Source organism: Coturnix japonica, unplaced genomic scaffold (genome assembly GCF_054131305.1).
Source record: "Coturnix japonica strain WE unplaced genomic scaffold, WE-NBRP24 Scf041, whole genome shotgun sequence".
Lineage (NCBI taxonomy): Eukaryota > Metazoa > Chordata > Aves > Galliformes > Phasianidae > Coturnix > Coturnix japonica.
Window position 1 is genome coordinate 3,483,747 of NW_028188944.1, and position 124,813 is coordinate 3,608,559.

At 44.9% G+C, this 124,813-nt stretch overlaps 8 protein-coding genes, 5 long non-coding RNA genes and 2 pseudogenes across 17 annotated transcripts; 2 read left to right on the top strand and 13 right to left on the bottom strand.

Annotated features, from left to right (window-relative positions):
- Positions 1 to 9,086: 9,086 nt before the first annotated feature.
- On the top strand, positions 9,087 to 10,077 carry LOC146752815 (olfactory receptor 14C36-like; annotated as a pseudogene).
- A 4,285-nt stretch (positions 10,078 to 14,362) lies between these two features.
- LOC107307461 (olfactory receptor 14C36-like) lies at positions 14,363 to 15,320 on the bottom strand (annotated as a pseudogene). Its single transcript, XR_014940387.1, has one exon. The product of XR_014940387.1 is annotated as an olfactory receptor 14C36-like (transcript).
- A 5,706-nt stretch (positions 15,321 to 21,026) lies between these two features.
- On the bottom strand, positions 21,027 to 23,253 carry LOC146752816 (uncharacterized). Its single transcript, XM_085531265.1, has 8 exons — positions 23,099 to 23,253; positions 22,928 to 22,984; positions 22,705 to 22,761; positions 22,508 to 22,567; positions 22,362 to 22,426; positions 22,081 to 22,156; positions 21,853 to 21,899; positions 21,027 to 21,699 (listed from the first exon to the last, which is right to left on the bottom strand). Exons 1-8 carry the CDS (start codon positions 23,168 to 23,170, stop codon positions 21,498 to 21,500), a joined length of 636 nt encoding a protein of 211 aa, XP_085387391.1. The 5' UTR covers positions 23,171 to 23,253; the 3' UTR covers positions 21,027 to 21,497.
- Positions 23,254 to 30,847: 7,594 nt separating this feature from the next.
- Positions 30,848 to 31,783, top strand: LOC146752817 (olfactory receptor 10AG1-like). The gene has a single exon (XM_085531266.1). The coding sequence runs from the start codon at positions 30,848 to 30,850 to the stop codon at positions 31,781 to 31,783; it is 936 nt and encodes a 311-aa protein (XP_085387392.1).
- A 4,601-nt stretch (positions 31,784 to 36,384) lies between these two features.
- Positions 36,385 to 37,347, bottom strand: LOC146752818 (olfactory receptor 4M1-like). The gene has a single exon (XM_085531286.1). The coding sequence runs from the start codon at positions 37,345 to 37,347 to the stop codon at positions 36,385 to 36,387; it is 963 nt and encodes a 320-aa protein (XP_085387412.1).
- A 489-nt stretch (positions 37,348 to 37,836) lies between these two features.
- LOC146752819 (olfactory receptor 14J1-like) lies at positions 37,837 to 47,346 on the bottom strand. The gene is made up of 2 exons (XM_085531287.1): positions 46,932 to 47,346; positions 37,837 to 38,033 (listed from the first exon to the last, which is right to left on the bottom strand). The coding sequence occupies exons 1-2, from the start codon at positions 47,344 to 47,346 to the stop codon at positions 37,837 to 37,839; spliced, it is 612 nt and encodes a 203-aa protein (XP_085387413.1).
- A 6,249-nt stretch (positions 47,347 to 53,595) lies between these two features.
- Positions 53,596 to 54,531, bottom strand: LOC146752820 (olfactory receptor 14J1-like). The gene has a single exon (XM_085531288.1). It carries the CDS (start codon positions 54,529 to 54,531, stop codon positions 53,596 to 53,598), a length of 936 nt encoding a protein of 311 aa, XP_085387414.1.
- Positions 54,532 to 70,507: 15,976 nt separating this feature from the next.
- Positions 70,508 to 72,371, bottom strand: LOC146752821 (uncharacterized). Its single transcript, XR_014940366.1, has 3 exons — positions 72,270 to 72,371; positions 71,412 to 71,553; positions 70,508 to 71,226 (listed from the first exon to the last, which is right to left on the bottom strand). It is a non-coding gene; the product is annotated as an uncharacterized LOC146752821 (long non-coding RNA).
- A 12-nt stretch (positions 72,372 to 72,383) lies between these two features.
- LOC146752822 (uncharacterized) lies at positions 72,384 to 73,390 on the bottom strand. The gene is made up of 3 exons (XR_014940367.1): positions 73,315 to 73,390; positions 73,122 to 73,223; positions 72,384 to 72,413 (listed from the first exon to the last, which is right to left on the bottom strand). It is a non-coding gene; the product is annotated as an uncharacterized LOC146752822 (long non-coding RNA).
- Positions 73,391 to 82,061: 8,671 nt separating this feature from the next.
- LOC146752823 (uncharacterized) lies at positions 82,062 to 83,507 on the bottom strand. The gene is made up of 3 exons (XR_014940413.1): positions 83,391 to 83,507; positions 82,708 to 82,850; positions 82,062 to 82,305 (listed from the first exon to the last, which is right to left on the bottom strand). It is a non-coding gene; the product is annotated as an uncharacterized LOC146752823 (long non-coding RNA).
- A 3,335-nt stretch (positions 83,508 to 86,842) lies between these two features.
- Positions 86,843 to 93,129, bottom strand: LOC146752824 (kinesin-like protein KIF20B). 3 transcript variants are annotated; one of them, XM_085531339.1, is made up of 9 exons: positions 92,997 to 93,129; positions 92,145 to 92,267; positions 91,687 to 91,747; positions 91,326 to 91,451; positions 90,923 to 91,062; positions 89,571 to 89,726; positions 88,452 to 88,642; positions 87,873 to 88,011; positions 86,845 to 87,144 (listed from the first exon to the last, which is right to left on the bottom strand). In XM_085531339.1, exons 1-9 carry the CDS (start codon positions 93,096 to 93,098, stop codon positions 86,989 to 86,991), a joined length of 1,194 nt encoding a protein of 397 aa, XP_085387465.1. In that variant the 5' UTR covers positions 93,099 to 93,129; the 3' UTR covers positions 86,845 to 86,988. The 3 variants fall into 3 exon arrangements, with proteins under 3 accessions (XP_085387467.1, XP_085387465.1, XP_085387466.1); XM_085531340.1 differs by lacking the exon at positions 91,326 to 91,451; XM_085531341.1 differs by lacking the exons at positions 90,923 to 91,062; positions 91,326 to 91,451; positions 91,687 to 91,747 and having other exon boundaries at positions 86,843 to 87,144.
- A 442-nt stretch (positions 93,130 to 93,571) lies between these two features.
- Positions 93,572 to 96,801, bottom strand: LOC146752825 (kinesin-like protein KIF20B). The gene is made up of 4 exons (XM_085531289.1): positions 96,445 to 96,801; positions 96,042 to 96,181; positions 94,694 to 94,849; positions 93,572 to 93,766 (listed from the first exon to the last, which is right to left on the bottom strand). Exons 1-4 carry the CDS (start codon positions 96,536 to 96,538, stop codon positions 93,572 to 93,574), a joined length of 585 nt encoding a protein of 194 aa, XP_085387415.1. The 5' UTR covers positions 96,539 to 96,801.
- LOC146752826 (uncharacterized) lies at positions 96,483 to 101,876 on the bottom strand. 2 transcript variants are annotated; one of them, XM_085531345.1, is made up of 6 exons: positions 101,613 to 101,876; positions 101,056 to 101,117; positions 100,738 to 100,857; positions 99,323 to 99,518; positions 96,808 to 96,874; positions 96,483 to 96,570 (listed from the first exon to the last, which is right to left on the bottom strand). In XM_085531345.1, exons 1-5 carry the CDS (start codon positions 101,803 to 101,805, stop codon positions 96,852 to 96,854), a joined length of 594 nt encoding a protein of 197 aa, XP_085387471.1. In that variant the 5' UTR covers positions 101,806 to 101,876; the 3' UTR covers positions 96,483 to 96,570; positions 96,808 to 96,851. The 2 variants fall into 2 exon arrangements, with proteins under 2 accessions (XP_085387471.1, XP_085387470.1); XM_085531344.1 differs by lacking the exons at positions 96,483 to 96,570; positions 96,808 to 96,874 and having other exon boundaries at positions 99,137 to 99,518.
- A 493-nt stretch (positions 101,877 to 102,369) lies between these two features.
- Positions 102,370 to 105,729, bottom strand: LOC146752827 (uncharacterized). The gene is made up of 3 exons (XR_014940412.1): positions 105,638 to 105,729; positions 105,029 to 105,175; positions 102,370 to 103,199 (listed from the first exon to the last, which is right to left on the bottom strand). It is a non-coding gene; the product is annotated as an uncharacterized LOC146752827 (long non-coding RNA).
- A 436-nt stretch (positions 105,730 to 106,165) lies between these two features.
- LOC146752828 (uncharacterized) lies at positions 106,166 to 107,787 on the bottom strand. The gene is made up of 3 exons (XR_014940411.1): positions 107,737 to 107,787; positions 106,925 to 107,118; positions 106,166 to 106,272 (listed from the first exon to the last, which is right to left on the bottom strand). It is a non-coding gene; the product is annotated as an uncharacterized LOC146752828 (long non-coding RNA).
- Between the last annotated feature and the right edge of the window lie 17,026 nt (positions 107,788 to 124,813).

The window sequence follows — 124,813 nt, forward strand, 5'->3', positions numbered from 1 at the left end:
GGGCACTCCCACCAGCCTATCCTGCATTTATTTTTTTTTTTTTTCATTTTTTCATTTCAGTCAGATCTCAAATAGATCTAGTCCGAATGGAACCTCAAAATCTGACCATTTAGTGCCTTCATTTACAGAGTCCATTTTATACAGATTTCCTTGTACAGGGTCCCCATGGTCTTCCAGAGAGATGTTCCTGATCTTCCATAGGAGAATGATTGAATTAGGTTTTTTCCCCATCAAAACTGCCACCTGTCTTTCCAGTTTTTCAACACTGTCATTCAATAGCTGATTTGCATCAGCCTGAGCCTCTTCAGTTATGTTCAGACAGTTCAAGGCCATCAGCAGTGGCCATGCCACCATGAACGCAGCTAACTGTCATTCTCAAGTTGTAAGTATGTCTTTGCTAAGACCATGGAAATACTCAGTCAGGTGGGCCAGGGACTCATGGACCCTCCCTCCGTCCCACACAGGGCCCCATTTTTCAGTGACAGAAGCAGTGCTGCATTTTGAGGATCCTAGGAATCCCAGGACATGCCCTGACAAAAGGTCATTCAAAGGGGTAGTCTTTCCCCATCCAAACAACCACATTGATATTCACAGAATCACAGAATTGTAGGGGTTGGAAGGGACCTCCAGAGACCATTGAGTCCAGTCCCCCTGCCAAAGCAGGCTCCCTACACCATGTTGCACAGCTCGGCATCCAGGCAGGTCTTGAATATTTCCAGAGAAGGAGATTCCAAAACCACCCTGGGCAGCCTGTTCCAGTGCTCTGTCACTCTCACCATAAAGAAGTTATTGCACACATCAGTGCAGAACTTCCTATGGTCCAGTTTTTGTCTGTTTCCCCTTGTCCCGACTCCACACATTGCTGAAAAGAATCTGGCCTCACCACTTTACCCCCCACACCTCAAATATTTATAGACCTGGATCAGGTCCCCTCTCAGCCTTCTTTTCTCAAGGCTAAACAGACCCAGTTCCCTAAGTCTCTCCTCATAGGGGAGATGCTCCAGGCCCTTCACCATATTAGTGTCCCTCTGCTGGACTCTTTCTAAGAGATCCCTGTCTGTTTTTTACTGGGGAGTCCTGAACTGGACACAATATTCCAGATGAGGCTTCACCAGGGCAGAGTAGAGGGGGAGGATCACCTCCTTCAACCTGCTGGACACACTCTTTTTAATACACCCCAGTATGCCATTGGCTTTTTTGGCTACAAGGGCACACTGCTGGCTCATGGTCAATCTGTCGTCCACCAGGATGCCCAGGTCCCTCTCAGCAGAGCTCCTCTCCAACAGGTCTACCCCCAGCTTGTGCTGGTGCATGCAATTATTTCTACCCAGGTGCAAGACTCTACACTTGCTTTTGTTAAACCTCATCCGGTTTCTTACTGCCCAGCTCTCCAGCCTGTCCAGGTCTCGCTGAATGGCAGCACAGCCTTCAGGTGTGTCAGCCAATCCTCCCAACTTCGTGTCATCAGCAAACTTGCTGAGGGCGGTTGTTGATGAAGATGTTGAACAAGACCGGACCCAGCGCAGACCCCTGGGGGACGCCGCTAGTTACAGCCCTGCAGCCAGACACTGCACCACCAACGACAACCCTCTGCACTCTGCCAGTCAGCCAATTCTCAACCCACTTCACTGTCCACTCACCTATCCCATACTTCCTCAACTTTGGTATAAGTATGTCATGGGAGACTGTATGAGTTACAGAGGTTATAGAGTTCAATTCCTGTAGTCAATTTGGCGGCCCAGGTGGGACCAGCTCTGTTCGCTGCAGGACCAGCTGAGAGGGAGACACTTTTGGCACACCCTGAGATTTCTCTGAAGGACTCCCTTCCTCACCTGATCACTGCAGGGACAGACAAGGACCACCCATAGGTGGACCAGGTATGTGTATGGTAAGTGGAGCCCATATGTCTTGAGGAGACATCCTACACAGTTTACAGCCATACGTGCTGCTCCCAGGGAGGTGAGCTCATGGCTTTGGTTGCCAGCTGGGGTAGGAAGACTCCTTGGGTGAGTTCCTATGAAAGGGAACTGTATGTCATATGAATGGAAACAAGAACAAATACTCTCTCCCAGGTGGTTGGCAATAGGAGGGACCTAGGTTGGTCTCTCCTACGGGTATGGGATATAGTGGATAGCCTGTCAAATGGTAGCCTGGGTTCTCCAAGGTGTAATCATGGGGCTTATAGGTTGTATGTTCAATATTATCATCTTCTTTAAGTGTTTGGTACCGTGTGTCAAGCCGACTCTGGGAAAAATATTAACGTTTGCAACTGGTCGACCAGAGTATGAGTGTTATTAAGTTTCCAGCTAGAAAACGTTGTCAGCATTGTGTAGTATGAATAAACCATGGTTTTTGATCTAAATGTCAGAGTGAGTGTGGTGTGAGTGAGACACAGAACAGCTGCAGGGTGAGTGCCGAGTCCCGATCCATGTTTCCTTCCTCCTGTGAGGGAAATGGCCGGACACGGACAAAGTGAAAGACTGTGTTGTCTGTCCACTCATAAGTACTTTCTGCTTGTATGTAAGAAGATGGGGGTTTGCACTCTGTAGATTAGTAAGATTGTCCTGAGGAGAGGTGTACATTCCACCACCAATGAGTGTCAACCCATTTATGTAATACTATGTACTGCTTGCGAGGAAGTGTGTGAGGGGGGTGGTTCAATCAGTGCTGGTTCTGTGGCACAGTGTTTATAACTGAAGAATACAGACTGTATTAAGGGAGTTTATGTGAACTGAAGAACTGTATTGTTTGACGAACTGTTTTGATGGTATAAGAAAGTGTAATTGTTAATGATATATGAAAGTGTACTTGAGGGAATGTGGAAGTGTATCTGAGCATAGAAATAGAGGAAGCATTTACAGAGGAAAAAGGATTAAAGTGAGTTTACCTGCACTGACATGAGAGCAACACCCTGCACCGCTGCCCTGTGAGCTGAGCAGAGCAGAGCAGAGACACAGTCCCCATGTATCAGGTAGTGTTATTCTGCTTACCAAATGAATGAGTTCACTACAGAAGAGGCAAATCTTCCCCTCTGCTCCATCTGTGGCATACTCTGGAGTTCAAGGCATTGCAAAGCTATGGCACATCTACTTTCTTTCAATGATGACACCTTAGTGTGCTCTGGGCTCTCATTTCAATTGCATCTAAAGAAGTCTAGGGTCATGATATCTGACAGGAAGCTGGCAAATGTTGTCTCATTGTAAGGAAGAGCAAGAAAGATGACATGGGCAATTTTACACCTGTCAGTCCAGAGACTGGTAAAATTATGGAGAAAATGATGGTGGGAGTTATGGACAAACAGCTGAAGGACAATTCTGTCATTGGTCGCAGCCAACACAAGTTTGTGAGGCGAAGGTCCTGTTTAATTTAAGCTCATTCTGTGACACAGTTATCCGTTTAGTTGACCAAGGGAAGCCAGTTGATGTAATCCTTGAGGATTTCAGTGGAAATTTTGACACTGTTTCTCCCAACAACCATCTGGACAGAATGTTCTGCATACGGCTAGACAGAAACACAATGTGGTGGTTGAGCAGTTGGCCAGTAGGTCAGTCCCAAAGGATTATAGTCAGTGGGTTCCATCAGGCTGGTAGATGGTCACTGTCGGGGTCCCCAGGGTTCCATTTTGGGGCCATTTTCCTTTCATGTTTATGCAGATGACTTGAATGTAGGACTAGAAGATATTCTGAGCAAGTCTGCTGATGAGACCAGATGAGGAGGTGCTGTTGCCTTGACTGAGGGTGGAGAGGACTTGCAGAGAGATGTGGACAAGTCAGAGAAGTGGGTACCAGTTGGTACTAAGCACCAAGTGCATAAAGTATAACAAGAACAAGTGCCTGATTGTGCATCTGGGTAGGGGCAATGCTGGACATACACACTGACTGGATATGGGACACCGGAGAGGATTCTGACTGGAAAGGATTGGGGTGCTGGTCAGCATCACACTGAATGTGAGTCAGCAGTGTGCCAAGGCAGCCAGGAAAGACAACAGTCCCCTGGAGTGCATGAAGCAACTCATTGCCAGCTGGGTGAGGGAAAGGATCGTCCCTCTCTGCTCTGCATTGCTACTGCCTCACTAGCAGCACTAGGTGCACTTCTGGGCACCGCAGAACATAAAGGACTTCAAACTCTGGGAGAATGTGCAAAGGAGGGCACTGGAACTGAGAGATCTGAAGTTCAGAGTTTCACAGGGATTGACTGCTTGTTCAGACTGGGCCCTTCTCACATCCCTTTTCACATCCTGCAATGAAACATAGGTCTCATATGGGACATGAACCTCACAGCGTCCTTGCACCACATGTAGAGCCTGGGATCTTCTGTCCCCATGTCTTTCATTTAACATCATACAACCTCCAACCCATTGCCCCAGGAAATGCCAGGAGCCAACATGAGAGACAGGATCTCTCTACCACTGGTCTTGTAATCAGGGCTTGACCTGTCTGCTTTGTAAGGCAAAGGAGAGGTTTCTTAGCATGCCAGTGCCTTTGCCTGCCTGTAGTCATGGCTTCCAGTTATCTTCTCTAACAAGTCCCTTGGGAAGCTTGCTTGGTAATGTTCCTCAGTGGGCCCATTAATACTCCAAGAAACTTCACTGTTACTTCTGACTTTGTCTTGTTGAGAACTTTGTGCAAACTTCTCTCTGCACTGGAGGCTGATGAACTCAGCATCAAATGCGCCCTGGGACCATTATAACCTAAAGAATCTCCTGTGTTTTATGCCATCTTGTTATCTTCTTCAGGTTATCAGAACTTGTTCAGCAAAAAGGAGGGATATCTGCAGAGAGCTTAAAGAGAAAGAATCCATTATAAATTTATTGTCTCTTTATTTATAGCTGGGTTTAAAGCAGCACTGTGCAACTGATACCAATCCAGGATGTCCCAATGAGTTCTGTACTGTTACTGTGTTGACAAAGGTCCTTCTCAACCTCCCCACCCAATTTCTGCTCACATTGGACCTATGGGACTTGCATCACTTTTCTTCACATCACTCTTCTCCTCTGCATTCATCCGCTCAGTGTTAAAACTGCTTTGCACCAACTCCCACTGGCTTTCCTCAGAGAACCAGCTGCACATGGAAAAGGAAAGATTTCTCTTTTTTATCTGGCCAGCAAACGGAAGGAAAGGTGATGCAATTGAATGAACAGTAAAACAGCGATCAACTGCATGCCATGTTCAAGCTGCATCTATTGAAGTTTGTCTTTCATATGGAATATTTTGAAAAGAAATGATTTAGACCTAGGTAGCATAGGATAGATTGAATCACAGTGAAGGAGTTGACAACAGAGGCCATCAGACTCTGGGAGATGGAGCAAATTCCAGTAATCTCCCTGGGATAGATCAGCCAGGTAGTTGAGAGGCATCAACTTAAAACTGAACAGGACTTGTGAGTATTTCACACATTGAGAATGTTTAACACATTCTCATTTATTTATATCTTTGTCTTCAACTCATATTTTTAACTTTTACTGACATTAATGAACATCTTTTAGACATTGTGCTTTAAAAAAATTAAAAAGAAAGACAATAAGAAAAAGAAGTAAAAGAAGGAAAAGAAAAAAGAAGATAAAGAAAAATTAAAAAAAAGTAAAAGAAACAGAAAAAAAAAAGAAAAAGAGAAAGGAAGAGGAAAAGGAAAAAGAAAGAGAAAAAGAAAAGGAAAAAGAAAAAGAAAAAGAAAGGGAAAAATAGAAAGAGAAAGAGAGAAAGAAAGAGAAAAAGAAAAGATAGGAAGCGATAGATAGAATTATGGTGAAGGATTTGACAACACAGTCAATCAGACTTTGGAGAGACAGAGCAAATTCAAGTAATCTCCTTGAAAGTCAGAAATCAGACAGATAATTGGGAGGTATCTGACTGAACAAAGATGGGGAAATATGGCAGGCAGTGGGAGGAGCGTGAGTCCAAATGGTCTGCTGAAAACATGCCCTTAACCACGGCCATTTATTTAGGACAGCTCCAGACACCTGAAAAATGAGGGACATCAAATAGGCAGCAGGGAAGAGCAGCGGTGGACGCTGGGCTTTCGTCGCAGGGCAATGGCAATGGCACCACTGATGGTGTCTCTGTACCCGAAGGCATTTGAAATATAGGAAAAAAAAAAAAAAAAAGGAAAAAAAAAAGACACAAAATCCCTACAAATTCTCATATTTACAACTAAAAATGGATCAAGACTCATGAGAATTTCTCATGATGAGAAGAGTTAAAACATTTTCATTGAATTCTTTGTCTTCAATTCTTTGTTTCAGTTTTATTGACATGTATGTTCATCTTTTAAGCTTACAGCCTCAAAACAAACAAACAAACAAACAAATGAATAAATAAAATTAGATCCATTTGTCTTTTGCACATGGCCTGATGCCCCTCTCACCTTCACAATTCCCACCAGACCATCATTGCCAGAGAGTATGAGATCCAGCAGAGCACCTCTCCTCTTTGGTTCCTCCACTGCTTGGTCAAGAAGCTGCCATCTGTGCTCTCCATGGATCTGCTGGACGGCACATGCCCTGCTGTGCTGTCCCTGCAGCAGATAATGGAGTGAAAAAGGCTCCCAAACGGGCCAATGGCCTGACAACATGAGACTCCCATCTGTTTGCAGAGGGCACTTTCTACTTGCTCTCCCTGATCAGGAAGACAGGAACAGACACTGTTGTTCTCCTCTGCTTGCCATTTCCATTAGCTCTGACCTGGCTGCTCTGCCATCCTCAGACAGAGCTCTGTGCACTCTCACAGAGGACAGTCGCCCTTCCTTTTCTCCTCGCCAATCCATCATAAAGAATCTGTATCCCCCTTGTGCTACAGTGCAGTTGTGGAATTCAACTGTGCCACTGTGGTCCAAATAAGAGCTCAGGCATGTAACTCTACAAAGATTTCTAGCTCCTCAAGTCTTGTTGTTCTCATTAGTGCAATAATACAGAAGTAAACATACTCATTGGAAAGCATCACTGGACAGAGCCTGACTGGATAGCTCATCTATGGTATTACTGTGAAGAAGGTGGCACACAGACATTAGATCCATTGTGGGTCTTGAAGTTGACACAGCAGCACAGACACACCATGGGCATGGCTTTCCTGAAGGCCCTGTGCTGCATTTACAGTTGCATGTGAGTGTGTGGGAGAGCCCAGAGACACTAGGCTGCTTCTGAAGCCATTCACTTGAGAGCCTACTGAAAACTGAGGTTATATCTGTTGAAGAATAAAGATGTATGTTATCTTTGTATTGCCTTAAGCTCCAGAATATGCCGCAGATGGAGAACAGAGAAAGATCTGGCTCTTCTTTTGTGAGGTCATCCATTTAGTCAGCTGTGTAACTCTGCATTCTCAGTGGAGGTGGAGACAAAGGCACCATGAAGTGCCCTAAACGCTGGGGTCTGTTGTCATTCAGGATGGTCGATAATACCTCTGTTCCCTCTCTGCCCCGCAGCTGATGTTCAGGAAAGAGGTGTCTATCTCAGGGACTTCCCACACAGTTTATCAGCACTGGAACACATCCAGGAGCAGCCCAGGTACCTTGGGCATCACCCAGTGTCTGTGTGTGAGCAACTGCCTCCCTGCTGAAGGACCGAGGACTCAGAGCAGGAGCTCACATGCAGGCAACTCCTTGTGTACATCGGAGCTGAACCTGAGTAATCCCAATGATACTGTGTGTCCACGGGGAGCTGAATCCCATTTCAGCCCCAAGGTTTCCCATTAGGGATGAGACTCCTGCACTGCCTCAGTTAAATCACTGCCCTGCAAAGTGGCAGTCCACCTCTCTCTGTCCTTGCCTGTATGCCCATTTTGTTTCATCACAGGATCTCAGGTATCAGGTCTGGAATCAGTCACTGACCACTGTACATTTGGTGTTTAATTCATCAGATTTCAAAATACAATCATTATGTGGCTGTTTTCCAGGATCTGATGGCAAAGAGGACACAGGGACATCTCAGGGGAGACGAGTGGGAAGGATAAAGTATGACATCCTCTGCTGCTGAGCTGGGCCGGGCTCCTGGGACACAGGGAGCTCATACAAGTGGGCAGTGCTGCAGACAGACAGTTGTGCCCAGGAGCAGCTCTGGTGCACAGCACAGCCTGCAGCTGACAGAAGGAGAGGAGAGAAAGGGGAGAGAGCTTACAGGATGTGTACGGTGTGAGCAGGCTGTGAGCACACAGCAGGAACATTGCTCACAGACCATGAAAAGGTAAGTCTCACTGCTGACCGTGCAGCTGCTTTTCATAGAGGGTTAACCAAACCAGGGACATCCCGTAGAAGATCTGGCTGCAGGCACTGCATGTTTCTTTACTGTGGAAAAAGCCTTCTGCTCCACCCGAGGGCTTCCATGCTGCAGTGTCAGAGCACAGCCCTGAGTGTCTGCACTCAGCCTGCCTGCAGAGCTGCCCAGGGCACTGAGGGGAGTTGTGTGGGGGGAAGGAGCCCCCCAGCAGGGCTTGTGCTGCCACAGCTGCTGCCCGGCGCAGGGGATCACAGCTCCACTGCACTACTGAATGTTTGTGAAGGCCCTTTGCAAGAGGAGAGCCAAGGAAGGGATTTTCCATATCTTGATCTGAGCGAAGGCAGAAAGGACTGGAGGTAGAAATCTAATAGAGGCTGTAAAATTTAAAACACAGCTATGTTACTCCCAAATATTTCTTTAATCAATTGCTTGTTTTGTGAACAGCCACAAAGGTTGTACTTTCAGCCTCTCGTTTCTAAAAGAAAAGAATCAGTTCATGTTTTTCTTGTTTTCTGCAGACTTCAATAGTGCACTTATCCTGCAAACAGGCATATTTGACTAAAACATATTGAAGTGCAAAGAGGCTGGGGTTGGGGGCACTAAGAACAGTTGGAGTGAAGATATGAGACATGTAAACAGTTACCAAGTGGAAAATATTCAGGAGTCTGGGATATGATTATGAAATGAGAAAAAGTAAGAGCTCCTTAATCTTCTATTTCTTCAGGGATGGTGAAGTTCATGAATATAAATTCAAGTTATGGAGTTAAATGAAAATTACCCAAAGGTAAATGAAAACATTTCACAGTACAGCAGGAGGAGTGTGTCTGAGAATGGTCTGGACTTGTCATTATCTTCTGCACTCTGAGCAGGACTCAAAGCCCAGGAACAACAGCAGATGCCCAACAGCAGCTCCATCAGCGAGTTCCTCCTGCTGCCGTTGGCAGACACGCAGCAGCTGCAGCTCCTGCACTTCTGGCTCTTCCTGGGCATCTACCTGGCTGCACTCCTGGGCAACGGCCTCATCAGCACAGCCGTAGCCTGCGACCACCACCTGCACACCCCCATGTACTTCTTCCTCCTCAACCTGGCCCTCCTCGACCTGGGCTGCATCTCCACCACTCTCCCCAAAGCCATGGCCAACGCCCTCTGGAACACCAGGGCCATCTCCAACGCAGGATGTGTTGCACAGCTCTTTTTCTTCTCCTTCTTCCTCTCAGCAGAGTATTCCCTTCTCACCATCATGTCCTATGACCGCTACGTTGCCATCTGCAAGCCCCTGCACTATGGGACCTTGATGGACAGCAGAGCTTGTGCCACCATGGCAGCAGCTGCCTGGGGCACTGGGGTTCTCCATTCCCTGCTGCACACTGCCAGTACGTTTTCACTGCCTCTCTGCAAAGGCAATGTTGTCAACCAGTTTTTCTGTGAAATCCCCCAGATCCTCAAGCTCTCCTGCTCAGAATCAAATCTCAGGGAAGTTGTGTTCCTCAATTTTAGTATCGGTTTAGTTTTTGGGTGCTTTGCTTTCATATTAGTGTCCTATGTGCAAATCTTCATGGCCGTGCTGAGGATGCCCTCTGAGCAGGGAAGGCACAAAGCCTTCTCCACGTGCCTCCCTCACCTGGCCGTGGTCTCCCTACTTACCATCACTGGGTTTTATGCCTAACTGAAGCCCCCCTCCATCTCCTCTCCATCCGTGGACCTGATGGTGGCAGTTCTGTACTCAGCTGTGCCACCAGCAGTAAACCCCCTCATCTACAGCATGAGGAACAGGGAGGTCAAGGATGCTGTGAGGAAAGTGATTACCAGATGTTTTTCAAATGCAGTGAACTTCCTGTCTTTTGGAATTTATGACTTGTAATGCAGCTTTTTACAGAATCACTCTCTCTCTCATTGTTTGTTTGTTTCATGCCACTTAGTATGTGTAATTTATTCTGCTTATTATTATGTTTTAAATACTGTAATGTTTTTCACTAAAACTTCATTATTAAAACCAATTCTTATTCAGTGTTTACCTTTGTATTGTAGCCCAAATACACTGTGCTTAATGAACCAGGCTCTCTGTGAACCTTAAAAGAATAAAGGACGTGCAGTTACTCTGTCCTCCTTCTTGTGACACATTTCTGGAGCTGTTGGGGTCGGATGTTCTCAGAAACCCACAATCCAGCAGGAAGCGCACAGCTGTTCATCAAATTGTGTGGTGACTTCAGCCTGCAACAGTTTCCAGCTGGTCCCTTGCCCAGTGTTCCCCATAACGCTGACAATGGAGTTTCAAAATATTCTTTTCTTATCTGATCTGACATCCTGCTTACCCAAGCCCCTCTGCAATAGTTGAGCCTTAGATTGTCCCCTTGTTCAAACTCTATCCCCCTTTTCTTAGACTTTACAAATACTTTTGCTAGATTGATACATTCCGGGAAAGGGAAGATTTCAAATAACTTCCGCTCTCCACTTTCTGTCTTAGCTTGTGCTTTTTCTATTCTTCACAGCTATTCCCACTGGTTTTACACTGCTGTAATGCACACCTCATTTCAATGTACATTAAAACAAGCAAGATGACTGCAGTAATACAAAGCAACAAAGAGCTGCTTCAGTCATGCAAACTGTGGTAGCCAAGCAGTAAGTTTTTCACACAATTTGGTAAATCCAAATAAAGTATCATCTATCGATACTTGATGAAATAGTTTAGTATGTTCCCATATTGCCTGTAGACCAGATTCTCTCTTTTGTTGTTTTAAGAGATGTAGTTAATCCAGTCCACATTGTTGTTAATTGTCACCTACCAGAACAGTGATTCAAACCCTGCAGCAATTGGATTTCTTGCCTTAAATTTATCACAGAAACCTCTGAGCATTCCCATCAAATCTATATCTATATACATCATTATCAAATTGGAACCCTAAGCTCCTTTTGTTCCTTCTGGGGGTGTGTGACATCCCCTTCGTGAATGCCAGGGTGAATGGTAGAGCTCGTTGAGCAAGCACACAGGTACCTCCCCAGTAAGATGGGAGAGTGGACTGTAAGATCTTCCCACACACCGCAACAGCACCAGAGATCTGCTCTACAGATTCCCAATCTCAAATAGTTTCCTGCTGAATCTTCCATGACATTCAAGGTCTCACTGCATAGGGAGAAATTCCCTGTAGTCCTGGTAGCTCTTACACCCTGTCTTGAGAGGCAGACTGTATGGTTACCCGAGGCCATGGGGAATGCAGGAGGGGTTTTGGCATCCACCTCAGGCATTGGAGAGAGCAGTAAAGATAGCGATTTACAGGCTCTGTTTCCCTAAGCGGCTTTCTCCTGATACAGGAGACAAATGGTGGCAGATGAGCAGAAGGTGGATTGCCAAATGGTTTAAGACCCCATCACTTGTGCATGGAACCCACTCTATATTGTACTGGTCAGGACAACAGGGGGAGATGTCTGGGGGAGATGAGCTGTGCAAAAGGAGGTGAGCTTGAACATAGAGCTGCATCTCCCATGGGAATGGTTCCATGGCAGGCTGGGAGCAGGGTGCGGTGGGCGGCACATTGCTGAGTGGCTGCTGACAGAGTACTGCACTGAGATGGGGGCACCTGATGTCTCCTTTCTTGTCAGGAAGAACTAAAAACTCATTGGGGAATGCATTCTGTCCATCTGGCGTAATAGGAAAGTGCAGCATTGTCACATCCACAGGCGGCAGGACACCAGCATCCACAGTTTCTTTCTGACTGACAGCTGAGAATTTGACAGCCTCTACGACCTCATCACCCACCACCGGGAGACGCTGCTGTCATACAACAAACTTGAGATGAGGCTGACAGAGCCGGTGCCTCAGTCCAACCCTTGCAGCAACACAGTCTGGGTGCCATGGGATGGTACAAGAGGGACCATGCCAATCCCCCTGATGATTTTGTAAGCGGTGTATAGGGATATGCTACCAATGGATATAAATCCTCCACAATTCTGTTGATAACCCTTGAATCTTGTAGTATCTGGTAGTTCCTGTACATTTTTCTAATCATGAGGATGGGTGAGTTGTATTTTTGACTCACTCCACCAACATCCAGAGTTTCTGAAAATGATCAATTATTGGCTGGATTTCTTTCCTGTCTTTGAATATGAGGAAGAACTGTTTAATCCAAACTGGCTGAGCTCCCTGCTTTATTCTCAATGCCATTGGTGCTGCAGCCTTAGCCCTTCCTTGAGTTTGCACAACAAACACCCCAGGGTGAACATGATCACTTACTTCATCTGAACTCCCAGTCCCTGCAGGGGTAGTGATCAGTGCAAAACTAAGCAGTTCTATTAACTGTTCTTCTTTTACTTCAGACTCCAGTTTTCCTTTAGACTTTATTTCAACTTCCATTTTTTCTAGTAATTCTTGCCCTAGCAAAGGCTTTGGTGAATGTGGCATCTACAAACCTTTGTGTATTCCTACCTGTTTACCTAGAATAAATTGTAAAGTCTTAAGAAAGCAAGACTTTTCACTTTGGGGCAATAGTTTCTGCTGCTGTTACAAAGCCATTTATGCATAGTAAGAAGCACCCATATCCACCAGGAAATAAACCACCTTATCCTGCTTCCCTAGCTACAATTTCACCAGTGGATCTGCTAGGGTAAACTTTGAAATCAGAGAAGGTTCCCTCTCACTTAGCTTGGTAGGATTTCTCCACCAGTGTCCCACTGCAGTTTGCACACTGCTTTCGTTCCAGTTGGGCAGAGAAATCTTGGGGTGAGCTGAAAGTGTTCCCCCTCTCAGCTGGTCCAGCAGCCGAACAGAGCAGGTCCCATCTGGGTCACCAAACTGACTTGTGGAATCAAACTCTGAAACCCAGAGTTAGGTTATAAAGCAGGGATGTGTTTATTCAGAGCAGGGTACAAAGGGGAATCACTCCTCCTGTCTTGCACACAAGCATGCAGAATCATTACATATTTCAAAACCAAGCTCATACATATTCAACAAATCTACAGGAACTCATCTACATATTCATAGGCAGTAGATGCATGTTTTTGCTACATGTTCTGCAGTTGCTCCATGCTCTGGACAGCTCCCGCTGTCACTCCACCCCTCATAATGAGCTCTGCTGTCACTCATGCTACAGGTCCTGTAGCTGTTCCAGGTATTGTGATAAGGAAATGAAACAAATTCCTCCAAAGGGAGGTGAACTGTGCCAGGAGGTTCAGCCCTGTGGTCACTCCAACCCCTCCAAAGAGCCCAATGGCTGCTCCAATTCAGTCACAGGTCCTGTGGTGATTGCAGCTTTGGCAATGAGCTCTGCACTTGTTCCAGTTCCTGCAATACCCCGACAGCCGCTTCAGCTCCTACAGTGAACCCTGTGGCTGTTAAAACCCCTGCAACAAGTCCTGGACTTGCAAACAGCTTTGCATACGTATTATTATCTGTGCATATATGTTTGCTAATTCATATGTTGTATATATGAGAAAATATTCTAAATATATTATGTATATATAAATACATTTGTCATAATTATTATCATTTTCTTTTTCTCTTTATCTCAACCCATAAACTTTAAACCACAGCACTGCCCTGAGTCCCTTACAGATCTCCTTGGGACCCTTCAATCTGACCTAGTCATGCAGTAAAGAGCACCAAAACATCTCGAAGCATTTTCAGGGAGCAGCTCCTGAAATATATTCCTTACACCAGCATTGGAAGAGGCCTCCAGTTCTCTAGTCCTTCTCTGAAGGGGCCCTGTTGTTATGGCAGTACCAGCAAGGAGACCAGCTCTGACACAGTCGTTCATATTGCTGGCTACTGACTGCAGCCCCGGAGTGCTGCTGTAGAGACAACTGGACTGTTTTGAGATATATAGGACCTTCAGGCCTGCACAAATGAGAGGACTTCAGAGCATTGTGGTAGTGTAAATAGAGCAGGATTTAAAAGAGCACTATGTTCTGCTGTCTGCGGCTGTACCTCCCTAAGACCCAAACAAGGTAGCAAGAGAGAAGGGCTAAGGAATAGTCAATTTTGAAAGCTTAGGTATCTTTTAACCTATTCAGGAGATCTGTTTACATGAGCTCTTTGAGTGAGAAAAAAGAAAGTGGGTAGGAAAGAAGTGAAATAATTTGCAAATTTTTTTTCCTACAGATTGCTGTACCATTCACAATCAAACAATGATGTATCAATAAAACATAAAGAACCATCACTGGGAACTATGTGAGGAAGATGTGCACATTATTGAAGCTGGAATAGTGCGTATTGCAACACCTTCCAGAGAGCCTGCTTGATCTCTCTGTTCCTCATGCTGTAGATAATAGGGTTCAGTGTTGAAGGCACTACTGAGTACAAAAGTGCCACCACCAGGTCCATGAATGGGGAGGAGATGGAGGGGGGCTTCAGGTAGGAAAAAATGCCAGTGCTGACAAATAAGGAGACCACAGCCAGGTGAGGGAGGCACGTGGAGAAGGCTTTGTGCCGTCCCTGCTCAGAGGGCATCCTCAGCACAGTAATGAAGATCTGCACATAGGACACCACTATGAAAACAAAGCATCCAAAGACTAAACTGGCACTAAAAATGAGAAACACAACTTCCCTGAGATTTGATTCTGAGCAGGAGAGCTTGAGGATCTGGGGGATTTCACAGAAAAACTGATTCACAACATTCCCATGGCAGAGAGGCAGTGAAAACGTACTGGCAGTGTGCAGCAGGGAATGGAGAACCCCAGTGCCCCAGGCAGCTGCTGCCATGGTGGCACAAGCTCTGCTGTCCATCAAGGTCCCGTAGTGCAGGGGCTTGCAGATGGCAACATAGCGGTCATAGGACATGATGGTGAGAATGGAACACTCTGCTGAGAGGAAGAAGAGAAAGAATAAGAGCTGTGCAGCACATCCTGTGTAGGTGATGTCCCTGGTGTCCCAGAGGATGTTGGCCATGGCTTTGGGGAGAGTGGTGGAGATGCAGCCCAGGTCGAGGAGGGCCAGGTTGAGGAGGAAGAAGTACATGGGGGTGTGCAGGCAGCGGTTGCAGGCTACGGCTGTGCTGATGAGGCCGTTGCCCAGGAGTGCAGCCAGGTAGATGCCCAGGAAGAGCCAGAAGTGCAGGAGCTGCAGCTGCCACGTGTCTGCCATCGGCAGCAGGAGGAACACGCTGATGGAGCTGCTGTTGGACATCTGCTGATCCTGGACATGGGGAATCATCCCAGAAGGAAAAAAAAAAAAAAAAAAGTTAGATGAGATTTCTCTTGGCACAAACTTGTACTGTTCCTTGGTGACCTTCCTTCTGCTGTTTAATCCAATCCTTTTTCATTTTCCGATGTAAATTTTGGTTCAGATCCACGGCCTAAGATTGTTGTCATGAGTTTTAATGTGGATGGAAGAGGAGAGGAGAAGAGGCCTCTGCTGGTCAGATCTTGAGAAGGCGAGCCTGAACCACCCAGGTGGGTACACTGTAACGTGACAGGACTGCTCGGTTTTACTTGTAGAATGTGACGTCTTTCTTAGCATCTCTTTACATCATCTCCCTAGGCAGATGCTCTTTCTGGTAACAGAGAGATGCTAAGACAAATACTTGCATCCTGCAGTGCAGTTCACAGCTTGCAAGGACCTCTCTCTTATAGAGAGAACCAAGTGTCCTGATGATGGAGTCTCATTAAAAGAAATACAGCTCATTTCCCAGCTGCACAGAATGTGTTCTCCACAGCCCTGAGTAGCTGCTCTCAGCCCGTGTGCTGGAGAAGGAAATGAGCTCACGCCTGGAGAGATGCAGCTCTGCTCTGCTGGGGCTCTGGCTGCTGAGGAGGAGGTTCAAACCTGAATGGGATCAGCAAAGCTGATGCTCACTGTGTCCATCGAGCCAGGAAAGGCTGATGGAGCACGAGGATGTTGCTCACAAACCCACTCATCTCCAAAGATACAGCACAGCAGTCTCAGTGCTGTGTTAATATATACAGCTTGTCTCCCATTTCTCCGGTCATCCCTACCCTAACGGTAGGAAAACGAACAAAAGGAAGGAATTCCCATGTTTGGTCCTCTTTTTCTTTGAAGTCCCTTCTGCAATGCCCCGAGCACGCAGTGCAGCTGTGAGCCTCCAGCCTCATGCAGCACCCCGAGCAGCAAAAGGCCCCAGTGCTGCTGGAGGTCTCCTTCCCCCCTCCACATCTCCCTACAGATACCTGTTCAGCTCCTCGTGCAGGCTGAGTGCTGAGCCTGGCTGGTGGTTGAGTCCCTGCCCAGGCACAGTGCCTTGGGATGCAGGGATTTTGGCTCTGCAGGACACCTTTACACTTCCATAGGGAAAGGATTCAGCTGAATCCATCCAGGCATCTTATCGTGAGGTTGTAGTCCTGGCTCCTGGAGGGGACTCAGCTCCCTCCCATGCCTCTCACACACCCAGCCAGACCAGCACTGACCACACATCGGGCCACAAGCATCTGGCCCCCTGCATCCCTCCTCTTGCACATCCTTCTTTCTCCTCCATCGCCATTCATTCCCATCTCTGACTGTTGCAGTCACACTCCAGTTATCAGCTCTCACTGACTACATTTCCCTCTTGGATCCCAATGCTACCCCCATGCTGGCTGTACCTCCCTCTCCCTGGCAGAGCTGCCATCTGTGTCACACGGGTTGTGCTGTACTCGATGACATCTCAGTGCCTGCTGTAAGATAAAGTACCCTTAAATAGGACATCTCCTTTTTTGGACAGCGATCCTTGAAACCTTCATCTACAACACTGAGACCTCCCTAAGGAGCAGTTCAGGCCTTGAAGACTTGAGGGAAATGGCTTGTTAGGTCTTTCTGCACTGTAATGAGCCCCACAGCGTATGTGGTGTACATGAACTTCGGGGACTGAGAGAAGACTGCTGTAAGTAAACGATGGAGGTACAGACAAAATGCTGTCCAGAAATGTTCGAGAAAGTTGGAGCTGTAATTGGTCCCTGTGGGGCCATTACCAACAAAGTCTCCCCACAGCTGTGTTTGAGCAGATAATTGGAGGCTGTCATTACAGGCAGGCCTTCATCTTTTTGCTTAGCACCACTACTATGGCAAAGTGGGCTACAAACTTCAGTTCCAGATGATGAGCACAACACCAAGAGATGGTAGCCTGACAATCACACCTGGTTTGACTCAAATGTTATTGGCTATTCTTTCTTCTCAGTTGGCAAAGAACAAAGAGAAGTTTGTTACTGTCAGACGTTCGCTCTTTCTACTGCCACTATTGATGGAGGGTAGTTAGGGACACCAGACACTCCTTAAATAAATTCTCATTTTGCAGTTTTTCATATACAGTCAGTTGGCCATGAAAACCACAGAGCCCACTGGCTATGTGCTACACCACGTCAACTTCTAGGAAGCCGGTGAAACATTAGGACAAGTGAGGCTCTTCTTGAGATACTCCTTTAAAGAATTAAGAATAATTGGTATTGTTGTCCAGGCTGAGTGGCTTCTAGTAGACTCCCACAGTGACACCCACTTTATTTCCTTGACCCTTAATCAGTATGAAAGTAGGAATCAGGTAAATAGGGCTCTTCCTTGAAGATGAAGTATCCTTGGATTTGGGGAATGTCAGAAGAAAAGGATCAGTGGGACATGTAGACATTGCTATAGTTACAATACAGCTGGGTCTATAGTTAAGACAATACAGCTGGGTATACATAAGGGAAGGGTAGCCAAAGAAACTGGTTTTGACCGGACTAAGTGAAGGAGCTGGGTCAAAGACGAGAGGTCAACCTCTCATCAATAGTCCTTGAAGGTCATTAAGAACCAGGGAATGGTTTGGGATGGCATGATCTCCTTGGGAGGCTCCTTGATGATCAAAGAACCGTGGATCGACTTGTGTTGGAAGGGTCCTGGAAGGTTTGGGTGTTCCTTAATAATGATAGAAGTACAGAAGAGTTTGTGGGGGGTTTTAGGTTTGGTGTTTGGGTTTGGAGTAGGGTTGGTTTTAGCTTTGGGGACTGGGTTTGGGCTAGGGGTGGTTTTAGCTTTGAGGTTTGAGTTTGGTGTATGGTTGGTTTTAGGTTTGTGGTTTGTGTTAGGGTAGGGTTGGTTATAGCTTTGGGGTTTGGGTTTGAGTCTCAGTTGGGTCTGGGTTTGGGGTAGGGTTGGTTTTAGCTTTGGGGTTTGGGGTAGGGTTGGTTTTAGGTGTGGGGTTTGGGTTTGTGTCTGTGTTTGGTTTGGGTTTAGGGTAGTGTTGTTTTTAGGATTGGGGTTTGGGTTTAGGGTAGGGTTGGTTTTAGGTTTGGTGTTTGGGTTTGAGGTAGGGTTGGTTTTAGCTTTGGGGTTTGGTTTTGTGTCTATGTTGGGTTTGGGGCACAGTTGGTTTTAGGTCTGGGGTTTGGGTTTAGGGTAGGGTTGGTTTTAGGTTTGGATTTAGGGTTTGTGTCTATGTTGGGTTTGGGTTTGGGGCACAGTTGGTTTTAGGTTTGGGGTTTGGGTTTGTGTCTATGTTGGGTTTGGGTTTGTGTCTATGTTGGTTTATGGTTAGGCTTCGGCGCTGGATTCAGGTTAGGGTTGGGTTTGGGTTTGGCTTCGGCATTGGATTAGGGTTCGGGTTTGATGTAGCAGTTGGGATGGCATTTGGGTCAGGGTTAGGGTTGTGAATCATGCACAACTTAAGGCTCAGGACCGCTCGGTGCAGTTGGGGTCAGGGGGAGAAGAATTAAGGCTCACCCTGCGCCCCTCCCGCTCACCCCCCCCTCCTCCCGGTCAATGCCGTATTCAGCTCCTCGGGGGGGGGGGGATGTCTCCGTCTCCTCTTTGCCCCCCCTTCCTTTACCCATAGCGGCTCAATTGCAACCATTGGCTGTCCCCCACCCTTGGGACGCCTCCAGGTGACGCCGCATGTTCGACGCCATGTGGGAAACGCTGGGGGGGGGACCCGAAAGCCAGTTGGTGTGGGAAGGGGCTCGACCCCCCGCCGCCATCACCCCCTTCGTGTTGGATGAAGGGGACGGAGATGGGGGGTGGGTGGCGGCTGCCTCGTTGCCCCCCCGCGGTCTGGCCCTAATCTGGGGGAGGGAGGGGAGAGTGGACGTGCGGTGTCAGCGCTGGGGGGCTCTGGTCCCTTTGGGTCGCCTATTGAAGGGGGAGGCTTGAGGGCAGCACACGGGTGGTTCGGGAAGGTATCTATGGGTCTGGGTCGGTTCTGGGGGGTGGGAAAGGAGGGGTGTTTCTCATGAGGTTTTCTCTGTAAATGGGAACGATGCAGATTGGAGTGTTGAGTTTTGTGTTCCGTAAGGATTCGGATGCGCGGATCCGGTCCGGTTCTGCTGACCCGACTTCGTTTGGTTGTCGTAAAGAGAGCAGAGAGCTCTCTGCTGCCACCGCGTGGCCAAAGCGTGGAACTGCACCCTGGTGTCACCCCAAATTGAGCCCCCATCGCCACCCCAGCGATGTCGCCCCCGAAGGGATACCCCAACATAACTCCAACATAACCCCAACATGACCCCCCAGCGTCGCTCCCCAGCAACAAAAACATCCCTCCCTCCCTGATAGCAACCCCAGTGATACCCCAGCATCACTCCTAACATCGCTCCCCAACATTACTCCGTTATCCCAACAGCATCACACCAGTGTCACCCCAATGTCACCCCAACACCATTACCCCAGCGTCACCACAACACAGCCCCAAAGTCACCACATCACCCCAACACAGCCCCAATACCACCCCAATGTCACCCCAATGTCACCCCAACAGCATCACTCCCGACATCACCCCAGTGTCCTCCCAATGACCAACCCCCAGCTCACCACAGCCTCCCTTTGGGGGTTATAGGGAGCAATAAGACCCTCACTACCCCATAGCAGATCAATCCATGCCCCCACTTGGTATTATCTGATGGCTGTTTGCTGGCTGGCTGTTGCTCCATTCAACCACCACTGTCTGGGCCCATCCGCCAGTCAGTTCCTCACCCAGCACAGAGTGCACCAATGCATGCCAATGACCCCAGAAGTGCCCCCAAATGACCCTAAAATGACCCCAGAAGTGACCCCAAATGACCCCAAATGACCCGAAATCCCCCCAAGTGACCCTAAAATGATCCCGTAAGTGCCCCCAAATGGGCTGCAGCTTCCGCAGGAGAAACCCATGGCGGATGGTGTGGAAGGCTTTGCTGAAGTCAGTGCAGACCAACAGACACCAACAGCCTCAGCTGTCACCTCCCCCAGCACTCATGGATGGATCCCATCCGGCCCCATGGACTCGTGGTGCTCCAGGTGGAACAGCAGGACTCTGTTTCCTCTTGAATCGTGGGGGTTTGCTCTGCTCCCCATCCCAGACAGCCAAGTCAGAGAGCAGAGAACCCATCAAGAGCCTTTTTGTCCCCCATTTTCCCTTCACATCCCTTACCCACTGCAGCCTTCGCTTCCCTGAAGCTGCTCTCCCCATACACTGCTGGAAGGAGCCTTAAAGCCACAACTACCAGCCCTGGGGCTCAGGGTTTGGTGACAGGGATGCATCATTGGGCATTGGGGTGCATCTAAAAGGGCTTCAATCTTTGGTCCTTGGGTTCAGGCCTTTGAGAGGGGTTCACCCTTTGATTCCTTGGGGTTATACACTTTTCTGATCCATTTGGCATCACGGTTCTGCTTTTAGTTGCCCTTTCTCTCCCGTTTTCCATCTCTATGCCCCTCCAGGGCTCCATAGCAGAGACACTTTGCTGCAGCCTTCATATATAAATTTCATGTATGAACTTCATATAAAAGCAGAAGAGAAGCATGCAGACCAAGCAGCATCTGAGTGCAGAATGGATGCTGCCCATCCTATCTCTCTTCCTATCTACGTCTGCTCTCACTCTGTGCTTTTCAAGGGGGGAATCTTTCCCCATCTCCAATGCAAAGGGTCCCAAACTCCAAAGTGGGGGGAATAATAGATGTGGATTTTATTGAGGGCTTTCTTAACAACTAACAACAACCAATTGGGGGTAACATTGGCTAATGGGTTAATATGGGCTAATTACAATTAGAGGCCGTTCTTATAGGCCATGGCTGCTCTGATGAGCCATAGAATGAAAGACGACCAAGAGTAAAGACAGAAGAAAGGGAAGGAGGGACAGAGAGGCAGCAAAGTGAGGTGGTTCAGCGCTGGTAGATCCATTCACGTTCTGCTGTTGGGTGCGGATCTTCAGTCTGATGGGCCATCAGAGGTTTGTTGTTTGACAGCGACTCCCGATGACAGTCCAGACTGATTTCCAACAAGTCCAACGTGGTGGCACTCAGCCGCCTGCCAGCACTGCCCCACTGCTGTGCCTGGGGGCAGGAGCACAGGAGAGGCCCCTTCCGTGGGGACAGAGCCCTGTCCTGTGCCCCAGCACGCAGCCCCGAGCTGGGAGGGGTTACTGAGCTGGGTGGTCAGATGGGCAGCAGCCCATCACAGACCACACGCAGGGTCCTGCTTGCAAAGTACGCCACGGAAGCGTACATTGGCTGGGGCAGCACCCGCAGCAGGAGCCGATAGAGCAGCTCCTGGTCATAGTGCTGGGCGTAAAATAGGGCAGAGCCCAGCACAGCAATGAGCAGCAGCTGGAGGCAGACGAAGATGAGGCAGATGGTCCTGTGGAGTGAAAGAGGGTCGGGAATGAGGCGTCTGTGCCCCATGGCAGCACAGCCCCATATGGTGCCAAAGGGGCTGCAGAGGGGTCCAGGCCATTAGCACATTGATGGGAACCCAGCTGCTGTTGGCAAAGAGCAATGAGGGGATACTCACTGCATCCAGAAGGAGAACCCACGTCTCCTCGCCCGCTCCTTCTTCTCCTGTAGGTGAAGATGGGGCAGAGATGGAGGTCAGGCTCTGCTGCACAGCAGGGGGATCATGCAGGACTCGGGAGCCCAGCAGCACAACAGTGCTGTAAGGAGCCCTGTCCTCAAGGAGACCCCATTGCATGGGGAGACCAATGTTGGATGGGGTGAGGGTGCTGTGTGTTCTGCTCCTTACCAGCTGTGCCTCCACCAGCTCCGGCAGCACAGCCCCAGGCTCACACTCCACCTCCATCTCCATCTGATGCTGCTGCCTGTGTTGAACAAGGCTTGGTTGGAGTCTATCACCACAGGGGGCTCCCTAACACTGTGTGCCCACCCCCCAGGGCTGGGATGGGGCTGCTCTGACACACCGTGCAGGAACCAGAGCCCCATCCCCAGCAGCACTGCAGTCCCATTGCTGCCCCAGGTGTGTCAGAGACCCCCGTGTGCAGGTGTGGGGTGCAGGACCCCACTCACCAGGCACCCTCCAGCTCCAGCTCCTCCCGCTCCTCTCGCAGGCGCTGTTTCTCTCTGCGTAGCACCTGGAAGACAAAAGCATGAGCTCCAGGTCCACAACATGGGGGTGGGCAGACCCCACCCCTCCCCTCAGTCCACCACCCTACCTCGATCTCCTCTGTCATGGTCTTCAGCTGCTCTTCCAGCTGGGCAATGAGCTGCTTCTCCTGCAAGACAATGCATGTGCCATCAGGGGTGGCTGCATTGGGTCCCATGGACCTGAGGGTTTGGGACCGAGGTCCTCCTGCACAGCCAGAGGTGTGAGGATGCTGAGCTGTGAGGACGAGCCCTCACTGCCCCCTACCTGCTCCAGCTCCTCTTTACGGGCAGCTGTTCTTTCAGCCCTTATTTGCTGGGCATTCTGTGGGAAAGGAGAAGAGCAGCGACCGTCAGGGCACCGGTGCTCCCACGGGGCTCCGTCCCCTCCTGCCTCCTACATCGGGGCAAGCAGGACCTGCAGGGCTGGAGCTGCAGACCCACACGAGGGGACTTCTCCCACCCCACACCACACAGCAGCATCTCCTCACCTTCAACAAAGACTCCCTGGCCGTGGCCGTGCGGTTCTCCATGATCCGCTCATGAGCCTGTGGGAGGGGAAAAGAGCAGCGTTGTCCCCCGGCCCTTTGCTGCCTTGCCATGGGCAGGGTGCCCTCCAGCCGGCAGCTTGGCCCTTCTGTGCCCGTCCATTCAGTGCTCACCTGCTCCAGCTCCTGCAGCAGCTCCACGCGCTGCAGCGCTGTTAATGTTCCGCTGGCAAACTGGGCCCGCATTGCTGCACCACTCGCACAGCTCCTTGCAGGACCTGCACCGCCTGCAGAATGGGGCCGGCAGGTTTGGCGCTGACCCACTGCCCCTACCCCACCCCGGCAGGGCTTCTATGAGGTCAGCGTGTCATTGTGATGTCACCTTGAATGTCACAGAAACAGAGCATGGTTTGTGCTGGAAGAGTCCCTGAAGGTCATTAAGAACCAGAGAATGGTTTGTGTTTGGGATGGAGGCTCCTTGAGGATCAAAGAACCGGCTTGTGTTGGAAGGGTGCTGGAAGGTCAGAGGACTGTAGGATGGTGTGGACTGAGGTGTTCCTTAATGAAAATGGAAGTATAGAAGGGTTTGTGGGGGAGGATCCTTGACAATCTTAGCACTTCAAGGAGGGTTTGTGTTGGAAGAGTCCGTGGAGATCTGAAGAAATACAGAACAGGTTGGTTTGGAAGGGTCCTGGAGGATCAAAGAAGCATGGAGTGGTTCTTTGTGTTCTTTAGGGTTGTTTTTAGGTTTGAGGTTTGGGTTTGTGTCTATGTTGGGTTTGGGTCATTTAGGGTTACTTCTAGGTTTGGGGTCTGTGTTTGTGTCTCTGTTAGTTTGGGTTCTTGAGGGTTGTTTTTATGTTTGGGGTTAGGGTTTGTGTCTATGTTGGGTTTAAGGTAGGGTTGGTTTTAGGTTTGGGGTTTGGGTTTGTGTCTATGTTGGGTTTGGGGTAGGGTTGTTTTTAGGTTTGGGGTTTGTGTTTGTGTCTCTGTTGGGTTTGGGTTCTTTAGGTTGTTTTTAGGTTTGGGGTTTGGGTTTGTGTCTCTGTTGGGTTTGGGTCATTTAGGTTTACTTTTAGGTTTGGGGTCTGTGTTTGTGCCTCTGTTGGTTTGGGTTCTTGAGGGTTGGTTTTAGGTTTGGGGTTTGGGTTTGTGTCTGTGTTGGGTTTGGGTTCTTGAGGGTTGGTTTAGGTTTGGGGTTTGGGTTTGTGTCTCTGTTGGGTTTGGGTTCTTTATGGTTGTTTTTATGTTTGGGGTTTGTGTTGGTGTCTCTGTTGGGTTTGGGTTGTTTAGGTTTGTTTTAGGTTCGGGGTTTGGGTTTATGTCTCTGTTGTGTTTGGGTTCTTGAGGTTTGTTTTAGGTTTGGGGTTTGAGTTTGCGTCTATGTTGGGTTTGGGCCATTTAGGTTTACTTTTAGGTTTGGGGTCTGTGTTTGTGTCTCTTTTGGGTTCTTGAGGGTTGGTTTTAGGTTTGGGGTTTGGGTTTGTGTCTCTGTTGGGTTTGTATCATTTAGGGTTACTTTTAGGTTTGGGGTCTGTGTTTGTGTCTCTGTTGGTTTGGGTTCTTGGGAGTTGGTTTTAGGTTTGGAGTTTGGGTTTGTGTCTATGTTGGGTTTGGGTTCTTGAGGGTTGTTTTTATGTTTGGGGTTTGGGTTTGTGTCTATGTTGTGTTTGGGTCATTTAGGGTTACTTTTAGGTTTGGGGTTAGTGTTTGTGTCTCTTTTGTTTTGGGTTCTTGAGGGTTGGTTTTAGGTTTGGGGTTTGGGTTTGTGTCTGTTGGGTTTGGATCATTTAGGGTTACTTTTAGGTTTGGGGTCTGTGTTTGTGTCTCTGTTGGTTTGGGTTCTTGGGACTTGGTTTTAGGTTTGGGGTTTGGGTTTGTGTCTCTGTTGGGTTTGGGTTCTTTAGGTTACTTTTAGGTTTGGGGTTTGGGTTTGTGTCTCTGTTGGGTTTGGGTTCTTGAGGGTTGGTTTTAGGTTTGGGGTTTGGGTTTGTGTCTCTTTTGTTTTGGGTTCTTGAGGGTTGGTTTTAGGTTTGGGGTTTGGGTTTGTGTCTCTGTTGGGTTTGGATCATTTAGGGTTACTTTTAGGTTTGGGGTCTGTGTTTGTGTCTCTGTTGGTTTGGGTTCTTGGGACTTGGTTTTAGGTTTGGGGTTTGGGTTTGTGTCTCTGTTGTGTTTGGGTTCTTTAGGGTTGTTTTTATGTTTGGGGTTTGTGTTGGTGTCTCTGTTGGGTTTGGGTTGTTTAGGTTTGTTTTAGGTTCGGGTTTGGGTTTATGTCTCTGTTCTGTTTGGGTTCTTGAGGTTTGTTTTAGGTTTGGGGTTTGAGTTTGTGTCTATGTTGGGTTTGGGCCATTTAGGTTTACTTTTAGGTTTGGGGTCTGTGTTTGTGTCTCTTTTGTTTTGGGTTCTTGAGGGTTGGTTTTAGGTTTGGGGTTTGGGTTTGTGTCTCTGTTGGGTTTGTATCATTTAGGGTTACTTTTAGGTTTGGGGTCTGTGTTTGTGTCTCTGTTGGTTTGGGTTCTTGGGAGTTGGTTTTAGGTTTGGAGTTTGGGTTTGTGTCTATGTTGTGTTTGGGTCATTTAGGGTTACTTTTAGGTTTGGGGTTAGTGTTTGTGTCTCTGTTGTGTTTGGGTTCTTGAGGTTTGTTTTAGGTTTGGGGTTTGGGTTTGTGTCTATGTTGGGTTTGGATCATTTAGGGTTACTTTTAGGTTTGGGGTCTGTGTTTGTGTCTCTGTTGGTTTGGGTTCTTGGGAGTTGGTTTTAAGTTTGGGGTTTGGGTTTGTGTCTCTTGTGTTTGGGTTCTTTAGGTTACTTTTAGGTTTGGGTTTGTGTCTCTGTTGGGTTTGGGTTCTTTAAAATTGTTTTTATGTTTGGGGTTTGGGTTTGTGTCTATGTTGTGTTTGGGTCATTTAGGGTTACTTTTAGGTTTGGGGTTAGTGTTTGTGTCTCTGTTGGGTTTGGGTTCTTGAGGGCTGTTTTTAAGTTTGGGGTTTGGTTTTGTGTCTATGTTGGCTTTGGGTTCTTTAGGTTTGTTTTAGGTTTGGGGTTTGAGTTCTGGAGGTTTGGTTTTAGGTCTGGGGTTTGGATTTGTGTCTATGTTGGGTTTGTTTTAGGCTTAGGCGTTCGATTAGGGTTAGGGTTTGGTCTAGTGTTTGGGATAGCGTTTGGGTCAGGTTTAGGGTTGTGAATCATGAGAGCAGCTGTTTTACGTTTTGCGGATAGCCTCTTGCACAACTTGGGCAGATACAGCCTGAAGGACAAAGGGCTGGCGTTAATATCAGCTCAGGAACAGAATTGGGAGTTGGCCACAGAGTTTGCTGTCAAGGGAAGATTAGAAAGTAGAAATGTGCTGGAGTTGAAGATAAGATGGCAGAACAGATGCCTCAGGTGGATGTATCATCAGCGGGAACCGCCTTGGGCAGCCCCCTTTAAAGGGTTGGGCATTTACAGCAAGAATGGCTATTAGCATTCATCCCACCACCATCAGAAATGTTAATTAATGCTTGGAATTTCTGCCCATGTCGTTGGAATGAATGACCACAGAGAGGCTATGCCTATCAATGGAATGAATGACCACAGATAGGCTATGCCTATCAATGGAATGAACGACCACAGATAGGCTATGCCTATCAATGGAATGAATGACCACGGATAGGCTATGCCTATCAGTGGGTAGTCACTGTTTGTCTGGGTGTGTGGGTTGATGCAGTGATCCCCATGCACCCAGCCCCGCAATAAAGGGAACAGAACCCACTGGCGTGTCACATTCCTGTGTTGGTTTTCTCAGCTTCACCATGGCCATGGCTTTAGGGTCATTTATGGGTCATTTGGGGTCATTTGGGGTCTTTTGAGGTCATTTGGGGGGATTTGGGGTCACAGATCAGCTTCCAAAGCCCCTTATTTTAAAGGAGATGCCACGATCCAAAGAGAGGAGTTGCTGAGCTTCTTTTACCTCAACTGGTTAGCTGTATAGGAATGAACAATAATTAACATGTGTTACATATACACACTCCTATATACGTATATATACATGAAATCACTGACGGCACTCCCCCAGCATCAAATTCCCTTGTGGTACAAACTGGACGTCCCTGTGTTTCTCCAGCACCCACCGAGTGCACCCAGCTCCCTGGGCAAAAGCAGTTCCATGGAGAGGTTTGCCCTTTCCAGAGGCTGGAAAGACCCAGACTGCTTCTCCCAACATGTTCTTTACATGCACTACAGGGACCTCATCTCCCTCTGCAGTATGCAGGGGGATGGATTGGCTAGGACCATCACGATTGACAGATCCTCTAGTACTGACCAACCAAGTGGCTTCTGCCCAATGCTTCTCTCAGTGCTTCAATGTTCCACCATCCACTGCTTTCAACATAGCTTTCAACAACCCATGGTATCATTCAACCTTACCAGAGGCTGGTGCATGGTAGGGGATACGATAATCCCACTCAATGCCATGATCTTTGGCCCAAGTATTTATAAGGGAATGTTTAAAAGGAGACCCATTATCAGATTCAATTCTTTCTGGGTTGCCATGTCGTCACAGGACTTATTTCTAAAGACCTAATATGGTGTTTCAGGCGGTAGCATGGAGTACTGCGTATGTTTTAAGCCACCCAGTGGTTGTTTCCACCATGGTAAGCACATAACACTTACCATTGTGAGATCGTGGCAATGTGATATCATCAACCTGCCACACCTCCCCATATTTATACTTTCTCCTTCTCCCTTCTCCCCAGAGAGGTTTCATCCTCTTGGCTTGTTTAATTATGGCACATGTTTCACAATCATGAATAATCTGCGCAATAGCATCCATAGTTAAGTCCACCCCTCGGTCTCTAGCCCACTTATATGTCCTTGATGGCCCGAGGTCTCATGGGCCCATTGAGCTAGAAATAATTCACCCTTATTCTGCCAGTCCAAGTCAATTTGAGTCACCTCAATTCTGGCAGCTCAATCCACCTGATGGTTGTTTTGTTGTTCTTCAGTAGCCCAACTCTTTGGCACGTGTGCATCCACGTGAAGCACCTTTACAACCATATCTTTTGTTCGGGCATCAATGTCCTTCCAACATTCAGCAGCCCAAATAGGTTTACCCCTCCATTGCCAGTTATTTTGTTCCCACTGTTGTAACCACCCCCATAAGGCATTCACCACCATCCATGATTCAGGATAAAGATAAGGCATTTGCAGCCTCTCCCATTCAGCAGCATCTAAGGCCAGCTGGACAGCCATTACCTCTGTAAACTGACTTGATTCTCCTTTACCTTCAGTGCCCTCTGCAACCTGTTGTGTGGGGCTCCACACTGCAGCTTTCCATATGCAGTGCTACCCCACAATGAGACATGATCCGTCTGTGAATAGGGCACGTTTCTTTTCATTTTCTAGTAGTTCATTGAATGGAGGGGCCTCTTTAGCACATGACACCTCTTCTGCTGGTGATGCTCCAAACTTTTTGCCTTCAGGCCAGTCCATGATCACCTATAATCTTCTTTGATATCAGTGCAAAGCATGTGGATGACACTTAATAGCATTTTCATATGAAAGGTTCTCCTCAGGAAACCCCTTTGGCTGGTTTGATGACATCTAAAACGAAATACTCAGGCTTTTGTAGCAGTCAAACTCTGAGCAAGTGAAATGTGATGAGGTCTGAGTTCTCAGGCTGCTCAACCAACAGCCTCCCCTGCAGCGATCTCCCCATCATGGCATCATTTATGTTAGAAATGACCACTCAGGACATCCAACTGTTAAGTCAGATAAGATCTGCTTCAAAAGTAATGCCCCCTCTTGTATTACCTGGGCCATAAGATCAGAGGCAGATGTAGGAGATGTGGCTGTAGAGATTGTGACATGCGGAATCAAACTCTATATCCAGAATTAGGTTATAAATCAGGTATGTGTTTATTCAGCTCTGTGCACAGAGGGATCACTCCTCCTATCATGTGTGTCAATGGACAGAAGCATTAGAAAGTTATAGAGGAAGTGTATACATATTCAACAGATTTCCAAGATATCATTAACACATTCATTGTTTTTCGGGGAACTCATTTACATGATGTCCCTCCTACTGACACGTGCACAGTCCATAGTGGGGGTCTCACGCAGGTGGTTGTTGAGATGAAGTCAGAAGTCTTCCTCAGGTTGCTCTGACCAATATCCTCTACTCAATCAGTCAAAACCAGTTTCTTTGGCTACCTTTCCCTTATGTGTACCCAGCTATATTGTCTTAACTGTAGACCCAGTTGAATTGTAACTATAGCAATGTCGACGTGTCCCACTGATCCTTTTCTTCTGATATTCCCCAAAGCCTAAGATATTTCATCTTCCTGAAAGGGCCCTATTTATCCAATTCCTACTTTCATACTCATTAAGGGTCAAGGAAATAAAGTGGATGTCACTGTGGGAGTCTACTAGAAGCCACTCAGCCTGGACAACAATACCAATTATTCTTAATTCTTTAAAGGAGTATCTCAAGAAGAGCCTCACTTGCCCTAATGTTTTACCAGCTTCCTAAAAATTGATGTGGTGTAGCACATAGCCAATGGGCTCCGTGGTTTTCATGGCCAACTGACTGTATATGAAAAACTATAAAACGAGAAGCTATTCAGGAGGCTTTGTTGGTAATGGCCGCACAGGGACCAATTACAGCTCCAATACTCTCTAACATTTCTAGACAACATTTTGACTGCACCTCCATCATTTGCTTACAGCAGTCTTCTCTCAGTCCCCAAAGTTCACGTACACCATATACGCTGTGGGGCTCATTACAGTGCAGAAAGACCTAAAGAGCCATTTCCATCAAGTCTTCGAAGCCTGAACTGCTCCTTAGGGAGGTCTCAGTGTTGCAGATGAAGGTTTCAAGGATCACTGTCCACAAATGGATATGTCCTATTTAAGGATATTTTGTCTTACAGCAGGCACCGAGATGTCACCGAGTGCAGCACAACCTGTGTGACACAGATGGCAGCTCTGCCAGGGAGAGTGAGGTACATAATTTCGTATGAAAGGTTCTCCTCAGGAAACCCCATTGGCTGGTTTGATGACATCTAAAACAAAATACTCAGGCTTTTGTAGCAGTCAAACTCTGAGCAAGTGAAATGTGATGAGGTCTGAGTTCTCAGGCTGCTCAACCAACAGCCTCCCTGCAATGCTACCCCCCAGCATTGGGGATCCAAGAGGGAAATGTAGTCAGTGAGAGCTGATAACTGGAGTGTGACTTGAACAGGCAAAGATGGGAATGAATGGCTATGGAGGAGAAAGAAGGCTGTGCAGGAGGAGGGATGCAGGGGCCAGATGCTTGTGGCCAGATGTGGGGTCAGTGCTGGTCCGGCTGGTTGTGTGGGAGGCATGGGAGGGAGCTGAGTCCCCTCCAGGAGCCAGGACTACAACCTCACGATAAGATGCCTGGATGGATTCAGCTGAATCCCGTCCCTATGGAAGTTTAAGGGTGTCCTGCAGAGCCAGGATCCCTGCATCCCAGGGCTGTTTGCAGGGGCAGGGACTCAGCCGCCAGCCAGGCTCAGCACTCAGCCTGCCCGGGGAGCTGCCCAGGTAGCTGTAGGGAGATGTGGGGCAGGAAGGAGACCCCCAGCAGCACAGGGGCCTTTTGCCACTTGGGGTGCTGCATGAGGCTGAGGCTCACAGCTGCACTGCATACTCGGGGCATTGCATAGGCAGCTATTCTAGAAGGAGGACCAAACATGGGACTTTCTGCCCCATACTCAACTGGTTGGTCCTGACTGCCATCTTGTATATTCCCACTGGACTGTATTAGGTTTCCATACCTTGATTCAGATTTTGGTCAAGCTCTCCTGATCCTGATGTCCATTTTGCACTGTTGTCTGTAGGCTGTCTGCTGGAGCTGTGCATGGCTGTGGATGGGCATTCTCTAACAAAGTGCTGTTGGTGTTGTTTTATGCAGAGAAAATGCTCCAAAGAATTCTCCTGAAGAATCACACTGTTGGACCTGGATTTCTTCTGGATTTTTCTGATCCCCCTGGGCTGCCAGGATTGTGCTTCACCATCTTCCTGCTCATTTATGTCACAGTTATCATTGGGAACAGCCTGATTGTGCTGGTTACAGTGCTGGACTTAAGTCTCCGCAGCCCCATGTATTTCTTCCTGAGAAACTTGTCCTTCTTGGAGATCTGCTACACGTCAGCCACTCTCCCCAAAATACTTATGTGTTTCCTGACGGGAGATGTCCGGATCTCCTTCCTTGGCTGTGCTGCCCAGCTGTATTTCTTAGTTTTGCTGGGAAGCACTGAGTGCCTCCTGCTTGCCTCTATGGCTTATGACCGCTATGTGGCCATATGTGACCCCCTGCGCTACAGTTTGTTGATGAATGGTGGGTTCTGTGTCAGACTGGTGGTCAGCTCATGGATGGTTGCTGTACCAATACAAGTGGGCCAGACCTACCAAGTGTTCACCTTGCCCTTCTGTGCATCCCATCACCTCCATCATTTTTTCTGTGATGTTCCCCCTCTGTTGGAGCTGGCCTGTGCAGATACTTTCTGGAGCTGGGTGACCCTGCACACTATCATCCTGCTTTTCGCCGTCCTTCCCTTTTTTATGATTGTCGTTTCCTATGTTAGAATTATCAAGACTGTTCTGAAGATGCACTCTGCTCCGAGCAGACACAAAACCTTTTCCACCTGCTCCTCACACCTCATAGTGCTGACTCTATTTTTTGGCTCAGCCACAGTTGCGTACTTCAAACACCACTCAAAGGACTCTGCAGACACTGACAAATACCTTGCCCTGTTTTACACTATTCTGACCCCCATGTTTAACCCTGTCATCTATGGAATGAGGAATAGGGAAGTGAGAATCGCCCTGAGAAAACTCCTGTGGGGAAAGTGATAGTGCAGAGTGGGTGAAATTACGACCCAATTGTTCCAATGAGCATTTGGCTGTTTGTGTGTTGGCATCCAGTTTTGGCTCAGACACCTCCAGATTGGGCACCTCCAGATTTGCTGCACTGTCCCACAACCCACTGCATCTTCCAGAAGGAATCAAAGTTTATGTAGGATAGAGAAGGATGTGTGGGGATTCACTGTCACATCATCACAGGGCAGGAAATGAAGGATCCCTGCTCCCTGTCTTTTTGAGGTCTCTACGTTCAATTTTGCCCTAGTTACCATATTATAATGCATATTATCCTTCCTATGATTGCACTGTACCTCATTAATGGTATTCCAGTCAGAATTCTGCAGGTTAAAGAAGAAGGAATTCTCAGAGAACCACAGTTCGATCCAGCACATGACAATCCAACACCACACAGCATCCTACCTGCCCTGAATGACAGCTATGACGCATGGAGGCCAAAGGCATGAAGCCAATGGACACCACCGCCACTTTAGAGGGATGGGCCATAGACTGTGGGAATGATATCTATGTGTGTATATAAAACAAACAAACAAACAAACAAACAAGCAAAACAGGAAAGATGACAGCAGTTATTTGGAATGTATAGAAAAGCATTGAATCTGTAAGTGATAAAGAATGAGGGGTGGGTACCATTCTGGGCTCAGTTGGGATGCTCTGACCTCAGGAAAAAAGCAGTGCTGGAACACCTCGATGTTTTCGCTGCTGCTGAGCAGTGTTACTTCAGTTCCTCAGCTTCATGCGCTATCCTTCCAGCCATGGGGGTTGAAATATTTGGGATGGGATGGCACCAGGAGCTGAGCTCAGCAACTCAAATGGATATTTCATTCCGTATGACATCATGTGGAAAAAAAGCTTCTTTTGTAAATACATCAATATTCAAAAATTATTAACATCAGAATTTTATTATTTTATTCTCAACCCCCCCCCCCCCCCCACACACACACACACACACATATTATTTTTTCTGCCTTAGTAAAATTGTTTGTACCTCAACCCACAAATTCTACTTTGTTGTGGTCTTTCTAGTCCCTCCTTCATCCCTCTGGGAGGGGGAGAGAAAGTGAAGAGGAAGGGGAAGGGGAAGGTTGTCACAGTTTGAATGAAAAATCCACCTGCGTCCGTGACAGGAGCCGTGGGCCCCGGAGGAAAAAGTTAATTAGGAAAAGAAAACAGCGGCAACGATCTAAGGAGGCACACTTATTTACTAAATACTATATCAAAATACAGGATAATAAAAATATAATACAATATAATTGAAAATTGAGCTAATGAATCAAGCAAAATAGGAGAGAGAATGAGTCCCGTAACCGAGAGGCCTACTGTGAAATCTAGGCGAAACAGCTGAAGGCTCCCACACACTCCCCTGAACGCCAGAACTCGAAAAGAGATCAGTCTGTTCTGCGACAGAGTTAATATAGAGTCCAGGTCCCGTGACCCATCGTGTTGTTCTCTGGGAGATGTACTCTTCTTCTGCAAGTTGCAGATTCAGTAAAATTATTCATGCTTTATATGTTATGATGTGGAATACTGATAACAAAATTACAAAATTATTAAACCATGACAAGGTGAAGGTGAAGAGAAGGGAAGGGAAGGGAAGGGAAGGGAAGGGAAGGGAAGGGAAGGGAAGGGAAGGGAAGGGAAGGGAAGGGAAGGGAAGGGAAGGGAAGGGAAGGGAAGGGAAGGGAAGGGAAGGGAAGGGAAGGGAAGGGAAGGGAAGGGAAGGGAAGGGAAGGGAAGGGAAGGTTATTGACATTTGTTGGTGCTCAGTCCAGTTAGAGAGCTCTCTCAGTTTACTGTGGCATCAAAATAGAGCTCCTTCATTGTGTTCAACATATATCTCACATACTCACAAACAATAAATTTCTCTAATCAGCTAATTGGCCCTAAATTCTCCCAAACAACAGTGACAGAGGATGAAAGGTTTCTCAACTGTGAAAAGATTAACAGTGCATAAAAAGGAACTTCCTGGTTATCCTTTGTCTTGCATTGCAGACTCCCAATGCTTCACAGTGGTAAGGTCTGTCAAGGAATCTGTTCAGCTCTTTGATGACTCACTCTCAGTTACATCTTTGCACAACTCCAGAACTTTCAGTCTGCCTTTAAGAAATTTAAAATGAAGCTGAGATTATCTGCTGTTCTCAGCTGTACTTCAGACGACCACAGCTGCTTGCAGCAGGACATGTGTAAATGGATGGTGTTATTTTTGTTGGGAACACCCAAAAGGCAGATGTTCACTTCTGCTGAGGTATGTCGGTGGAGGACTCCTTCCACATAAGTGATTTCTGCTTGCTCTGTGCTTAGTTTGAAAAGCAAATCTTTAAATAAACCCTTGTCAGTTTTGCCATTTAGAAGCAATGTAAGCAAACACGTAATGACACTGTGCAGTATACTTATTTCTAATTACACTGGGGACAAAGGATCCAAAGAGACTTTAGCAGATCCTTTCCTCTCCAGTTCTGATTTGTCTCTATTCACCCTTCCTAAGGATGTGAAGTTTTGAGAAGGAAGTCTGGAATTTTCTTATTTATCTGACTTGGTCTGGAAAAATGTGCTGTCATTTGTGGTGAAAATCCATCAGTGGAATCCATTTGGATGTGGTGCTTGGGGACATAGTTTACAGGAGGGTTGTTATGATAGTTATTGAGTTATGGTAGTACAGTTGGTTTACAGCTGGACTTGAGGATCTTGAAGATCTTTTCCAACCTGAGCAATTCTATGATTCTATGAGGTGACTGGGATTTTGGATGAAGGAAAGGCTGTGACTCATTTGCCTTGACTTGTTCAGCCTGGAGAAAAGATGGCTGCAGGTTGACCACACTTCAGCCTTACTGTCCCTAAAGGGAGCCTATAAACAGGAGGGGAGTCAACTCTTTGGAAGGGTTGATAGCAGCAGCACAAGGCGAAATGGTTTGAAGTTGAAGGAGGGAAGACTGAGGTTGGATGTCAGGGGGAAGTTCTTTACTCTGAGAGAGGTGAGGTGCTGGAACAGCTGCCCAAGAGAGGCTGCGGATGCCCTGTCCATCCCTGGAGGTGTTCAAGTCCAGGTTGGATGGGGTCCTGGGCAGACAGGTTAGTGTTAAATGTGGAGTTTCTTGGTCCTGATTGCCACAGGGGGGGTTGGAGCTTCATGATCCTTGTGATCTCTTCCAACCCAGGCCATTCTGTGATTCCATGATTCTATGATTGGCACAACACCTTCCACAGCTGCCTTACCAACAAATTGTCTGGCTATTTTTAAAATTTTTTAAAATTATTTTTATTTTCATTTTTTTATTTTTAATAATGCAGTGAAAAAGTGCATGGAAAATTGACTGGACCAATTTCAAGAAGCAATTATCAGAGATGTGAAGGTAAGTAGGTGAGAACAAAGTAGTGGTGTCCATCAGGGCTGTGCTGCTTTATGTGTTCACTAAGGAGTGAATGCTGGAGGGCCATGTGCTCACAGGGAGCTTGTGTGGGAAACCCAGCTCAGGAGAGTGGTCAATATGTGGGAGGGGAAGGCTCACGTGCTAAATCCTACAGATACTCAGTTATTTCCCATGAGATTGGTCATATACTTTGAACAGGTTGTCCACAGTCTGTGCGATATAAACACCCCACTTCACAGCTGTACTTGGTTCTGTACTGCATGCAGTGCTACATGAAAACAGAGAGCACTGTGAGCTGTTGGGTGCAGTGCCTTCTGGGGTGTTATTGGAGGGCTTTGTGGGCAGAGGTATCTGGAGTTCACTCCACGTAGATGCTGCCCGAGGAAGTGACACTGTGTTGAGAAAAACACTCTTTCTGAAGACATATTTCTGAACAAAAGGGATTACTGGGGTGATCAGAGGCAGACAAAGAAGCAGACTGAAGGGCAAGCACAAGGGACATTGTAACAATGCTTTGTTACTCCTCAAAGTAAAAATGAAAGAATGGTTGGAGGAATATCAGCACTGCCCTGTAAGGCTGTGTTTGCATTGCCTCCCATTTTCATCAAACAGCTGCCAGCTGGTTGCAGATTCAATAGAACTTTGAGGGCACATTGGAGTCACTTTGGGGTCACACTGAGGTAACTTTGGACACTTCAGGGTCACTTTGGGGTCACATTGGGATCAGTTGGGGGTGCCTGCCTCATGCGGGTGGGTGTTTACTCATGGGAGGGGACAGGGCTTTGGGAAGAGAGGTGGGGCCTTATAGAGGCAGGTGTGGTTTTAAGGGGGTGAGTGTAGCTTTGTGGGTGGGGGTGGGGCCTAATAGAATTGACATGGCTTGATTGGGCGAGGCCCAGTAAGAAACCAATGACTGAGTCATGACGGAGCCCAGGAAGAAGGCAGAACCAACAGTGGGTGTCCAACTGGAAACTGAACTCTTGAATCAATGAATCGAGGCCAGCACTCCATGAAGGGCTCTATAAACCCTCAACATCCTCCAGATAATACCTAATAAGTTTATTAGATCCTTAATGATAATTTCATGGCACACTGTCATCTCCTTTGTGTGGGTTGGTTCTTCCCTGAATCGCTCTGTATGGGTTTTAGTATCACCACAGGGCTTTATTTTATAGAAGACTTCCTGAAGGATAATGACTGTGACCTTCATTTGTTTACTCCAAAATGCTTCATAAAAAGTCCACACCACAGTGAGTATTTGTGGACAAACCTGCCTATAGAGCTTCTGATCTCCTTGTTGCACAGCGTGTAGATCATGGGGTTCATTAAAGGGAAAATGACCGTATGGAAAAGTGCAATGACTTTTTCCATTGGGACAGCCTGGAAAGGGAGGACGTAGATATAAATTGCTGGGCCAAAGGTGACCAAAACCACAACCATGTGGGAAATGCAGGTGGAGGTGATTTTGTTCTTGGCCTCAGAGGAGAATGCCCGGAGCTTCAACACTAGGGCTGAGTAGGAGATGAGGAGGAGCACAAAGCACACCACGAGGACAGAGTCGTTGTTGAGGAACATCAGCAGTTCCACTGTGTCAGTGTTGGCACAGGCCAACTTTGCCAGCTGTCGAACATCACAGAAGAAGTTGTCCAGGATGTTGGGGCCGCAGAATGGGAGAGTGATGGTAAGAGTAAATAGAATGATGCCGTGAATGAGGCCACCGCCCCACGAAGCTCCAAGCAGGGTGCAGCGAACAGTCTTGTTCATGAGCATGGTGTAGTGAAGGGGTTTGCAAATGGCAACGTAACGATCGTAGGCCATGGTCAAGAGCAGGAAGATTTCCGCTGCTCCAAGGAAGTGAAGAAACAAGAGCTGAGCCATGCAGCTGTTGTAGGAGATGGTCTTTGGGTTTGAGAATAAGTCAGCCAGCATTTTGGGTAGGGTGACAGAGCAGTAGCAGATATCCAGGAATGCCAGATTGGCCAGGAAAAAGTGCATGGGTGATCCCAGTTGGGAATCACCCCAAACTGTGAGAATGATGAGGACATTGCTTGGGAGAACTGCCATATAGAACAGCAGGAAGAAGGAGAAGAGAATGGACTGTACTCCGTGGCTGTGGGACAGTCCCAGCAGAACAAACTCTCTGACTGTTGTTAAGTTCTCGTGCTCCATTTGGACTCTCGTGAGTGCTGACAAACAGGAATAAATAAGCCAGTGCAAATATATTGCAATATTACAGCAATGTGGGCTGTACTTGCACTATGCACACCCTACGAGCATTGCTTGGTGTGATGGAACTCCATATGGGGAAATACTTGAAAGCTGGGAATGGAGATTCCCACTAAGGTGGGCGCTGTACTGCAATTGGGAGCTGAATGTCAGCACATGGTGGGATGGTCCATGTTTTCTCTCTCTGGGAACTGGCTCCAGAATTGATTCTAGGTTGTAGACCATCAGTGCAGTCTCCTGTAGTGCTGCTCTTTGTGGTCTGAGCTGATTTCTTACATCCCCAACAGCTGCACAGAGGTCAATGCCATTCCTTTTCTCCCAAGCCTTACAAATCCACTCAGCTTTTGTGATGGGAGCACCAAGACTAACAGCAATTCCATCTCTGTGTGTAGAATCAGCCACCAGATGCACAGCATTGCAGCAGAAGCCCTTTCAGATAATTCTACCAAATGCATCTCTCTTCCTGAATGCTGTAAGCACAGCACTGAGTTCAACATCCATGCACAGTGCAGTGGACAACACGAGGAAGGTGAAGGCTCTAACATACTGTGCACAATGTGGGGCACATGGAGGCCTGACGACACGGCCGTCTGCTTTGCTGAGGTTGGCAGAGATGAAATCTGGGAGGTCTGATACAAACAAGGCAGTCTCACATTCCAGGCAAAGACAACCACCATTTTGTCCCCAAATTGTCCTGAAATGGCCCCAAATTGTCCCTAAGTTGACTCAAAGTGTCCCCTAATGTCCCCAAAATGATCAAAATTGACCCCAAATTGCCCCAAATTTCCCCAAAATTTTCCCCATATGTCCACAAATGTTCACAAATTGTCCTGATTTACCACCAAAATGTCCACAAATTGACCCATACTTTCCACAAGTTGATTCAAATTGACACAAAATACCCTCTAAGGTCTCCAAAAGGTCTCCTAAAATCGTCTCCAAATTGTTCCAAATTAACCCCTATTGTCTCCACATTGACCCCAAATCTCCTCTAATGTCCCCAAATTGTCACAAATTAATCAAAATTGACTCTAGATGTCCTTTCATATCCCAAAATTGGCCCATTACACCTAATTGTTCACAAACAGACACAAATTGTCCCCAAATTGATCAAATATATCCTCTGATACCCCTAAATTGTCCCAAATTACTCCCAAATTGTACCCACTTTGACCACAAATTGCCCCAAATTACCCCAAAATTTTCCCCAAATTGATCCCAAATTACCCCCAAAATTGTCTCCAAGTTGACCCAGAATGTCCCCAAATTCTCCAAAATTGGCCCCCAAATGTCCCTAAATCGACCCAAATTGACTTCTAGGCCTAAAATCACACCCACTGATTGGAAAAGGAAACCAGTTATGGAGCACTCCCATCTGTTGTGAGTCAATGGGGTGCATTCATCTGACAGCTGCAAAGGAGATCGCAATGGAACACCAAAAAACCTTTTTAGCCCATGGTGTCACTGCAGCCATCCCAAGGAATGGGGAATTCCATTCTGGATTTTCCCTGGAATGCATCAGTTAGAGTATTTTCTACACTAATCTATTCTCCCCAGCTGTCTTTCAGTGCAGATGAGGGTGCTGGGATAGCATTCAGACTTTCACTTTTCCAGAAATCCCGTAACACATCCCAGTTCCTCACTGGGGCCATAAGAACATTGGAGATGTGAAGAAAAAACAATTATCTAAATATCTCTAACCAGTTAATCCATCAGTAACCAGCCATGTGCCCAGCTGAGAGAGCAAAGTGCTCCTTAAAAACCTCACATCATGCCATGAAGCAGTCTTTAATTATCCATAAGATAATTAAGGTAGGGAAGAAGCACTGAGACCAAGGAGCCCAGCCTTCAGCCCATCACCTCCTTTAATTAATCACAGAATAATTAAGATGGGGAAAAAGCACTGAGACCACAGAGTCCAACCTTCAGCTCATCTCCCCCTTTAATTAATCGTGGGATAATTAAGATAATTAGGCAACACCGAATGCTGTATTTATGCAGTTGAGCTCTGCTCTGAATGTCCCACTGACTCCCAACTCTGTCTATAAGCAGATTAATTGCATTAAATGCACCTCTGGGTTGATTCCTGGAATTGATTACCCCACAGAAACTTATAGAGACCCACAGAGACCCATAGTGTTGGAGTTGGGGCAGTATGTTTGGGCTGAGGTTGGAGGGTCCTTACAGATCACAGAGCCACAGAATGGCCTGGGTTGGAAGGGTCCATAAGGATCACAGAACCACAGAAAGGTTGGGTTGGAAGGGTCCTTAAAGATCGTAGAGCCTTGGAACAGCTGGATTGGGTTGGGTTGCGTTGAAAGGGTACTGACAGAATGGCATGGGTTGGAAAGGACCTCCAAGTGATCCATCCACATTGTTGCCCTGTGCTGGGAGAGCAGCACAGCCTGAGGCACTTTCCTTCCTCACTGAGCTCACTTTCTGAAGCCCACCCCATACAGACATACATCATCAGCTTCAATACATACCTCCCTACCAAGACCTTGTGGGCAGTCCATCAGCCTGTTCTGAAGCCTTCACTCTCTTCCTCTCACACACACTCATGCATATGTGGGCAAAGAAAAGTTGGTTAGAAAACGATAGAAAATCAAAGCCCCTTTGCATTGCATTTTAGGCTTCCACCCATGGAGCCGTGAAGTCACCGTCCCTGGAAGTGTTCCACCAGTGTGGGGCAGCGAGCAGTGCTAGTGGGCAATGGGTGGTTGGATGAGGGGATCGCTTGAAGTTCCTTTCCAGCTGTAATGACTCAGAGCTGGGGCTCAGTGAGGGCTGGCTACCCCTGAGAGGTGGGTGGTCTTTGGGATGGAGTTTTGTTTTGCCATTACAGTCAGATTGTAATGAGAAATAATTACCCATAGAGGTAATTGTTAAAGTTAGAGTTAGGGTTAGTGTTAGGGTTAGGGAGCCATCTCCATTGGTCTCTCCATACAAAGTGCCACATTGAGGTCCCATCCAATGCATGATTTTAAGATGGAGAGCCTAACAGTGGTGGTGCCCTGCTTGACCTCTTCTTCTCCCAGGGAAGTAGTGGGGTCACTGTCTCTGCTGGTTTTCGAGGCACTGGGATGAGGTGCTATGAGATATGTTTCAGTAGCTCAATGGCAGTAATGGTGATGTAAGGACGGCTGAACAGGATGGCCTTCTATGCCCTTTCCAACCTTGTGATTCTATGATCCTATGTTTATATCTGCTTAAGTGGATTATAATCTATGCTTCCGATATGAAAATGAGCTACCAGCCTCAGCCTTTCAGATTCTGAATGTACAGTTGGATATGGGGTTGCACAGAATGGAAACCCATCATCCACAGTTCTCCTCATCAGTTCATTTCCTCTCATAGAATCACAGAATCAAGAGGTTGGAAAGGACCTACAAGATCACCTAGTCCAACCATAATCCTCCCATTTCTGTAGCTACAACAAAGCATTAAACCATATCTTGTAGCTCCTCATCCAGACACCTCTTGAACACTGCCAGGGATGATGACTCCACCACTTCCCTGGGCAGCCATTCCAGTGCCTGACCACACTGAGACAAAAAGTTCCTTCTTATGTCTGGTCTAAGCCTCTTCTGGTACTAGTCTGCTGACAAAGATGCGTGCTTCAAGGAAGTGTCAAATGAACACAATGTGTTTTTGTTGGTGATTGGTTGGTTGGTTTCTACCTTTCTCTCTTTCCCCCAGAATCTGTCCCACCAGGCAGGGACAGGCATTGCTCACAGACACTGAGGCTGCTGCTCTGTGTGATTTAATCAGCTCTGGACCCATGATCCCTCCCTGCACTCTGGGGTTGTTTCCAGTGATTCAGAGGAGATGGGAGATAAAGCTTATAAGCTTTTACAGTCATTTAAGTACTGAAAAATTACAGTGAGATTGCCCTGCAGTCCTCTCTTCTCACTGAGCTTCATTTGGTTTATGTGGGCGACATTTTGGAGCCTGGCCTGGTCATTTTGGGTGGCATCCCTTCCTTATACTACATGCACCGCTAAGCATGATACCATCAGTAAACACTGAATCTCGCTGTCTGCCTCATTTATAAAGATTCTGAAGAGTATGGGTTTCAAGTTAGGGACTGGGGGACCAAACTCATCATCAGACCCCACCTGGATGACACCAGCTTGCCCTGGAGAATCTACCTTGGCAGGTCCGTGTGCTAAGGAGCTGGACAGAACATGTTTTTGGAGAGTCAAACAGGCAGGTTCAACAAGTACCCAAGGTGGCCTTGCAAAACCAACTGGTTCTAGACATATTGCTGTTAAATGAACCACAGGGTGTGAAAGACGTTGAACTCATCCACAGTGCCACCACTACCATAACTGAGGCTCATCAAAACACAAAGTCAATCACCAAAAAGACTGGAGAGCTTTTTCGAGTGATGCAGCAAAATGACTGATTTGATGGACTGATCCGCTGGCCATGGATCACATCCTTGCTGAAATCATTGGGATGCAGAGGGTGGTGGAAATGGCTTGTGAATATCAGTCTTAGGATATGGTGTGGGTTTTTGTTTCTAATGGTAGACCTTCTCATCTCTCTTCCTTTTCATCTGCTAACTGCTACATGCAGATCACCATTATTGAAGGAAACCACAGAATGTTTGAAACATAGGTTGGTGTATGGGATGAGATGTGAGTGTCTGTTCATGTGAGCTGGAACAATGCACTGAGAGACAGTTAAGTCACATGGAGCAGCTGGGTGTCCCTTCCCTTTATTAGACTGATGTATCAGCCACTCCTGGAAGAGTCCTGAACAACAGCCCTGAAATGGTCAGGTTTCAGGACAAGGCCTGGTGTGACTTCCTTTGATTTGGATATAACATAGTGTCCAGGAATTAAGGCAACTCCAGTTCCAAATAGGGGTTGATGATATCTGATCTGCTTCCTTTGATAATATAACTAGTTGCTGGTGGGGAGGTCAGATTTGCCCTGCCTCAACTGCTGGCCCTGCTTCTAGGTGTAGTTGTTTCCACTCTATGCTATGTGGAACATCCCTATCAGCAGGCTTGGTGCTGGATTCAGCACTGGTGATCTCATCACCCCCTTTAATTCCCCTTCTTCCTTTTTTTTTTTTTTTTTTTTTTTGGTACCTCTAATTGTTTTTACTAGCTCAAGTCTTACTTGAAGTTCCTATAAACCTGACAAGATGCCTCTTAACAAGGGACCAGCACGGCTGGACTTCAGTGCCTAGGGCAAGTAATGCTGTCCTAGACACATCCTTTTATTCCTAAAAGAATAATTAACTGGTATCATCCTCCTGGCTGGGTGGCATATAGTTGACTCCCACTTTACTTCCTTGTCCGTTAGTCCATGCCCAGAGCTTCTCAGCCATGTCCCTGTCAACTGTAAGCTCCATGCAGAGGTCAAGTGGGACACAGAGGGCACAGCCTTCTGCTGGGTGGATACAAGTGTTGGTTGAACCAGATGGGACAAAAACCTCCCACCATGCCCTCCTGGGAAAATGGCCACCCCAAGAATGGCAGTCTGCCTCCTCCATGACCCTATCTGAAATGCTCCTGCACTGATTGATTAAAGGGCTTTAAACCAGGTCCAAAGGGGGAAGGGAGGGGAATTGGATGTGACAGGGAAGGGCTGAGGGATGTTGTTGGTGTTGGAGATTGCAGGGAAAGCCTCTGAGTTGTTCCATAGGACTGTGGGAGGATTCCTCAGAGAAGGTCTTACTGCCAATACCCCATCCTAAATCTTACTGTGTACCCTCTGGGGGTAACCCCAACCTGCTGCTGCCCAAAATTGCCTGTAGACCAGTGCGGGTAGCATGGGAAATAAACAGGACAACTCAAGAGAAAACCACAGAGCTTTTCCTTTCATGCAAGCTGCTGCTTCTGAGCAAGGCCCTGAACACCAGTACCACAGTGTAGATGCAAGGCCCAGCCAGGCTAAATCAAAACAAGCTTCTGGAAGGGGATGCTTTCTGAAGAGTCTTTACGCTAATGAGACAACCACAAACATTCACTCAGCGAACTCCAAATCTCTGTGCCTTTGCAGGCCTAGGGTTTTGTTTGTCTCACAGAGACATGGTGGAATGGTTCTCACCTCTGAACTGCAGCAGAGCAGATACCAATTCTTTATGACGGATGGCCAAGGACAATTAGGAAAGGCTGCTGCCATCTGTGAGAGTGCACTGAGCTCTGCCTGGGGACGGCAGAGGAGCCAGCTGAGAACTGATGGAAAGGGCTCAGAGAGGAGAGCGGCAGATTCTGTTCCTTGCTTCCTGATCAGGAAGGACAAGAGGAGGAGGGGGACAAGCAGGTATCTGAGTTACAGCTGGGATGGAATTGTTTTCTTCAGGCTGCCTACTATGCTGCAGTTTTTAGTTTCTAAGAGAAAAACAACAGTGATAACACTCTGATGTTTGCAGCTGCTGCTAAGCAGCATTGTACAGAACCAAGGCCATGGTCAGTGGAGGTCTCAAGTAGCTGGGAGGGAACAGACTATGCACAGCTGACTGGAAGTGGTCAAAGGGACATTTTGTAGCACCTGACAGGAAGCAGAAATTGTATTGAAAGGGGTGGCAGTTTATCTCACTCTCTTCTCTTCCCAGTGCCCAACTGAGCATCAGTCTGGTGATGCTGAGCAAGTGCTTGTGAATCAGTTGTTACTACTGCATATAAATGGATATATAGTGATAACTATTACACCTCTGCTTTTATCTCTTTTTTCAAATTGCTTTGTTACAACCCACAAGTTGTACTTTTTTTCCCCAATTCTCTTCCCCATCCCACTGGGAATGGGGCAGTGCACAAAGCACTGTGTGCTGCTGAGCCACATGCTGGATTCAACAACCACCATCATTTTGGTGCCCGATGTGAGACTCCAACGATTGAGATAACAGCACATCTGTCCTGAGTGAGTTAACACAGGTCTTTGTGGGAGCTGGAGAACTGCAGGCCATGATGCTGATTGTTTCCCCATTTGTGGAGCTTGTTGAGTCTTCTCATGAAGCTGCATTGCACAGCTCCTTGCTTGCTGCTTGTTTTCCTTGCTGTACTGTTTGCCAGCTCTGGGGGCTGGATTAGGGTATTTATTTTGGTATGCTGTTTGACTCTGGTTTATATCATGATAAAACTGGCAGCTGACAAAATGAAGTTTTGTGCACATTGATCTCTGATGTCATCTTTGAGTTATGGAAGTTATACTGTTGATAAGATTAGTAATTACACCCTTGACTTGGACTCCTCAGGGAGTCTTGCTACGGAGGAGAGAAGGGATGACACTTTCCAGTAGTCCCTCAGACTCACTCTCACTTCTTTTTGTCCTGGAGATTGACAGCTAGTTCCAATAGCTCTTGAAAATTTTGACTATCCATGGGATGCTTACACCAGCACACTCCCACTGTTACGTGTCATTAATGTGTTTCAGCTTATGTTTCAGATTAAACAGTTATTCAGAAATATCAGTGAGAGATCTGCCCCAAGGTGAGAAGGCTCTGCATGGCAGGGGTGTGGGATGGTCTGGGCAGCTGCCTGGAGTGGTGGGCACCCCCAGGGCTTTGGAACATCATCTCTGAGCAACTGCAGGATCCTGAGAAACTGGTAGAATATTGGGGGCAGGTCTGCTGTGGCACTGGTAGCCCCCAAGAGGCACAAATGACTGCAGTGTGGCAGATCCAGAGAGCTGGAAATGCTGACAGTGCTGCAGCCTCTGCAACTCCTGGCACAGACCCTGCAGCAGCTCCAAGGTTTTGCCACATGTCCTGCGTTTGCTCCATGCTCTGGACAGATCCCGCTGTCACTCATCCCCTCATAATGAGCTCTGCAGTCACTCCTGCTACAGGTCCTGTAGCTGTTCCAAGTATTGCTATAAGAAAATGAAACAAATTCCTCCCAAGGGAGGTGCACTGTGCCAGGAGGTACAGCCCTGTGGTGACTCCAACCCCTCCAATGAGCACAGTGGCTGCTCCAACTTCAGTCACAGGTCCTGCGGTGATTCCAGCTCTGGCAATGAGCTCTGCAATTGCTCCAACTCCTGCAACAGCCCAACAGTCACTTCAGTTCCTACAGTGAATACTATGGCTGTTAAAACCCCTGCAACTAGTTCTGAACTTGCAAACAGAAAAACATAAGAATTAGTTCATATATGTTTGCAAATGCATATATTGTATATGTGTGAAAATATACTAAATATATTATATATGTATAATTACATTCGTCAAAACTATTATCCTTTTATTTTTCTCTTTTTTCTTCTTCTTTTTCTTCTTTTTCTTCTCTCTCTCTCTCTTTTTTTTTTTTTTTTCCTCTTTTCTCTTTATCTCAACCCATAAACCTTTAACCACAGCACGGCCCCGAGTCTCTTACTGATCTCCTTGGGACTATTCAATCTGATCCGGTCACACACTGAAGAGCACCAGAAGATCCCGAGGTCTTCTCAGTGAGCAGCTCCTGAGGTATATTCCTTACACCAGCTTTGGAAGAGGCCTTCAGTTCTCTGGGCCTGCTCTGAAGGAGCCCTCTTGTTATGGCAGTGCCAGCAAGGACACCAGCCCTGACACAGCAGTTCGTATTGCCGGATACTGACTGCAGCCCTGGATTGCTGCTGTAGAGGCAACAGGACTGTCATGAGACACACAAGACCTTAAGGACTGCACAAATGAGAGGGCCTGAGAGCACTATGGCAGTGTAAAGAGATCAGAAATGAAAAGAGCACGTTGAGCTGATGTCTGTGGCTGTACCTCCCCAAATCCAGACAAAATAGGAAGAAAGAAAAGCTAAGTAAACGTCAATTTTGAAAGCTTTTTAGGTATCATATAACGTATTCGGGGAATCTGGTTATATGGTTACATGAGCTCTTGGAGTGAAAAAAATGCAAATTATGTAGGAAAGAAGTGAAATAAATTTTTATTTATAAGTTCAATAACATTTTTATTTTTTTTTTTGCACATTGCTATATCTCACATAAGCAAACAATCTTTATGCAAAGATGCATAAAACATAAAGAACCATCACTGGGAATCCTATTGAGGAAGTTGTGCATTTTATGGAAGCTGGAATAGTGCGTATTGCAAAACCTTCCTGAGAGCGTGCTTGATCTCCCTGTTCCTCATGCTGTAGATAATAGGGTTCAGTGTTGGAGGAACCACTGCATACAGAAGTGCCACTGTCAGATCCAGGAGTGGGGAGGAAATGGAGTGGGGTTTCAGGTAGGCAAAAGAAGCAGTGCTAAGAAATAGGGAGACCACGGCCAGGTGAGGGAGGCACGTGGAGAAGGCTTTGTGCCGTCCCTGCTCAGAGGGCATCCTCAGCACAGCCATGAAGATCTGCACATAGGACACTAATATGAAAACAAAACACCCAAAGGCTAAACTGGCACTAAAAAATAGAAGCACAACTTCCCTGAGATAGGAGGTTGAGCAGGAGAGTTTGAGGTTCTGGGGGATTTCACAGAAAAACTGGTTCACAACATTGCCTTGGCAGAGAGGCAGTGAAAATGTACTGGCAGTGTGCAGCAGGGAATAGAGAAGCACAGTGCCCCAGGCAGCTGCTGCCATGGTGGCACAAGCTCTGCTGTCCATCAAGGTCCCATAGTGCAGGGGCTTGCAGATGGCAACATAGCGGTCATAGGACATGATGGTGAGAAGGAACAACTCTGCTGACATGAAGAAGACATAGAAAAAGAGCTGTGCAGCACATCCTGTGTAGGAGATGGCCCTGGTGTCCCAGAGGGCGTTGGCCATGGCTTTGGGGAGAGTGGTGGAGATGCAGCCCAGGTCGAGGAGGGCCAGGGTGAGGAGGAAGAAGTACATGGGGGTGTGCAGGCGGCGGTCGCAGGCTACAGCTGTGCTGATGAGGCCGTTGCCCAGGAGGGCAGCCAGGTAGATGCCCAGGAAGAGCCAGAAGTGCAGGAGCTGCAGCTGCCGCGTGTCTGCCAATGGCAGCAGGAGGAACTCGCTGATGGAGCTGCTGTTGGGCATCTGCTTTTGTTCCTTGCCTCAGAGACCTGTTCAGAGTGCAGAAGATAATGACAAATCCAGATGATTCTCAAAGACATTCCTCCTACTATACTATGAAATGTTTTCATTTTCATATGACAATATTCATTTAGCAACTCTAATTGAATTTAACTTCATTAAGTTCACCATTCTATAAGCAGAAAAAGCACATGGAGCTTTAACCTTCCTTTCATCTTCTAATCTTATCCCATTTCCCTGGACTTTTTCATCTGTTTCGTGTCTCATATCTTTACCCTCACTGCTGTTAAAATCCTCAGTCCCAACCTTTGTGCCCTTCACTTTCTGTTCTGGAAACATGCCTATTTGCAATATAGGTGCATTATTCTTGTCAACAAAATTGATAATTTCAACTAGTTCCACCCTTGGAAAGGTTCCTTTTTCTTGAAAGGAGAGGCTGAAAACACTTCACGTGTGACAGTTCACATAACAAGCAATTGACTGAAGAAGAACTGGGAGTCTCAGAGCTGTGTTTATGTTTGACAGACTCTTAGACTTCTGCTTCGAATCCTTCCCCCTTCTGTCCAAACAAGAAATAGAAAATTGCTACCTTGGCTCTCCTCTTGCAAAGTACCCACAGAAACTTTCAGCTGTGCAGTGGAGATCCCCCTGCCCCAGGCAGCGGCTGTGGCAGCACAAGCCCTGCTGGGAGGCTCCTTCCCCCCACACGTCTCCCCGCAGCACCCTGGGCTGCTCCCCGGGCAGGCTGAGTGCTGAGCCTGACAGGAGGCAGAGTCCCATACCCGGCACACAGCCCCTGGGGCACAGCAGGGACCCTGCTCTGCAGGACAGCCCTGGGCACACACCTGCAACCCCGGCTGCACAGCCTGCAGCCATGCTGGGACACGTAGCCCTCATGGCTGTGCTTTCATACTGCAGTATGGAAGCCCTCAGGTAAGCAGAAGGCTTTTTCCACTGTAAAGAAACATTCATTGCCTGAAGCTAGATCTGCTTCGGGATGTTCCAGATTAAGTTAACCCTCTATGAATAGCAGCTGCATTACCTACTGCAAGGGACTTACTGTGTCATGGCCTCTGAGCAATGTTCCTGAAGTGAGCTCACAGCCCGCTCACACCGCACACATCCTGTAAGCTCTCTCCTATTTCTCTCGTCTCTGTCTTTCACCTGCTGGCTGTGCTGTGCACAAGAGCTGCTCCTGGGCACAGCTGTCTCTCTACAGCTCTGCCCACCTTTATGAGCTCCCTGTGTCCCAGGAGCGCGGCCAAGCTCAGCAGCAGAGGATGTCAGTTTTATCCTTCCCGCTCATTTCCCCTGTGTTGTCCCTGGGTCCTCGTGGCCATCAGCTCCTGAAAGACAACAGTATCATAACGGTTCTTTGAAATCTGCTGAGTTATCCACCAGTCATTTCCTGACATCTGGTGAGTCCTGCTTGAGAGTGTTTGATAAAACAAAAAGGGCAACCAGACAAGGACAAGGAGGGTTGAGACAGCTTCTCTGTGCAGGGCAGTGATCCAGCCGAGGCAGTGCAGGCGCCTCATCCCTAGATGGAAACCCTGGGGCAGAAATGGGATTCAGCTCCCCATAGACCCTTGGGAGCTGGGATTCCTCTATTTCAGCTCAGATGTGCACAAGGAGTTGCACAGTGCTGTTTTAATATCTTCCTTAAACAGAACTATAAACAAATAAACAGTAAATGTTTGCTGGATTCTTCCTATTTAAACTCTCTCCAGGTATCTCTCCATTTTGCTGAACAAGTTCTGATAACCCGAAATAGATAACAGGAAGGCACAAGGCACAAGATGCTCTTTAGGTTAGAATGGGCCCCAGGGCTCATTTGCTGCTGAGTCCATCAGCCACCAGTGCAGAGAGAAGTTTGCACAAACTGCTCAAGAAGACAAAGTCAGAAGTAACAGTGAAGTTTCTTGGAGTACTAATGGGCCCACTGAGGGCCATTACCAAGTAAGCTTCCCAAGGCACTAGTTAGAGAAGATAATTGGAAGACATGGAAACAGGCAGGGAAAGGCACTGGCATGCTAAGAAACCTCTCCTTTGCCTTACGAAGCAGACAGGTCAAGCCCTGATTGCAAGGCCAGAGGTAGGGAGATCCTGTCTCTCATGTTGTCTCAAGGCACTTCCTGGGGCAGTGAGTTGGAAGTCTGTATGATGTTAAGTGAAAGACATAGGAAAGGAAGATCCCAGGCTCTGCATGTGGTGCAAGGATGCTGTTAAGTTCATATCCCACATGTGCCCTGTGTCTCATCGCAGGATGTGGGGTGTGAGAAGGGCTCAGTCTGAACAAGCAGTCAATCACAGTGAAACTCTGAACTTCAGATCTCTCAGTTCCAGTGCCCTCCTGTGCACACTCTCTCATATTTTGATGTCCTTTGTGTTCTGCGGTGCCCAGAAGTGCTCCCAGTGCTCCAGGTGAGGCTGTAGCAATGCAGAGCAGAGAGGGACAAACCTTTCCTCACCCAGCTGGCAATAAATTGCTTGATGCGCTCCAGGTTACCTTTGGCCTTCCTGGCTGCCTGGGCACACTGCTGAATCACTTCCAATTTTATGTTGAGCAGGACCCCCAATCCTTTTCAGTCAGACCTCTCTCATGTGTCCCATATCCAGTCAGTGTGTATGTCCAGGGTTTTCCATACCCAGGTGCACAGTCAGGCACTTGTTCTTGTTATACTTTATGCACTTGGTGCTTAGTACCAACTGATACCCACTTCTCTGACTTGTGCACATCTCTCTGCAAGTCCTCTCCAACCTCAGTGGAGGCAACAGCACCTCCTCATCTGGTCTCATCAGCAAACTTGCTCAGAACATCTTCTAGTCCTGCATGCAAGTCATCTGCATAAACATGAAAGGAAAGTGGCCCTAAAATGGAACCCTGGGGAACTCTGACAGTGACCATCTACCAGCCCGATGGAACCCACTGACTATAATCCTTTGGGACAGAACTGCTGGCCAACTGCTCACCCACCACTGCTGGTGAACCTGAAAGGCAAAATGTCAGCATGCTGGGACAAACAGACAAACACCAAAATAGTTACATATAGCTGCGACAATTTATTGCCCGAAAAGCCATGATTTTAAAGGAGACAGACAAGGGCGTCCAAAAATCACACACGCTAATTGGAGGAAAGCTACTGCAATAACAACCCTATAACCCCCCTTCAAAGCCACGAGCCATTCATTCTTTTCCTAAAGATGTCCTTTGTTCTCATGCTGTTTATCCTGCTCCGCAGCTGCTGCTCTGTGAACTCCTTATCTCAATCCATGGCTGCTGCTCTGTAAAATTCTTCTTGTATTACAACACACCACGTTCTGTTTCTGTCTAGCTGTATGCAGGAATTTCTGTCCAGAAGGGTGCTGGAGAAATAGTATCAAAAGCTCTACTGAAATCCTCAAGGATTGCATCAACTGCCTTCCCTTGTTCAGCTCAATGGATAAAGGTGTCATAAAAAGACTTGAAATTAAATAGGACCATCCCCTCGGAATACTGTGTTGTCTGTGACCAATCACAGAATTGTACTTCAGTTGTTTTTCCATAACTCCCACCATCATTTTCTCCATAATTTTATCAAGCACTGGTGTGAGACTGAGAGGTCCATAGTTCCCCTTGTAATCTTTCTTGCTCTTCCTTATGATAAGACAACATTTGCCAGCTTCCTGTCAACTGGTATGACCCTAGATTTATTAGATGCCATTGAAATGCGAGCCCAGAGCATACTAAATTGTCATCAGTGCAAGAACGTAGATGTGCCGTATCTTTGCAATGCCTTGAAATCCAGACTATGCCACAGATGGACCAGAGAGGAAGATCTGCCTCTTCTGTTCTGAGCTCATCCTTTTGATAAGCTGAATATCACTACGTACTCTATGGGGACAGGTGCAAAAGACACACTGGGTGCCCTAAGCACGCGGCTGAGGTGGTATTTAGGATGGCCAAGAATACCTCCCTTCTGGCCCTCAGCTGATGCTCCAGAAGGAGCTGTCTATCTCATAGATTTTCCGTCACAGTTTACAAGCACTAGCACAAAACTAGGATCACCCAAGGCACGTTGGGCATCACTGAGAGACTGTGTATGAGCAGTGCAGTCGCTGTGGAATAAAAACCAAGGATTCAGATGAGGGACTCACACACAGACACCTCACTGTGCACATCTGAACTCAGCTAGGTGAACTTGCAACTCCCGTGGTTCTTTGAAAAACTGATCCCAATTCAGCCCCGGGGTTTCCATCTGAGGATGAGATGCCTAACGCTAGAATAAGGATGGGATGGTCTGATGATAACAGGACAAATGGAAACGGATTTAAATTAAAAAGGGGAGACATAGGTTAGATGTGAGGAACCTATTTTTTTACACAGCAACACTGGAAAAAGTTGCCCTCAGAGGCTGTGCATGCCCTGTGGATGGGATCCTGGGTTTACTCTGGGTTTACCCTCACGTCAGTCCATGTTTCTACTCATACTTTTCACTAGGTGAATTTTCACTTTACTCAAGGTTTTACTCACAGTTTACCATCAGGGTGTGTGATTGGGAGATGGGCTGGTGGAGTGACTTGCTGGCATCCCCAAGGGAAGGCTGCCAGGCAGATACCCCCAGAAAAGTGGTTGACTCCCTGCCCTGTCACAGTCGGACAGACCTGACTGATGAGGAGGGTTGGAAGAGAGTCCCAACTCAACGTCACAGGAGCCCCCCCATGCCTGCCTAGCCCTCGACCCCTGCTCCCTCTAAGCAACAGGTTTGACACTCTGAAATCTGAAGGAGATAAGAATGGGGAGGCAATGGAGGATCTGCCTAGGAGGGAACCTAATGCAAGGCAGTCACTACCAAGCCTTGTGACTTTCTCTGCCATGAAAGAAAGAAGGGTGGCCGTGGTGGGTGACTCCCTTCTCAGAGGAATAGAGGGTCCCATTTGCAGACTGGACCCGAGCCGTCAGTAAGTCTGCTGCCTTCTTGGTTTCAGGTCAGGGACATAACGAGGAAACTCCCCATGCTGGTTAGGTCCACTGATTATTTTCCACTACTCATAATTTATGTGGGCACTCCTGGTACAGACAATGCAGTAGATCCAAGATTTTGCTACACGTCCTGTGGTTGCTCCAAGCTCTGGACAGATCCCACTGTCACTCTGCCCCTCTGCGGTCACTTCTGCTACAGGTCCTGTAGCTGTTCCAAGTATCGCTATAAGAAAATGAAACAAATGCTGCCCAAGGGAGGTGCACTGTGCCAGGAGGTTCAGCCCTGTGGTGACTCCAACCCCTCCAATGAGCCCAGTGGCTGCTCCAACTTACTCACAGGTCCTGTGGTGATTCCAGCTCTGACAATGAGCTCTGAGGTTGCTTCAACTCCTGCAACAGCCTGACAGTCACTTCAGCTCCTACAGTGAACCCTATGGCTCTTAAAACCCCTGCAACTAGTCCTGGACTTGCAAACAGATACACATAGGGATTAGTTCGTATATGTTTGCAACTGCTTATGTCGTATATGTGTGAAAATATACTAAATATATTATATATGTATATATATATTGTCATAATTATTATCCTTTTCTTTTTATCTCAACCCATAAACCTTAAACCACAGCACTGCCCCGAGTCTCTTACTGATCTCATTGGGATTATACAATCTGATCTGGTCACACAGTGAAGAGCACCAGAAGATCTTGAGGTCTTCTCAGGGAGCAGCTGCTGAGGTATATTCCTTACACCAGCTTTGGAAGAGGCCTCCAGTTCTCTGGTCCTGCTCTGAAGCAGCCCTCTTGTTATGGCAGTGCCAGCAAGGACACCAGCCCTGACACAGCAGTTCGTATTGCCGGCTGCTGACTGCAGCCCCAGAGTGCTGCTGTAGAGACAACTGGACTGTTGTGAGACACACAAGTCCTTGAGCCTGCACAAATGAGAGGAGTTGAGAGCACTGTGGCAGTGTAAAGAGAGCAGGATTGAAAAGAGAATGTTGTGCAGCTGTCTGTTACTGTCCCCCCGACCCAGACCCGAACAAGGTAGGAAGAGAGAAGAGATAAAGAAAAGTCAATTTTGAAAACTTTTTATTTATCTCTTAACCTAATCAGGAAATCTGGTTCAATGTTTACTTGAGCTCTTGGAGTGAGAAAATGGAAAGTAGGCCGGAAAGAAGAGAAATAACTTGCAACATTTTTCTCCAGATTTCTGTATCATACATGATCAAAAAAGTATATATGCATAAAATATAAAGAACCATCACTGGGAATCCTGTGAGGAAGATGTGCATTTTATTGAAGCTGGAATAGTGCGTATTGCAAAACCTTCCTGAGAGCGTGCTTGATCTCCCTGTTCCTCATGCTGTAGATAATAGGGTTCAGTGTTGGAGGAACCACTGCATACAGAACTGCCACTGTCAGATCCAGAAGTGAGGAAGAAATGGAGGGGGGTTTCAGGTAGGCAAAAAAGGCAGTGCTGAGAAATAGGGAGACCACGGCCAGGTGAGGGAGGCACGTGGAGAAGGCTTTGTGCCGTCCCTGCTCAGAGGGCATCCTCAGCACAGCCACAAAGATCTGCACATAGGACAACACTATGAAAACAAAGCACCCAAAGGCTAAACTACCACTAAAAATGAGAAACACAATTTCCCTGAGGTAGGAGGCTGAGCAGGAGAGTTTGAGGATCTGGGGGATTTCACAGAAAAACTGGTTCACAACATTGCCTTGGCAGAGAGGCAGTGAAAACGTACTGGCAGTATGCAGCATTGAATTGAGAACCCCAGTGCCCCAGGCAGCTGCTGCCATGGTGGCACAAGCTCTGCTGTCCATCAAGGTCCCGTAGTGCAGGGGCTTGCAGATGGCAACATAGCGGTCATAGGACATGATGGTGAGAAGGGAATACTCTGCTGAGAGGAAGAAGGAAAAGAAAAAGAGCTGTGCAGCACATCCTGTGTAGGAGATGGCCCTGGTGTCCCAGAGGGCGTTGGCCATGGCTTTGGGGAGAGTGGTGGAGATGCAGCCCAGGTCGAGGAGGGCCAGGGTGAGGAGGAAGAAGTACATGGGGGTGTGCAGGTGGTGGTCACAGGCTACGGCTGTGCTGATGAGGCCGTTGCCCAGGAGTGCAGCCAGGTAGATGCCCAGGAAGAGCCAGAAGTGCAGGAGCTGCAGCTGCCGCGTGTCTGCCAACGGCAGCAGGAGGAACTCACTGATGGAGCTGCTGTTGGGCATCTGCTGTTGTTGGGCTTGGAGTCCTGCTCAGAGTGCAGAAGATAATGACAAGTCCAGACCATTCTCAGAGACACTCCTCCTGCTATACTATGTTTTTATTCTCTTACAACAGTGTACATTTAGCACCATTACTTGCATTTAATTTCATGTATTTCAACATTCCTTAAGCAGAAGCAGCATATGGAGCTCTAACCTTCCTTTTATTTTCTTATGCCTTCTCCCTGGCTATTTTCATCTGTTTCATATCTCATATCTTTACCCCAACTGCTCTTAGAGCCCTTTACCCCAGCTTCTGTGGCATTCAGTTTCAGTTAGAAAATGCTGCCTGTTTGTAGGATAAGTGAATTATTCATGCCCACAGAAAATGATGATAATTTCATCCTTCGAGAAAGGGGAGACTGAAAGCACATCATGTGTGACTGTTCACAAAACAAGCAATTGATTGATGAAAAATTCTCAGAACTCTTATTGTCCCTTTTAGATTTCTGACTCCAAACCTCTTTGCCTCAGAACAGGAAATGGAAACCCCCTGCCTTGGCTCTCCTCTTGCAAAGTGCCCTCAGAAACATTCATTTGTGCAGTGGAGCTGTGATCCCCTGCCCCAGGCAGCAGCAGCACAAGCCCTGCCGGGGGGCTCCTTCCCCCCACCCGTCTCCCTGCAGCGCCCTGGGCAGCTCCCCGGGCAGGCTGAGTGCTGAGCCTGGCAGGCGGCAGAGTCCCATACCCGGCACACAGCCCCTGGGGCACAGCAGGGACCCTGCTCTGCAGGACAGCCCTGGGCAACCGCCTGCAGCCCCGGCTGCACAGCCTGCAGCCGTGCTGGGACACGCAGCCCTCAGGGCTGTGCTCTGACACTGCAGTATGGAAGCCCTCAGCTGGAGCAGAAGGCTTTTTCCACAGTAAAGAAACATGCAGTGCCTGCATCCAGATCTGCTATGGGATATCCCAAATTAAGTTGACCCTCTATGAAAAGCAGCTCATGGTCTGCAGTGAGACTTACCCTGTCATGGTCTGTGAGCAATGCTCCTGCAGAGAGCATGCAGCCTGCTCACACCACACACATCCTGCAAGCTCTCTCCAGTTTCTCTCCTCTCCTTCTGTCACCTGCAGGCTGTGCTGTGCACAAGAGCTGCTCCTGGGCACAGCTGTCTCTCTGCAGCCCTGCACACTTTTATGAGCTCCCTGTGTCCCAGGAGCCTGGACAAGCAAGCAGCAGATTATGTCATTTTTATCCTTCCCACTCATCTCCCCTGACATGTCCCTGGGTCCTCATGGCCAACAGCTCCTGAAAGACAACAGCATCATGACTGTGCTTTGAAATCCGCTCAATTAACCACCACATGTCCAGTGGTCAGTGACTGATTGGAGACATATGGGGAGTGCTCCCAGAGTTCGTTTGATGAAACAATAAGGGCACCCAGACAAGGAAGGCGAGGTTTGGACTTTCCCTGTGCAGGGCAGTGATCCAGCTGAGGCAGTGCAGGAGTCTCATCCCTTGACAGAAATCCTGGAGATGAAATGGGATTCAGCTCCCTACACACCCACAGGAACTGGGATTCCTCTGGTTCAGTTCAGAAGTGCACAAGGAGTTGCCTGCATGTGAGCTCCTGCTCTGAGTCCTTGGTTCTTCAGCAGGGAGGCAGTTGCTCACACACAGACACTGGGTGATGCCCAAGGTGCCTGGGCTGCTCCTGATGTGTGCCAGTGCTTGTAAACCATGTGGGAAATCCCTGAGATAGACAGCTCCTTCCTGGGCATCAGCCGAGGGCCAGAGAGGGGATAGCACCGGCTGTCTGGTGAATTCACTCACAGCTGCAAGTGCAGCACAGGGCCTTCAGGAAAGCCATGCCCATGGTGTGACCATGTTGCTGTGTCAACTCCAAGGCCCACGATCAGTCTAATGTTTGTGTGCCACCTTCTGCACACTGATACCATAGATTAGCTATCCAGTCAGGCTATGTCCAGTGATGCTTTCCAATTAGGATGTTTACTTCTGTGGTTTTGCACTAGTGGAAACACCAACAAACAGTAAGCTAGAAATCTTGATAGAGCTGCAGGCCTGAGCTCCTGTTTGGACCATGGGGACACAGTTTAATGGCTTCCACAACTGCACTGTAGCACAAGGGGGATACAGAGTCTTTAGGATGGATGGGCGAGGAGACAAAGAAGGGCGACTGCCCTCTGTGAGAGTGCACTGAGCTCTGCCTGGGGATGGAAGAGCAGACAGGTCAGAACTAATGGAAATGGCAAACAGAGGAGACCATCAGTGTCTTTTCCTGTCTTCCTGATCAGGGAGAGTAAATGGAAGGTGCCCTCTGCAGACAGATGGGAATCTGATGTTGTCTGTCCCTTGTCCCATTTGGTGGCCTTTGTCACTCCATTATCTGCTGCAGGGACAGCACAGCAGGGCATGTGGCATCCAGCAGATCCATGGAGAGCACAGATGGCAGCTTCTTGACCAAGCCATGGAGGAACCAAAGAGGAGAGATGCTCTGCTGGATCTCATACTCACCGGCATTGAAGGACCTGTGGGAACTGTGAAGGTCAAAGGGGCATCAGGCCATGTGCAAGATGCAAATGTGTCTCTTTTTATTCATTTTGAGGCTGTAAGCTTAATATTTGATCATAAATGTCAATAAAACTGAATGAAATAATTGAAGACAAAGATGGAAATCAATGAAAATGTGTTAAGCCTTCTCAACATGAAAAATTCTCATGAGTCTTGTTCCATTTTAAGTTGTAAATATGAATCTTTGAGGTGATTTGACGTCTTTTTTTTTCTTTTACTGAAACTACAATGTTTTCCAGAACTGTGTTCGCTGGACACAAATGCCTTCAGATTCAGAGACACAGACAGCAGTGCCAGTGCCAATGCCCTGTGACTATAGCCCGGTGCCCAGCACTACTCTTCCCTGCTGCCTATTTGATGTGTCTCATCCTCCAGGTGTTTTCAACTCTCCTAAATAAATGGCCATGGTTAAGGGCATGTTTTCAGCAGGCCATTTGGGCACACACTACTCCCACTGCCCTCCAGATTTCTCCATCCCTTGCTCTTTGTTCAGTCAGATACCTCCCAATTATCTGTCTGATTTCTGACTTTCAGGGGGATTACTGGAATTTGTTCCATCTCCCCAAAGTCTGATGGAATGTGTTGTCAACTCCTTCACTGTGATTTGATCTATCCCTTCCTATCTATTCTTTTTCTTTTTCTTCTTATACTTTTTCTTTTTCTCAATCACTGTCTCTTTTTTATTAAGGCACGAAGTCTGAAAGATGTTCATTAATGTCAGTAAAAGTGAAAAACAGAGTTGGAGACAAAGATAGAAATCAATGAGAATGTGTTAACCCATCTCAATGTGTGAAATACAAGTCCTGATCAGTTTTAAGTTGATACCTCTCAACTACCTGGCTGATCTATCCCACGGAGATTACTGGAATTTGCTCCATCTCCCAGAGTCTGATGGCCTCTGTTGTCAACTACTTCACTGTGATTCAATCTATCCTATGCTACCTCAGTATAAATCATTTCTTTTAAAAGTATTCCATATGAAAGACAAACTTCAATAGATGCAGCTTGAACATGGCATGCAGTTGATCACTGTGTTTTACTGTTCATTCAATTGCATCACCTTTCCTTCCATTTGCTGGCCAGATAAAAAAGAGAAATCTTTCCTTTTCCATGTATAGCTGGTTCTCTGAGGAAAGCCAGTGGGAGTTGGTGCAAAGCAGTTTTAACACTGAGCGGATGAATGCAGAGGAGAAGAGTGATGTGAAGAAAAGTGATGCAAGTCCCATAGGTCCATTGTGAGCAGAAATTGGGTGGGGAGGTTGAGAAGGACCTTTGTCAACACAGTAACAGTACAGAACTCATTGGGACATCCTGGATTGGTATCAGTTGCACAGTGCTGCTTTAAACCCAGATATAAATAAAGAGAAAATAAATTTATAATGGATTCTATCTCTTTAATCTCTCTCCAGATATCCCTCCTTTTTGCTGAACAACTTCTGATAACCTGAAGAAGATAACAAGATGGCATAAGGCACAGGAGATTCTTTAGGTTATAATGGTCCCAGGGCACATTTGATGCTGAGTCCATCAGCCTCCAGTGCAGAGAGAAGTTTGCACAAAGTGCTTAACAAGACAAAGTCAGAAGTAACAGTGAAGTTTCTTGGAGTATTAATGGGCCCAGTGAGGAACATTAACAAGCAAGCTTCCCAAGGGACTTGTTAGAGAAGATAACTGGAAGCCATGACTACAGGCAGGCAAAGGCACTGGCATGCTAAGAAACCTCTCCTTTGCCTTACGAAGCAGACAGGTCAAGCCCTGATTGCAAGACCAGTGGTAGAGAGGTCCTGTATCTCATGTTGGCTCCGTGCATTTCCTGGGGCAATGGGTTGGAATTTTGTATGATGTTAAATGATAGACATGGGGACAGAAGATCCCAGGCTCTACATGTGGTGCAAGGACGCTGTGAGGTTCATGTCCCATATGAGACCTATGTTTCATTGCAGGATGTGAGAAGGGATGTGAGATGGGCCCAGTCTGAACAAGCAGTCAATCCCTGTGAAACTCTAAACTTTAGATCTCTCAGTTCCAGTGCCCTCCTTTGCACATTCTCCCAGAGTTTGAAGTCCTTTATGTTCTGTGATGCCCAGAACATAGTGAGGCAGTAGCAATGCAGAGCAGAGGGATGATCCTTTCCCTCACCCAGCTGGCAATAAGTTGCTTCATGCACTCCAGGGGACCGTTGGCTTTCCTGGCTGCCTTGGCACACTGCTGACTCACATTCAGTGTGATGCTGACCAGCACCCCAATCCTTTCCAGTCAGACTCCTCTCCAGTGTCCCATATCCAGTCAGTGTGTATGTCCAGCATTGCCCCTACCCAGGTGCACAATCAGGCACTTGTTCTTGTTATACTTTATGCACTTGGTGCTTAGTACAACTGGTACCCAGTTCTCTGACTTGTCCACATCTCTCTGCAAGTCCTCTCCACCCTCAGTGGAGGCAACAGCACCTCCTCATCTGGTCTTATCAGCAAACTTGCTCAGAACGTCTTCTAGTCCTGCATTCAAGTCATCTGCATAAACATGAAAGGAAAGTGGCCCCCAAATGGAACCCTGGGGACCCCGACAGTGACCATCTACCAGCCTGATGGAACCCACTGACTATAATCCTTTGGGACTGACCTACTGGCCAACTGCTCACCCACCACATTGTGCTTCTGTCTAGCCATATGCAGAACATTCTGTCCAGAAGGTTGTTGTGAGAAACAGTATCAAAATCTCCACTGACATCCTCAAGGATTACATCAACTGGCTTCCCTTGGTCAACTAAACGGACAACTGTGTCACAAAATTAGCTTAAATTAAACAGGACCTTCGCCTCACAAACTTGTGTTGGCTGCGACCAATGACAGAATTGTCCTTCAGCTGTTTTTCCATAACTCCCACCATCATCCGGAAAGCAAATGGGATCCTGGGCTCCATCAGGAGAGAGGTGGTCAGCAGGGATAGGGAGGTGATCGTCCCTCTCTACTCTGCTCTTGTGAGGCCCCATCTGGAGTACTGTGTCCAGGTGTGGAGCCCTCAGTACAAAAAAGACATGGAGATTTTGGAAAGGGTCCAGAGGAGGGCCACAAAGATGATCAGGGGGCTGGAGCACCTCCCCTATGAGGACAGGCTGAGGGAGTTGGGTTTGTTCAGCCTGGAGAAGAGAAGGTTGCGGGGTGACCTCATTGCAGCCTTTCAATACCTGAAGGGAACTTACTCCCAGGAGGGGAGTAAACTCTTCGAAAGGGCTGATAATAGCAGGACTAGGGAAATGGTTTTAAGTTAAAAGAGGGAAGATTTAGGTTGGATGTTAGGGGAAAGTTCTTTACTAGGAGAGTGGCTAGGTCCTGGAACAGGCTGCCCAGGGAGGTTGTGGATGCCCCGTCCTTGGAGGTGTTCAAGACCAGGTTGGACAGGGCTCTGGGCAACCTGATCTAGTAAAGGCGTATGTTTGGTCCATAATTGCCTATGTCATCTTTCTTGCTCTTCCTTACAATGAGACAACATTTGCCAGCTTCCTGTCAGCTGGCATGACCCTAGACTTCTTTAGATTCAATTGAAATGAGAGCCCAGAGCACACTAAGGCGCCATCATTGAAAGAAAGTAGATGTGCCATAGCTTTGCAATGCCTTGAACTCCAGAGTATGCCACAAATGCAGCAGAGGGGAAGATTTGCCTCTTCTGTAGTGAACGCATTCATTTGGTAAGCAGAATAACACTACCTGATACACGGGGACTGTGTCTCTGCTCTGCTCTGCTCAGCTCACAGGGCAGCGGTTCGGCAGGGTGTTGCTCTCATGTCAGTGCAGGTAAACTCACTTTAACCCTTTTTCCTCTGTAAATGCTTCCTCTGTTTGTATGCTCAGATACACTTCCACATTCCCTCAAGTACACTTTCATATATAATTAACAATTACACTTTCTTATACCATAAAAACAGTTTGTCAAACAGTACACTTCTTCAGTTCACATAAACTCCCTTAATACAGTCTGTATTCTTCAGTTATAAACACTGTGCCACAGAACCAGCACTGATTGAACCACCTCCCTCACACACTCCCTCGCAAGCAGTACATAGTATTACATAAATGGGTTGACACTCATTGGTCGGGTGGAATGTACACCTCTCCTCAGGACAATCTTACTAATCTACAGAGTACAAACTCCCGTCTTCTTACATACAAGCAGAAAGTACATATGAGTGGACAGACAACACAGTCTTTCACTTTGTCCGTGTCTGGCCACTTCCCTCACAGGAGGAAGGAAACATGGATCGGGACTCGGCACTCACCCTGCAGCTGTTCTGTGTCTCACTCACACCACACTCACTCTGACATTTAGATCAAAAACCATGGTTTATTCATACTACACAATGCTGACAACGTTTTCTAGCTGGAAACTTAATAACACTCATACTCTGGTCGACCAGTTGCAAACGTTAATATTTTTCCCAGAGTCGTCTTGACACACGGTACCAAACACTTAAAGCAGATGATAATATTGAACATACAACCTATAAGCCCCATGATTACACCTTGGAGAACCCAGGCTACCATTTGACAGGCTATCCACTATATCCCATACCCGTAGGAGACACCAAGCTGGGTCCCTCCTATTGTCAACTACCTGGGAGAGAGTATTTGTTCTTGTTTCCATTCATATGACATACAGTTCCCTTTCATAGGAACTCACCCAAGGAGTCTTCCTACCCCAGCTGGCAACCAAAGCCATGAGCTCACCTCCCTGGGAGCAGCACGTATGGCTGTAAACTGTGTAGGATGTCTCCTCAAGACATATGGGCTCCACTTACCATACACATACCTGGTCCACCTATGGGTGGTCCTTGTCTGTCCCTGCAGTGATCAGGTGAGGAAGGGAGTCCTTCAGAGAAATTTCAGGGTGTGCCAAAAGTGTCTCCCTCTCAGCTGGTCCTGCAGCGAACAGAGCTGGTCCCACCTGGGCCGCCAAACTGACTACAGGAATTGAACTCTATAACCTCTATAACTGATACAGTCTCCCATGACATACTTATACCAAAGCTGAGGAAGTATGGGATAGATGAGCGGACAGTGAAGTGGGTCGAGAATTGGCTGACTGGCAGAGTGCAGAGGGTTGTCGTTGGCGGTGCAGTGTCTGACTGCAGGGCTGTAACTAGCGGCGTCCCCCAGGGGTCTGTGCTGGGTCCGGTCTTGTTCAACATCTTCATCAATGACCACCCTCAGCAAGTTTGCTGATGACACGAAGTTGGGAGGTTTGGCTGACACACCTGAAGGCTGTGCTGCCATTCAGCGAGACCTGGACAGGCTGGAGAGCTGGGCAGTAAGAAACCGGATGAGGTTTAACAAAAGCAAGTGTAGAGTCTTGCACCTGGGTAGAAATAATTGCATGCACCGGTACAGGCTGGGGGAAGAGCTGCTGGAGAGGAGCTCTGCTGAGAGGGACCTGGGCGTCCTGGTGGACGACAGATTAACCATGAGCCAGCAGTGTGCCCTTGTAGCCAAAAAAGCCAATGGCATCCTGGGGTGCATTAAAAAGAGCGTGTCCAGCAGGTCGAAGGAGGTGATCCTCCCCCTCTACTCTGCCCTGGTGAGGCCTCATCTGGAATATTGTGTCCAGTTCTGGGCTCCCCAGTACAAAAAAGACAGGGATCTCTTAGAAAGAGTCCAGCGGAGGGCCACAAAGATGGTGAAGGGCCTGGAGCATCTCCCCTATGAGGAGAGACTAAGTGAACTGGGTCTGTTTAGCCTTGAGAAAAGAAGGCTGAGAGGGGACCTAATCCAGGTCTATAAATATTTGAGGTGTGCGGGGCAAAGTGGTGAGGCCAGACTCTTTTCAGCAATGTGTGGAGATGGGACAAGGGGAAACAGGCAGAAACTGGACCATAGGAAGTTCTGCACTAATGTGTGCAATAACTTCTTTATGGTGAGAGTGACAGAGCACTGGAACAGGCTGCCCAGGGTGGTTGTGGAATCTCCTTCTCTGGAGATATTCAAGACCTGCCTGGATGCCGAGCTGTGCGACGTGGTGTAGGGAACCTGCTTTGGCAGGGGGGTTGGACTCAATGGTCTCTGGAGGTCCCTTTCAACCCCTACAATTCTGTGATTCTGTGAATATCATGGGGTGGTTTGGATGGGGAAAGACTACCCCTTTGAATGACCTTTTGTCAGGGCATGTCCTGGGATTCCTAGGATCCTCAAAATGCAGCATTGCTTCTGTCACTGAAAAATGGGGCCCTGTGTGGGACGGAGGGAGGGTCCATGAGTCCCTGGCCCACCTGACTGAGTATTTCCATGGTGTTAGCAAAGACATACTTACAACTTGAGAATGAGAGTTAGCTGCGTTCATGGTGGCATGGCCACTGCTGATGGCCTTGAACTGTCTGAACATAACTGAAGAGGCTCAGGCTGATGCAAATCAGCTATTGAATGACAGTGTTGAAAAACTGGAAAGACAGGTGGCAGTTTTGATGGGGAAAAAACCTAATTCAATCATTCTCCTATGGAAGATCAGGGACATCTCTCTGGAAGACCATGGGGACCCTGTACAAGGGAATCTGTATAAAATGGACTCTGTAAATGCAGGTACTAAAAGATCAGATTTTGAGGTTCCATTTGGACTAGATCTATTTGAGATCTGACTGATTGTAACCCAAAAATGAAAAAAAAAATGCAGGATAGGCCGGTGGGAGTGCCCTGACCAGTGTCCAACCCCCCAAACCCTGCTGCCCATAATACAGCAGCTGAACTGATGGATATAGTACAGTGGTTTAGATAGAAACCAAGAGAGCATGCCAGCATAGCTGCTCTGGTTATGGGACATGGAGGCAGAAAGCGCTGTGGTGAACGGACTGGAAATTTCAAAACTGACATCCATTACTACTCACCCTGCCCTCAGGCAAAGACTGTATGCTCTGTCCAACATAATGAGGATAGCCATTTGATCAGTGAATGATTTATGGTTGTGTGTCATATAACATGGCCAAATAAGAAAGACATACCATTAAATACGAGCCTGTGGTCCTCTATGGAGGACTAACAAAATTATATTAGAGAATTAGGCATGAAAGAGGCAATCTATGAAGATGATTTTGAGAGCCCAGTCAATAAATTTTTCATCAGGAACGAGGGATCTCATCCTACAGCCATCACCTTTACATCAGGATGGGTCTATGTTATCCATACTGAACCCCCCAGTGGCCCTCCGGTGCTGTAATACAACAGGCTGCTCAATTGATGGAGAGACAAGAGTGCCTATGGCCAGATGCAGGCTCTGAATGGTGGTGGAAAGGTCAGAGAACCATCTGCTGCCATGACTTAGGCGTCCAGCCCCTAAGGTAATCCAGTCTGGACCCATTAGGGTCTTGAGACAACAAATGTTTAAAGACCAGATTAGAGCAGGAGTTCAGTTTAAAAAGAACAATGGACAGCATAATCAGGAAAAAATATCTGTTAAACAGGCCCAAGCACTGAGTATTTATAGTCCAACCTTTTCAGCCAAACTAGATGTGAATGTAACTCAAGAAGGGTCTGGATGGGGGCTCTGGCAGAGCCAGAGTTCTTTGTGAACCCCTATGAGGTTTTGGTCACAGGTTTGGCATGGAGCAGAATCAAGATACATCACAGTTGAAAAGCATTTATTGGCTACCTATTCTACACTACAGGTGGTAGAACCAGTAGCTCAGATTTCAGAGGTTATCGTTAAACAACAAGGCCAGTCCAGGGGTGGGTAAAAGATCTAACACACATCTCTATGATGGGGGTGGCCCAATCACAAGCAGTGGTGCGCTCAGTTGTTCTGCTTGCCTGCTCCTCAAGGAGTTAGGAGAAATCTATGCCTGCTGCGTGTTCGAGTGCATGCGCAATGCCATGTGGAGGGCTTATCACAATAAAGATTGGCGGATTTGCTGCGTAGACCGGTCAGAACTCAGATCTGCGTTGTGCTTCCTGCGGCACCAAACGCCCAACAGTGGCAATTCCGTGTATTGGCCAGCAGGTGGCAGCAGAGACCACGGAAAGAACGTCTGCGGGACAGACCCTGGGGATCCGTTCTCTTTTGATTATAGGGGAAGAACACAAAGATGGAAGAGGAGGGAAGGGGGAAAAAAAAAAGAAAAAAAGAAAAAAACAAACCACAGCAAAGAAATAAAAACTTCTCCAAATGTAGCAAACATGAATCTCTGCCAATAAATAAATGAGTAATTGAATTGATGTCCCTCCCCCCCCCCCCCCCCCCCCCCGTCCCCCCCAACTTCTGAGATGAAAAAAAACCACCTGGTATCAATTGGACAGATGCACACAGTGAAGCCAGGGATGGTCTGAAACGCAAAGCAGCTGAGCAGCTTTTAGAAGAAAACAGAGTAGTAACAACTTCTGTACCTACATTCACCACTCTGAGATCCTGTCTGGGTCACCCAAGGCTTGTAAATAACCACTGGGTCGGTTCTGATGTCGAGTGATTTGTTGTCAGTTCTCTCATGGTTCTCCGGTCAGTTCTCCGGTGCCAGGATCTGCCACAGGGCATTCTGACCACGGGCATCATGTTTCTACGCTGCCGCCTGCATTTAACAGGCAATGGGACTGCCCAGCATGTGCAAGGCAGCACCTCTTTCACACCACCAGAATGTTTAAGGCTGTTGGGATTGTTGTTAGCGTCCCATTAACACTGAGGCTAGAGATACCCTTAGGATTGACATTACTATTAGCAGTACTTTGATGGTGCCCTATCTGGGTCATTTCCAGGGGATGTCAGGAGTAAGGCACAGTGTCAGGAGAAAAAGAACAGACTCTGTTACTTTACAAAAGTGATAATAGAGAGAGTTCATTGGAAAAAATACGACTCTTAAATAATACAAAGCATGCTTCTGAATGGACGCAGGTATCATCTGGGCTCTGATTAATATTACTTTTAAGGTAAAGATTATTGTTACCTTAATGATTGTTTTTGGATTATGATCAGGGTTAAGGTTCCTTTTGCTACAAACTTCTAGCATCATTTTTGTTGTTACATTTGGAGTTAGGGACAACTTTAGAATCAGGGTAAGGGTTAGGATTAGAGTTACATTGTGGGTTAATGCTGTTATCTTTACAGCTCCTGTGAGGGTTGGGGTCTGGGTCAGGTGTTTAAAAATGAAATGAAAAAAGAATTAAAAAAATATATTGAAAGCTTCAGATTTCATTAATCTTTGTGGAAATCATATAATGTGCAACTCAGATCTACCTCTTCGTGCAGTGACTGCCTGTAAATTTGCTGGAGCCTAATATAGTATGGCCTTGTGCTTTCCGCTAACTCACCTTCATTTCATTTTCATTACATTTGCTTGGTAGTCAGATTTTGGTGTGTGGATATTTTAAAACAATCTAACTGACACTGGCAAAAAATTAAAAATAAATAAATAAATGCACGACAGCATCAATTGTATCAATTTTTATAGATAAGATAAAGAATAGCAGTTTCCCTTAGTTTTCTGTGCCTCTTTACTTTCTTACCCTCTCCCACGGTGTGAGAAACTCTCAAAGTCAAAGATTTCTAGTTAGGCAAAGATGGCAGCGATAGCAGCAGTGCTTATTCATTATTGCAATACTGCGCGCACATCCCCTATTGGCAAGGGAGAAACTGCACACCAGTCAGTGAAATCAATTCTGTTCTGTGCCCTAAACCCACTGCAGGTGATGCTCTCATGGCTTTCATTGGTTGAGCATCTCAGGCTCACAGACTCCTCGAGACTGTTGCTAGGATTCATTTCCATATAAGGTCAATTACCAACCTCTTGTTTTTAGGTCTGCCTTGTACTTTTCTGCGGACAGAGAAGGGCAATGTTTCCAAAAGTCAGTACATTCATTCTGTCCTGTGCTGGGCTCTACCCACCCTGTGTATTTCTCTTGTGCTTGTCTCAATTCTCCCCATGTCAGAATGCCCCCAGTCTGAACTTAACTCTGTTCAGCAACTTTCTTGGTGCAAAAACTACTTATACAGCTGTTTTACAAGAGGGTTATACATTCAGTTAGGGCCTACACTATGTACTGAAAATACTGGAAACTTCCACTGCAAAACCACAATCTACCTCTCTCATCTGTGCAGCCTTGCAGACCCAGAGCACGCCAGGTTATTTCTGCTTTCATAGCATTTGCATGCTGTAGGGTGAGCAAAAGGTTCTGCTGCTTGATTCTTCTGCAAGAGCTGCCTACCGGCAAATGGTTGCAGGGATGGAGGATGTGACAGAAATCATTTGTCTCCACAAGAGCAGAGTTACATTCAGTGCAGAGTGTGAGAGTCAGGTTGGTGTGGAAAAGCACTGACACGCTGGGGATGATGCAGTGCTCACATGTCTAACACTCACAGACATTACTGTCAAAAGGATGGTGCTGTGTTGTGCTTCTACATTTGGCAGCCCCTGCAGAAATGCTGTGGCACACAGAGCACCTTTGTATTGCACTGACTGCTGCCATGCAGCATGGATTTAACACACCAAATCCAGAGGAGCATGACTGCATCTAACTGCCCTGAGAAAAACTACTGTAGCTGAAGAGATGAGGAGGCAGCTGCTCATCTGCAGAACAAGCAGTACTGCCAGACATTGGGCCAGGTGAGCACCTCCTGCTGCAGCGTGATGATGACAGGGCTGGAGATGATCTGCAAAGCCAGCTTAAAAGTGGGAGACGTGAGTCAACATGGCAGGAGGACAGAGGTGTTAGGGAGCAGCCAAGGCATCAAAGAGTATCAAAAGGCTTTGAAAGGTATCACAAAGTGACAGCCAGGAAGACTGGGATTATCATGAGCAGCAGCCTGGATGCTAGAGATTATTTGCTCCCATACAAAATGGTAGAGATCTTGCTGCAGACATCCCAAAGCCAGGCAAAATGGGAACCCAGAGCTCTGCCTGCACGAACCCCACAGCCAGAGTGTTGCAAGCTGAGCTGCCTTGCTGTTTGTTGCATTCATCCCAATTCCTGTGAATGAAGACTTGGAATGCAGTCAAGACGATGATTGAGCATGAGTGACTTTATTCAATAAAAGACAGGAGGGCTTGAGAGGTCAAGGGTGAAGATGGGACTCCTCTTGTCAAGATGAGAGTGGCTCAGAGCTTGTGCTGCTGCCTGGTGCCTGGGACTGGCAGCCTGACTCTAAGTCCCCATCTAAGATGCTCAGCTTCACCTCACTGATGCTGACCTGCTCCTGCATGGTGGTGCTGCTGCTGGGGCACTCGGGCTGTGCTTGGGATGGGCAGCACTGCAAAGGCGCTGGGTCACAATCCAGGCAGGTGACTGCTGTGTCTGGCAGGCTCAGGTCAGCATCTTCAGCAGAGCCAGGAGATATGAGAGCATGAATGTGGATGAGCCCCTTGTGTCCATCACTGTTACCATGTGGAAGGCTGTCATCCGAATTGCAGCGATTCGTGCTTAATAAGAACTCTCCATTGATGGAAACACACTGCACATCACTACTTGGTTTGGATCTTTGGGGTTGACAAGGGCTCAAATCACCTAGGAAGGCATAGAAACACAAGGGTTAGTGTCAAACATTTGCAAGTTGAATCATGAAAGAGGCTGTTGATACTTGGTAATAGAGTGGCGTCAGGAAGAAGCAAATAGGCTTCAAGCAACAGAGCCACTGTCTTGAAAGTGATCCTCATGCAGGTCCAGCTCGTGTGTTGTTTCACTGTAATCTGCTTCTTTGGGTCTACCTAGTGGGCAGCAGCACTCGAGCTGTTACTGATATCATTGAAAAGAACTGGAGACAGTTGTTCTATTCCTAAGAGCTTCAAGGTGCCTAGAAGCACAAATAGAAACCAGCAGTATTTCATCACTTCACCAAAAAGAAGGTCAAACACCTGAGCTGTGAAGAGCAGTTACAGAACCTATGCATAAGATCACACCAGGCATAGTTTGTTCTAACAACAGTTATGGCACATAGTCCATTTCCTTCTATATTCCCAAAATGAAATGATGTGGAGCATTACAGGGAAAGAAACACTGCACACAGACACTATGACCCTGATTTGACTCAAGCAGCAGACTTAAAACAAGTCAGAGTTTTAGATTCCAGGATATTTCAGGACCTATCATGTGTGAAATTCAGTTACACAACAGTGCCTAGGTGCCTGCGTTTCAAGCAACTTTCAGATCACAGCCATGTAAAATAAAAACAAATTCAGTGCAGAAATAGCAAGCCTGTACCTTAATACTCATGAGATTATCCATTTTTTACAGCACTCTGACTAAGTTCTAAAACTTGCTCATCCCAGTTCACTTCAACAAGTTCCACCAGTTCAAGCAACGCAGTTCTGAGATCCTGTGTATGTTATGCAGATAAAATTGAACAGTGCAGGAATAATCTCTGACAGCTTTAAGAGCTCCGTTCTGCTTACAAACTCTCAGTCCAAAATTATTCGCAGTTTTAAGGAAATGAACACCTGAAGCAGTTGGATCATCTGCCATTTGCTGCATTCTGCTTCTTGGCATCATGATTAGCACAAAGGGTTTTCTGCTGTCCTGCAGAGATGGACGAAGTCCTGCTTACAAATGGACCAAGTTCCAGTGTACAGCAGAGTTTGTACCAGACTAACAAGCCACGTCATTCAATTCATTTGCTCAGGTTGTTATGCACTCCGAAAGGAAACAGAACTAACTGTTGAATTCTGAAGGTAATCTGTGGGGTCCTGTAGAGAGTGTTTTTTACAGCTAGTTAGCTGAGAAGGGTCGTAAACACGGTGCGGTTAATCAAGCACCTGCAAGGACAGTGAGAACATCAGGATGCCCTGGGATGGTGAGAAACTAGCCATGGTTCTGGGAACTCAGCAAGGGAGTAGCTTTCAGGATGATAACAACAAGCTGTTAAGATACTCGGGGATGGTATGTAATTGGGAACCAATGATGAGCTCCACTTTTGCAATATGTATGAGCTAATTATCCGTATTATAAAGGTACACGCAGCCAAGGAATAAATGAGATTCGCTGATCATATGTCAATGACAGGTGTGGTCGTCTGCTTTTCTCCCGCCGTTCTGCAACATCGTTGTTGTTTAGTGTCACTGGGTTCGTTAAACTGCTGTTCATTCTCGGATCGTTGGTTTTTTTTCATTTTTTCCCTCCTAGACCCATTCACAATCTCCCTTCCCTTCCCCTCTCGGCCGCGCCGCACCACGCTGTTAGAGAGGGGAGGTTCTTTGTTCCTTCTCTCCCTGGGTTTGTTCCCACTGTCACCGAGTGAGCTCTAGAGAGAACTCCGTGACACAAACTCATTGCAAAGTCTAAGCTAGAAGAAGCGTCACCTCAGTGTATCCCAGAAAAAGAACAGCGTTGAGATTTTAATTGGTTTTGGTTTTTTGTTTTATTGGGGGTGGGTTGATTTTCGTTGGTTTTTTAGGGTTTATTTTTGGTTTTTTTGTCTTTTTTTTTTTTTTTGGGGGGGGGGGGGGGGGGGGGGTGGAGGGGTGCAAGGGGAAGGGAGAGGGAGGGGACAGTTGTTTGGTTATTTTTAATATACAATAAAGCTATGCAGTTCCGCTGTCAGTCGCCTCAGAGAGTTCCCGAAGGAGCTCAACCACATTCTGCTCAACATCGAGTTGTTCCATTGAGTGGAGCAATGGTAGTCTTGCAGATGGAGCAGTGCAGGAATTCTGACAGGATCTCCAGGTGTATCCAGTTCATCAACTGAAAGCTCCGCAACCAAATTGGAAGGGACCAGTCCTCTTGTGCCATCTGTCAGCTCTCCCTGAAACCAGCCATTCTCACCCACATCTCCAAAGACATTACGTTTTGTCCAGCAGTCAGAGGAAGCTCGTTTTCTGGGTCCTCATTAGGACCCTCAACAGGAATGTAGCTGTGTCGAGCTAAGAATCTTCAAACTGCTGGTGATACCTGTCCTGGAGTATGCAGGATGAAGGACAAAAGCTCTGCTCTCACATTCAGGGCCATCCTCTGACAGAAGGCAGCACTCAGGACTGTTCCCAAGGATCTCTTTCATGGCTTTCAGTTCAAGCTCCTGGTCTTCCAGATGACCTTGAAGACTTCGGGCCTCTTCAATGGCAGAATGGAACGGACTGGAGCTATTACGGAGATTCTTGTTTGACTGGGTCAGAGTCTGTCTCGTTGCCTTCCCCAGCTCCATCTGCTGCTTCTGCTGCTCTCTTTTCCCTCTTGCGCGCTCTGTGAGAATGAGTTTCAGAAAGCACTACTCAGTGACAGGAAATAAGGGGAAACTTGAAAGACTTTGCAACCTAAGTCCTGGCAGTGTACTGCCAGCGGCTGATTTGGCCATCCAGGATCCTGGCACCACAAATGCTTCATTGCCAAATGCAGCAATAAGGTGTTCTGGGGAAAGGCCAACTCACAGGTAGTCTTTGAGCACCCATATCACAACACCAACGGCCAGCACCAGCGCAGGCAGCAGCATCGCTGAGACCGTCACCGGAATGCGGCGCTTCCGCACAGATGTGTGAGCAGCATCCTCTGTGCTTTTGCCTGTGTTCATCCCTGGAAGAAATGAGACAATGTCCCACGTTACCTTCAGCTGCGCTACAGATAATCTCTCAGTGTGCTTCATGGACCCAAGAGGTCATTTTGTCAGTGGGTGCCTCCGTCTCTGGTGCCGAAGCACCGGAGGACAAGAAGGATTGCTTCCACCTCTCGTTGGGTATGGAGAGGCTGCACAGGCACTACCCGTGTCCTCCTCTGGGCCGAGAGCTGGGGCTGTACTCTGGGGTCTGGGCTTGGTCCGTGGGGAGAGCTACAGAGCAGAATCCCTCACGCTTTTCCCAGCATGCGTGTCCTGAGCTCCCCCTGTGGGACGCCCCCCAGGCTGAAGGTCAGGCTTCAGCCAGCACAGGGCACAGCCAGAGCCAGCCCAGGGGAGAAACACTCCTGCAGGCTCCTACCACACAAGACCCTGCTCATCACCCTCAGGTGGCTTCGTTCCAAAAGGGCAAACTCTGCGATCTGGGAGCGGTGGGAGCTGAGCAGGGTCACAGAGGTCTGCAAGTACCTTCCCTGGCACATTGCTGGAACAACTCTCCACACCCCACGAAGGCCAGCCATTTTCAGAGAGCCACCCCTGGCTTCTTTTACATGTGCTCTATGCTCACACGCTCAGGTCTGGCTGCTGACCTGGTGTGAAAGAGCTGGCAGCAAGAGCCTGCAGGCACGCAGTGACTCTGGTTCGTGACACCGTATGATCATAGGACAGAAATTACCTGGCATGCCGGTTGGTGCTGCCTGCATTCCTCTGTCCGGGACGGGCAGTGTGGGATATCCGCCTTCCTGCAGCGCATCCGGGACTGGCAGTGTGGGATATCCACCTTCCTGCAGTGCATCCCTCTCACTTTGTTGGTCCGTTCCTTTAGAAAGAAAGCAGGGCAGTAGGATTGGGATGTCACGTGCCCTCATCAAAAACTGAGCTTCTCCAATCCCGAACTCAGGTAATGTCCAGGCCCCCCCCCAAGTACACTGTGAGCCCCTCTGTTACCCAAGGGCATTTGGGCCCTCCCAGCTATTGGACAATGCTGACTCCCTCACACCTCTTGAGGAATCAGCTCCTGTGCAAGGCCCTCACATTCTGTGCTGTCACCAGCCCGTCACAGCCAGGTAGCTGCAGGCTGAAATCCAAGATCTAACACACAGTTCAAGCCTTCAAAATCAGCATCTCCACCTCATTTCCAGCATTAGCAAAGGCAGCCAACCCTGCTCGGGATGCTCCTCCTGCCTTGAACTTGCTCAGCTGCACGGAGGGCTTTGGATGAACAGAAGCACAGTGCTTGCCACTTTGCCACTTGCTGCCATCTGAGTGCCAACGACTGCACAAAGCAGCTCTGACAAGTAATGGTTGTGCTGGGGTAGCAGCTGCCTCTGGGTCTTGGCTGGATGCAGACCATCTGGCAGCAGACCAGCTCTGGTGCTTGACAGCACCTGCAAGGTGATACACAGAACACAGCTGCAGCACGGCTCTGACCCATCCCTTCCTGCTGTGCAGGCTACAGCCTGCCCACACCTGTATATCACACCTCAGCTTCCCAGGTCCCACAGTGAACAGACTGAAGTATACCCACCACGCTCTGCCTTCTCCATTTCCTTCAGCAGTCGCTTCAGGAGACGGGATGAGCCCTGAGAGTATTTTCCTCGATTGGATTCATCCTCTTCTCTTTCTGGACCTTAACAGAATGTATGAAGTTAAATATCATGTGCATGAAGATCTGAAGATCAGCGGCGAGTCAGCCAAGTCAATGAAGACAGAGTACTCACTGCTGGGATTCCAGCTGGGCTCCAGCACAGGAGGAAACCGATGACCGGGCAAGGCCCACACTGGGGGCACTTCTGCAACCAAAGACCCATGAAAAGTTTTAGTCACACACTACAGCATCAACTAAGTAGCAGAGCGTACAGGGGACAGGGCCTGCAGACACAAGTGTGATCAGACACAGGTGAGGAGAGCTTCAGGCACATGTGGGGGCCTCCTTTTCCCTGAGTGACCTGTAGGGTCTGGCGGTGGTTGGGGAATGCCACAGCCCGAATACAAAGGTCTGGGCTCCCTCAGCTGCAGAGGGGCAGCGGTAACCTTCCCACTGAAATGTTGCAGCTCTCCGAGAGAAAAAATACTCATGGCTCATCTGTGCAAACCCTTCCGGGCACAAACAGGCTTGGAAGACCTGGAGAGGATCTCCAGTAAAATTGCACCCAGGTAAACCATGAGAGCATGAACGTTTCAGCCTCCAAGGAAACAGACACTCACAACTTACCCCTGGGTTGTCCCCCAGGCACAGGCATGAAGTCCGGATCCAAAGGAGCATCCGGAAAGGGAGCACGAAGCTCATCATCTAGAATCAAGAACAGATGAGAGAAGTTCCCACTATATGCACTATATGGTGTGATCTCCTTCTCCCTCAGTAACTGGATGTGGAGAATAACTCAGGTCATGATTTCCAAAGTTGCAGGGTGGACGGGATGACCCGTAGGCTGGCACCTGGCAGCGTATGCAGTGCTCTCTCCGGGCCACGTGCCACATCTCTCACAGATTACGTGGAAGAAGATGCAGCCCCCCAGGGCTTTCTTACTGGGAGGCCTCTGATGGACAGCAAGGTCACACTGAGGCACTGGAGGAAAGCACACCTGTCTCTTCCCCTGGGCTGTGGACTGGGGCTCTGGCTTGGAAACTGGGGAGTGCCATGAGCCTGAAGCAGAAATGCTCATGCACGCCCAGCACGCCTCTTCTGAACTCTCCCCGGGCATCTCCCAGGACGAAGGCTGTGCTGCAGCCAGCAATTAGCAGAGCTACAGCCTGGTATGGCTGGAGCCAGCCCTGGGGAGCAGCGCAGCCACGGGCTCTTGCCCGGCTCCTGCAGTGCTGCCCATCACCCCCTACCCAGCAACACCCCCATGGAAGGCAGACCCCAGGCAAGTGTACTACAGGGCCGTGGGGACACAGCCTGACTTCTTGCTCCCAGCACTGCTCAGTTTGGGTCCCATCTCTACCCACTCACCTGCTCCCCGTGCTCGCCACGGAGCAGCACAGCTCTCCTGAAAACTCATGGCCACCAATAGGAGGAAGAGGACAAGGCGGGCAGGGTCCATGGCCGCCCCCACACTTGCACCACGCTTCCAACACCACCGCTGCAGCCACAGTGAGTGTCGCACTGAGCCAAGCCTGCAGCCAGGCCTTGTGAGCTCATGACGCAGCTCAGCGCAGTCATAGGATGGGTCATTGTGACCTCACATCTCTGTGATTCCGGGTGGTGGCTCCCCGCAGGCTGCTGCTCTTGTGATGCACTGCACCAGGGCTGTGTGGGGCTGGTGCTTACATCATAGAAATGCAGAATCATAGAATGGCTTGGCTTGCAAGGGACAGTGAAGAACTCAGAACCCCAGCCCCACTGCCTCGGGCAGAGATGCCACCCACAGAGTCTTGCTGCCCAGAGCTCCATCCAGCCTGGCCTTGAACACCTCCAGGGATGGAGCATCCACAACTTTGCTTGGCAAACTTTTGCAGAGCTTCAACAACCCCAAGAAGGCATTATTTATTTCAAGCCTGGTGCAACACCTCAGGCCACAGGGGTAGTGACGCAATATGCACAGGTTATCCACGCGTGTGAAACGTGCTGCAATTAAGCAAGCCAAGCGGATAAATCCTCTCCAGTGTGGAGGATGATGGCTGAAATACAAACACGGAGAAGCTGACCTTCCCACAGACCCGCCAAGTCAAGTGTCACGTGCTTATATTTTTGTTGATAGATCTGCAGTTTCATCTTTTTTTGATGGCTAAGGAAATCCCCTTTCCTGCACCAAGTGTATTTCCCACGTGTAACGTGCTTCCAAGTCTGATTTTAGTAGCAGATATTGAAGGCTTGCTAGTTGGCACCTCCCATCCCCAAAGTCCCAGTGAACTCACCCACTGCTGGCAACTGGATGCTTGGTGGCGAGAGAACCATCACCTATAGGATCCCACCTGGGTTTCCAGAAACTGTTGCACCTTTGGATACATGGCGATAAATACTGTGTCCATACAACACCCTCATTGAATCAGAGCCTGCCACCTTCCCTACAACCAGGCAAAGGGCGCAAAGGAAGCTGAACTGCTGAACCAGGCACCAACGGGGCTTATGTGTTTGCATCAAAAGACAAAATACCAAGCAGAGAGCGTGGGAATCAGATGTTGTTTCTGAAGCAGAATTAAGATTAAAAAAATTGATTTCACAGTCTGACATCAACCCTCCTCCACCCCTCCCATTCCCCCCCAGAGCACCCCCTCCCTTCCTTCCCTCTTTGTTTAACAAAGACTTTGAATAAAATCATCATATCAATACTACAATTGCTGGCCTGGGATTATTATCACCTCTTTCGGGTTCCTGGACAGGAGAGGTGCACCCCACTGATTTCAGCGGTCCTGCCTGGGTGGTGAGGTGACTTCACAGAATCACAGAATCACAGAATCACAGAATTGTAGGGGTTGGAAGGGACCTCTAGAGATCATCGAGTCCAACCCCCCTGCCAAAGCAGGCTCCCTACACCATGTTGCACAGCTCGGCGTCCAGGCGGGTCTTAAATATCTCCAGAGAAGGAGACTCCACCACCTCCCTGGGCAGCCTGTTCCAGTGCTCTGTCACCCTCACTGTAAAGAAGTTCTTGTACACATTCGTGTGGAACTTCCTATGCTGTACTTTCATCTCATTACCCCTAGTCCTATCCCCACGCACTACTGAAAAGAGACCAGCCTCACCACTATGGCTCCCACAACTCAAATATTTATAGACCTGGATCAAGTTACCTCTCAGCCTTCTTTTTTCAAGGCTAAACAGACCCAGTTCCCTAAGTCTCTCCTCATAGGGGAGATGCTCCAGGCCCTTCACCATCTTAGTGGCCCTCCGCTGGACTCTTTCCAAGAGATCCCTGTCTTTTTTGTACTGGGGAGCCCAGAACTGGACACAATATTCCAGATGAGGCCTCACCAGGGCAGAGTAGAGGGGGAGGATCACCTCCTTTGACCTGCTGGACACGCTCTTTTTAATACACCCCAGGATGCCATTGGCTTTTTTGGCTACAAGGGCACACTGCTGGCTCATGGCCAATCTGTCATCCACCAGGACGCCCAGGTCCCTCTCTGCAGAGCTCCTCTCCAGCAGCTCTTCCCCCAGCCTGTACTGGTGCATGCAATTATTTCTACCCAGGTGCAAGACTCTACACTTGCTTTTGTTAAACCTCATCCGGTTTCTTACTGCCCAGCTCTCCAGCCTGTCCAAGTCTCGCTGAATGGCAGCACAGCCTTCAGGCGCGTCAGCCAATCCTCCCAACTTCGTGTCATCAGCAAACTTGCTGAGGGTGGTCACTATCCCCTCATCAAGGTCGTTGATGAAGATGTTGAACAAGACCAGACCCAGCACAGACCCCAGGGGGACGCTGCTAGTTACAGGCCTCCAGCCAGACACTGCACCGCCAACGACAACCCTCTGCACTCTGCCAGTCAGCCAATTCTCGACCCACTTCACTGTCCGCTCTTCTATCCCATACTTCCTCAGCTTTGTTATAAGGATGTCATGGGGGACAGTATCAAAAGCCTTACTGAAATCAAGGTAGACTACATCTACCGCCCCGCCCCCTGTCCACCCAGCTAGTGACATCTTCATAAAAGGCCACCAGGTTGGTCGAGCATGACCTCCCCTTGGTGAACCCATGCTGAGGACTGCTGAGAACCTCCTTATCACCCAGTTGTCTGGAGATGGCATCCAGAACAAGCTGTTCAATCACCTTCCCTGGGACAAAGGTGAGGCTGACCGGCCTATAATTACCCGGGTCTTCCTTCTTGCCCTTTTTGAAGACTGGACTGACACTGGCCGTCCTCCAGTCTTCAGGCACCTCCCCAGTTCTCCAAGACCTCTGATAGATTACAGAGAGCGGCTCAGCAACGACCTCCGCCAGCTCTCTCAGCACCCGCGGATGCACCCCATCAGGTCCCATGGATTTATGGACCTTAATGTTTCCTAGGCACTCACAGACCACCTCTTCCCCGACTAAAGGGAAATCTCCCATTCCCCGGACTCTCTCATCAACCTCCAGGGTCTGGGATTGCTATTGCTGAGGGAGATTCCTTTCACTAAAGACAGAAGCAGATGATCCTGCGGGGTAAAAGCCCACAAAAGGCAAACCACAATTAGTATCGAGACCCTGTTGCTTTTGTTGTAGAAAATACTGCGGTTTAAATGTGATAATGATCCAGATTAGAGAAACAATAGGGTTGTGTTACCTCCGCTTTAACATGTTAACTTTACAAAATTTGTTTTTGAACCATTGCTCCCCGTCCTCGTGTGTGTAGGAACATAAGGGAAAGAGATACCTAAGAAAATCTCTTAGGATGTATATTGGCATATCAGAGGGATATTGCTGGGGAACCGGGAGGGACTCTAAGCAAGAACACCCTCATCAAATAATGTAATCATTGGTGGTTAGTATATAAGTTGGAGGATGGGTTAAAATGATCCCAAAACCAGGAAAAAGGATAAGGAAAAGATGTTTAAATATTGTGTTAGATATGGCCTAGAGATCCACTACAGGGAAAATCAATATTTGGCCAAAATATGGATCTGATGAAGGTTGGGTTTGTCAGATCTCGAATTTATATGTAAAGAACAAAACCCCTTTTCAAAGGAGGAATCAGAATATGCTGCCTGTTGGATACAAGAAATCAGCCTGTTATTAGTAAAAAGAAAAAGGCCCGGACCAGGAAGGAGAGGAATTAGAAAAAGGAACTAATCAATGGGACCCTCCTGAGAATCTCCCCCCCATATAACCCCAATGTAGCACAAAGGGAGACAGGCACTGCCCCAGTAAGAGGAAATGGTAAAGCACACAGGGACATTTCACAGAAAAGAGGGGCATGCTGGGCTCAGGAGAGAATTAAAACAATGTAAAAGGGACATAAAAATTTCTCCTTTCCCAGACACTAGCTGTACCAGCACCTCAGTGTACCCCTTATGGGAGGTCCCATTGGGACAAGGACAAATATGCTATGTAAACTCCCCACTCACTAGTGGAGAAATTAGAAATTTTAAGAAGGAAATGAAATCTTTAATTGAAGATTCTATAAGAGTAGCAGAACAATTAGATCAATTTCTGGGGCTTTCAAAACTTTGGTCCCATCAGGACCCCCTGGTAAATATAAAAGTGGGACCTGAGGGGGAAGAAGTTGTGGTTTTAGTTGATACTGGGACAGCTCGTTCATCACTGGCCCGTAAGGTGTCAGGACTCAAATTAACAAATGAGGCCTTAAAGATAACAGGGGTAGAGAGAACCGGGATGACAGTACCACTTTTTGAGAATACTGTATTAAAACTAGGGGATAAAGATGAAATTGGGAATCAAGAAAAACATGAAATAAGGCCATAAAGATAAGGGTGGAACAGCCCAAGGAACTGAATGATATGGATTGCTAAGGGAAAGTTATATGGTATTAAGGGTGTTTGTGGAAACTGAAAAATTGTACTGTTTGATCTGTGGGTTTTGAAGGGAATGGGACAAACTGCTTTGATGGTATAAGAAAGTGTAATTGCTATTGGTATACAGAAGTATAATTGAGGGTGTGTCAAAGTGTAACTGAAGGTACAAATAATGAAATTGTGTACAAAGGAAAAAGGGTTAAAGAGAAAGTGAGTTTATGTGTGCTGGTATGAGAGCAACCCCCTGTACTGTTTCCCCCCCCTTGCAAGAACTCTTGGAGTGAGAGAGAGCCGGGTACAGAGACTGTTGCTGTAAGCAGCAAAGGGGGGAGGTGGGGAGGAGGGGGCAATGGAAGTGAGAATAGCCTTCATGTGCAGAGATGTAGGAAACCTGAAATCCCAGTGTTAGCACTGGACACCTGGAGAGAAGGAGGTGAAACTGAAATAGGATGTTAGTAGTTTTTGTAATGATGAGAGTTTGGAAAGTGAGAGAGTTTGGGACAGACACAGGTTGGAGGAGTAAGGACTGGCAAGGTATAACAGGGATGTCAGGACTGAAAAGAGGTGAACGATACGAAAACAAAACAAAACTGATTGACAAACAGATAGTAAGGGAATTGGTGATAATAACAGCTGTTACTGTTGTGGTGCCAGAATAGGGCCGTAGGACCCAGAGATCCCCGCAGGGAGAGGTGGGGGAGTGGGGGCTTGAAGTGCCCAGGGAGGGCTCCGCCCCACTGAAAGGAAAGCAGTGTGCAAACTGCAACGGGAAATTGCATCTAGGGAAGCAGGATAAAGAGATTTATTTTCTGGTGGATATGGGTGCTTCTTACTACTCATAGATGGTTTTGTAACAGTAATAGAAGCTACTGCCCAACAAGAAAAGGTTTACGTTTTTTTTGGATTAATTAAATATAAACTAAGTAGGAATACAGAAATTCTTGTACCTGCCAGGTTGCTCTGGCAAGAAATTTAATAAAACTGGAGCTAAAGGTCCAACAATATTGACTGTTTAAAAACTGTAAGTCTGACATTAGCACAAATGGGGAAAAACAATGTTGTACCCCAGGAGTCAGCAATATCAAACATGATGCACTTAGGGGTGTGGGCATCAGGGCCAAACATGAAGCCCTGAATAGAAGTTAAAGCAAGAGATTGCCCAGTCAGGGTAAAGTGGTCCCCAATAAGGATACATAACTGTAGAAGGATAGAAGACTTTCTGGAGTTTGGACTCCAATTTTGCAAAAATTTTTGATAGCAAGTGCTGTAGTTTGGTACAACACTTGAAGGCAAGTAATAGAATTGTTGAATGCATACACTCAGTGGTGGCAAATCCATGCACTTTATTAACCCAGTTAAGGAATGAATAGGTGGAGTTTACCTTCTGGATTTGAAGGATGTTTCTTCTGCCTGCTTTCTGTATCACGGCTTTACAAGTCGGTGTGCAGGTTTGGAGGAGCTATCCCCCTTGCACCCGGCGCTGCGCAACGCTGGAATAAACATACCTGCTTTACAACCCATCTCTGGATTATAGAGTTTGATTCCGCAAGTCAGCTAAACATTTGTGGTTGGTTTTTCTTTTCCCTAAACAAAGCAACCTGTTTTCTGCACTTGCTGTGCCTTACGAAAATGCACAGAAATTAGGCAAGCCTGAGACTCACCAAACACCACATGTGACATTTTGTAAAAGGTCAGTTTTGCAGCAGAGAACCACATATAATTATACCAAGTGTGCAACTACTTTTCCCATGCAGCAGCAGGCAGCAATGAGGCTGTTCTCATAATAAAAATACCATTTGAAAAGTAGTGTAATTAAGTGTATATCATGATGTACCCAGTAGCAACGAGAGCTCTATTAACAGCTTCTGGAACAAGTAGATCACTCCCATCCCCTGCAATGACTTTGCCTCCAATATCGCATGGCTGATAAATTGCAGTCTTCTGGATATGAAATATTTGCAAGTAATTTGCAAACTGCAGCTAATCAGAACCGTCTTCCATATTGTCACCAACCACTTCAGGCAGCATTGTTCCATTTTGACATCTGGCTATGAGGCATTCATGCACGGCATTCACATACATAGGTCAATCAATAGGAGGGAGGGTGATTTCAAGTACTTATGCTTCCATCAGTTTCTTCTGTGTACCTGTGCAGTAGCTGCCCATCTCACCTGGTAGGTACGAATGCTGTTTTCTACTCCAGGTCAATAAAAGCCTCCATGTTGACATCCACATGCAGATTTGTCCAGCTAACACCATGGAGAAAAGCTTCTAAAAGTCAGTTCAAGTTTCTAATGAGATTGCTGAGCATAAAACCACATGATTCCCATGATTTTTCACAGATTGTTTTCTGCAAACCTGGATCTCACAAGCCTACAAGCAAGGAGAAAGCTTATCGGCACAGCAACAAATAGTACGATTGTGGGTTTTTTTAAATACAATCAGTATATTGTTCTATCACCAGCTGCTTTTAAGGCAATTCACTCCCATCAAACTCTCAAATATTCACCCAAGTCGGCTTTCATCCATGTTTTTACCTCCTGAGCAATTGAATCTATAGGAACTATTGGACTTGGAGACAACACAAGGACATACTGCCAGCTGAGAACCTTTCAGCTAATTCATCCAACAGCATCTAAAGGTTCGAAGCTCACTGAGGGGGAGAACAGTATTTGGGATATTAGAATTCCCCCCAAATGTATTGGGTTTATTTTTCTAAGTTTATTAAGTTAAAGCTGAATTTGCACAAGTGAGGGAAAGCACCTTTCTTCCACACTGAGGAATTGGCACCATCTTCTCTCCAAAGAAAATTCTTTAAAAAGGCCCAAAAATTAAGTATACATAAATATTAATGTGTATTCATGCTCTTCTCTCTGCCAGAGTTCTGCTAAGTACACCAGTCACGTGAAAAAAGCAAGCCAGGCCATCCTGAACAAGTACAGTTATTACTGCACAATGGGTAAATAGCAATCAGTCCTAGAGATACTGTTCCTATACAGGGGAGGCGAGACAAAAATAAATAAACCCTTAACCACAATAAAATCCAAACCCAGTTTAAGAAAGCTTGTATTTATTTCAGCCTCAATGGAGTCAGTTTGAAACTGTCAGAGAGACACTGTACACCTATATACAAATTTAAGAACACAACAGAGTAACTGTTACTGTTTATTAACAACCAGTTTTAATAATACGATAAAAGTATGTCCTGAGAAAGGGGAACAAACACGCTTCTTCAAGGTTTTTTAGCTGTTCTGGATCTCAGCCGTCGCTTAATGATCAGATGATCACTTTCCTTCTTTTGTTCCTCAGATTCCTGAAGAAAACATTTCAAAAGTTACTCATCTTTTCACACAAGACTGACAAGCTCTTCTTGACCCACGCAAACATATTTCTTCCCCTAAATGGATTTCAGAATAGCATTTGCTTATTATATTTTATTCAGAAAACTATGGGATACCGAGATCATTTTAATGCAGCTTAATCACAAGGAACAAATATGGAGAATGTACAAAATCCTGTACTGTAAGCCAGCCAAACAAAGAGATCTTTGAGGACAAAATAAAACAGAACAGCAGGAAGACCAACAAGAATGACTTGGTAGAATAAAGAAATACCTCAGTACTTTCAACCTCCTCCTGCAAATAGATGAAACCTCCAGTCTGTTTGGACTCCTTAGTAGTTTATTTTAAGCCAAGACTACAGTATAATCGCTTACCGAAGAAGCAGGTATATCTAGAGGGCCAGAAACGACAGTGGAATACAACTTCCTTTTGCATCGTTTTGGCTTGGTCTCTCCTTCTTCGAGACTTTCAGGTTCATTTGATTTAGGAGAACTTACTGCTGACATCAGCTTCTTGGCTAGAAGAAATTTGTTTTGATACATAAACCAATCAACTTACTGGTTTTGTGAGTCTTTAAATCACTGAATGCAAAAAAAGCTTCGTAACAAACTTGGTTTATAAATGACACGTAAAATTTAAGTGAAAATACTCAGAAATTGTATTTGTTCATCGAGGTTCTTTATTGCTTCTATAGCTGAAACAGTTTATAGCTTCAGGTGCGGCAGTTTAAAGCACGCATTAAAATGGAGTATGAAAGACAATCATGGCTCAGAAGTCGCTGGAAGTCAGAAACTTCAGCAGGAGTTAAACAACAGGCCTAACTTTCGTGCTGACAGAAGCACAAGACAGAACCAACTTTCTCTGTATACTTGTAGGTTTTCACATATGTAATAATGAATCTCTGAAGAGACGAATAAATGCATTTACTTCATAAATCAAAGGACAACTTAACATGGCAGACAAGTTCTCTAAGAACACATACATTAATAGCCTACAGCAGAAACAAGCCATTCTACAATGTCTAGAAAACATGGAATAAAACTTATTCTACACCAACCTTTAGAGTGTATAATAGAAGGAGAGCTTTGAATAAAATCTCCAACTTTTTGCAGTGTTTCATCCTTCTTTTTAGTCAGTCTTGAAGCATGTACTCGCTTTCTCAGGAAGTAGTCTTTTCCGGATTTCTGTTCAACAGAGATGTGAACATGTGAAACAAGAGCATTGTTTAAACTTCATTTTAGTTCAACGTTATTTTAAGTTGACATTTTGAGCTTTACTACTGACACCTCTGTTCATTATGCTGATGATACCACAACGGCAAGTAATGTAGACAATTTTATACCCTTTAGGGAGTTGTCAAAATCTCAGCTATTTCAAGGCATACGTTTCTTAAAGTTTCTTAATAAGGCAGTAGTTTCTTTAAAAGTAGCTCCCAAGCTGTGGAGTTGTTTCTTACATAAGCTGTTCTAATTACATAAAATAAACAAACATACAAAACAGAAGACAACAGATGGGAAAAATCTACTACTCATACTCTGACCATGCCAAGGATATTGCTATCACATGTGAACATCTGCTTTTAATAACTGCCATGCATATTAATGATATGAACCTTAGTTTAATACAAGGGCTTCACTTACAAAAGCACACGATAATACACTAAAGCTTCTCTTCCCAACTATTCAGTGTGCAATATCCTTCCCTCCAAATCATTACACAGTACAGCCATTACACGCTCTGGGGACAGACTGACTTGCCCTTTGGTTAGCTTATGGAATTTAATAGGAAGAGCTCATAAGCATGTAAGATTCCCATTCATGTATACACATAAGGATAAGACACTGCTTCTTTCGTGAGACCACACAATTACAGGAAGTCCCAAGCTAGCTTCAAAACTAGAACAAAAACCAACCATTTTCTCGTCACTTGCAGAGGGTGAATTAAAAGCCATGACAGATTTTGTATTTTTCGTGTTCTCACTTTTCACAAAATCCTGGGAAAATAAGACAAGTTTCAGCCATGATTCTTTTGGAAAGAACGACTGATGTCACAAAAGTGAACACTTTAAACACTTTTGCTAATAGTAGGGAAGTATCTGCTAGTGGTAACTATTCCACTGTAAATCAAATAATAAATAAGCATTCAATTATAAAAACAGGACATTAAGATATCAGTATTAGACATCTCATGATGTCTAAAAAGCTGATTTATGTCTACAGGTTTCAAAGAAAATACACAATGAAGTTAAGAGAAATTCCCTTCTCTTAAACCATTATCACTGAGCTTGGCTATTAGTTTTGTTCATTAAAGCAGTTCATTGATTAAATTCTTCAACTACTTTACTGAGGTAGAAATAGCATTTTTTTAATGCTTAAATGAGAATGGTAAAAAGGCATCAGATATTTTGTTTTCTGTTGGGTCTAGGTCATACCTCATCCATGTCATCACTTCTTTTCTTTTTTGCCTTAGGCATTTTCACTCCTAAAGGTATCATGCTGCCGTGCTGCTTTATCTCCATCTTATCAGGTTGCAGAGGTGTCAGTGGGATTTCCAGCTCCGGTTTTGGGAACCGACTAGTTTTGCCATTTTCTGCGGACACTCCAGAAGAGTCGAGGACAGTTTCCAAATGCTCCTGATAGCACAGAAGAATTTTAAGTGCAAGTGTTAAGGTAGCCATGAGATTAAAAAGCTATAAAGCATCTGGAAAAGGATATGTAAGCATTCGATTTTCCTGCTGTAAGAACACTTGTAACAGAAGGAGTCTATTTCAGTTACAGCAGAGTTTTACCCTTCTTTCCTAGAACTTGTTACATTTAAAATTATTTCCAATCTATGATCACAAAAAAAGTTCAATAAGACAAAAAGAACCAGCAAGTACTCATCACTGAATATGTAGTTAAAGGACAAAATGCTAAGAAAAATGATTCCAGCTCCAGTATCTCCTAGGAAAACAGAAGAACAAAAAGGGGTTAACAAGATGTTAAGTACTGACTTTCTATAAATATAATCATACCTTTTCATTTACAGAGCCATTCCTTCTACTTTGTCTTTCTTCAAGTAAAGGTATTTCTGGCAAACACTGAGGGCTACCGTGGTTAATGCGTTGTTTTAATTCCTTTATAAAGTCATCTTTGTCAGCCAGTTCTTTTCTTAACTCTTCTATCACAGTTGCATTATCCTAATAAACAGTAAAAACTGCTGAGTTGTGGGATTGGCAAAAGGAATTAACACACACAAGCAGCATTGCAATTACTTAGTAGCATCAGTTTTAGAATTGCAGGCTAGAACACTTAACTATTCAAGAACAGTAACATTTCACGGATTTGTACGGTCACTGTTACAAGTGCAGTAGTCACAGAATTGCCTGGGAAGTTGTAATACAATATATTTTGATTCTTCTATTTTACTTATGTGCTTCAGCCTTCATCTCTCTTAAGATATAATAACCCGAGCTTTTATTTGTTCCCAAATCCTCGGTACTGTGAGAAAGTCGGCAGTTGTAGGGGAAGTTTTGCTATGAGAACATCTTTCTTCTCAGAGAAAGTGAATCCAAACATTCTCAAAAGAGCACAACTCATTTAGTCTTCTGCTTAGCTTCTGAAATTCTATGCTACGGCTTAGATTGGCTATCCTGATTAAAAGCTGGATGTTGAAATAAGAAATGCAACTTCCAGAGATCATCCCCCCTCTGCTTTTTGATGCTTCCCTTAATCTCTCTCCACGTCCCCTTCTGTCTTTTCATGCCATTGTAGATACTACCTCAGAGAAAGCAAAGAAAGTAAGAAACCTGAGACAGAACTACTGTCTGAGTATTGAGCCTAGCTTGGGATCCGGAAATGCTGTGAATTATCGGAAAAAGCTACAGATGTCCAGACTGATTGTAGGATTATAAGCATCAAACTGACATCTGCTTATCTGAACTACTGAAAAAATTGAAATTTTAGTAATTAACAGAAATTCTGTTTCTGAAGAACAAAAATAAAAGCTGGTGCTTTTTTTGGTTAGTTGCACATGATGTCAATACAACAGTGTTCAAGAACAGAAGCACACCCAGAATACAAAGAGCAGGTACAGGAGTCTTACAGAATTTATGGGTAGCTAATCAGGTAGGAGGAAAGGAGAGCTGACCTTGCTTGAATCCTTTAAGGCCGATTGTCTCAGTTCTGCTATTTCTGTCTCTTTTTGTTTGGCATTAGAAGCCAAAGTTTTGAGCTGTTTTTCCAAAGCTTCAACTAACTGATCTCTCTCCTCACGTCACTTTTGAAGATTATGGTCCTTTTCCTCCAGCTCCTATATTTCATGATGAAAGAAAAGCATACATGGTAGAAACAAGCAGAATCTTTAAGACAGCCTAGAATTAATAAGTTTTTCATATAGCATAAATAAGGACTCAAGCTGATAAAAAGAGTTTATGGTAAGACATTTCAATTAACATATTGTGATGTCACTCAACAAGATCAGGTTACATGCATGTATTACATATGTATTTACTATGCAGATTATTGTATTTAAAGCAATCTGCCAGTGCTCTGTAGTGACTAATTATTTGAATATCTTTCATGGTCTACCACTAATTTCAGTTGGCCACTTTCATTTTGCTCCAATTTTTTTTTTTTTTTTGACCTTTTTCCTGTTGCTTGGAAAACCTGCGTCATTCATTTAATAAAAATTAAGAGCAAGTAAAATACCTGCTTAATTTGTTGGATATAGAAGTCTTTATAATCCAGCTCATCCTTAAACTGGTTATTAATCCTTTCAAGTTCATCCATCCTGTTCCTGAGGGATTCCTCCACAGAACGCATCGTGGACACCTGTAATGTAAGCACAGCTCACGGTTCATTAAAAGACTTCTGTAATCCAACCTGGCCAAATACTTCTTTGTTAAATAAAGAGGAATTCACAAACAAGTGCTGAGTAGGAAAACGACAGCAAATGCAAGGTTACCAAGGAAGACATGAATTCATTTTTAAGCTTCAATTTTCCACCCCAAGCACACCCAATAAACTTTCAGACTAAGATCCTGCAAAATGGGTTTTAAAATATCTACTTGTTTAATAATTAAATTTTAACTATTAACATCACTGAAGCTGAAATTGAAAAAAAAAATATACATGCTTATATTAAAGAGCCTCTGGAAATTAGTCTATTTCTCTTCAAGTAAATAGCATTCTTCTTCCCAGTTATCAGCGTTTTTTCACAAGACTTAGGTTTTAGGCTTTGGAGTTACCACGGATACCAATGGCAAGTCACCAGTAACGTAGAGATAATAACAAGTCCCCTCCAGAGGCAGATTAGCTATTCTCTTCACAAACCTTATTCCAGACTACCAACCAACTTTACTTTCCTCTGTTCATTATCTATGCGAAACCATGTTTTAACTTCTGGTCCCCTCTAGAGCTTCAATGGCAACTTTACCTAAGATTTGCTGCTAGCCACACTAGTGTGAAATTTCCAGCTTCATAGTTAAAGTTTGAGAAGTTTTAACAGCAGAAAGCCAAGCATAATCTTACAGAAAAAAATAGCTCAGTTGACTACAAACCTCGCTTTGTACTTGCTGAATTTGTTTCTCGGCATCAGAATGTTTGTCTTTTAGATCTGCATACTCTTCTTCTTTCCTCTGCAAATCTTTTTTCAAATTCAGTACAAGGGCAGAACTCTCAGAAAGAATATTTTCTAGCCTTATGTTAAAAATAAAGACACAAAGAACATTACTGTTACACATCTCATGGAAACAGCAATTACAGCTTCATCCATGCCCTGCCTGTTGGTTTCTATTTGTAAATAGACTCTTAAATCTATCTAGACCAGTGACAAGATTTAAACAATTACTTTTGAATTTCAGCTTGCTTCTCATAATCAGATGCTGAAGCAATAAATTATTCAGATGCTATTCTGAGGGATGTACAACAAAACCACCAGAAATCCCCATATTATTCTTTATTTCCTTGCACACTCCTGTTTTCCCTTGGAACTCAAGTAGCATACCAAAGCATCCTAAAGTAGTAGTTTGGCCATTGATAAGCATGCAAATGCATTAAGTCGAAGGGATGTTCCCATTAACTATTTTTAACTCTAGTTCATTCTCAAAGGGCTCTAAGTTAACTCAGTGGTTACTTACGATTCTATACGTTGCACTTTCTCCATTTCACTCTTTTCCTTTTCCCGAAGAGAGTGTTTCATCTGCTCCAAGCTTTCATTTAAAGCCAAACTTTTGAGCTGTTCTTCCAAAGCTTCTACTAACTGATCTCTCTCCTCACGCCACTTTTGAAGATTACGGTCCTTTTCCTCCAGCTGGGCAACAAGTCTTTCCTAAATGAAGAACAGATTAACAGTGAACATCACCTACTACACACTGAACTGTTCTAACACTTCGGTAGTTAGCACCGTTTTACAGTCTTAGTAAATGTATGATCTCTTCAAGATCCACAGGAGCTCTAGAACTAGTTGCACTACAAACCTACAGAAGCAAAACCATGCTTCTATTAGACAACCTACATTACTCTCCTTGTGAAAAAATATTAGTATTATTTAAGAACTTCAATTTGCTCATTTAATGATTACTATTGAGCTTTAGGAAAATAAAGTCACAAAGTGATAATAATACTAAGCTCCTCACATCTTTCTATGCTGCTTGCAGGTCCAGAAAGTCGGGACTAACTACTTCCAGATGTAAAAAAAGCTTTGCAGAATGTACAGATTCACATGTTTAAGACGTTACATGACAAGAGCCCAGCAAACAGCTCAAGTAACTCAAGTGACTTTGTTATCAGTCACTATTTGGAAAGTGATAAATGAGCAAAACTGTGGCCGTTTGACCAAGTATTTTTATTCAGTATCTGGAGAGAAGTTTGTGGGGTTTCTTTAGAAACTCAATTGCCTTTTCTTCCTTATAAAGGCTTAAAGGCCTTCTGCTTTGCAGAAAAGAGAACAAACAAAAGCTATTGTACAAAATACTTTCTTAGCCTCATTAAATAGTGATCTATTTTTCAACTGTAATTTTCTTATTGATGTCCCACATACATGACATTTCATTATGCACTTATGAAAGATCTTTCTTTTTGTGGCCCCCCCATTCCTTCCTTTTCCAAATCAAGCAGTTCTCATATGGGCTTTGGCGCATAAGAAAGCAAGGGGACTTGGACAAGCTGCTCTTATGCACCCTTACTGTTAATACTTGGTATGCAGTTGTCTCCAAACTACAGGCACCAGACAACTCTGCCAGGACCTCATCACTTACGATTTCTGCTTGTTGCTTTCCATAATGTTGTCGGTCCTCAGCAAATTGTTTCATTTCTTTGTTACGAAGATTCTCAGCTTCTTTTATCTGATTTAGGAGCTCTTCTTTCTCCTCCAGCCACTTTTTTCTATCAGTTTGATACTTAGTCTCACTTTCCTATTTCAAAGAAACCAAAAATGAAATAGTGAGTCATTAAGGAATAAAAGTCTTAAAAGCCAGGTCATCATTAAATAGACTTGTTTCTGCAAGATAACAGAAACATTAGCAGTTTTTACTACAGAATATTCCCAAAGGCAGGTATTGGATAATCATTAGTTCTTTTCCATTAAAAAATAATCATTTCCAGTATTTCTTATTCAGACTGGAGAGCCTCCATAAAACATCTCTTTTTCTTTATAAATGTTCACACAAGCTTTACAGAACTTACACCAAAAGTCAGTATAAGAAAAACTCTTTTAACTTAAAAACTTCTAACACTTTACGCTGCCTTGCAGCAGTTGTAGAAAAACTTGCAGCTCCTTCAGGGTTGAAAGACAAAGAAAAGCAACACAGTTTACACTGTAGAAGTAGTCTCCTTTCCTATCAAACCTACTGGCAGACATTCTCATATATAGGACAGAGCACCTGAGAAACTGCTTGGAAAAAATAAAAGTCTTTTAACCAAGGAAAATTAGTAGACCCGCAGCCCAACAAAAAAGGCTTCCTGGTGATAAAGTTAGATGATGATTTTGATAGCTTATATTATTTGCCCAAGCAACTAACAGAAAACAGTTTTGACAAACACACCGTAAGTTACAATTTGCTTTGAGTTAGTATTCCTTTCTTGCAAACAGCAATTGTATAAGTATACTCTGCTTATAGCACATTGACGTAGTATAGAATGAAGCAATGAATGTTCAACTTTCCCCTCTTCTTGAAAAAGTGAATTGGCTCTGCGCATTAAAAAAAATATCATGAATAAGCTTACTCAAGGTGAAGGAGGAAAGAAGTTCAGAACCATTCCACTAACAGAGTGGATGGAACCTATTGTATACTCACTTAGAAAGCTCCCACTGCCAGCCCACTACTTTTATTTAAAAAAACAAACAAACAACAACAACAAAAAATAACATCAGATGGGATAAGACAACTAACTGTTCAGAGGCCAGCAAAAGAAGCACTGCTCATGGCAGCATAATGTAGGGAAGGCTACACTTCCTATACTATGGGGGCATCAGTGATGCCATTCTTAACGTACCACAAAAAAGCTGCACCTGGTCCCTATTGCATGTTGCACTGCAGCTTTTACAGGAAGTTTCTGTAATCAATATAACAGTTTACTTTATCAAGTTACAACTTTGAAGTTAAGTTACCTCCAGCTCTTTTAGCAGCTTTATTAATTCTGTACTGTTTTCATTCAAATTTGCCTCATCACTTTCGTTGTTCTTTTGCTGCCAGTCACTATTGCTCTGGTATTCCAGTTCACTGTATTTCTGTTTCCATGCAATCAGTTCTACTCAATACACAAAATGAGGTTAGATAGCATATCATTTCAAATATATATTTGAAACACCACACCAATGACTTTTTACTAAAGCCGCTTCGGTTTTATCTGCTACAGACATAAAGAAATAACAGAAGCCTTTAACTACAAGAGATTTGTTGTTTACTATGGAACGTTAATGCCTAAGTAACAGTCACATGAAAATGGAAGTGGCTATCACAGTACATCTAAACCCCTTTTGCATCCCTGCTCCCTTTCCCTGGAAAGATTACCTGAAGCTAATTTTTCGTTCATCTCTAACAGAGCTTCACGCATTTCATCTTGTTCAAGCTGCACTTCCTCTTGTTCTTCTAATGTCATTCGCATAACTTCAATTATTCTATCCCTTGCACACAGATCTGAAGGTTTGAAAATTTACAGATGAACTCCCTACTAGCTCCCATTATTCTCAAATCAAGATTCTCCCATGACCAAAAGCTCTTTTAAAAGAAATAGAGCATCTCCATTGAAATATTTACATACAAATACATGCAGATATGTTTTAAAATCGAAACACAGAAGACTCAAAGTCATTAGCAATGTGACAACATTTACACGGATATTCCACACACACACACACAAATAATGGCTGACCGTCACATAGTTGGTCATAGTCTTTGGAGATATCTTCCATCCTCTCAGTTTCCACCAGCTCCTATATTTCATGTTGAAAGAAAAGCATACACAGTAGAAACAAACAGAATCTTTAAGACAGCCTAGAATTAATAAGTTTTTCATATAGCATAAGTAAGGACTCAAGCTGATAAAAAGTTTATGGTAAGACAATTCAATTAACATATCGTGATGTCACTCAACAAGATCAGGTTACATGCATGTATTACATATGTATTTACCTTGCAGATTATTGTATTTAAAGCAATCTGCCAGTGCTCTGTAGTGACTAATTATTTGAATATCTTTCATGGTCTACCGCTAATTTCAGTTGGCCACTTTCATTTTGCTCCAATTTTTTTTTTTTTTTTTGACCTTTTTCCTGTTGCTTGGAAAACCTGCATCATTCATTTAATAAAAATTAAGAGCAAGAAAAATACCTGTTTAAGTTGTTGGATAGTATAGTCTTTATAATCCAGCTCATCCTTAAACTGGTTATTAATCCTTTCAAGTTCATCCATCCTGTTCCTGAGGGATTCCTCCACAGAACGCATCGTGGACACCTGTAATGTAAGCACAGCTCACGGTTCATTAAAAGACTTCTGTAATCCAACCTGGCCAAATACTTCTTTGTTAAATAAAGAGGAATTCACAAACAAGTGCAGAGTAGGAAAACGACAGCAAGTGCAAGGTTACCAAGGAAGACATGAATTCATTTTTAAGCTTCAATTTTCCACCCCAAGCACACCCAATAAACTTTCAGACTAAGATCCTGCAAAATGGGTTTTAAAATGTCTTCTTGTTTAATAATTAAATTTTAACTATTAGCATCACTGAAGCTGAAATTGAAGAAAAAAAATATACATGCTTATATTAAAGAGCCTCTGGAAATTAGTCTATTTCTCTTCAAGTAAATAGCATTCTTCTTCCCAGTTATCAGCGTTTTTTCACAAGACTTAGGTTTTAGGCTTTGGAGTTACCACGGATACCAATGGCAAGTCACCAGTAACGTAGAGATAATAACAAGTCCCCTCCAGAGGCAGATTAGCTATTCTCTTCACAAACCTTATTCCAGACTACCAACCAACTTTACTTTCCTCTGTTCATTATCTATGCGAAACCATGTTTTAACTTCTGGTCCCCTCTAGAGCTTCAATGGCAACTTTACCTAAGATTTGCTGCTAGCCACACTAGTGTGAAATTTCCAGCTTCATAGTTAAAGTTTGAGAAGTTTTAGCAGCAGAAAGCCAAGCATAATCTTACAGAAAAAAATATCTCAGTTGACTACAAACCTCGCTTTGTACTTGCTGAATTTGTTTCTCGGCATCAGAATGTTTGTCTTTTAGATCTGCATACTCTTCTTCTTTCCTCTGCAAATCTTTTTTCAAATTCATTACAAGGGCAGAACTCTCAGAAAGAATATTTTCTAGCCTTATGTTAAAAATAAAGACACAAAGAACATTACTGTTACACATCTCATGGAAACAGCAATTACAGCTTCATCCATGCCCTGCCTGTTGGTTTCAATTTGTAAATAGACTCTTAAATCTATCTAGACCAGTGACAAGATTTAAACAATTACTTTTGAATTTCAGCTTGCTTCTCATAATCAGATGCTGAAGCAATAAATTATTCAGATGCTATTCTGAGGGATATACAACAAAACCACCAGAAATCCCCATATTATTCTTTATTTCCTTGCACACTCCTGTTTTCCCTTGGAACTCAAGTAGCATACCAAAGCATCCTAAAGTAGTAGTTTGGCCATTGATAAGCATGCAGATGCATTAAGTAGAAGGGATGTTCCCATTAACTATTTTTAACTCTATTTCATTCTCAAAGGGCTCTAAGTTAACTCAGTGGTTACTTAAGATTCTATACGTTGCACTTTCTCCATTTCACTCTTTTCCTTTTCCCGAAGAGAATGTTTCATCTGCTCCAAGCTTTCATTTAAAGCCAAACTTTTGAGCTGTTCTTCCAAAGCTTCTACTAACTGATCTCTCTCCTCACGCCACTTTTGAAGATTATGGTCCTTTTCCTCCAGCTGGGCAACAAGTCTTTCCTAAATGAAGAACAGATTAACAGTGAACATCACCTACTACACACTGAACTGTTCTAACACTTCGGTAGTTAGCACCGTTTTACAGTCTTAGTAAATGTATGATCTCTTCAAGATCCACAGGAGCTCTAGAACTAGTTGCACTACAGACCTACAGAAGCAAAACCATGCTTCTATTAGACAACCTACATTACTCTCCTTGTGAAAAAATATTAGTATTATTTAAGAACTTCAATTTGCTCATTTAATGATTACTAATGAGCTTTAGGAAAATAAAGTCACAAAGTGATAATAATACTAAGCTCCTCACATCCTTCTATGCTGCTTGCAGGTCCAGAAATCAGGACTAACTACTTCCAGATGTAAAAAAAGCTTTGCAGAATGTACAGATTCACATGTTTAAGACGTTACATGACAAGAGCCCAGCAAACAGCTCAAGTAACTCAAGTGACTTTGTTATCAGTCACTATTTGGAAAGTGATAAATGAGCAAAACTGTGGCCGTTTGACCAAGTATTTTTATTCAGTATCTGGAGAGAAGTTTGTGGGGTTTCTTTAGAAACTCAATTGCCTTTTCTTCCTTATAAAGGCTTAATGGACTTCTGCTTTGCAGAAAAGAGAACAAACAAAAGCTATTGTACAAACTACTTTCTTAGCCTCATTAAATAGTGATCTATTTTTCAACTGTAATTTTCTTATTGATGTCCCACATACGTGACATTTCATTATGCACTTATGAAAGATCTTTCTTTTTGTGGCCCCCCCATTCCTTCCTTTTCCAAATCAAGCAGTTCTCATATGGGCTTTGCCACGTAAGAAAGCAAGGGGACTTGGACAAGCTGCTCTTATGCACCCTTACTGTTAATACTTGGTATGTAGTTGTCTCCAAACTACAGGCACCAGACAACTCTGCCAGGACCTCATCACTTACAGTTTCTGCTTGTTGCTTTCCATAATGTTGTCGGTCCTCAGTAAATTGTTTCATTTCTTTTTTGCGAAGATTCTCTGCTTCTTTTATCTGATTTAGGAGCTCTTCTTTCTCCTCCAGCCACTTTTTTCTATCAGTTTGATACTTAGTCTCACTTTCCTGTTTCAAAGAAACCAAAAATGAAATAGTGAGTCATTAAGGAATAAAAGTCTTAAAAGCCAGGTCATCATTAAATAGACTTGTTTCTGCAAGATAACAGAAACATTAGCAGTTTTTACTACAGAATATTCCCAAAGGCAGGTATTGGATAATCATTAGTTCTTTTCCATTAAAAAATAATCATTTCCAGTATTTCTTATTCAGACTGGAGAGCCCCCATAAAACATCTCTTTTTCTTTATAAATGTTCACACAAGCTTTACAGAACTTTCACCAAAAGTCAGTATAAGAAAAACTCTTTTAACTTAAAAACTTCTAACACTTTACGCTGCCTTGCAGCAGTTGTAGAAAAACTTGCAGCTCCTTCAGGGTTGAAAGACAAAGAAAAGCAACACAGTTTACACTGTAGGAGTAGTCTCCTTTCCTATCAAACCTACTGGCAGACATTCTCATATATAGGACAGAGCACCTGAGAAACTGCTTGGAAAAAATAAAAGTCTTTTAACCAAGGAAAATTAGTAGACCCGCAGCCCAACAAAAAAGGCTTCCTGGTGATAAAGTTAGATGATGATTTTGATAGCTTATATTAGTTGCCCAAGCAACTAACAGAAAACAGTTTTGACAAATACACCGTAAGTTACAATTTGCTTTGAGTTAGTATTCCTTTCTTGCAAACAACAATTGTATAAGTATACTCTGCTTATAGCACATTGACGTAGTATAGAATGAAGCAATGAATGTTCAACTTTCCCCTCTTCTTGAAAAAGTGAATTGGCTCTGTGCATTAAAAAAAATATCATGAATAAGCTTACTCAAGGTGAAGGAGGAAAGAAGTTCAGAACCATTCCACTAACAGAGTGGATGTAACCTATTGTATACTCACTTAGAAAACTCCCACTGCCAGCCCACTACTTTTATTTTAAAAAAACAAACAAACAACAACAACAAAGAATAACATCAGATGGGATAAGACAACTAACTGTTCAGAGGCCAGCAAAAGAAGCACTGCTCATGGCAGCATAATGTAGGGAAGGCTACACTTCCTATACTATGGGGGCATCAGTGATGCCATTCTTAACGTACCACAAAAAAGCTGTACCTGGTCCCTATTGCATGTTGCACTGCAGCTTTTACAGGAAGTTTCTGTAATCAATATAACAGTTTATCAAGTTACAACTTTGAAGTTAAGTTACCTCCAGCTCTTTTAGCAGCTTTATTAATTCTGTACTGTTTTCATTCAAATTTGCCTCATCACTTTCGTTGTTCTTTTGCTGCCAGTCACTATTGCTCTGGTATTCCAGCTCACTGTATTTCTGTTTCCATGCAATCAGTTCTACTCAATACACAAAATGAGGTTAGATAGCATATCATTTCAAATATATATTTGAAATACCACACCAATGACTTTTTACTAAAGCCGCTTCGGTTTTATCTGCTACAGACATAAAGAAATAACAGAAGCCTTTAACTACAAGAGATTTGTTGTTTACTATGGAACGTTAATGCCTAAGTAACAGTCACATGAAAATGGAAGTGGCTATCACAGTACGTCTAAACCCCTTTTGCATCCCTGCTCCCTTTCCCTGGAAAGATTACCTGAAGCTAATTTTTCGTTCATCTCTAACAGAGCTTCACGCATTTCATCTTGTTTAAGTTGCATTTCCTCTTGTTCTTCTAATGTCATCCGCATAACTTCAATTATTCTATCCCTTGCACACAGATCTGAAGGTTTGAAAATTTACAGATGAACTCCCTACTAGCTCCCATTATTCTCAAATCAAGATTCTCCCATGACCAAAAGCTCTTTTAAAAGAAATAGAGCATCTCCATTGAAATATTTACATACAAATACATGCAGATATGTTTTAAAATCGAAACACAGAAGACTCAAAGTCATTAGCAATGTGACAACATTTACACGGATATTCCACACACACACACACACAAATAATGGCTGACCGTCACAAAGTTGATCATAGTCTTTGGAGATATCTTCCATCCTCTCAGTTTCCACCATTTACAACTACTGTAAAACAAACAAACAAACAAACAAACAAAAAAGGGAAAAGGAATGTAGCTCAGATTGATTAAAATCATTATTACATAGCAGTTCACAACACCAAGTAGCAACTTCTAAGTGAAACACTGTCGTAATATGCAAGCCATGCCCTCACATCACATAGTATTTGATACTAGTGAAGGAATTCAAGTCCTCTGAACACGTAATCAGGTGCCTCAGATTTCTATACAGAATTAACAGCAAAAGGTTTTCAGACTGGAAGAACACTTTTACCATGGCACTACTCAATGGCACTACTCATTGGCACTTCCACTCCACACCAGTAGAAAATCTTATTAGATTTAAGAAACATGGGAACGAGATAGATAATTCACAGCTATATTCTTTCTATCTTCCGTGCTTCAGCAATCCCTATAAGGCAGCCAGGAATCACTCCAACTACATCTAAATGGTAGATAAACAGTTCTCTAAGCAATTTCATTCCAACTCACAGTTCTCTTACTTTCAAAAGAAAGATAAAACCCTGGACAAGTTGATCACTTAAGTGTTGATATCTGTCTCTCTTATTCAGTTGATCTCTAAACAAAATATGAGGATTCCTACTTCTGTCCACACTTACTCTTTTGCATATAAAGTTCACTCACAAAGTTGTACAAATTTGCAGATTCAAGTTTCCATAAATATTCCATTAGCTTGGGGCTGTTTTTTTCTTTAACTGGTGAGCACTTAGCTAAAATCACATGCATTTTCTTTCTATCAAAAGCAACTTCTGCTGTATTTCATCATTGCTTTAGAATCCAGTTATGTCCATTCATAATATGCATACTTTAAGTATTAAAAAAATAAATTTAAGTCAAGACTTACTAGGGATTGGGTCACCACAACAATATATTCCATGGTGATTCTTGTACAGTCCTTTTATTACTACAATGCAGAATTTTATAGTGCCCACGTGCAGCCTGCATTACATACAGATTCACATGTACTGCATGGAAACAGCCTCTTAACTCATCTAAGGAGTTTTATATACAGCCCTCAACTGATTTAAAAGTCATACTGAAGAAACAGCAGTGGCATATTCCACCCCAAACCAGGTTTTGGTTTTGATTGCTGCTCCCAGCAACACTAGTGAGGGGAATATGATTTATAAGTAATCTAAACACTTTATGCTGAAAACAACAAGCAAGCACTAAAGCAAGATAAATAAGACTAGGGAGAAGATGTGTAATGTTCAGTCTAGAAGCTCCTTACACAGGAAGTAGGGAAAAAGCATTACAGAGCATGGGAAACAAGACCTAAAAGCTCAGAGAATGGTGTAAATACCCTGAACTTGAAGCTGAGATAACCTAGCATCTCCTAAAACACTTTTGCTCGTGCTACTTATATAACTAATTCTACAAAAGAACCAGCACAACATACCTGTGCTCATTGTTCTACTGTGTATATTTAACATAGCTAAAGAATATATATTAAGCGGTTTTTGAAATTGGACGCTATTAATACTCACAAATAGAAGAAAATTTTAACATGATTGAATACTCAGTACATCTTAACAGAAAACTTCATGCTGACATTGTGACTATCAGCTACCCATTTTAATTCCTATGTGGAGCATTGCTGTCATTAATTTTTAAATGAGAGCTTTGGTCATATGATTAGAACAAACCCACTACTATTTGGAGTATGGAGGAGTCCACATCCCTCCCTCAGTCTCTGGTAAGATGCTTATATGTGATGCCATTCAGTGGTCACATTAGGATTCAATATTTATGCCAAATAAAGGCAGCAGGGACAAATCATCCAAGAACAGCATCTCATCCAAAGAAGGCCTTGACTTTCTCCCTTGCACATATTTTGCAAGAGGAATACAAGAAAGGAAGGGACTACAGCTAAGTTTTAGATTTTCCATTCTACATTGTATATGCCTTCCGTAATTCTAGGAACACTGATGCTCAGCTGTGCCCAGAAGTGAAGTTAAATGCATCAGAGCTTATCCAAACCATTTTGCTCAAATATTGCCCATGAGCGAGCAATTAGCAGGTCGTCAACAATTTTGATAGTTGCTTCAGGAAAAACAAAACAAACAAAAAAAAAAAAGCACTTGAGCAGCTGATGCTACTCAGAAGATCAGCAACAGCAGTTGAAACAATCCTAAAGAAACTGCTTTAAAACTATTACCAAATCTGCAAGTGCATCAACAGATGAGGAAAAAGCAGCAAAAAGGAAAAAAATAGTGCAAAAAACTTTTATTCTTAAGCATTCAAAAATGAACAGCATAGGACCTTCTGAAAAAGGGATATTTACATAACAGTTACTTCTATTTACAGTTTAACACAGTGGCTTTTCTCCTTATACCTTAAGGTACGCGCTTCACAGCCTTTTGCTTCCTATCCGGAATAGGAAGCAATTTATTGTTTTGGAAGACACCCTGTTCAAGGATGGAAGAAACTGTACCTTTCTTTGGAGGTGGCTCTTCCACAGTAGGCTTATCTTCATCAGTACTGCGCTTTCTTCCCACTTCCAACTCAGTTTTCTCTTGTTTCAGTGCTTTAACTGAAAGCACTGAAAATTGGCTGCTTTCAGTTCCTTTATTAGTGTTCTCTTCTGCCAGTTCTGCTTTAATGGTAGTTAAATGGTAGGCAGTCTTTTCCTGTATTGATATAAGATCAGTTACATTGAAGCTTAACAAAAGGAGCACTTAAGTCTCAGTAATCTTCTGTAGGCAAATATTTACACAAAGCCATACAGCTAAAATATTTACCCAGTGACTCTATAGACATCAGTTACAAATCTCAATAGCAGACAGAACAAGTACACCTTCAGATAATGACAAGTGCAATACTCGGTAGAGTATACAAGGGAAAGCAAGAGCCTAGCAGGTTACAAAGTAAAAGACTTGCACACAATCAAGAGTTTACCGGTTTATCAAAGAATTTCCTGTTTCCAAGAAGTCAACAAAATTACAAACATGGTCAAAGAGCAAATGGTCAGCTCTCATACAAGTTCATCACATCACACTTCTGCTAAGCTGCTAAAGTCACTTTCATCGTGACAGATATAATCCAACCTTAAAGCTTAGTCAGCTCTGTCACGCATATTTTAGATTGTGTCCTTGACCACAAGTGAAGCTTCCTTACTTACAAGATGACGATTGTTAAGCCATGCTGGCACTGCCAAGGACTGATTATTCATCTTTAGTAGCTTATGAAAAGAAAAGCTTCAGAAGTGTTCAGGCCACACAATCTCACAGATAGAGTTGGAGCCTTGTTCTTGGAAGAAGTAATAGGTGAGGACATGACTACTCATCACAGTCAGCTTTAATACCATGGAAATACAAAGTTGCAGTGATGCAGACAGTCAAAGACTAAGAAGGGTCAAGTTGCTAAGCTTACAAGGTTAGAGATCTGAGTGACAGAATTAACTATAAATGTTTTCAGAGCTACTTCAGGCTACCAAACATCAAAAAATGAACAAAAACCACCAGAAGTGGTATGCACGCATACTTAATCAAGCTAGTTATCACATATTCAGTAGCTCGCAGTACATTAGTCAGGATAAAGTTTTATGGACTGCATAAAACGTGGAGATATCCTGACCATTCATACTCGTACTTCCAACTCTACTCAACATACTTTTACTGTTGCTCTTCCTCTGATGTAGGAGTGTGAGGCAGGAGTTAGTGGAACACACTGATATTTTTGTTGTTTGTGTTAACAACAACTACCTTCAGATAAATTTGAATTGTTTACAATTTCAAGCGAGTACCAGCTACATACAGAAAATCAGTTTTCCAAAAATGTGTTGATTACAAGCATAGAATTAGTGTTTTCCTTTTTTTGTATAAGGATACGGAGATGTGTAAAACTCACATAATCTTTTACTTTTTCTTCTAAATGAGATTTTAAGTCTTGTAGCTCTGTAATAATGTCATCTTTCTGCACCACGATGTCCATTAGCTCTCGAATCCTTTCATTTTGTGCATTCATTTTCTTGGAAATAAAAAATAAAAAAAATTCAGTCATCAGTTTCTAATGTAGTGTTAAGTAGCTGAATTACACAATGCATTAAAGGCAAATTAAGCTAAGCTCGGTAAGAAATCTATTAATGGAGCCTACTGGAATAGCATTTTAAGCTACCACAAGTTGGTATTAAAACAATTTTACACAACATCTTCTTGATAAAGTTACCTCATTTGCTTCTTTAAGTTGCTCAACAGACTCATCCAATTTAATCACCTGCATTTCAAAGTCTGTAACACACAGAAAAGGTTGTATTACATAAGTAGCCAATAGATAGTTTATTAAGTAATCAATTTTTCCAGATATTCTAACGTTTAGGTAGCTTTTGAACAGATTAATTAATTTGCATGTGGTCTTCACTTATTGGGAGTGATTCAAAAGTTTTCTATATTTCTTGGAACGAAAACATTGCATCAACAAGACATAAAGAAGAGTAGAGATTACAATATAAAAGTAAAAATCAAGATATAGACATTTAACCCCATACTTACGAAAGTGTAAAGCTGCTAGTTGCAGTTTAAAGGAGAGGGGGAAAAAAAGAAAAGAAATAACCAAAAACCGTGGAATTGCTGAACCTGAATATACACAAGGAACAAACTATCACTTATCTACAGGCTATGGTTCCAAAGGTAGAACATCTCCTCTAATTCCTACTCAAACTGGTTATTTCTCTTTTAGATTAATGAACTATTTCTGTCTTCTACCTTTCACATCGCATAACTCACCTTTGTTCTTCTGCATCAGCTCTTCTTCAGTTTTAAGTAGTTTGGTGTTTTTCTCTGGTAGCTCTTCTTTGGTCTCCATCAGTTCAAAGTTAGTTTTCTCCAGCTGCTTTTCAAACCAGCCAATATCTTCCTTAGGGTCCTCCAGGGATACAATGGAACTATGTGCTGCCTCAGCTTGCTCTTTAATATCCATGACATCATAATGCACAGAATCAAGAATGCCCTCAGGATCAACACAGGTGTCAGGCACTATGCTATGTTCTCCACCCTGAAACGTAATTTATAATCAGTTAAAACTGGAGAATAGCTGACTACATAATAGCTGTTATTTCTACAGATAGTCTGGATAGCCACTATGAAGACAGCCATACAAGAAGTTTTTAATTTCAGCTTCAAAACCCACCTCACAAATTCACATACAACATGACAGTGATTCATATGGGGGGAAGATAAGTGGCATTCTAGTAACAGCTAATATATTTTATAGTATTTGATGTTTGGTCACTACTTAAACCAGTTTTCAAGAAAGTACAAAGGAGTTATTGCAGACTCCAATCCTGCTTTTAACCTCAAGAGTTTCACTAGGCAAACAATGTACAAGAACTGCCACTTCATGCAGCCATAGATTTCTGCTTTTTTTATGTTTTGAGTTTCCAGTTGCATTCAATGCAACTGATCATCATCTTTTCAGTTCTTTGTCTTGCAGCGCCACATCACCCTCATAGGCTGCTCCCTCTACTTTCACACTTAACCTCTTTCAGATAAGGCCACGATCCAAGGGCACACATCCATCAATTGTGCTTCAAACACAAACTCCCAGCACTTCAAAGTTTTCCATCAAGACTGTAGCACTGATCTGACAGCTTAACTTCTTCAGTGTTATATCATAGCACTCACTCCTACCCATTCCGCTTAACCCCCACTTTCCCACTGAAGCATCTGATGGCCATAACACAGCTTTTCAAACTCTTTACTGCTCCACTTCTTTTGTCAACACTTGAACTGGACAATATTCAAAATTACAACAGCAGCAACATATGGGGTAGCTGGATTTGCTTTCCTACATGGGATCATATTTTGAGAAGAGAGAAAAATTAAGTAAATAGCATAAAATCTCCTCCAGATGTAACAAGTTGCTTCTTGTTAGGTTGAATACTTTTTAGGAATGAGATTCTCAGAAGATGCTTCTGCCCTCACACCCCAAAGAAACACAAAGACCCCAGTAGAGATTTTTAGAAAACTCTGTAGGAAAATTAAGCTCAACTAAAACACTAAATTAAAAAACCTGACTGCTGTATGGAGACAAACACCCAGATTCACTACAGATACTACACAAATAGATTCATATTCTTAGAAGAACAGAATTTTTTCTTTAAATGCAAATCATAAGTACTGATCAACAAAATAGACTACAACATACTCACTTTTTGTGCAATAGCTGAGAATCTTAGCACATTGACTGTTTCTTCATAGGTTGAAGCACACTGGCTGATGTTTGCTAACATGTGTATCTTCCCTTTTCCACTGAAGAATCCCTGAAGAAAGTGTGTTAACTTACTTTCACCAAACGGTATGTGCTGCTGCACCCTTTGAAGACAAAAACCACAACAAATCCCATTAGCAGAAGTTAACAGCTTCATTTCAGTGTGAGAGCTATCCAAGTGGAAGACAACACATTAATAACTGCACTAGTCTTTAAATCATTTTGAGTTGTGGGTTGTTTTGAATTTAATCTTTTTGCTAGTTTGCAGACAGGTTGTATGATTGTTCCAGCTACTATGCAGCCATTATCTTCTTAGACAACCCACGAGAACATTTAAAACAAAAAGTACATTCAACATCCAGCCTAAGATAGGTCATACAGCCTCACGTTAGCTTAAATTCTCTCTCACCTTTCTCTTTCCCTTACCACATCTGGCAAACTGACCTATCTACTTCTAAGAAAACAGTACCCAACAAAATCAGAGATAACCACTCTCTCAGTATATTGTCTCTAGGAAAGGACGATAGTAAATACTTTGGAAATAAAGAAGCATATACTTATCACAACATCTCTGGTGTTTCCTAAACCAAGGTTAAGCCACTGAATCAAACAGCTGGTGATGTACAGAAAATTAGGAGAGAACTCCTAAAGCGTGACTAAACAAACTGTTCTCTAGTGAGGTTACCTGCTGGACTCTTTACAGCTACTGAATTCTGCAAACAGAGCTAAAAGCTTCACATAGCTACGCTCCTGTCACAACACACGTGACCCATAAATAGCTTTAGTGCAGGAGTGGTAAATGAGTTCTTATTTTAAAGAAAATTACTATCAAAGTCATCACTACATTTCCCCCATATTGTTAAAATTTCAAGTGATCAGGACCAACAAATAAAACAGTTCTGAATAAATCAAAGCACTTTAAGCAGCAGCTAATTTTAAGGAATCCTTCTTCCCTAGAAAGGACAGACAGATAAGAGACTAATCCAGTAGCAAGGCCTATTTTCATCTACTTTTAAGCATAACAGAATTTGAATAGGCTACCAGGCACAGTGTGGCATTTCATGAACACAGAGCTCACCTAATCTTTGGGACAGAAAGACACCTTCAAATGAGAATCAGCAGAGAATTCTGCAATTATATCCAGCTGTGACTGTAAATAAATACTACATTGTTTAAAATACAGAAAGCTCTGTCTGCACTCATTTAGAGCACAACCTCAGACAGAAGTAGCAAGCAGGCTTTCTTCTCTCTGAATTTGGTTAGCTAGATCAGAAAGAATGATGAAGTTGCATCAAGGTTTGGAAAAATATATATATATATGTATATATGTGATTATATATATCTATATGTATATATGTAATTATATATATCTATATGTATTTATGTAATTATATATATCTATATATAATTTTTTTTTTCCAAATGATATATATATATATTCTGACCATGTCTCTTGGCTAGGACAAAGCACAGCAATATCCCTGAGGAAAACTGTTACAGCAGAATTAAATGATAAATGCAACTAACTAACAAAGGAGGAAAAGGTCTAACATTTCACACATTTAAAGTGAAAATAGTGAAAACAAATTTTATAATCTGCCCCAGGACTTGTTTGAGAAGGCAAGGCCAGAAAAAAAAAAAATAAAACCACAACGCTAATTTGCTTAAGTCTATGAAAACACATTCAGAAATTTAGAACTGGAATGGTTTTATTTGAAAAAACAAACAAACAAACAAACAAAAAACAACAACAAAAAGAAGGCAAGTTTATAGATCACTTTCTTAGATCATTAAGTCTTCACATATCTGCAGAAGCCTACAGATAGTTTTCACTCATAACATAGTTTTGTACTCTGCATTTTAAACAATAGTTTAAACATTGTACATGATATCTGAAATCTACAACTAGTTTACAGTTTGTACAAGGACTTACTTTGACTGCTGACTGATCTTGAGTGCACTAATGCACTTGCTTAGAGTTAGGAGAGATGCATTGATATTTCCACTCTCTTTCAGTCTGTCACCTTCATTGCATGTCTTGGTATTCCTTTCTGAACCAGCAAGATCACACAGTGATAATCTGAAGGCAGATAAGGAAAATTAAGTTTTCTTGCCTTTGAATGTACATTGATTATTTATCATTTCCAACACAACCACTCCTCCTAGAGGAACAATTTCTTGAACCCTTTCATGCTTTTTAATGTTGCTTTCCTAGTGAAGTTGCACACTACTTCCTGCCAAACTCTTTTCCAACACAGCTTCCATTTTTCTGCCATATTCTTCCTTCTGAGGATTTACATTAGTTCAGAAGTTGAGTGAGAAGGATAAAGGAACACTGTGTGGAACAGTGGGCACAAGATATAGAACAGCATTACAACTTGATGGTTTAGTACTGCACAATGACAGGAAATGGGGAACCACCACTCATACAGGAGGCTGTATCAGGGAACCTAGTGTCCGTAGCCCAATATCAATACATCAATACTGAAAGTAACTGACAATTTCATCCTAAAAGAAGAAGGGAACTCTGCTCTGAACTTACTCATTGACTCGTGTCATTCGTGGCATTTCAAGGTCTCCGATTCTTAGTACCTTAATTGTAAATATACTGTGGCTAAAAGGAGAAATGAAGCAAGGTCAATAGCCAGAAATACACACATTTTCTAAAATCTATAACATCTGTTCAAAACACTGCTGGATTTATTCCAGATTCAATTAACAGTAATTCTACTAGATGCATTAAACCTTTTAAAGACACATTCTTTCTTGGTTTATTTTGCTTTTCTTCCCCCTCATGAACCACCATTACTTACATGGAAGAAGGCTTAGTTGTTTTGTTGAGAGTTTTTGATAAAACACTTAGCTTTTGTATGCACTTATCTGCTTGAAGGACTAATCCTTCTAGTTTAAAGCACTAGAATCACAAACTGTCGCAAAATATCACATGGAACACTAGATATCAAGCCTTTTTAAAGCCTCTTCCCCGAAAAAAAGCCATAAACAATATTTTCATTCATCCCTCTTCCCCACACTATGTTACACCCAATGTTAGTGAAAGTTCCCACCTTCAGCTGGAGCAAGTATTTAGCTTTGTGCTTGCAAAACTCTGCTGTTTCTGTTCCAGTTTAAAAAGTCTGAAAGCTTCTTTAGAATCAGAAATCTGAACCCACTGCAAACCTTTCAAAAGAAGGAAAAGTGATTTTTGCAAGCTTCATTAGCAAAAGAGAAAGTGAACAAGAAATAAGGTATACAAACTAAGAACATTTAGTTAAGACAATAAAATACTTCATTAACTCTGCCTCAAACATACGACAAGCTGATGGCAGATAAGACTAAGATTCTTCCTCCCACAGAAAAGGGCAAGGTATAGTATAGCACAACAGTTTATCCTACCAGTATACTAAAGTACGCTCCATCCAAATTAAGCAAGCAGCCTTAGTACTGAAAGTACAAAAGCTAAGTTCTTAAACTACAGAAGCCCAAAGTTTGTATTCATTGGTGCAGAAGACAATCTGAGAAGTTTTTTGTTTTAGCTTGTAGTTTTTATTGGGGATGGGTTATCTGGATTCTGTCTGCATTATAACGACTGTATGGCTCTCATTTTCAAGGATGATGAAGGCAGTGGAGTTCACACAGGCTTTATGGGCAAAGTACAGGAATAAGGAGAATACTGTTGAAGATGCAGATACGTACATGTAGCTTGTTGCCTTCGCATTCAAGCAGACACTTCTAGAGCTACACTGAACACATTTAAGAGTTTTCTATCTCAGAAGAAACATGTTACACTATTCCATGACAAGCTTGGCAGTTTGCAAAGTATTCTAGTTACCTTTTACGTAAGAATATCCCTTGATGTCTTGAGCAAGGCGAAGTGTCCTTTTTTTTCTGTCATTTGATAAAGGAGCCAGTAAATCATAAAAACATTCATTGTAAATCTCAAAAAATGAAACCCAGAGAACTTCACAAAATCATCTATAGATAATCTGCTAAGTTGGTCTGATCCTTCTGAGAGATTTTCTGCACCTGCAAAGTAGAAAATATTACAAGTCAATGTAGAGACAGTAAAACTAGCTGCATTTAAAAATAAGTAATAGTTAAGCTTACAGCTTAAAACTTTTCCCAGAACATAAATACAGAGAACCCCCACCTCTCATACAAACACCAAGTATCTGGAAGTCAAGACGCTTGCCCTACACATTTGCAAAGACACGCCTGCTATAAAGCTTGCTTTTTCACTTCCAAAACCCAATCTAACATCTATAGTTGGGTTAGAAATATTCAGAACTCTTCAGTCTTTACAATATAGAGAACTGAACTAGTAAGGACACTTCGTTCTGACTTTTTAGGGAAAAAAAAGTATTTAGTGAGTTCTTAAGTGCCCTAAAGGCCTGTCGGAAAACCACTAGGGATCTTATCACAAATCATACTCTTTTTCTTTGTTTTACTTTCACCTCATAAAACCAGGTTATGATAGATGTCCCAGTAGTCTCCAGCCATTTTCTGCCCAGATGTCCTGCCCATTATTCCGTTCTGTTACAAATAAAAGCTAAATAATCCCTTTATTATCAGCATTAGCCAAAAAAGCCAGTCGTTGACCTTACAGAAGCTTTTCTAATTGCTACTGTTTAATATAAAACATACCCTTAGAATCAGCTGGGGATTTGTCATTAGTGCTGTTGTGATGGTCTACCTACGAAAGAAAACAGAGACTTTAGGATTTATTATTGATGTACAGCACCAATACACCACTGGTTGCTTTTATTTATTTATTTATTTATTTATTTAAAAGCAGCTGTATTGCTCTACCACAAAACAATACAGTATAGTTCCAAGGTGCCAACACAAAAATCCTGGCTACACATTTTGACTGGTTTCACCTTACTACTCATTTCTGACAATTCCTTTACTATAAGATCTGATGCACTTCAGCTTCCTGATTCAGAAAGAAAAAGAACAAATAGGGAGAGAATCCCCAACAGGAAAAGGAGTTATTTAATAAGATGATTTTCAATAGCCCATTTATAATCTGCATTTTACCCTTCATGAATCTTGGACTCCTGAAATATTTTTCTTATTGGGATTTTCTTAATTCAGGACTTCCATATCCTATGGCTTATTAGGTCAACTCTCAGAAAAGGAAGTTAAGGTAGAATACTCGATCACTTAATGTAGATAAGCAGCTTATTATTTCTTAACTCAGGCTATCAAAGTGTTACACAAATGAAGTTATGACTAAATTTTGTAAATATAATATTTTTAAGTAGTTTGGTCATAGAAAATACAGAATAGCTCCCAACATGTAGATCTCATGATGTTCATAGATGTATACTCAGTTCCCAGGCTTCAGGTTGTGTTGCTTTTTTATAGAGCACAAAAGTAGAAAGAAATTCTCATCTACTGAAGAGGAGGAATCTCACCTACCAGATACAGTATGCTTAGAAGTAAAACTTCTAACATAGAAGTTTTCATCTACATGACACTCACCCAGATCTGGCTTTGTATAGTCAGCAAAGCTTGTACCTACTTAGCTTATAAGGTCAAGTATTTTACCTAGGAACACGGTTCTTGAAACTAGAGGAGGCACCTATATCGCACGATCGCATCTTCACTCTCTAATGGAGTAGGATGAGATCAGCATATAGCTGTCCACTGCATTTTCTTTCCACATACTCACTAAACCTAAAACAGTTTTACACATCTTTGGTTCATGTAGAAGACAGGTGTTGTTTTTCCCCGAAATACTTAAAGATCATTGGAGCCGGACTTCATACTCAGCTGTGCTCTTGAAATAATTCAGAAGGAATTTTACTGCCACCTGCCTTTCACACTGTGAAGTCCACACTTAACCAACTCATCAGTAAGATCAAGTTAACATACTCCACAACTAAAATACCCCAGTGCGGTGTAGCACACCACTAATAAGATGCTTCATTCTTTTTCAGCAGGAACAGAAAGACAAATAGAAAACTGTGTGTAAATACAGAACCCTCTTTCATTACAGAATGGAAAGGATAACACTGAACTATCACAAGATGCATGTACTCATCATTTCTTTATAAAGTAGTTTCCTACCTCTTTTGTCAGACGAAGCAACGAATTTTTAAGAGCAATTTCTTCTCTCACTTTGTCATTAGTCAGTTTTACGTAATCTCTCCACCGAATAGGTTTCAGATCCATTTTTGTGTATAGCCTTCCTCCAACAGTTTTAAACCACATATCCATCGTCCTTGGCAAAATACCAACATCATCTTCTGTCCCTGTAAGCAATACACAAAAGAAGGGCCAGGTTACTATTGTAAGCAACATATAAACATAAATGAAGACAAAGATAACTGATTCTAATCTCAAAGTATACACAAAGAATTTAGAGGCCAGTTACAGTCTGAAGCAATGTTTGCAGTGTTACTAGACTGTTCCCTGAAAAATACTGGCTTTAAGCAACAGCTCACATCCCATTCCTTAGACGTTACAGGGCATCACTTTAAAACAGCCAGAATATTCTGCATAAGCTTAGCCTTAAGAAGAAAAAATAACCCACAGCAAACTCCCACATATAACAGACGTGCAGATTTTCAACTGTTTACCAGGCTCCCTTCCCGCTCTGAAACAACCCTGAAATAACAACCAGAGTGATGTCTCTGCTACAACATTCCGTTCGTCCCACAAACCCTATTTATAAATATCTACAAGTCTTCCCTCTAGCACATTAACAGCACCGCTCAGCTTGGTGTCATCTGCAAACTTGCTGAGGGTTCATTTGATTCCACTGTCCATGTTGCCTACAAAAATGTTAAATAACACTGGTCCCAACACCACCCTCCACCTGGACACTGAGCTATTGACTGCTGCTCTCTGAGTGTGACCATCCAGACAGTTCCCTATCCTGCAACTGGTCCATCCATCAAAACCATTTTTCTCCAGTTTGGTGACCAGGATGTCATGCAGGACGGGATCAAATGCTCTGCACAAGTCCAAGTAGATGATGTCAGTTGCTCTCCCATTATCCACTGATGCTGTTACTCCATCATGAAAGGCCACCAAGTTTGTCAGGCATGGCTTGAATTTGAGGAAGCCATATTGGTTACCACCAATCTCCTCATCTTCATTTTCCAAACTATGCCAAGGAGAACTAGACAGAACTCTACAATGTCGTGTCACTACAAACCTGTCTGAATCATTGGCTTCTCTGCATGCTCATCACTAGTCTCTCCTTAGCTTGTGTGCCCACAGTGTATGGGGAATGTCAGCCACAAATCTTACCTAGGGGACATCTTTGCTTCAAAATCCCTTGAACATCACACAATCCCTTTTAACTCTCCAGGTCTGCACTTATTTACGTCAGAATCAGACCATATTTCTGTGCTGCTATTTCCCTTTCCTTCTGAAGGGCCTGGATACAACTTAGATTAACCTCAGGAGCAGAGTTCCTGCATAAAACAGCCAGTACTGAAACAGCAACCCAACCTGGTTGCAGACTGAGAGAGAAAATGAGATTTCACCAAAGTCATGGGACAGGACACATGTTCATGTTCATGCTAACACTGAACCCAAGTGGCCACATGAGGACAGCAGCTAGTAGGAAATCAGAAAAAAAGCATCCTTTCAGACGTCCCTTAGGAAGGTGGAATCTACCAGGGCAAAGCAGACCCGTGTGTTCAGTAACCAGTCTGATGCTTCAGAGCCCACTGATGAGCTACAAACTGGGGTTTAACCAATGCAACACATGGAGGGAAAATCTGTCTTGAGCATAAAGAAGAAAGAGAAAGGTATCCAAAAGGACTAACCAAGAAGTGCCCAAACTGCCCATGAAGCATTTCTTCCTGTGGTGCAAAATACCACAAGAGGATTTATTTGCTCTTTCAGTTAAACATACCATGAACCTTTAGGGTAGCTGATGTCTTGTCTTCAGCTGCTTGGCATGTGCATGTTCCCTGATTTTCATATTCACACTAGTGAATAATAAGACTTCCCTTATTTCCCTGGGAAGTAATGCCCACTTCTTTTACTTTGACGGAGCTCCTTCCAATCCTAGAAGGGAAAATATCAAGTCAGATCTCCATGAGTCCTTCCATCTCTGCACTGAGCAAAGGGAGCCTTCAGATCTATGCTTAATTCACCCACTCCCCTAGAATTAATGGAACTGTGCTTACTGGAACATATGCTGAAGCTTAAGCACAGTGCAGTGTTTTCAACATGTAGGAATGGCTATAGAACTTGCATAAATTCTGGCTGACTTATGACAGCTTAAAGCACTGTGGAGGACTGTTAACAAGCCCGTTTGGACATCACCTTGAATAAATGACGTTATCCTCAAGTAAGGGAAGGAACAGCTGAGCACCGGGGAGGTACACAAAGTGCCAGAGCAAATTCTCACACTGTCAGGTGCAAAGAAAACTCAGATTTCACCCTAAAACCCAGTTCACAACAAGGCTACAAAATCCTGGCTGAGAATTTCTGTGTTAGAGTTGAAGCTCAAGACTGTGCTCCAACCAACAATATTTTGAGAAGCAAGACCTCAGGAGTTCACAATAAACCCAAAACAACTTGATATCAAGTTCAACTTGATAAATGAACTCAGGACATAATAACAAAGAGTGCTGATCTGGGCAAGTAAAAGAGCACTAAGAAAAGAGAGCAATGCAAAAGCTATCAAGCAAAAGCTCAGACTCGCATCCCTTGGAAGTGAAATTAAAGGCTCTCATTCATTTCCAGAGAAGTCAGAAAGGAAAATACCATTACATGCCATACCTTGAACCACTTGACGTCCACCTTGGGCCTGGACAGCTCACACTCAAATGTGACCTTGTCCTTCTGAGTGACGCTAATGTCTGCCGATGGTTTGCTGATTTTCACAGGCAATTCTGAGAAGGAGAAAGAAGGATGTGGATTTAGTTGGGAATGAGGTCTCTAGGAGCATCTGGCAGAAGGAATAATGAAAGGCAGGGCCTACTCTCCATGCTTACTAGAACTTGTAATTGACAACAAAAAAACCTATTGTTTTGAGCACATTATCATTACTTGTGCTAGGGACAATAACGTTCCAACAATCCTCTTGATATCTGAGGGATACTCTGGTGGCAATGGCCCAGTGCAAAACATTCTTTGCAGCTGGAAGGAAAGCTGGTTCTGCTGTTCAAGTAATCTGGGACAGGAGCAGATAATGACACCTTGCACCAACCAATACCTGTCACAGTCAGCCTCCCCGATGAATTCATGCCTTCTGCTTTAACGGAAATGAGTCCTGCATCTTCAAGGGTCACAGAAGAAAGTGTCAAGGAATGTTTCTTCCCCTGGACACCCATCGTGATATTTGGTGCAGGCTTCAGCCGCACGCCGTCCTTCTGCCAAGTCCCTTCCACATCCTCATGGGACACCTCCACCGTAAAGGTGACAGTTCCCTTCTCAGGGAATTCCAGGGGCTGCAGACCTTTCACCAGCTTCATCTGCGCACTGAAAGACAACGGGGACAGGTTGGAGATCTCACACCAGCAGCTGAGAAATAGAATCATCAAAGGAATCAGAGAAAGGTTTAGGTTGGAAGGGACCTTTGAGATCACCCAGTTCCAAACCCCCTGCTGAAGGCAGGGATGCTTCCCTCTAAACCAGATTGCACAAAGCCCCATCCAGCCTGGCCTTGAATGCTTGAATAGCATCAGGACTTCCAAAACAAGTTACTTCCCTCTTCCTCTCCCAGGTACAGTATCTGCTAATTAAGCAACAGCCTTTGCAAAGAAGAAAACTTGTTCATAACCAGGTCCATGGGTGCTCTTAAATGGATCCTTCCAGATGGAAAAAACATTTCAGGTGGCCTCCTAGATTTTACCCCTTTTTGTGTTGCACACAAGACTGAAAAAAAAATAAAATTACTTTTGCAAAGTTCTTCTTGTCATAAGGAAACAAACATTTGGGGAATGGCAGAACCAGGTAAAGTTTACCTTCACGTCAAGAAATTTGAAATATCACTCACATGTTCTTGGTGTGGTGTTTCTGCTATAATTATTTGGACTAATTAAGCTTTTCCCTGATGAAAGCCTAGAAGAATATCACAAGAAGGACCAACTTACCCATGACCTCTTATTTGTCTTACTCAAGCATCTCCTCCTGACCACAACTGCCAATCAAATATTCAGCCAGACTACAGGTTTGAGCAGCTGAGTTGTTTCTAGGATCTCCTGCAGTCTTAACCTTGGAACACACACTTGTCTTTTGACTAAGTGTCTTTTACAGTGCAGTAAAACAACAGGTTTTCACATGGCTATTCCTCATTTACCTTGCTCTGAAATCATTCTCAAACCATGCAGGATCAGTCCAGGGAGAAGGCGAGGAGAGGGGAAGGGAAAGGGGAAGTCCACGGTCCTCTAAAATCAGGCTTCTCAGCCTAAAGCTCAACAGCAAATAGCAGTCCACTTGCCCACATTGCTAGACTCCGAGCATTTAAAGAACATCAGCTGACCTCATTATGAGCTCTATCATAGCCAAAGGAATTCATATATTCAAATATTCTCTTGAGTGATGAGAAATATGGAGCATAACTTCAGATTTCTGCTGTTAAACTCTCACTTCTATCATAAACCAGGGTAACAGTTCAATGCTGTTTGTTATGGTTTTGTAATTTGGTTGGTGTTGGTATTCCACATCAGAGCACCATGCCTAATAATGGGAGTAAAGGGGACAAGTTTTTTTTCTGTGAACTGCCTTAATGAGCATGTGGGGTGGGGCACCGGAAGGGAAGGGAGGAAGGGGACAGCGTTGCTGGACCGGCTCCCTGCGAGGAGACAATGTGGTCAGACCTTCCTGCCTTCCACAGCTCCACCGGTGAGATTGGGGACTTGGTATTCTCTTTGTTGAAACTCTCTTGTTGTTGTTTAGTGTTATTAGGTTATTAAACTGCCATTCGTTCTCAGATCACCTTTTTCCTCCCTCATTTTTTTGTTAGACCTAATCGCAATCTCCCTTCCCTTCCCCGTCTCCCTAAACGCACGTGGCTGGGCCGCGTCGGGCCGCGCCGCCGTGCCGCTAGAGAAAAGGGGGGGGTGGCTTTTGTTCCTGCTGCCCCGGGTTTGTGCCCACTGTCCCGGAGTGAGCTCTAGAGAGAACTCCGTGACATTTTTGGTGGAGAATGCGGGCAGAGCTCTGGGCAATGTTTTGGGCAGTAATTAGGTGGTTTTTTTCAGCAGCCCTGTATGTAGGACTGATAGTCCGTAGGTTCCTGTGGTCCTGGCTTAAGGACTTCCTGATGTTGGGGGTAGGGCTAGATTTATTAAGCCGATGGCTTGCAGGGATAGAGATATCTGCCTGGCTCCCTTCCAGACTAACGAACATCACAGGCACCGTGCTTGAACTGGCTCACGAATGCTCTGAATTCCTTAAGTATGACTGGGGTGTCAATTGGAATACTGTGTTGTTAGTCTCTCTAATTGTAGTAGTTTTCTATAAATTGCAGAGAGACTTGCAAAGAATAGTGCAGAGAGACTCAGGAAAAGGGCCAGAAGCATCGGGACCCCCAGTATCAGGTAATCTCACCCCTGAACACCAGAGGGACCTTGGGAAATTAATAGAACCCCTGAGTGAGTGTGGGAGATCAGGGGGATCTCAGAACGAATGGCTTATGAAAAAGATAGAGAGTCTCGAGAATGAGATCCAAATCCTAAGGGGAAGGCAACAAGTTAATCCCAGCCGACCACAGGAAGCACCAGCATCAGTGTCAGTCGCCCCAGTGGAAGGCCAGAGATGGGAACGTGTGTCCTCACGTCTGGAATGGATGGAGGAAGTAGAGGAAGATCCGGGCGAGGGACCCTCCCCAAAACCACCAAGGAAGGCAACCCAGAAGACTAACAGACGCGGAGAAGATAGTGATGATGAGGGAAAAGTCACTGCTTCCTCTACTCGTAAACCTCTGAAAATTACTGAAATCCAAAGTGCGAGAAAGGAGTTTGCCCGACTCCCAGGTGAACGCCTTGTCACTTGGCTGCTCCGGTGTTGGGACAATGGGGCCTCCTGCATGTCCCTAAGCTGCGATGAGGCTCGTCAATTAGGAAACATCGCTCGAGACTCATCTATTGATAGAGGGATCAGCAGATGTCTCGATGGAGTCGCCAATCTCTGGGAGAGGATTCTATCAGCTGTAAAGGCAACCTGTCTTCTCAAAAGTGATTTGGAGCCTGTACTGGAAAAATGGAGTACAGCTGAGGAAGGTATCCAGTACCTGAGAGAAATGGCTGTGGCAGAAATGCTGTTCGATCCCACGTTTGTCCCTGGGGACCCAGAGGATTACCATGACCCAGAAAAGGTGAGCGGTACTCCGGAAATATGCAAGAAACTCATACGGTCAGCACCAGTGAAGTATTCCAGTGTACTATTAACGAACTCTAACAGGTATGATGAGCTGGATAGGAGACCTGAAATTTTTGAGCTCATCCTTTCACTGCAAAATATCAAATACTCACTACTGCCACACCGTACCACCATCGCAGCCATCTGTAAAATGGTGGATAGAATGGACCGAATGGAGAAAAGACAGGACAACATGCAGAAGAGCTGGTCTGCGGCAAGGAACCACAGTGAACCTGTGGCAGTCTCAGCTGTCAGATGCAAACGCACACCTGTCCGAGTGAAGGACCGCAGTGAGCCTATGTCACGTGGTGCCATGTGGAACTACCTGCGTGACCATGGAGAGGATATGAAGAAGTGGCATGACGAACCCAATTTTGTACTGCGAGCACGGGTAAGAAAATTACAAAAGTGGTCAGCCACTACTGAGGTTGCCTCTACCGCTGCAGACAACCAATAGAGGGGCCCTGCCCTCAGCCAGGGGGGGGAAAGGGATAATAGAGTGTATTGGACGGTGTGGATTCGGTGGCCTGGCACATCAGAACCACAAAAATATAAAGCACTGGTGGATACCGGTGCACAGTGCACTCTGATACCCTCAGGTTTCGAAGGGACAGAACGGATACATATACATGGGGTGACTGGGGGTTCGCAGGAACTGTCTGTATTGGAGGCCGAGATAAGCCTCACTGGTAGAGACTGGCAGAAACATCGTATAGTGACTGGCCAGGGGGCTCCTTGCATACCTGGAGGGGTGTTCAGTACACTTGGAATCGTTTGCCCCAGGGGTGGAAACACAGCCTGACCATCTGCCATGGGCTGATCCAAGCCACGTTGGAACAGGGCGGTGCTCCAGAGCACCTGCAGTATATAGATGATATCGTTGTGTGGGGTGATACAGCGACGGAGGTTTTTAAAAAAGGAGAACGGATAATCCAAATCCTCCTGTCTGCTGGTTTAGCTATTAAGCGAGACAAAGTGAAGGGCCCTGCCCAAGAAATCCAGTTTCTAGGGGTGAAATGGCAAGATGGGCGTCGCCATAGAGTGGATCTATCACATCCCCTATCACGCACCAGCCGCTGGTAAGATCGAGCGCCACAACGGTTTGCTGAAAACCACGCTGAAAGCGATGGGTGGTGGAACATTTAAGAACTGGGAGAAACATCTAGCAGAAGCCACCTGGCTGGTAAACACCCGAGGATCAGCCAACCGAGATGGCCCTACACAGTCCAACTCCCTGCGTACCGTGGAGGGAGATAAGGTTCCTGTGGTGCATGTAAAGAATATGCTGGGAAAAGCAGTTTGGGTCCTTCCAGCCTCTGGAAAGGGGAGGCCCCTCCGTGGAACTGTCTTTGCACAGGGACCTGGGTGCACCTGGTGGGTGATGCAGAAGGATGGGGATGTTCAGTGTGTGCCACAGGGAAATTTGATGCTGGGGGAGTGCAGCCTGTGATTCCATGTGTGTATATATATCTATATATGTATATGTATGTACATATGTAATGCATGTTAACTACTGTTCTGTTTATATGTTGATAAAAGTTAGGCATGATGTGATGATGTGTAATAAGGGGTGGAATGTTATGGTTTTGCAATTTGGTTGGTGTTGGTATTCCACATCAGAGCACCATGCCTAATAATGGGAGTAAAGGGGACAAGTTTTTTTTTCTGTGAACTGCCTTAATGAGCATGTGGGGTGGGGCACCGGAAGGGAAGGGAGGAAGGGGACGGCGTTGCTGGACCGGCTCTCTGCGAGGAGACAATGTGGTCAGACCTTCCTGCCTTCCACAGCTCCATCGGTGAGATTGGGGACTTGGTATTCTCTTTGTTGAAACTCTCTTGTTGTTGTTTAGTGTTATTAGGTTATTAAACTGCCATTCGTTCTCAGATCACCTTTTTCCTCCCTCATTTTTTTGTTAGATTTAATCGCAATCTCCCTTCCCTTCCCCGTCTCCCTAAACGCACGTGGCTGGGCCGCGCCGGGCCGCGCCGCCGTGCCGCTAGAGAAAAGGGGGGGGGGCTTTTGTTCCTGCTGCCCCGGGTTTGTGCCCACTGTCCCGGAGTGAGCTCTAGAGAGAACTCCGTGACACTGTTTTAGATGGAGGACTCATATTTTAAATAACTCATCTCATTAAGGCTTGGATTCCCTAGTACAATTAGCTAAATTCCAGTTTGGATCATGCTTCACCTTGGATCACTTAGGGCTTCAGCCACTTAATGGAACTAACTTAGTTTGTCTACAGATAAGCTGTTTTCTATAGCAACAATAAGCTGTGATTGCAACTGGATGTCGGGAGAGCACAAATCCCGCAGTTATCCTGTACCAACATCCTCTCCTTCCATCAGAACAGCAAGTTTTTAAACCAGACTCATGCAGGCTTGCATGACACACCTTGTGCAAAACTGTTGGCAGCCATCAGGACAGCCAGTTGCTTCCTGTATAGACACTGTTCCATCAGTTTTGGTTTTTTGTCTCGCTAGAACAACAGCCAGTGGCTGAAAACTCACACAACTGAAGCAACCATGCTGATATACCACAGTCACTGGAGGTGCTCAAGAGCCACGGGTATGTGGCACTGGGGACGTGGTTAGTAAGTCCAGTGAGGGTGGGCAGGGGTTGGACTCAGCTATCTCAGTGGTCTTTTCCAGCCTTGGGTGCAACTTGTAAGAGGGAATGAAGCAGCAAACTGCCCAGCACTGAGCTGCATTCTTCTGACACGTGGTATCAGTGAACTGCTGTATTTCCCTATCTTCTCCGGAACTATTCATCTAACCTAACTGAAAAAGTAAGCCAGAACCTAGATATAAATCAGGATCATAGTCACCCGTGGTTGCTTATATATTCAGAAAGACACTCTAGAGGGTAATTCAGTGCATCTAGAAATTAAAGTAGAATTTCCTTAGTCAAAAGTATTCCACAGCCAGATTTTCACCTCGCTACCACTACATTAAAAAGGAGAATCCAACTTGTGGTGTGGGTCATTGATGTTGTTCCGGGGGGAATTGTGGCTGTTCCGTGCCCACAGGGTAGAAGACAGCCAGTCTTCCTCTAAGCCACATGAACAGCTGCTTAGTGCTCCCAAAGTGAATGCTCACCAGTTGTTTCCAACTTGAAGGTCATCTTCTGGCCAGCAGCCTCTGGTTTATAAACCTTCTCCTGGTTTATAAACACAGGTTTTGGCTCTGAGGGAAGAAAAGAGAAAGTATTGACTGAGGAACTGAAATGAGACCAACTTGCAGGTCTGTATGTACAGCTTGGAACAGGTTTAGGTTATCACTTGTGCCCAAACTAATAGCCTTCACTAGAGAATATCAGCTCTTCTGTTGAAACAAAGTGTCAAATCTAGGCAAGAAAGAACCTAGGAACTGAAGGAACCAAGAGGGTCCTTGAACACCAGTCCCATGGTTGCAAGTCACTATGCAAGCATATTGAACCCAAAAGAACATCTGTCCTGCAGGCAACCAAAACCTGAGTTCCTTTTACTTAAGACCCACTGTGAAACATCAAAACACATAAACATGCAATAGTCAAACCACTGGCTGCCTTTTCATGACCCAGAACAGTACTCCTGGCTTCCTGAACAGACTCCTCATGGCCTCTACCATTGCCACAACTGTGACTGTCAAAGGCACAAAGGAAATATGCTCACCAACGCAGTCCTTTGTTCTTTGTGTGTGATTTGCAGATATCTATCTTACTTTGAGCTCTGGGAATAGTCAGCTCTACCAGGTCTCTTACTGTGAGTAGCAGACTCACCTATCCAGATGCAGCCTCCAACATAAAGGCATAGTAAAAAGGCAGTGTACTACTAGGAGAAGTTCCTGCTTCTCCTGCCACGAAAGGCTGCACGTAGAACATGCACTCCAGCCTCACTGCACATACTTATCTTAGTCAAATGTTTAGGTGAACAAGAATTACAGTTTGGGATCTCAGGCACAGGAGAGATTTGAATACTATCTTGAATATTGCTTCCATTGTACATATATCAGTAATTATTATTCTACAGACAGACTGAAACAGGTCTTTGTGCCATACTAAAACCAAATACTTGCTACAAACCCAGGCAATCAAGTATAGGGAAAAAACCTCAGCACAGACTACTGCACCTGGATCACTGTATAATAGAAACTAGATTTTACTTTACTGTTCTCTGCTGTATTTCAGACAACACCTGTCTTACCTGTGCAGCTCAGCGTGGCATTTTCTGTTGGTGCAGCCTTCACCTCCTTCTGCGCCTTATCCTTGTTGATAAAGCATCTTCTGCTTCTGGAATTGAAGGCAAATGGGCACATTTAAGACATGAATCTTTTCTACACAGCCTTCCCCAGATGCCCAAATTAGTCTTTGGACTGTACCGTTGAGGACAGCTTTATCACTCACATTTCCTGACAGTGCTATGAACTGAATGCCAACATCTGAACTATATCAATTGCCAGTGAAGAACTTTCTCCCTGCCAGACCAAAACAGCTTAGATAGCCCTAAACTTGTTTTCATTTCCACCAGTATCATGTTCCAAAATCTTCAAAAATTAAAAAACACCCCTTTCCCCACTGTCCAGCAGCACACCAGCATACGCAGTCATTGAAAAGTCTGTTTCTTACAAGGGGACAGGCATTACATTGTCCAAACAAGCTGACAGCTGTAAGTTGCTTTGCCAGCAAAAGCCAGGTGAGGGTCAAGGTTAAATTCTGTTTGTGATTAAGTCATAGTGAGGAAATGTATTTTTCTCACCTACTAATTTCTGAAAACAATTCTAATATCTCCTGAGTTTTCAGAGGCAGTAATAAAATGGTTTCCCCTATGGAATCATAGAACGGTTTGGGTATAGAAGGAAGCTTTAAAGATCATCCAGTCCAACCTCTTGCCATGGTCAGGGACATCATTCACTAAATGAGGCTGCCCAGGGTCCCCATCCAGCCTGGCCTTGGACACTCCAATGATGAGTCACCCACAACCTTCACTGGACAATCTGTTCCAGTGTATCACTACCCTCATCATAAAGAACTTTTCTCATGTCCAAACTGAGTCTACCCTCTTCACTTTTGAAACCATTGCCCTTTGTTATGTTGCTATAGACCCTGGTAAATAGCCTTTTTCCACTTTCTTATCAGACTCTCCTAATAAATGAACGCCTGTCTTCCTCCATTTCTGGAAAGAAAAGCACCAGCTTGAAGCCTTTCTATTTTTAAGCATTTCTTTTGTACCTGCTATAGAGAAGAAAACAAAAGAAAATACGGGAAAACCTTTTTAGTTGCAGGTTTCTTTAATTTAATAGAAACCACCAATGCCGCCGTCTAGCATTGTGACCAAATGCTGTCTCTGAGACTATTTAGGAAGAAGCATTTGCAGGGGTGTGCTTGTGCCCTGAAGATACCTTTAATATTCTTTAATTTCCCCTGTAATTATTGACTTCTCATTTTGCTATCATTGCATCTACTTGAGATCCCCAGGGAAATTCCCGAATTATGTCCAGCCTGTCTTAAGCTGAGGCTACCCAAGTCCTCTGTGTTCATAGCTTCAGAAGGCAAACAGGAATGTACACAAATTAAACAGAATTTAAGCACCGTCTACATCACTGAATGCTGGGGTTGAATGTGTCAAACCACTTAACTTTCCCCTCCTTCTTTGTTGGGGGGTTCAATACAGTCAAAACAATTTCTCTCACCTGTGACATGAATCTTGAAGGTGAGTTTCTGGCCAGCAGCCTCGCAGCTGTACTCCCCTGCATCTTTCTTCTCCACCTGGCTCACCACCAGCCGACGCTGTTTGCCCTCTGACTCCACCCTGAACTTCTTGCTCGAGGTGATCAGTTTCCCCTCCTTGTACCACTTCACCTCCGTCTTCTCCTGGGCTGTAGTCTGCTGCAGAGCTAACTCCAGTTCCCCATTTTCACTATACTTGCCCTTCACAGGGAGCATTGTGATACCTCATTAAGACAGGAAAATACTTTTCCCTCTATTTTGCCTTGGGAAATGATAAGCATATCATTTCATTTCATATCATATCACATCATATCACAAAGCTAAACATTTCGCAGTCTGATAGCAGATTTGGACATGAGATTTAGAACACCTGCATGCACTGCTGAACCTCCTCCCTTATCTTTTTTTCTTCTCATGTCTCTCTACATTTCCAGTAAATCAGAAGGGAACGGCCCTCTAGAACAGGTTGCCCAAGGAGACTGTGGATGCTCCATCCCTGCAGGCATTCAAGGCCAGGCTGGATGTGGTTCTCGGCAGCCTGGGCAGCTGGCTGGCAACCCTGCACATAGGAGGGGTTTGGAACTGGATGAGCACTGTGGGGCTTTGCAACCCAGGCCATTTATGAGTCTGATTAGTGGCATTTTCCACCTCATTGTGTCATTCAAATTTTGTAACCAGATCTCTTCAAACACCTCCCCTTTTCTCACTCCTTGCATGCCTGGTGTGCTCTTGCACTGTAACCCTGCAGACACCAGATGACTACAAGAGCTGCACAAGTTACCCTCCTTGCCTATGGTTTGTTGCAGTAATTCATTCCTGGATGGAAAAGCACATGTAGAAAAGTGTTGCTATGACACTAGATGACAAAGAAAGTCCTATAGCCAAAATGTTTTGCACCAGAGAGGCTGTCAGTTGATCCTCCAAATGCAAGACACACAAAATGAAGCGTTCCTTTATCTCTGGGATTTCAAGCATTTTCTCACCTCTGACTTTCACCTGGAATGTTGCTTTGTCATCTTTTGTTTCACAGCTGTAGCTCCCTTGGTCTTTCAGGGTCACATTTTTGACCATGAGCTTGCGGTGCGTCCCCTGGGAGATGATGGTTGTCCTCTGGTCCTGCTTCACCTCTGTTTGATCTTTCTTCCATATGAAAGCTCCGCTTGCAGCTGACACCTCACACACCAGCTCCAGGTCTTCAGAAGGACTGACTGATATTTCTGGAGTCGTTTTGGGCTTGTTGACAAAATTAATGGCTTCATCTGAAGAAAAAAAGAGAAAGTGGTTTACATCCTGACTCAGGCTTATTCAGCACAGCAAGAAGATACAGTTAGAACTGATTGTAATGTCTCTGCTCATTACATTTGGGTGATCGAGTTTCACCTCTGGAGGTACTCACATACAAATGTGTGCTTGATTCTCCTGTGTAAAGGAAAGAGTAAGTTCTATGCAGACAGTTCTTATTTCTTTTAATCAATTCTGTATTCTGCACATGTTCTTCTGAAGCTAAAATGAAGGCAGCTAAGTAACGTGTTTGCAATACATGAACAAACCTATTCAACACCTTGTCTCTAAGCTAACAAGCAGCGTTTGATGAGCACATCAGTATTTCATGCCCTTCATTCCATCCAGACAGAACCTGCCTGAGGAGCAAGCTGATGGCTGTCAGCTACAGGCAGACCTAGCTTAGTATTGCATTTCTTAGAGCAACAACTGTTGCTTTCAGTCACTGAATATGAATCCTTGGGACCTGATGAGGTGCATCCATAGGTGCTGAGGGAGCTGCTGGAGGTCGTTGCTGAGCCGCTCTCAGTAATCTGTCAGAGGTCTTGGAGAACTGGGGAGGTGCCTGAAGACTGGAGGACGGCCAGTGTCACTCCTGTCTTCAAAATGGCAAGAAGGAGGACCCGGGTAATTATAGGCCGGTCAGCCTCACCTCTGTCCCAGGGAAGGTGATGGAACAGCTTGTGCTGGATGCCATCTCCAGACAACTGGGAGAAAAGGAGTTTATCAGGAGTATTCAGCATGGGTTAACCAAGGGGAGGTCGTGCTTGACCAACCTGTAGGCCTTTTATGAAGATGTCACTAGCTGGGTGGACAGGGGGAGAGCGGTAGATGTAGTCTACCTTGATTTCTGTAAGGCTTTTGATGCTGTCCCCCTTGACATCCTTATAACAAAGCTGAGGAAGTATGGGATAGATGAGTGGACGGTGAAGTGGGTCGAGAATTGGCTGACTGGCCGAGTGCAGAGGGTTGTCGTTGGTGGTGCGGAATCTGGCTGGAGGCCTGTAACTAGCGGCGTCCCCCAGGGGTCTGTGCTGGGTCCGGTCTTGTTCAACATCTTCATCAGCGACCTTGATGAGGGGATAGTGACCACCCTCAGCAAGTTTGCTGATGCCACGAAGTTGTGAGGATTGGCTGACACGCCTGAAGGCTGTGCTGCCATTCAGAGAGACCTGGACAGGCTGGAGAGCTGAGCAGTAAGAAACCAGATGAGGTTTAACAAAAGCAAGTGTAGAGTCTTGCACCTAGGGAGAAATAATTGCATGCACCAGTACAGGCTGGGGGAAGAGCTGCTGGACAGGAGCTCTGCTGAGTGGGACCTGGGCGTCCTGGTGGACGACAGATTGACCATGAGCCAGCAGTGTGCCCTTGTGGCCAAAAAGGCCAATGGCATCCTGGGGTGTATTAAAAAGAGCATGGCCAGGGGGTCGAGGGAGGTGATCCTCCTCCTCTACTCTGCCCCGGTGGGGCCTCCTCTGGAGTGCTGTGTCCAGTTCTGGGCTCCCCAGTACAAAAAAGACAGGGATCTCTTGGAAAGAGTCCAGCGGAGGGCCACTAAGATGGTGGAGGGCCTGGAGCATTTCCCCTATGAGGAGAGATTTAGCAAACTGGGTCTGTTTAGCCTTGAGAAAGGAAGGCTGAGAGGGGAGTTGATCCAGGTTTATAAATACCTGAGGTGTGGGTGCCATAGTGGCGTGGCTGGTCTCTTTTCAGTAATGTGTAGGGACAGGACTAGGGGTAATGGGATGAAACTTCAGCATTGGAAGTTCTGCATGAAGATGCGGAAGAACTTCTTTACGGTGAGGGTGACGTAGCACTGGAACGGGCTGCCCAGGGAGGTGGTGGAGTCTCCTTCTGTGGAGATATTCAAGATCCGACTGGACGCCGAGCTGAATATACCAAGGCCAATTGCTATGCCAGGCACATTTATGGCATCAGTGAACAAATAATGCCTTAAAAATTGTAATAGACAGGAGCCCTCTATTCTTTTAAAACTAGGTGACCAAAGAAGAACAGTCCCTCTAGAGTCAAGCTGTTAAGAAATAATAGCATCAATCAGTATCACATAGATAGATTACTTCCCTGCCCTAAGACCATCTTGTGACCATTTGGTGCTCCTAATTAAGCCCTCTTGATGGCATTTTGTCTGAGCCATGCGACATTTTGTGATAGGAGTTACTGCTAGTGTTCCCTTAACCCAACACCAAAGTAGGAGGTATCCATTCTCAGGGAATCATGCAGGCTTCCTCTGTATCTGATGCTCAGAGACAGCCCCAGAACTTTTTAAATCTTAGCTTAGCTCTCATCCAATAATGTTCATCAAACAGTGCAACTTGTCCTTTGGGGATGTCCTTTGTTCTGCATCAACCAGTTCCAACGGAGTCTTCTTGGCTTGTTTTAGAT

Excerpts from the sequence above, each read along its gene's own strand:
- LOC146752826 (XM_085531344.1), bottom strand. The coding sequence starts at position 101,805 with ATGGATATTAAAGAGCAAGCTGAGGCAGCACATAGTTCCATTGTATCC. Across the intron at positions 100,858-101,055 it reads AACTTAAAGAAGCAAATGAG|AAAATGAATGCACAAAATGA; the intron begins GTAACTTTATCA and ends TTTATTTCCAAG. Across the intron at positions 99,519-100,737 it reads AAGAAAAAGTAAAAGATTAT|GAAAAGACTGCCTACCATTT; the intron begins GTGAGTTTTACA and ends ATATCAATACAG.
- LOC146752818 (XM_085531286.1), bottom strand. The coding sequence starts at position 37,347 with ATGGAGCACGAGAACTTAACAACAGTCAGAGAGTTTGTTCTGCTGGGA.
- LOC146752819 (XM_085531287.1), bottom strand. The coding sequence starts at position 47,346 with ATGCCCAACAGCAGCTCCATCAGCGAGTTCCTCCTGCTGCCATTGGCA. Across the intron at positions 38,034-46,931 it reads CTTGATGGACAGCAGAGCTT|ACCTCCCAGATTTCATCTCT; the intron begins GTGCCACCATGG and ends TGTTTGTATCAG.
- LOC146752824 (XM_085531339.1), bottom strand. The coding sequence starts at position 93,098 with ATGAATTTGAAAAAAGATTTGCAGAGGAAAGAAGAAGAGTATGCAGAT. Across the intron at positions 91,748-92,144 it reads CTATCCAACAACTTAAACAG|GAGCTGGTGGAAACTGAGAG; the intron begins GTATTTTTCTTG and ends CATGAAATATAG. Across the intron at positions 91,452-91,686 it reads CTATGACCAACTATGTGACG|ATCTGTGTGCAAGGGATAGA; the intron begins GTCAGCCATTAT and ends TCAAACCTTCAG.
- LOC146752820 (XM_085531288.1), bottom strand. The coding sequence starts at position 54,531 with ATGCCCAACAGCAGCTCCATCAGTGAGTTCCTCCTGCTGCCGTTGGCA.
- LOC146752816 (XM_085531265.1), bottom strand. The coding sequence starts at position 23,170 with ATGCGGGCCCAGTTTGCCAGCGGAACATTAACAGCGCTGCAGCGCGTG. Across the intron at positions 22,568-22,704 it reads GTAAAGAGGAGCTGGAGCAG|GAGAAGCAGCTCATTGCCCA; the intron begins GTAGGGGGCAGT and ends ATTGTCTTGCAG. Across the intron at positions 22,427-22,507 it reads CCATGACAGAGGAGATCGAG|GTGCTACGCAGAGAGAAACA; the intron begins GTAGGGTGGTGG and ends TTTGTCTTCCAG.
- LOC146752825 (XM_085531289.1), bottom strand. The coding sequence starts at position 96,538 with ATGCGGATGACATTAGAAGAACAAGAGGAAATGCAACTTAAACAAGAT. Across the intron at positions 94,850-96,041 it reads AGCTGCTAAAAGAGCTGGAG|GAAAGTGAGACTAAGTATCA; the intron begins GTAACTTAACTT and ends TCTTTGAAACAG. Across the intron at positions 93,767-94,693 it reads GAAAGCAACAAGCAGAAACT|GAAAGACTTGTTGCCCAGCT; the intron begins GTAAGTGATGAG and ends TTCTTCATTTAG.
- LOC146752817 (XM_085531266.1), top strand. The coding sequence starts at position 30,848 with ATGCTCCAAAGAATTCTCCTGAAGAATCACACTGTTGGACCTGGATTT.